We start from the raw sequence: 142,292 nt of genomic DNA, 5'->3' as shown, positions 1-142,292 counted from the left end.
CTTTTCAGACAATGCAGCTTCTTTTGATTTAAAGAATGGCTGAAAAAGAAAATTAAAAAATAAGTCAATGAGCAGCTAGAAAACCTTTGGCCGTCATTCATTTTTATGGTGGGCAATTGTTCTATGAGGTCTGTATCAGAAATTTAAAGAATACTTGATGCACTATGTGCCATAAAATTGTGTAGAAATGTAATCCTGTTCTTTTTTTGTAATAACCGTTAAGATTTGTAACTTATGATATATGTGTATTTTTAATATTCATACTTGAATTGTAAACTGTGTGCTAAATATTGAATGGGCATTGGTACTGAATAGAGAAACAGTGTGCTTGTTTGCCATGCTTTATCCAAAGATGTTTTTAAGAATCATATGTACCTACAGTATGTATGTAGCTTGTATAAAAGAATTGAATGGTTGATTCTGGTGCTATGCTTACTAATCATACCTATATTGTATGTCTTGCTACTATACTAACGCTGTTAAAAATAAGTAATGATTAAAAAAAATGCTTTTCAGCTGACTCAAAAGTTGTTTACTTAAGCCATTCTAGCGGCCCGACACGAGGGATGCTGTTGGTCTAACTATTGGATACATTTTGTACAGACATTCATGCTCCCAGAGGATGAATCCTATTGACTTTGGTGCTTGCTATGGTGAACTGCTATGAGGTTGATATTTTTTATTTTTTGTGAAATATCTCAAGAAATGATTCCTATGAAACTTGGTACAGACATTATTTTTCCCAATCAGGATAATTTGCGATCACTTGCTCGAGGTCAAATGATTAACTTTTCCATAATACTTGTCTTAGTCTTCAGGACTGCACATCACTCTTGTGTATGTAAGATGCATATTGGAACACATCTGACTTTCAAACTAGTTGTAATGTTACAAAACCACGCTCGTCCATACAGGTCTTAAACTACAGACATACTCGAAGGGAACCAAAGAATTTTTTTACCCCTTACAGCAGATGAAAAGAGTAACTTTTTAGTGTCAAACTCTGCACATACGTTATTCGGGGACAATAAGAAAAACACATTTTTGAACAGCGGAGGGGACTCATTACACAGATAAATTTTGTGAGTAAACCCTCATGTCTTTGTTATCACTATAGCAAAGTTTCTCTCCACCACAGAGAGGCCAATTGGTTAATAAAAAAGGGCAACAGGTCAGGTGCTGGCTGGTTGCTTGTGCTCGCCAGATTGCGGCTGCATGTGGATTCACTTAGTTGTCCAGGTTGCATTTCCACAACATGACCTTCTAGAGTTCAGTTCCACATAAACAAAGCAAATACCTTTAAATCGGTTTCTCACTGAAGTACACATATGCTTGGAAACAGCGGAAGCTGTCAACTGCCTGATGACTCATCAAATTGTTTTGTCAAATCCCTAGCAAGGTAAGTTCCCAGTAAGCTTTCAAAAATTCAGCAAGAGGTGGAAATTGCCTTTTTTTTTAGGAATCATGTCACCAAAATGGTTCAGTGATAGAGGTGCAGGTACTCCAGTAATCGGTAAACTGTTTATATACAAGCCACATTTCCAGGGCTCATTGCACAGAGATAGCTTTGTACATTAAATGAAAACAGATACTTTGGTCCCTCAAGAACTGCTTTGATTTCTTGCCAGAAGGCTGCCTTGGTTCCTCAAATCTAATCGGAGGATTTGGAAGAGTCCTGAAGCACGACAACAACTCCCCTCAAAAGCAGTTTTCCAGTTAAACCAAGCTGTGCCACGGTCTTTCCAGATTCTCCAGGCTATGGACAAGTTAGGAAAAAGCTTCCCTGCCCTGTTTGCTGTGTGATGATTTTAATGACTGAGCTGAAAAAACTCAAACCTGCACAGAGAATCCTCATAAAATACACTAATGATTGATGTTTACCGTGAAGCACAGTCTGCTTTGAGGTAACAGCACAGACATTCCAGTTGAATATACAGCTGCAGCCTGCACTGAAGAGCATATCCACAAACCACTATTTACCTGGTTTGCACTGACACACTCAGTCTTTCAGGCAAATAATGTTTGTGCATACTTTTTGTGAAATGCTGAAGTTGAATCTTTTTTCTTGTTGTGTTGTGTTGTTGACCCGTTACAGTGCAATACTATATCTTGCATTAAAAGAAGTTAATTTATTTAACTACTTCTACAAATTAAAACCATATATGCCACTTGAAATACAGGTATAAATGGCTAATATTGATATCTCTGGTGAATTGTGTCCTAAAATGTATCTAACCAGTTACCCAATGAAGCATGTATTCTGTTTAACTGAGCAAACAGTGACCCCTATTGTGTCAAACAAGAACTTACGTTCCCTGTCCCTTGGACATGTGTAATATGTTATGTTATTGTAAAAAAAAAAAAAGGTTGCGACATAATTTGTGTTTTGTTGTCTGTTTTATTATTAATTCAGTCTAATGTTTTATTTTATCTGAAAACTGTCAGTCAGGTTATGCAAATAACACAACCTTGTTTAATATGTTTGTTTTATTGTTTTCGCGTAGGATTATGATCTTTTAAAAGGGTTTATAAAAATCCTAAAGTGCTGTTTAGCTCATCCTATACTTACAGTACTTGCGTAGGTAGCTTACAGCAAGGTAAAGCTGGTAAAATGCCATTCACTGGAGAATGGGAGAATAGAGAGGAGGTGGCAGCTTGCTTTGAGGCTGCAGCTTCCATTAGTGTTTTAGTCTTTCTTGCTTCAGTTTAAATAATTTTAAATTAATCAAATTACATTCCTCGGGATCCATTTGTGCCTCTGTTTTCAGAAATCTTTAGTTTTGTTTTCACTATTACCTGCATATCTACCGTATTCTTTAACATCCCTCAGAAAGTCCGGTGCCCGGTGCCAAGAAACGTCATCTGCCCTTTTTATGGTTTGGAGGCACAGCAGTTAGGTGATGTTATGCATGATTCATAAGAGAAAACGTGAAATTTCCACAAGCGTATAAATTATAAAATAAAAAAATACTGGTAGTTTATTACATGGCTTTTTTTATGTTATTTTTTAAATTGATAAATGTGTGACATGCAAATGTAAAGCTTGAAATACTAGCAGATTAAAAGTTAAACTAAGGAATGTAACATTTGTATGCTGTGCAGATCGATACAGATATCCCTGAAGTGCAGGTTAATTAAATTCCTCCTTGCTGGCTGACACTGAATAAGTTATGATCCCAATGTCATTTAATGACACTGTATTTGTATACATTATGTGCTTTAGCTCACTCTGTGTGCTTTTGGATATCTCTCTCCGCCTTTCTCTGTGGGGCTAATGGCTTGCTTATGTGTCAGCTGTGATCTACACCCTCCTAAAAACATTATAAATAGTATCTCATGCATATCATGCAAGTATATAGCAGCCATGGGATCTGTAGGGGAGGGTGGCATTTTTTGTCTAAACACGTTTTTTTTGTCTTTGGTTTTTTCGAAAGTAGGAGTTACAATTAGGAGATTTGTTTTCATTTAATTTTCAATTGAGCAAGTCATTTTAAGTAGATTAATTTAGTACAGTGTTGTTTGTTATTATGCTGCTGTTAGTCCATCCTGAAGTCAAAACGCCCCTTTGATAATTGTGAGAAATATATATCAGAGTAATGTAGTGAGTACTGTAACCCATGGGTATTCTTATGAGTTGAGAAGAGCGGAGTCTCAAGTTCATGTTGCACCTAGGTTCGCCTTGGCTGGGGAATACAGTAACAGGCAGAAAGTGCAAAAATGCAAACAAAGGTGGTGATAGGACACATGCTGAAGTTACTTGTAAGGTGCATAAGCTCACCATGAAAACATTTAGTTTATCATAGGGTTCATGTTGCTTTGAGAATCTCAAGGACTAGCACCAAGGTTGCTTTGTGGAAAGTATTCTCCATGTACAGTACACCGCTGCAAAGAATAGTGTTGACCGATGATACTACGAGCAATAATTAATAAGCCTGAAAGAAACTCTCTAAACCATTGTTCGTGCATATGCATTTGTTTCCTTACTAGTTGTGTTGAGAACAATATCTTTTGGTGTGTGCTGTTGATGTATGTAATCGTTATCGTTTCACACTGCCTTGGAGTATAATCCTTTTCACAGCAGACTTCAAGACTTGTGATTGTAGAGGAAGCACAGTTGATACCAATATTATTAATGATGGCTCCCTTTTTATTCCCAGTAAGCCCTGGCAGTGTGCAGAGATCCAGCATGCACAATGCCTGTGAACCCCTGGCACCACAGCAGGTAAATTGAATTTGGCTATGAATAGTTTTTATAACAGCTGTTCTGTCTTAATATGACAAGTCACAGACAATGGGTGAATTTCCCTTGTCGATAATATCAGTGTTTTGCAAAAAGACAAATGCTTTTTCGAGTAAATATATTTGGCTTTATCAGTCTTCTTGTTGAAATACCTTTAAAAGTGAATATCTTTATAATCTTGCTCAGATTTTTACTACAGTTTACGCTTCAACTGTTGCATTTTCTTTCAATGGAACTGAGCTAATGTAGTAGTGTGGGGAAGTTTCCTGTAAAAATATTAATGCGTCTTTGTTGCTGGCCAGTAGATGGTGGCAAAGCATCAAACAACCACTGGCTGAGTTTACCTCCATTGTGTTGTATAGTGGCTCATGCAACATCCACTATTAGCAAAAACACACAGATCATGTTTTGTTTCTTCATAGTCATTCCAAAAAATTTATTTTATACTGTATACGCTTTGTCATACCACTGTCTTTGTGGTATTTGTCCTGTTGTCTGTCAGTGGGTACGGCAAGCTGTTCATTAGTCTGCATAAACCTGTTTTCTTGTGTGTGCAGCCTACTGTAGGTTATATCATAGGGGGCTGATTGAATGAAATGATTTGATGATTGGGGACTGGTCATTTATGGTGGATAGTATCTTCTGGCTCCAGTGTTCCATGTTTTCTAAACTCCAACCTTTGCTGTATTTTTCCTACAGAGCTGTACGTACAGCTGTACAAACAGCAGTGAGCACTGCCATCTAGTTTCATAGTTCAGTTGTTGTCAAAAACTATTGTCACAGTAAAAGTTGTTGCAGTAGGAGAAGACTGTTTAGGCAAGCTCAAATCCATATACCTTACACGTACACACATCTCCCACTCCCTCCTACTCCCTCACTCACGCACCCATCCTTCCTATAGTGGAACACTTGGCCTTGAACAGTATTATTTTCATCTCTTGATGCACCATGTCTTCTTCAAAATTCATGAAAACCACACACGATTACATAGTTATCTCCCCTGCCAACTGGGCTATCAGCAGTGGGGTAGAAGCCATTGGCACACTGCCTCACAGGCATTATAAACTGTACCGTCAGCCTTGCTGCCAACGCTTGTGAAGGAAATGGTGTCAGCTTTGACTAAAACTGGCTGAGACTGAATGAGGTCATTTTTAGGTATTGTGTTACATGTCTAGAGTGTCCATTTTGAAACAGCTGCGTGCATGCGATGTGTGGCCGACTGCAACCTTGGTCCAAAGCTGACCACCTATTCACTGCACATGGCCGGGCAGTATGCTGTCAGAGACAGACATGGTCCAACTGGAGAAGGTATGAAGGGGGTGTAGGGTTGGTGTTGGACCCCTGGGGCCTCCATGTATGTGCCAACAGCTCGTATGCACATGTGGTGTGGTGAAAAATGGGCTTGCATTGTTTGATCCACGAATTTGAGACTCTATAGCATGAATCACACATTAAGGCTAGTAGTGAACAGAAGACACTCACTACAGGGTTTTCATATCTGCTCTGGGATCTTTATGACTCCATGTAACAAGGTAAGATATCTTACAATGTGTAGGTATTATTGATGTTAAAGTTATTTATATGTTTCAGAAACAAAGCTGTAGTTTTGACAGTGAACAAAAAAAAATAGTCATAAAAGGAAATGCACACATTATGACCAGTGGCAATATTTTCCTTACAGAAAATACTTTCCCATTGTAAAACTTCAGGCTGTTAAGCAGCCTGGAAAATATTGCCCGGTGTCAGCATAGTTAGAATGAATGAGGCAAAGGCCAGACTTGGCTATAGCTGTGAGCTGCGGCCAGTCTTTTGTGTGTGAAACAAGCCGGCATGACACTGGATAACGGGGGTTAACAGCTTAACACTCCAATCAAATGAGCTTTCTGAAGATTTTTACACACTGTTGTGGCTCACGTCACCAGGGTATATTGAACCTCTTAACAGAATGTTGCCTTTGTTCGCCTGCATTTCACACTAACAAGAGGCCTATGAGGTATACAGTACAATCCAGACCAACACACACACTGTCATGTGATGACACAGAGAGTACACCATAGAAGCACCCCCCCCCCCCCCCCCAAAAAAAAAAAAAGAAGTATTTTAGGGGTTTCATACTGTGTGCAAAAAAGTAGGGACATGCTGTATTTATTCAGTGGAAAAGTTTGCAGAGCTTATGAAAAAGACGTTAGTGGTCATGAGGGAATTCTTGTCAAGGTAGCTCAGAATAGATTATTTCCTTATTTCCATACACAATTGTTTTCCTGCTGCAGAGGACAAGACCTTTTTCAAATAGATAGTAAAGATTAGAGAAGTCAAACATCAAACTAATTTTAAATGTTGATCAAATGTTATTTAATATAAAATAAATGATTGACCCTAAAGTTATATTTGTCTTGTCTTTGTTTGTATGTGAATGACCTTAAAAAAAGATCATTCACATACTACACAAAGGAAATTACACAAAATAATATATATCTTCATGCATAGCCTATATGACATATTAAATATGCAATATTTACTTATTTAGTGTAATAACAGTAGTTTAAGGTAATTCCTGCATTTTATCACCATATTCAAATGTTTACGTCCACTTTGTGTTTTCTACAAATTGGGTTTTAATAAGAAAGAAGAAGAAAAGCCAAAAACCTTTGATGGGAAACATTTCACAATTATTATTGTTACTTTTACACATACAGCAGCATGTTTTGGAGCCCGCAAACAATGATGATTGGGCCAATGTAAACATACACCAGCCAAATCCAGTGATTTGAGGCAGATCGTCTTGTTGTTGACATTTTTTCCAAAATACAATATATTTTGTTCCTGGAATTTGTGTTTGGAGGATATTCACAGGGGAAAAATGGAAACAGTGGCCTTGCTTCATATGAGCTCAGGAGGGCCCTTTTGTCCTTCTGCTGTTAGTATGAAAATACCTGAAATGGTAGATTGATAAAGAGGTATTCTGGACATACATAGAGGCAGTTGAGAGTGTATCAGTCTGATCTAACAGTTATAGATAGGACCATTTGGAAGTGATTTATGTCCCGTGTTGCTCTGATCCATAACCCTACATTTGACGGGGTTAACTTACATCAATCATTTCTCTGAAGGTCGTCTGTTCTCAGAAGCCACTTTTTCTGTTCGCTCTAAATAATAGGTTCTGGTTTCTTGTACCCAAGAGACATGTAGACTAACCCTCCTCTGTCAAAGGAAGATACAATCTCTGGACAAGAGAAAAATGGAAAAATTCCTAAACACTTAAACATTTCATTGCACACTCTCGATCACTGGGACTCAATGAAAATAACTTCCTTTGTGGTAATCAATCATTCTTTCTTCGTATGAGGGTGTGATCATATTTATCCCACAAGAAAGGCCCACTATTGTCCAGCTACTCATCCTTCAAAAGGCCCTCAAAACCCCAACAACGTCCCCCCACCAAAACATCTCCATCCCCCTGTCCTGCTGTAATTGTGTGTGTATGTGTGTGTGTGTGTGTGTGTGTGTGTGTGTGTGTGTGTATGTGTGTGTGTGTGTGTGTGTGTGTGTGTGTGTGTGTGTGTGTGTGTGTGTGTGTCCATCCATCCATCCGTCCATCCGCCCATCCAGTTCATCTTGAGGTAGTGCTCCTCAAACACAGACAAAACCACTTCCCACTTCAACAGCCAATGAAAAGCTTCTATCACACTATAGTCCCAACAAAACTCTCCAGTCTCCATTTTGCGTGTGAAGGTGTTCTAATTTTATAATTGAATATACTTACATTCAAATGTACTTATATTATTTTAAAGTGCATCTTTAGCCATCCACTCAGTGTCTGTATTAGTGAGCTTTAAGATGAGGATTTAGTATTGTATTTCATGAACTTGAGTGAAGGACGAACAGAGAGGCTCCTTGGCTGTATATCAAAATAAAGGTTCAGTGTGTGCTAGGATTTAGAGGCATCTATTGGAATAAATGGAATATAATGTGTTCTGAAAGTAAGAATTGTTGTGTTGCAGTTATATCTAGATACAAAGTGGAAACTCTTCCACAAAGTTCAACATGTTACACCTCCATGTTTCTACAGTAGCCAAGGCAGGCAAACCAACTCTGGCTCTAGAGGGCCATTTGCATTGGCCACGGTAATTGGTTGCAATCCACAACCTCACTGTAGATACCACTAAATCCACTATGACCTTGAGACAAACATACATGATAGATGTCTCTGTGTTTGAAGCTGCTTTTGACTTCATTGTAAAGTGCTTAAAAATAAAAAATTTAAAAAGAATAAATGGCCTACTGAGCATATCAGAGTTTAAGCTAATGTTGCTCTTTATCAGATTTGGGGAAGATAACTCAAGCCAAACTCATTACTTGAGAGGGAGTTAATATTTCCCAAAATCTGTTAGCACTTAAAAGTACTGTACTTAGTTAGTACTTATACCCTGAAAGACTCTTGTCTTGTATAAGTGAAACTTGCCTTTGTTCCCATTTTGACATCCCAGGCAGTGTTGAAAGAAACATACATGAGCTTTCCACAAGCCATAATAGCAGCAGGGATCTTTGATTCAGTTTTAGCACTCCATATGGTACCGCAGCTCAACGACATACACCACCCAGCTGCTTGTAACACATTTACTGGCACAAAATGCAGCATCAGAGGCCACTTTGACCAGACTGTCTATCAGTTGACATAAGGACAATATTTGACTGTGATTAATTGGCCCAGAAGACTTGTTAGGCACATCATTAGATGTATTCTAACTAGACAGATATGCATGGTAGAGTAATAAGCTTTGTATACTGACTTGTAGATTAAATGTGGATTCTTTCTTTGTAGTACGTATAATGTGGTATTGTTATATAATTGTTATAAATGGCTTATACTTTGTATCTATAATTGCTGCGTTTTTGGACTGAATGCAAAACAAAATATTATGTGTCTCATACAACAGCAGTTTAATCTTTACTACTCATTTAAAGATATTACAATGTTGTTTACACAACTTGAATTTGTGTATTTCACAATTCACTCAACTAGTCTGTCTCCATGGCAGCAATAAATAACTTGCAAACACAGATTTTCTTTCCCAAAGCCCTTATCTACTCTGGTGATAAAGTACTTTTCAAGGGGATTTTCTGTTGTGAGGCCAGTGCAAGAGGCTGAGTATCTCTCAAAGACATTTGAAGAAACTAAGGCCACACAGGGAGGCCATCTGAGTGTTGTGTTGATGCTCTGCCAGATAGGCATGGCATAGCCAAAGCAAATTCTACTGTTGTCAGCCCTCTGTCGCACCTTTACACTTCTCTCATCTTCAACTATTGTTGTATGGCCCATCACTGACATGATGTTGTCCCTGCATGTATCCACACACACAAAAAGGCTTAAGGGATCCTTTTCTCTGAGAGGAGATAGGCCCGTAGACCAAGACAAAGGCTTCAAACTATCCAAATTATCTCTTCTGGGTGTTCCTCAAAAGGAATTATAGCTATCTAGGAGAATCATCTTAAACGCTTTTGCCACACATGCCAAAGCAAAAAGTCTTATTGTGCAAAATGCATATCACAGTGGGGTGTAAAAATTAGTTTTTTTTTCTTTTCTTTTTTTTGCCAGGTTGTAATTTTGTGTTGGCACACAGGCACTATATATCCAAGAATGTTACAGAAATGTTTGATCTTTGTTTGAATGTTGAGTCTGTGCACACAAGATGCTTATTAAAGCAAGAGGTGGAATTTTTCTTCCATCTGATTTATATCAGGTGCAAGACCATGGATGGGTAATTTGTCTGATAGAAGCATTTTTATTACAGAGCTCTGTCTGTAGTGGAAATGATAGGCCTAACAGCATTTGGTGACTAGAGTTTACCCCCTTCTTTTGTCTACAACTGATTCTTCTGGAATGTCTGTTTAGACTCATCCACTGAATGGCAACTTTACCTGGAATTTGTTGCAGAACCCAAGAAGGAGACATTCTTTGAATTACACCTGGAACCAGATATAGATGTATCAACGTCCATTTAGGGCTAACTGCGGGAGTGGAAATAAAGGCTTTTCACATGCACCCATGGCTCCACAATTATTGGGATTTATGTTAAAAGCAGAACGAGGCATTCACTTTATAAATCTGACGCAAATAATGCATATGCATATTTGTCTTTGTGCACACATATTTTAGTTATGAATCGTAAGTGTTTTGCATCTGGTCCCCTTTGAGACATGACAAATAGACAACCATCTTGCAATGCATCCTTTAACCACTGTATACATCCCTAAACACATCATACTATGTCAAGCAATAAATATAGAATTGGAGTAGCATAAAACTAAAATGAATGCTAATCATTGACTGGCTGGCGAAACTTAACAAAAGGGGAAAGGAGCCACAATGATAATGGATGGAAACACAAAGTCAATCCTATTTTCTTTTGCAGATTCTAAAAATTGCGCTACTTTTAGATGGAAACCTGGCTACTGAGGGTTGAAAGATTGCTGTCACACTAGCAGTTCTAAATGTCATTGTCATTGTCATTGTTGACATTGTCAATATCTCTGGCGGAAGTCACTGAGGTAGTAGAACAACTCAAACAAAGCCCCAGGGATTGATGAGATTCATCCTGAAATGCTGAAAGTTTTGGGTTGGGAGGGTCTGTCTTGGTTGACACGTCTCTTCAACATTGCGTGGAAGTCTGGGACAGTGCCAAGGCAGTGGCAGACCGGGGTGGTGGTTCCCCTGTTTAAAAAGGGGGACCAGAGGGTGTGTGCCAATTACAGGGGTATCACACTACTCAGCCTCCCTGATAAAATCTACTCCAAGGTGCTGGAAAGGAGGGTTTGTCCTATAGTCGAACCTCAGATTGAAGAGTAACAATGCGGATTCCGTCTTGGATGTGGAACAACGGACCAGATCTTTACTCTCGCAAGGATTCTGGAGGGGGCCTGGGAGTATGCCCATCCAGTCTAACTCGGAGTATAGCTGCTGCTCCTTTGCGTTGAAAGGAGCCAGTTGAGATGGTTCGGGCATCTAGTAAGGATGCCCCCTTGGCTCTCCCTAGGGAGGTGTTCCAGGCACGTCCAGCTGGGAGGAGGCCTCGGGGAAGACCCAGGACTAGGTGGAGAGATTATATTTCCACACTGGCCTGGGAACGCCTCAGGATCCCCCAGTTAGAGCTGGTTAATGTGGCAAGGGAAAGGGAAGTTTGGGGCCCCCTGCTAGAGCTGCTGCCCCCGCGACCCGACCCCGGATAAGCAGTTAAAGATGAGTGAGTGAGCTTTTTTGTAACCTAATGGATATTTAGTCAGTTTGTTGTATTTGGTGTTAATAGGGACACTGTCTCTTTAAGAGTCACAACCTTGAGCCTTGACCACAGTTTTGTGGCTGTAGAGTGGGGATCTAGCTGGGGAGGAGACAAGAACTATCCTAGTGTGATCAGATTCTAGACCTAATTGCTGTCAAGTCACTTTCTTCGATGTTTTCATGCTGTAGGCCTACTGTATTGGATTTGTTTTGTGAAAATATGTTTATTACTAGCTAATTGCTTATCACTGGCTGATTACTAATTGCTAGCTAATTTCTAATTTAGGGCTTATAGCTGATCATAAGGTTTACCGTTAAATGCAGCTACTCGCTTCTAACTGAGTTGTTAGGAGCTGCTTATGTTTTTTGTTATATTTTAAACACTATAGACACACTATCCATTAAATATGGTGTTATAAAGTACCGCACTTGACTAAATGATAGTGAAGAGCTAAGAACTAGCCAAATGTTGTCAGCTTTTGGAGCAATTACTTCAAGTCATTGCTTTATGTTACCCTGCTAGGTGATGGATTGAACTTGCACTGAGAAAATCTCCTTGGACACTGAAGATGTGTGGGCAACCCTCACATACCTCTGTTCTTGGTCCACTTGAAACTAATACATCTTTGAGAGAAGTTTTGAGGAGTTTGCTTCAATTGAGCTAAATAGTTCTTTCATATCAGCTAGTATTGGCCATGTTTCATGCTGTCCAGACACACGTTATGGGAGAAAGATCCAGAAAGATGCCAACAACGGAAACAGCTCATTATTCACGTAAGTTACACATTTGCTTCATCGGAACGGCGAAGGTGTTTCCATCTCGCATTTAGTGCATCAACTCTTTTTTAACAAGGGCAAAAACCACCTCAAGTAAGTGTAGCAACATTTTTGTGCAGTTGAGGGAGGTTTTGTGAATGTTGTGGTTTCAGATTTCTAATGCAATAATTAAAAATGGATGTACTGGATCACAACTAATGCATTCATAAAGCTCCTTACTGGCCGGTGAAAAGAAGACAACACTTTTTACCACCTCTCCTGGGTAAACATGTTCCTAGTGGACTCTTCAAATAGGCTATATTGTATTATTCTCAACCAGTGAATACACCACGTGGTTCTTTGCACCACTGAACTATTTTTAAAGTATCTGCTGGGACCGGTGATGTTCTGTATCATGTCTGCAGACCTTGTTGCTATCACATTCCTCCTTCCCTGGCTAAAAATGGCAGCAGTGCTCCTTTCTGTAAAGGACTGTTGTTTTCCCAGCATTTTCTCTATTCACATGCCAGCCTCTTTGGCTCAGAGCAGCTGCTGTAGCATTAAAACGAAATTATGGGAATATTACCATCACCGACACATTCAATATCATCTGGACATTGATTCAGTCCATCTCTTCTTTCACGATATGGTAAATTTGCCCCTCAAGAAGGAGAAGTCGGTACATAAAGCCATAGTCAGATATGCATTAGATTTCTACTTGACCTCAGCAAACCCATAAACTCAATTTTAATGAGCTGCTGTGTTAGAAGTGCAAGTGTTAGCAAGGGCAAAACACAACGAACCCCCCAAAAACAGTCAAACCTTTAAGGGCAGTCATTCTCTGTTATTTTTCTTCCAACACCTTGTTAAAAACATGTGCTTTCTGCAACTTCAAGTCATCCATGGCGAAAAATGATTAAATTGTTTGGCTACAGATCAAAAATGTGTGAAGGCTATTTTGTCACAGGTTCTCATGAAATTAGCCTTTGCAGCAGTCTCTTCCACCATGTCAAAGTAGTTAACGATGGAATATTTGGCAAGGGTGCAAGAAACAGAGAAAGTGCTCTGCTAGGGAAATCCGGTATAAAAAAAATCCCTTTATAAACAGAGATTCAACAAGATTTCCATATGTAACCATGACAAAGAAGCACACTACGGTCAAACTTCCCTAGGACAGTATGTGTTGTCAGGCAAGCTTTATTTCATCTGAAATGTCAAGTGATCTCCCTTTTTTCAAAAGATACTAAGCTCATGCAATGTATATGAGCACATGTAACACTTCTCAGGTTCTTTAAGGACTCATACGACATATCCTCCACATCCTCCTGGCCTTAATCTCCCATGATTTTGTGTGTCTGACCTGCTTAGGAAGACACTGGAAAAACCCTTCATGCTATAATGTAGGCCTAAGTGTTTACTGAGTAGAGATTTACACATTCCTATGTTAGAATGGGATGCACCCATTGGTGTTTTATAGGACTCAACTAATTTGAATGAAATAATAAAAAAAGCAATAGTATGATACCTTGATGAATATCCTTTGACTCTAAATGCATTGGTTAAGTTTAAATAAGGATTTTTAATTTACTGACAGCCAATATATGGATTGCCATTGTTTTTTTCCCCTCAACTACCTGATCCTTGAGGAGAAACAGATTTTTTTTTACCTAAACATCACCAACACCAATTTGTGTTGACCCAGTGCTCCCTATCCCTATTTTTTCACATGAACATTGCATGCTTGGTACATAAGACGGAAACGTTTTCTAGCTTTCGTGTTGTACAGCCACAGCTCTCCCCTGTTGGCTCCACCCACATGTTCCTGCTCAGCCCATAGACTTTACATTGGTATAAAGTCAAGCAAATTATTTCTTGGTCTTGGAGAGTTTTACAAATACAGCCGCATTAATGGATTAGGAATTCATATGCAAAGAGCAAAAATCTACAGAGCTTGCTGTCGGAGGTTTCCTGTTGACATTTTTTTCATAATGGTGGTCTATGGGGATTTTTTTTGTTGCAATACTACGAGCAGCAACTGGGACAAATTAGCATCAAGGCCAGTAACTGCCAGGCGTAACTGCTGTATAACTAACTGAACCAACTGACAAAGCTAAAGTTAGCTCACTATTACATTGTTTTTGAAGGTTTCAGCTTGCGATGCTACAGTTACTTCTTTTTACATACATTGTTTTTTGATTGGTCACTACCGATTTCCTTTACTTTAGGCACACACTTAGTAAATAATTTACAAGCTGATGCAGTTTGGGGGTGAAAGTCAAATTTCCCTTCAAAGATACAACCTGAGATTAGTGGGTCGCTCAGATATTTGCGAACTCCTTCACACTGAGCATTGCTTTGGCCTCAGAAATCCAGTGTCTGCGAGGTGCTAACTCTCGCTGATGTCTGGGAAGTATTCCACCTCCATTAAAAAATCAGTGCAGCCTGATTCCTTAGCAAATTTGTGAAATAGCTTTGGTGTGTTGCAGACAACCACAGACTATGCAGAGCCAGTTGCATGTGCGGTGTGAAAAAAAAGGTGAGGTGAACAGATGAAGGAGAACAAATAAATATGACTGGTTTGTTGAAAGATAGTGTGAATTTGAATCTTAATGGGACATTTGAAAAGTGATTTAAGACTGTTTAATATGATGCTAATGTGTTCAGCAAGACCACAACCCAATCTGTCTACACATTTTCCACATTGAATGACTTTTAAAGGCTATTGCTTTGAACACCATGGTATTCAAAGTCATTATATCTATGTTTGTTTGATTTGAAAGAGTAATTGGCCACATTGCTTTGTCAATAAACTTGGGACTGATTGGACGATTGTGTCTTCACCATCAACTCACTACTTCGCATGCTTTAGGTTTCAGAAGAATGACTGAGGTCAAAGAGTGCCAAGTTGGCTCAAGAATGCTAATAGGTCATAATCATCTCTGTGTTTTCAGACAAATCTGATGAAAATGGCCACTGCACTGGCTGACCTTTGGTTTTCGTATTTAGTTTGTACTTTCTCCTTGACTTTGCAGCCCGCGACAACAAGAGAACTGTAAGAATGATCTGACATGAGTATAAATACTTTGTAAGATCAAAAGGGTAAATCCTCTAGACTCCAAGAGTCACTGATTAAACACATTTCAGAGGTATTTCCCTTCCATTTCCAGGCAGATCTGGCAAAGGCATATGAGATGTGTTTCATTAAGTTGCATCTCAAAATGTATTCCCTCGTGTGTACTGAGAATGCAGTATACCTATGTATGTGCAAGTGTGCTGCTCTATCTCTCTATGTATATGGTGCACATTTTCAGGCAGTGAGGGTAAGTGACGTGGCGTGTTGCCAACCAAGTCTCAGTGTTTCTCAAGAAAGACAAATGGCATTGTTCCAGGAGCAGATACCAGCTTTGCTCGCAAATCCCTGCCGGCTGGACTGAAATTTCAGCCATGTAAAGAGCGCAGGAGTGGAGCGGGGTTTGACAAAAGATGACATTGGCTTGTAAGTTTTAGGCAATGACGCTCAGGGGGATTCCATTATGTGGCTGTCACACAGCATTAGTCGAGACAGCAAACACTTTCATGTGTGGATTACCATTTACCCATTGGAGATAATAGATATTTGCCTTTGCTAATCCATTTCTCTATTGATTTTTTTCCCTTTAATAACTTCTTGCAAGCAAGCAAATTTTAATATGTGCAAGAATGCTGACATGTAAGAAGCTTGAACAATGGGCTTTGTTTGACACAGATAAGTTCTTCTTTTTTCCATACAATTATAATATATAAGATCATTTTGACAACTGTGTTTATTTCAAACACCTAAACATAGTGTGATTAATGTTTATTGCAGAAAACTCAGTTGTTAATCTTGAAAGATTCGAGTGTATGCAAATTCATGCATTACAATGCAAATGCGGAGAATAAGTCAGATGGTGAATAGTTCAGACAGAAAACAATGAGACATGTTTTTTTATATATTCTTTTTTACATTAGATTTGTTGTTTGACAGTTGTTATCATTAGAAACAAAAGAATATTAAGAAACAAACCTTGATACAATACAAATATTCATGAAACAGCAATGAATCATTAGTCAGCTGTTTTATGAAATGAATTATTTTAAAAATGTCAACTCTGTATCCATTTCTTTTGTCTTTGTTTATGGCCTTTTCATGAGATTTGTTGACAATAAGAACAAGATAAAAATATACAGCCATATCCTTTTAATCTATTATATCAAATATTTCACACGAATGTCTGTTTTATGAAATTATTTATATCACTGAAGTACATTGGCTCTGTAGTTAAAGAAGTGATAATAAAATAGATAAGATAATCGGTCACATTAACAAATTAGAACAATACATCAGTATTGAAATTCCTCCATCACAGTTTCTTGTATGATAATGTGTACCGAGGATCAGACAGCACCTTTATATTCCCACTGACACTTGACCCCTACCGAAATAACAGCTTAATTAAAAACATTAACAAGCAGTCTTCAACAAAGATAAGCAATGAAATCACATTAGAGTTGCTGTCCACAAAATATCATGATTAAGCCAATTGTTCCTAGACACAGATACGTCCATTGTAAATTTAGAGATTGTGTAGATTAAAGTTGTGGACAAAAAACATTGTCTTCAGTGGTTTTCTTTATTTTGGTTCTGTTGTACGTCATAAAGCTGAAAACATGCCTTTATTTCTTAGCTCCTGTAAGTCCCTGGGATGGTAAGAGAGGAAGGCACATTCAGATGTTTGGTGGGTTCTTTGTCCTCGGCTTTGGCACAGGTGAAGGTGAAGGTTGTTGTCCTTCAGCATCAGTGGATAGCTGTGCAGGCCTGTTTTTAGTCTGAGCTTCAGGCTGAGAAACATTCTCGTAACATTCTCTGGGAATTGAGGAAGAATTGAGACTGGGGGGTGGAGAGTCCTCAGTCGGGTGCATAGTCTCATACTCTGGGCTGATGGAGCTAGGCTCTCGTTTGTTAAGAGAAAGCATCCTTAGCTCCCCTTTGTCCCTTCGTCTCATTTGGATTTTGATGCGTCTATGGCGGCAACATAATACGATCATTATGATGAGCAAAAGTAGAACCAGACCTGCTCCTCCTGCCAGCACTATCACGACAGTTGTGGATGTAAAACAGAATATAGTTGTTGGTGGTGGATTTTGACAGGTTGGACGGACAGTGTCACTCTTCTCCTTGCTCACTTTGTTTGCCACACTACATGTAAAGCTCCTGTCCCCTTTCAACTGTGCCAGTGATACGCTCAGTGTTTGTCTTGTTTCACTTGTTAAGGTCTTTTCATCGAGTGTCCATGAGAACACCAAACCCTGAGGTTTAGCTACATTGCAATTTAGAATAACTGCATTAGACTTGAGGTCACACATGTAAGTGAGTTGAGGTTTTGATACCTTGTCCATCATGCAGAGACGACCAGTCCATGCTTTAGCCAGTGTACCATTGGGATTCAGCACATTTGCTTGGTAAGTCCCGGCACTTGACAATTGCAAGTTTTTCAGCAAAAGAGATCCAGTTGCAGATATGTCCCCTGGTTTTCCGAGAGACACTTTGCCTTGCTCTCTGTAGAAAATAATTGTGCTATTATGAGTCCATCTTAGAAGATTTGAATTTGCCGGTCCCTCATAGACAAACGGCAGAGTTACACTCTGTCCAACTACAGCAGAAAAAGCACAGGAGTCCTTGTCTGCTGCTGAGAAGTTGATGAATCCCGACAGAATGATGATACCAAGTGTGGCTGCAAAACATTCCATGATGTACAAGGGTAGAACAAGGTATCCCTATAATAATCACTTTTCTTCCTTAGTCTAATCTTTAATTTTCAAGCCTGAATTGAGAAGCAGCCCTTTCGAGATGATCCGTTACATTTGCCTCGCAGAATATGACTGGCATTAAAAGACGAAGTGAAGTGAGAAGTGAATCTTCAGTAGGAAGATAACTCTATTAGTCAAGTCTGCTTTCAGTTCTCTGAAAATGATAAAAAACTACAGTCAAAGTCATGTGGCAACTGACCTTTTCTGCCAATGTGGAAAACATGGGATATATATAGAACTATGTCTTATGTCACAATTCACTGCAATAAGCATGACCTGATGGCAAAACAGTTGGGGTCAAAACATGGAGGAACCACTGAAACCACATGCCATATTCACTTCTGTTGACTAAGTTTTGCTATATTGTGAAATGTAGCTTATAGGTAGAGTTACTGGGGTTGTTTAAACATCTCATGTACATAAAATGGGGAAAAATATCAACAAGAATAGAGAAAAGTGAAAAGGGGTTGGGTTAGGGGTGGGCTAAAGTCAGAATAATGTCCAACACTAAAGTGACATGAAACATTTTGGAACAAGTGAGCATTTGAAGCATTCTTCTCTGCCATCTATATAAAGAAAGAAGCCAAATTGTACACATATGCAACAAAAAAGAAAAAGAAGAGAAAAGAGCAGTGAAAAGGGGATTTTGTAAAAGGGTTTGTGATAGAGGTATGGTTGGGCTGATATCAGGTCAGATTTCAGATAGATTCAGAGAGTCGGAGGCGAGACACTGGATGTCACTTGTCACTCACAACCCTACCTGCCAGACTAACTGTTATGGCAGATCCACTTCATGCAGAAGAGGATTTGTTGATTTTGTAAGGTAGTTGCTGAGGACTAGTAACTCAAACCAAACAATGGAATATAAAACATGAAACACAACCTAAACCCCACCTTTAAACAATATATTTTCAGTACTGTATAATGGATTTTTTTTTGGTATTATTATTATTGTTATCATTATTACTGGAGAAGTGTTATATTGGATTTGCAGTGCATCACGACCTACATCAGTTGGGATATACCTGTAGTTTGACTGTGACCTAACCTTTACCTATTGAAGGGTTACTACACCCTCAAATTCTGCTAGTTGAGCCTCTGGCAAGCTAAAGGCCCACCTTTCTCACAAGTTAGTGAACCAAACTTGAGCTGAACAAGAAGAAAAATGCAAAATAAGAAAAAAAGTCAATGTCACAACTCCAATTGGATGCTCATGTTGCTCTGTATCAGCTGATTATTTAAAAATGCAACTGTTTGCCAACATGTTAGCACAACCACTTGATAAGCTAATATGGTATGTGTATTGGGGCTGTGTTTCTTTAAATTGTTTTGAGGTCATTTTGCCCCTCTAGTGGTGCATGGCCGTTCTTAGTTGGTGGAGCGATTTGTCTGGTTAATTCCGATAACGAATGAGACTCCGGCATGCTAACTAGTTACATGGCCCTGTGCGGACGGCGTCCAACTTCTTAGAGGGACAGGTGGCGTTTAGCCACACGAGATTGAGCAATAACAGGTCTGTGATGCCCTTAGATGTCCGGGGCTGCACGCGCGCCACACTGAGTGTATCAGCGTGTGTCTACCCTTCGCCGAGAGGCGTGGGTAACCCGCTGAACCCCACACGTGATAGGGATATGGGATCGCAATTATTTCGCATGAGAAATTCCCAGTAAGCGCGGGTCATAAGCTCACATTGATAAAGTCCCTGCCCTTTGTACACACTGCCCGTTTCTACCTGTGTGCGGCTGTTGGGAGGAGCGGGCTCCGTCCAGTAATCCCTGCGGTGGCACTGCGGCCCGCACTGTCTCCCTGCTCCGGGCCCCGTCTCGACCGGATGCCTCTTCTCCAGTCCCACCTGCCACTGGCGACATGCTTTGTGAACATCTCAGACTTTGCACATAATGTGAATCCACACAGCATGACTGTCAGGTTATATCTTAAGCAAACGGAATACAGCTACCAATACACAGTTTAATATATCAGCAAGGTAAGATACAGAGTTTATTAAGTTACTGAAATATTATGAAAGGAGTACCAAGATTTATCATCAGTGAGATATTTCCCTGCTGGCTTTTGCATTATTCATCCTGGTTATTGGTTTTTGCCTGTCAGATCAACAGGACTTTTATTGGTCTAACATAAATTGGTTTAGTCAGGGTGGCCTTTTCTGATAAAGTAATTAAATAATGAGAGGCCCTCTTGTAAATATCTGTTGCAAATGCTTATGTTTTGGTTCCTTTGGTTGAGCAGCTTAACTTGAGAGTATGTGTATTTTGTAATTAGAGACGGGGATATACTGTCAGTTAAACATGTAATTAAATAATTTCAATAAATATTCTCTTGAGAGAAGGGCTGTTGTACAAAAAGTCCCACAACAGGCTTTTACTTTTAACAAACAATAACAGGAGCTCCAGCCAAACCCAGTTATGTTCTGACCTCATTTGGCTTTGCGGTTTTAATCCGAGTCTCCAAGTGACACAATTTCCTTCGGTTTTTAATTTGGTGGATCTGAAACTGAGTTGGCATTTTTACATGTTATTAAATAAAAAAATTTGCCCTTTAAATATACCCCAATTATCATAATCAAGTGAGCTTTCTGTAAATCCCCTACAGCATTTCCAGTAAACCAGAGTTATTGTTCAGTTAAATTCAAGAAATACCCTTGTCATTCTATAATTCATGGCATCTACAACCCTCCAAAGTACTGCTGTAAGTGTTGGCTCAAGCTACACTAGAATGAATTCATTTTGCACCCCGCAACTATAATTTCATGCAATTAGCAGTGATTCACAAACTTTCTGTAACTCTCAGCACCTTCAAACAAAGATACCCGCAGCAAGAAGAACACCTGTTAATTTTAGTTTCACCGTCATTACACTTTTTCCTACCCTGAGGGAATAGAATGATGTTAAAATGTTAGCTGTTTGGAGGAGGCGTACCTAGAGGTGAATGCAATGAATTCCTAGTTTCAAATGTTGTAAAGATTATATCTCCAAGAATTTTCCCTGCCAGCTGTGTGTGTGTGTGTGTGTGTGTGTGTGTGTGTGTGTGTGTGTGTGTGTGTGTGTGTGTGTGTGTGTGTGTGTGTGTGTGTGTGTGTGTGTGTGTGAACGCACACTGAACTAAAGCAGCAGGTTCACAGATAAAGGGAAATAGCAGAGCAGACATATGGTGTGCTTGTGTTATATATCATAGCTGACACAAGCCAATAGTTGGAATATTTTGAAGATCCTGCTTTTACATTGCTCGTTTCAGCACTCATTGCAATTGTGTTGGCACCACCAGCAAAAGATCAACGCTCTGGGAAAAATTAAGCGTTTATTTGATTATTTTTTGTCATTAAATAATGATCCATCTCCCCATTAATCATATCAATTTGTTCTCAATTCTCACAAAACACACAGTTTTCACTAATAATAAATCACTTCCAATTAAGAAGAAAATTGCTCTGCAGGAGACCAAAATGCAGATTCTTAGTGGTCATAGGAGCTGAATATCCCCCGAAATCACATGCAGGGACGTTTCTAATTATTGGGACATTTTGTTTTGCCTCTGCGACTCTATGAATTGTGTTTAAAATTAAATTGTCTTAAATGTCTGAAGTCTAACGTTCATCTTTAACTCATGGGAATTTACTCCGCCCAAAGGTAAACATTCCTACTATGTTCATCCACTATCAATGTGAACACCCACTTCCCCATAGCAAGTGTTTAATTTCAAATGAAATGTGCTGGACTAGAGCCAAAACAATGAAAAACATATCACCGTCAAAGTACTTGCAGCCCGCACAGTATGGAGATAAATCCTAGACATATTATTTGGGGACACTCATAACACCACGCCATGAAAGCTAAATAAACCACAGTCTGCATCTTGTTAACCTACAGATGTTTTTCCCATTTACAACCTAAGGAAGCTGGTGTTTTTATTCCAGCTCAGAGCTTATCACTCATGTCAGAGAGGAAGAAACCGTTCCAAGCATGGCATTATATTTATATTAATGACATGCAGATGCTGCATCTTTTTAAAAATCTGAAAATTTCATCTACACTCTGTAAAACAGTTGCATTGACGCTGAAAACCTGTGTAGGACGACTTTTTTTCTACACAGCAGATTGATCTGGAATCAGTGAGGGTGATAAAGAATTGGACCCATAAGCAGAATTGATAATGGCATTGGTATCAATAAAATCGTATGAATTACAATCCCTAGACATGATTTGATCGTCAATAGTACCTTTGAATTGTGGAATAAAACAACGCACTAGGCTGCTAGACTGGAACCTTGTGATTGAGCTACATTTGTGATCATCTCCATTTGTAACAACGGCAGTTAGCAAACAACAGTCCTGATTCTGTTCACTTCTGCTTCTGTCATTCACCATGTTTCCTGTCTTGTCTCATCAGCAGAAGTAGTTCCTCACCCCAGACGGGTGTCAGAGATGGAGAAGAGGAACCTAGCTGTACTGAAGATGAAGTTGTGTCTAATTCCATAGTGACATAATGTGACATAGTGCCTGGTGTCAAGACAAGAGTTTTCATTTGCTCAGTATTCATTAAAGAGAGCTCAGTTATTCTTGTTGGTGGAACCTTTATGGAAACAAAATATCAGGTTGACCCAGTTAGTATTTGTGATTATCCAGGGTATTCTGGATTTGTTTACTTAGCTTATAATAACGACGATCATTGCCAAGGGCTCCCCTACAGTCACTAGTACCCCTTGTGCCTGATATCAGATCAAACCCAAATGTTTTTAAATCCCTTTTGATCCCCCTGTAATATGCCCTCTTAATTGGCTACAAAGTAAGGTTTGAATAGACATGGGCATGGTTAATTGGACCAAGCTCCTGGTCCCTTAAGCTTTCAGGCAGGGAGCCTGTCTGCCTAGTTGATGTTTAATTCAGGGGCCCAGATGGAGGCGTAACAGCCTGGCTGTTAGATCCCCAGGTCACACTTTCACCAGACGTGACTCTGGATAGTCCCAAGGGAAGAGGGGATTTGGTGGCCCCTCCTGCTCAAAGTCAATATTATCGGGTACTGTGATATCACTCTGTGCCCAGTACTTTGAGGATAATGCACGGATGCTTTCTATAGGCCATGGTGACACCAACATTTATAATGAACCCAAATCAATTAATCGGGATGGATGCTATAAGACAATCGATGCAGAGCTTTCCCATACACCATATCTTTTTGGCCTGTTTACTTGCAAACCCTCTCAACAGTGCTGAAGTTTGAGGTCAGTGGAACTAACTAATGTTTGTCGCACCATCTAATTTTGGATAACTCTGCTCTCCAAAACTGTGTCACAGGAAAAGGCAGATTTATAGTCCGTTGTGAGACAGGAGTTTCTAGTACTATATTTCATGAAGAAACTAAAATAATTGGCTTGGCTAATCCGTCGGGCTAGCGTTATCATGTGGCTGGCTATCTGAAATGTTACCAGTGAGCTCACCAGCCACAGTAGCTTAATTATCAATGTAATTGCTACATCATCAAGCTATTTCATGAGGAGGTGAAAATTAATTTCACAGATCGACAAAGAGCGCATAACATGCATGGTTGATTAACATGGTGTCATCTGTTAAAGAATGAAAATGTGAAATGTTAAAATATTCAGTTCATGTAATTAACCCTACCTTTATTGATCCTTTATTTATTTATTAAATAACACTACAGTATCAATAGGATGACACATAGGATGACATGTAAAAAGGGTCTGTGTTGACAGACTTGCTGCTGCAGTCTGGCATTGATGGTAAAAGCCCATTAAAAAGCATCCATTCAACAAAGAGGTATAACAGTAAATATTATTACTTATGCATAGTTAAGGAATTAATTTATCTTGCTTGATCGGGAATAGAAGAAGGTCAACTTTAGATGACACACATACATTTCATTCATGGCCCGGTAGTATTTATTCTGTATGTAAGATCAATAAGTGGAGGTTAACTCCTACTTTGCGTGATCACACAATAATGAAATTAACCCTTTCATTTGCATAATCCTGCATAATTCCTCACACAGCTCTATCCCATTAACCTTGTCAATTTGTTTGAATCTTATGAGAATGATAAATGGATACAAAGGAGATTCCCTTCAAATCCTGTTCACTATGATAAAGGTATACACTTGGGGGAACATAACTTAGATTCTTCCTGTTTAGAAACAGTTAATATCTCATGTGTGCTACCAAGTCTTCAAAAATAAGATTTTATGTTCCTGGCAACCTCTGAATTTGGATCCTTGCTTACTCCATGTCATTCCGGCCTGGAGCACTTTCAGCTGAATCCAATGGGAAATTGCACATCCCACAAAATGTTTACCTCCACCTTGGGTACCGTCCAGGAAAATTTCATCATTTTAAAGAAGATTTTCTGTCCATATGTAAGGTCAACATCTTTATTTTGCTGTTGTGTCTGTCAGCATGAGATGTTAACAGTTTCATTTATTAGTTTCAGAGTATAAGCGTGTTGCAAAGTACTGTGTTACATAGACACTGCAGAATACTTTCTTGAAGGTTAATGGTTAGAAAACAAAATTTGTCAGAATTTCAACTCAAGAGAGGAATCTTTTCACATGTACATCATTTTTATGTTCAATCACATCCTGCTTAGCTCTGTTATGTTTCCCCCATTCTTCCTTCTTGACATTTAGGCATGTTTGAGTGCTTTCACAGATCACAGACCCTGCAACTGCAAGTCACTCCCACTACTTCCCCAAAATGGTTGTAGAGACAAAAGCCAGACCTTTTTTCTTTTGACAGGGTTCAAAAGATCACAGTTTATATTTCCTCTTGCATTACATGGGTCTCTAAATTCTCTGGTTGTGGTGGCGCTGGTGGTGGGGGATACTGCGCTTCAAACACATTATAGACTGGGGCTTATCATTGTTGACGCCACCAAGGAGGAAGCTGCTTATATCATCTTTGTTTTGCTCTGGCCCAGCTGTTTTTGCTCACAGGGTTGACCAGTTATCGGCTGATGCTGGGGATCTTTGATGTATGCAGGGAGGCACTGCATATAGGGGAATCACCATGGAACTGATGACCCCAAAAACCTACCTCCCATCAGCCTGCTGGAGTTCAAGTTTAAATCACTGAGAAGGATTATTTTGTTCCTCTTTTGCTTTTTTATGGCTGCAAGGCATCTGTTCTCTTGTGTCTTACTAGCCAATGAAAACTGAGGAGGATTTTAAACTGAGACATGTTGAGGCTGACCATAAGCCCCAGACAACAACAGCTCTAGATTAAGTTAATGTAGTTGTGTATAATTAAATCCAATCAGAGAAACTCCATTTCTTACAAGTGTAAGTTTACACCCAAACAATTCCTTAACATTTACTTTATCAAAACAATATTTTAGGTCCTTCATAGTCAACTCTAGAAATGCTGATGTAACTAAGTTTGTTCAACAGCTGGGGAGAATGAACAAACACTTATTTTACGAGATTCCATCACAGATTATGTCATTTGTACTTGCTTGAAGATCATCCGGTCTGCTCTTTGCTTTTATGACCAATGAACAGTTAATCCACCACAGATGAAGAATCCCACTTATTCCAGGGCCTGTCCCTTTTGTGTTCTGTGCTAACAATGTTGTCTGATTTTATAATAAAAACCAATCCTTTTGCTAATTTCTGCTGATTTTCCTTTCATCTCCCCTTTTTCCGTCTGGCTCTGCATTTTTCTGGGAAAGTAAAAACCCATTTAAAATATATATCTCCTTGTTTTCGCCTTAATTACTTTTGTTGAAATTAGGCTTTTCTGCTTTCTGCCTTCTCTGCTAATTTAATGGCTTTGTTTATTTCTTTTTATACTCACTAAGCATGTTTTACTGCTGCCACACAAGGTTATGTTTTTTGTTTGGTTTATTTGTGTTTCTGTTTCTCAATAGGATTACAGAGAAACCACTGCCCCTAACCTGGAAGGGTGTAGCATATGCCAAAGAAGAACCAAAATAAATATTTGAGTGGATGTGAATCACAAGGTGAATTCACAACTTATTTTTGCTTTTATTTACATGGTGAGATAGGGCATGGTCTTGGCAGAGGGCTAAACTCTGCAAGTATCCTTAGTGTTTCACATGTTTACAGATTTCTATAATTATCTACCTACGGATGAATACCGTAAAGATGTGAAACTTTTATTAAAAAAAAAAAAAAAAGACAACAGCACTATCAAGAATGAAGTTAAAGGTGTTTTTTTTAAATAAATGATCTGAAGGCTTAAATCAGGAAGCTTGGGATCAAATGATTATATATCTGCTTAAATTACTCTGTTGAACAAACTGAAATACAGTGTGCGTCACACTGGTCAAAATAGACACCGTGGCGTAAATCACTGCTCAGCTGGAGATAATAGATTGCAGCCTGACTAAGTCCAATGAAAAATGGACAATTGCATCAATCAAGCGCCAATTCAGTATCTAACCAAGTGTCTCCCCTTCAGTTCCTGAGTTATGGTGTTGAATAATGTTGAACAAATATTTTTCATGAATATGAAGAGGACATATCAAAATTATGAAAAACATGGTTATGTTTTGTTCTACCTCAGATATCTGGAAAACTAAAGCCCTTTTTAGGATTTGTGTACTAATTCCGTTTTTCCATACTGGCTGGTTCGGCACTGTAAAAATAGAATAGTACCTCATTCAAAATTTGAATGAGGTACTTACCTACTATTCTTTATACCATCATTTTAAATTTGGACACGACACTATTCGTTGAGGTTTCTCTAAACAGTGGCTTTCCAGGTCTTGGTACTCTTTAAAATGAAAAGGTAATTAAAAGTCAAAGTGCTATAGGTAGCCTCAAGTAAAGAGAAGGTTAAACATTTTATTTCACCCAGTCTTCACTAGTGAAAATCTAAGCCTGTGAATATTCTCATTTGTCCAGGTCTGGACCAGTCCCAGCCTGGTCAGATGCGTACATGAACTGATGAAGCCTCTTGGATGAGAGGTGAAACGTCTTCCTAGACAAATAACCAAGTCCAGTTGCTCTTGACTGAAATTGCTTTGGGGGGTAGTGCAAATCTAGAAATTGTCTTTATGTCCGTAAGGGTTACATCTCTCTTGACTTTCCCTTTTTTTCCATTGAGCTAACAGGTAATGCTAAGCAGAATAGGTTATTTCATTAGTAAAAGCTACTCCCATCATATGACTTTCAGGTAGATTTTTAAACACCTGCCCAGTCATTAGGAGTAGAGTTTATAAAGGAGGTTAGTTTGATGTGCCTCTTCTTTTCTGTGGGAGGCCTGAGATAGACGATGCCTCAGAGAGAAACTATTCTAGTCCTCAAAAGTTGGAAGTTATAAGAATTTGGCAGGGATACGTGTTTAGTTAGGGTTACTGATAGTTTGACTCACTGTTTCAGATAGACCTGGTATAAAAACAACCCAAACTCAAAGCCAGTAGTTGAAACCCAAATTCGACAAAAGCCTGATGATTCCTGATATGTTTTGGTTCCATCTATATAATGTGTTGAAATCAGGTCTGAAATTAACTGATATTTAATATTACACACTGAGCAGGCAACAAGGCTATAATCTGGATATTCAGTGCCCAGAATTAATTGATAAAATATATTGCAAAAAGACATTCAGCCACGGTGACTTCATGATTTCAATTGACAAGAAGAATAACTTAAGAATTCAAGGTCCAGAAAAGACGTATACAAATCTTTCATTCTCTTTTAGCACCTATAACACTCACTGAACACTTTCTACTTCTTTTTTATTCTGTACACAGACATCAATCTAAAAATAAGAAATTGTAGTTATCAAAAACACACCCAGAGCATGAGACAAACATAAACGTGACATATTTTTAAACAAAGAGCCTGAATGCAATGCTTGAGTATACAGACTCCACAGCACTGCAGGTCTGGCAATGCCACAAGCTACGTCTGTATGTCAGGCCATCCATCAGTCTCCATTCTGGTCTTCTGCCTATGCCTGGCTTAGATTATCTCACATGGAGACAGGATGCCATATTCTCCACCTTCTTTGAATAACTTAAAGCGTTTGATGTGGGCTCAAATGTGAGAAAAGATCAAGAGATCAAAAACCTACTGACGTCTAAGAGATAAAGCTGTCGGTCATGTCTGTCAGTTGAATCTGATAGAGCACTAGAAAGGCTATATTCTTGGTTTGGTGCTAAGGTTGCAGGGACTGGCTTGTGCGATGGTAGGGTGTGGTCCGAACTTATCAAATCCACGCAAAAAGCTATTTACATACAAGAAATTCCTCTGCAAAGGGGATAAGCCAAACGGAAACCAATAATTCAGAAAGTGATTGTTCTCCCAGTGCTTTGAAAAGTTTTGCCGGTGTCTGCTCATGTCTTTTGACATAAGGACAACAAGGGTGCCTTTCCAGAGGATACTCTGTATCAGGTTCAACGTCATCTCATCTCAGTCTGACTGTTGAAAGAAGCATTCCTGTCTTTGTTTTGGCAAACTGACAGCGCAAGATTTAATATTTTGAAATTTCCTAGTAATTAAATATAAAGGGGAACAACTGGAGAGGTTTGAAAGGGCATGGTTGCATGTCTGAAGACTATATCAAGGGTTTAACTTAACTTTTTCTCTGGGGTATAATCATGTTAAATGTTAATACTGTAGTAAACAAGAAGACTTATCTTGCATAGCAGCTGGATTGTGGCAATATCAAGAGATCACGGAAGAATCGTAGAACCATATATGACATGAAAACCCATCTTGCATTGCAAACAAGTAATGTGTTTGGCCGGTTCACCTTTTCTCGAAGCACAATCATATATATACAAACTTTGCAAAAATGTATTTTGTTTTAGATGGTGTATATTCTTAGAAAAGCTTATCTGTTTAAATACAGTTATTTTCCATTAAATTTGTAGCACCAACCTTACAGAGAGAAGAGGCTATCAAAAGGCCTCATGTAGAGTAAGTCTTATCTTTGCAGACCAGAGATTTATTTAACACAGAGCTTAACTTCAAATGATTTTTGAGAAGGATATGGTGACCAGAAAGAAGGGGTCATCCTTTCTATTCAGCCGAGACACTTTCATGTAGGTTAAACAGCTTACAGCACCCTGGTATAGTGCCCTGCCCCTGGCAGCACAGACTTGGCTATCTATGGATACAAAGAGAGACAGAAAGGGGGATTTAATTAAATGCAGGAAGAAGGGCATTCTGTCAGTTCCTTGTAATCCTCATGCTCTTTAACTCAGGGGTTGTAATCGGGCTGCAGCATCAACCTCGCCAAACATTCCTTGAATACTGAAGCTTCTGTGTTTTGGTAGTGGCTAAAGTTAAAAGACAGAAAGAGCCAGTTGGCTGCATAAATGTCTTGAAAGAGGATAGTTTGTTGGTCTCCTGCCCAGAAAGAAAAAAAGGGGCACTAGGAATTGCCTCTTACAGTACATGGACAAATAAAACTGCTTGCATGACCTGATACACTAGTTAAGGTGGTAGATGGACTTGAATGAATAGTGTTACACAGATGAATGTTCTCCAATCCAGATAAAATGCCCACTCCAGTCTCAGCAAATATACTGCATTCCAAAGATTTTTTCATGCAATAAATTCATTGTTATACAACGTCGTATTAGGGCCAAGTATGAAAAAAATAAAAATAAATTACGGACCCGGGGAGGGGGTTAATATTTTGAGAAAAATTTTGCAGATTTCTGAGATATAAGTGGCAAATCTACGAGAAAAAAGTCACAGATTTACGAATTTTATCAATTTATTTATTAACGTTAGATTGCTTGTATAGCTTAGAACAGCACCATGTAACGGATTTATGTCACCAGTCGGATAGTTTTTAAATTCTTCTTAATTCCTTCTGTTTAACAAATATGAATCCTAGTGTAATGTTTTACATTTATTTAATGGTGTTAAACTAAAGTCTAAATTCTTACTTTTGTAACCATATATTGTTTTAACGGCCCAATTTAGCTTTGTGTTTATAGTACACATCAAAAGGACGCTGACACCGGTGAATTAGCATGAATAAAATAAATTAGCTAATGTTAGCATATTTTAGTGCCAAATAGTGCACTAAAATATGTTTCTGAAATTACTTTATGTTAGTGGTTGTCGGTTGGGCATAGTGGAATCTAGCAGATGCCATTGGGAGCAGACAGAGACCAGAAGATGGAGGTAGAGCTACATGACTTTTTCACAGATCGTCTGTCTCATTGTGCTGTCAGGATAGTGACAGTTTCAGCAAAAATGAAAAAAAAAACATTTTTATAATGTGTGCAGATTTACTCTGATTCATGTTTAAAATATTTTAAAGTTTAGGGCATGGCAAATAAATCTGCTTCCTGCTCAGGAAGGTAGATTTTTTAACTTGATACCGAGAGATCTTGTTAACCATTCTTTCTGTTAATGAGTCTGAGGCAAAAAGAAGCAAATCGCTTGGACCCTGTTTGCATCTGTAAAAGAGACAGATTACACAATAATACAAAGTGGGTTGTACATACAAATCACAGGCAAATAGTACATCTTGTCGATGGAGAGTTGAAAAATATGCTCCATCTGCCCTGCAGTGGAATGCAGAGTTGTCCCTGATAGGAGTGAGGTCTAACTGTAAAGTTTGAAAATGCCATGGGCAGAGGCATTTGAACTACTGCTGATCTAATGATACACTGTACTTTAACTTTGTATGTCTGCCAAAAGAGAAAGAGAGGGAGGGGGTATGAAAAAGAGAAATCCCCTTTTTAGAAAAGCTTAATTTAGAAGCATCACTGCAGCAACACAAAATAATTCAACCTATAACAAATTGTCCGTGTCCAGCTAAACTATTTAACAGTTGCAGACACTTCCCAAAAAAATCCCCGGTTTGTTTTGGAGTACATTATGAATTCAAGTCACATTCAAATGAAGAATCTCAAATGAAATTCTGGATGGAAACTTCACCTGACATTTATAGTCAGAACAAATCAAATTACAGAAAATGAATGAAATCCCTCTCTAATCTGGAATAATAATTAAATAAAGGCCAGCAATGTGTGTCATATGACCTATCTCAGTGTCAGTTGTGGACGCCAAGTGTGGCTTACCAACCACAGGTAACACAGAGTTCAGGGATAATCTGGGGATAGCAGAGGTTTTATAAACTCTCAGCGTGCTATGTTTGTGATAACATTCCCAAAAGCCTTGACAAAATATCGGCTGTGGATCCAAAATCAGCCCAGAGCGATTGAAAGTAAATTGGTGTTTTTCTTTGGCTAGTGTCAAAGACTACAGCTCTCAGGATACTCAAAATGCAATCAAATTTGGCATGTTTGTAAAGGCTTGCAAACTGTTGTCAGATATTACATTGCAAGGTAATGCCTAAGTGCTGAACGTGCTATATCACCCCTCCTTTTTCTGTAGGCTTATTGTTCATGCTAAGATATTTTGGGTTCAAGCGAGACATGAGTGGCGTGTTCTGTCATCCAATCCACAGTGACTGCGTGACTGTCTTTCCAGACAAGCCTCCATATATGACGAGTTGACAGAACGGGTTGGTCTCTACCCATCTGTCAGTAGCAGCTCATGGGGAGCTGAGTGGACAGCAGCTGGTTAACCTGCCTTATCAGGCTGACTTAGAGTAGAAATTTAATGAACCTAAAAAAAATGTCAGCTCCATGGGAAGAAATCAACAGTTTTTACAAAGTGGGGGGAATCAGACACTCACCCACAGACAGACTGATCTATCAGACCCTGTAGACACGGTTAATAAGTTCAAAACATACACAGTGGGATATTGGAGTGATTAAAACAGCTGTCTATGCAGATTATGCTTCACTAAACGCAACAAAAAAAGACGAAGTATTAAAAACAAAACACAGAAGGTCATTGTGGATTGACACATTTAATAAAATGGAAGCGATCTGTTCCGGGATACACAACTCAAGGACGTGAAACTCTTCAAAAACACTCCCAGTGAGATAATGACAGAGAGCGTGGAGGTTGGAGTAAGAGACAGCTGTTTCATATGAACATCTAGTCCACACTCATCATCTCCTGTGTAAAATGGCTGTATCCTCACTTTCCTTCATTATTATAAACTTATAACCTGGTTATGGGTCACATTTCTTACACATCCACACACTGTCTCTCTTCCTCTTCTTCTCCTTGCAGTTCTAATGCAGTAGGTCTGTGTTGCTGACTGTATAGTTGTTGTAGCTGTTTCAACATACAGTAACCTGTGCCGGCGTTAGTTTGCTGTCTGTTGTGTAAAATATTCCAATTAGTTAAAAATCTTGTTAATAATTGTTAATCCTGGCCATTCAAATGAATGCAAAAACTATAAATGTTGCGCAGTATTTGGCCTACTATGAGTTGGGCGAGTCAGTGTCCCACATGCAGGAAAGGGGGAGAAAGTCCAAGTTTTAGCCACCATCATGGACAAAGCTGGCAAAACTTCAGCCTTAAGGAAAACCAAACTCTGTCTTTGGACAGCGGGGCCTTGGGATATTTAAATATTCAGTTAAACCTCACATGCATACAGTACCTGCACACACAAGACAGGACATATCAGATGTTTTATCATAAATTTGGACAGAATTGACCTTCATTTAAAAGCAGCCTCAAAGGTTGGACTGTTGGACTTGAGTTTTTTCATTTCCAGTTGACTCAATACTGTCAAAATGCCACTCAAAAGGCTGGGGTTTGTTTTAAATGATCCAGTGTTGGTAACTGTTCCAAATGGCCATGCTTGAGGGCAGGGTTGAAATGTCTGCCATCAAAGAAAAGGGCAAGATATAATGAACCCAACAAATTCTGTATCAGGAAGGTGCGCGGTGTATGGAGCATGGTTTCACAAACTGATCAGTCAGTATGTCTGTAGCATACCGAGGCTTCAATATATCACATCTGAAATCCCCTATTTTTCCCCGAACATGACAACTATTGCAATGTCTTTACTCACAGAAACACTTTCTTTATTTACTTCCCAATTTTTTTTTTCTTTAGCTTTTTGAGGCTTCTGTGGGAGACCCAGGTAAATACAGAGCTGTTATTTAAATATTTCCTGTCAGTCATCTCACGGTCTTTGTGAGTTTAACCAAAACACTGTGGGTCTGCTTGCTGACGATATTTTCTTTCCTGTTGATGTGAACAATATAAGCCCTTATGGTGGATCGATGATGCTCAGCCAGCTGAATGCAATAACTCCAGAGCGAGTGGAAAACATTGTAGGTACTGAATCATTTTGTGGCATAATCAGACCCAAAGGGAGTGTTGTTGATTATGTCAACACTGCATATTCGCTGATAAACACTGCTGACTTGGAATTTTGATGGGCGACGCAACAGTTTATGAGGGACTACATATCTTACACAAGCATATTTAACAGAAGAAACATGCTCTGTAAGCTGCTTGATTAGCAAGCACACTTGGCAGGATATCATGAACTCAACACAGCTGGTGGCAGTTTAAGATCCAGTCCTCTCTACTTTGCAAAAAGTAATCTTGAAGAAAAACATTAAAACGTCTAGCAGGGTTTTCCCTCGGTTTTCACTGCCCTGACCTAGTGAATTAAGACTGAAAACCAGTGGCCTGACCCTCACCACTCTAATAAAAGTCAAATGTTATCAGGCTCTTAACAGAAGCTTAGCCCTGCACTTCTTTTCACTTCCATGTTTACAGGTACATTGACCCCGCTCTGACCTTGCATTTGGTGAGTAACCTCAGTTTGCATTAGGATCAAGGTCAAGAGGGCAGAAAGGACTGGGTGGGTCAAAGGTCAGCCTGTTGATTTCATGCTTTAATTTAGACTGTAACACACACACACACACACACACACACACACACACACACACACACACACACACACACACACACACACACACACACACACACACACACACACGCACACACACACACACAAACACACACACACTTGCACATTATAACTAGAGACAACCAAAGAGTAAACTTAAAGCAATGTTGTCTTTGATTCTTTTTCCTTAACAAGGTTCAGAATGGCCTGTGACCCACTATGTATGTAACTGTAGCTCACCACCAAGCCAAACAATTCAGTCACAAAGATGCTAGGACAAGGTCCCACTGGAGTGACACTAATCTGAAACACTGCTACAGGAGCTCTCACATTTATCTGCTGCACTGCTCCTCTGCACAGACATGTGTTTGAAAGTATTTTGATCTGTGTTCCTCGATTTGGATATAAATGAGAATGTCAAAGAATTTGCAACCTGAAGAATAAAGTTTAGGAGCACACATGTGGTCAGGTATGAAGGGGTGGTAAATGCAAGGTGTGTTTATTAAGAAAGACACAAATGTCTCCTTTTCAGTAACAGACTCATAACAAAGTCATGTCCACAGCAAACCTGCTAGCTGTGATTTTTGCTATCAGAGTGAATAAAAGAACACAAACAATGGCACTGTGTGACAGCTCCTTGGCCTCTGACCTAATTTGCACTTGGTTGCCAGGGATCTGGGGAGTGTGCTCACCTATTTAAATGGGTGTCTGAGCAACTTGCTCACTCCTCTTTGAGTTGCTGGTTTGTTGGAGCTTTGGTTATTTAGCTTATTGTTTCTTATACATACACACACTCACACACTACAAACATTACTGATGAACTGACTAAAATGGTTAATTTAGTTTAATTAAATAAAGTTATGTTTACTACTTTAAAAGTCATGTGTGGTCTCCATGTTTTGCCATACCCTTGAGCCAGGTTGTGATAACTGCTTTTGAAGATGAGACAACATGTTCCTTCCATCAATGTGCTATATCACAAACTGAATGAAAGACTGCAAACTACGTACCGTGTGGTGAATATTTAAAGCATATCCTAATATATGAAACATTTGTGTAGTGTTCTAGTGGGGCTATAAATGGGTGAAATCTGACACAGATCTATTGATCAAAACTCACTCTATATATTGACCCATGCAATAAGTATAAATCCAGCTTTAGTTATGTTTAGACTGCTGGAATATGACCATCTATGTATGAATGTATCATCTTCAACACACCCCCAAGCATTGGGATGTTATTTTCCATTTCCATTATTGATTCATTAAATCAGTGCACTTAGTTTTAGATTAGAGAAGCATTCTGTGGATGACAATACATAGTGTATATGTACAATAAAATTGTAATATAAATTAAAATAACACTACTCAATCTGCAGTTATTTTGGTTGAATTGACTTTTCCCCCGGGTAAATCAGTAAGAGCTAAATAAAACCATGCAGAGCACAGCAGAGATAGCATCACATTTGAACCAGATCAGAGCAGCTCTCCATGGACCTAACCACCCAGGGGCTCACAGCCTCCCTCTTTGGCCCACCCTGGACACTTCCTGTTGGGCCACTCCTCTCTTCTTTAGTTGTGGGGAATGTTGGATCTCAGTGGAGTCTGCGAGAGTTCTACTTAGGCAGCCTTGCTTGGCGATATTGTGGCAAAGCTTGGAAGTGGAAGTGGGTTTGATGTTATCAAAGGTCCTACTGTAGTTGGTCGGGTTGAAAAGGGGGGTTGGGGTGTCTGGAAACGTAGGCAGCAGCCCTCTGTCTAATGACCCTCCGTCAACTGGTAATTGTTGCCTTGGCTTATGCTCAAGCCTTTGTGTGTTTCAGGAGCCAACAGTCATGATCAAAGTTGTTCTTAACCTAGCAATACCTTAATCTCCTCAGTAATAAACACGGCTCGGTGACAGAGGCTGCTCTGGTTTAACTGTGGATTAAAGCGGCCCTCCAAAGCTTCAGCTTCTTTATTGATATCCTGTTTTGCGCCTTAAGCCAGACAGAACACTGGAATTTGCTTGGGCCAATCAGCAATCAAGTCCTACCTGGATCTGAGCCATGTTGGTTTGCCACTCATGTCCTTATGAACATTGATGGATAATCTGGTTAGCAGCGATTTCTCGGCTTTTCACAGAATCCGTCTCATGGACAACATGAATGGAGCTATTCTTTATATCACCTGAGATATGGTCGGACACATGTTATCTGTGTGGGATTACAGGTACAGTAGATCAAAGCGATCTCATAAGAACTTCAACAAGCTGTTTAGCCATTCCGTAGATTCCACTGATACCTGGGGAGGTATGGTAATGTAAATCAAAGGTATATACAGGAGATGGAGAGATGTGAAAAGTCGTCTGTTAGGATTTGAGCCACATCTCGCTTTTCTCTCAGACTGGAATCAAAGCTTTTTAATTTGTTTTGGTGAAATATATTTAATGAGTTACAGATACTGTTTAATGACTCATATTTTAAAAGAAATTATGCTTAAAATGACGTATGAAATGATCTGCCAATACATGCTGCAATCTTTTAAAGAAATTTATAATGGTTGTGCCTACCATTTTCTGCAGGATGTGATGTGTTCTAGTTAATAATTAATGAAAACCATTAGGACAACCCAATAATGTCAGGTGCTGAGCTTTTCCAGTAACTGAGTTGGTTGCAGACTTTTCTGAACATTTAATATTATTTAAATCAGTTTTAGATTGGTACTGAACATTTTTTTTCCAATACAATCCTAGAGGGTTAATGAACAATACACAACTTAGTGCGGAGTTAGGAAGATGTGATGTTACAAGATATCTGTAGCCTGCTCTTGAGAAATTATATTTGGTTCACCATCTGATTCTAATGAAGTTCCTATTGTTATCCATAATGAAAGAAGATGCTTTCATATAAATACTTGGATGGGATGAAGATTGTAGATGAACATATCTATGGATCAGCCTACCATCATAACATACTTAGGCTGGCCAGCAACATTGTCTCTGAACCCAACCATTTGTTACATCAAATTGGAGGTACATGGTTCCACGTTTTAATTTTAGGTTAGACTGAAGCACCCTTTTGTGCACCAGTCAATCCACAAACAAAATATGTAGCTGAATCAAATGTATGTTGAAGGGTCTTGAATATGTTGTCTTCTGTGACTGTATGTCATGTTAAATGTATGTGCCCTCGTTTCTGGTCTGAAAGCAGCAGTAGTAGCTCTACATGAGGCTACATAGCAGTTCACACCCAAATCTTCTTCTGAACTGTCAGCAGTGGTGTTGCGTTGTGGGCAATGTGGGCACAAAGTGTTGACATGAAGCAAAATCCATGGAATAAAAAAGACATTATCTCTGGTTCTGTTACATTGTTTTTATTCTTTTTTAAAAAAAAGAATCTTCTTTTTAACTGTTCATCACAAGTCCAACAGTGTTATAGAGTTGCGATTCTAAAACCAGTTGACTAATCTTTTAAATACTTCCTTGTGCCATACTTGGCTGTGGCAACCAACTGACACTGCAGTGGTGTCTAAAGAAGTGTGAAGTTATACTTTATTACAAAGTGAGCGCCAGTGCGCTGAAACTTTGTAACTCTCTCTTCTCTCTCTTCATACTGTTGGTGTGCCCTCGAATAAAGTGACATCATCTTCAACTGTTTCAGCAGAGTTGCTTTACAGAGGAGGATTGGGTTGTAACAGGCAGCTCCCAGATGGAAATGTTTGTAACTATTTGAATGAAGGCTAAAGTAACCCAAATCTTTTCCTTTGTGGACAAAGTTTGAAACTATATATGTGATTATCTGAATCGGTGAAAAGGCTCACCAATCACAAAGCCTTTTTTCTGGAGAAGCCCAATAGATTTTCCTTTCCACAGTGTGAACTTGTTATTGTGGCAGACTTCAGCAAACACACAGCTCACTCACTGGCCTTTCAGGCATGATTGACAGTGGTAGTGTGAGCACAGGCGCCAATTTACGACTGAATGTCACACAAATATGCCACAATGTCCTGGGTGTCGCCACAACGTTCCTCTGTGGATTATCTGTCCCAAATTGTAAACAAAAGTTTTGATATCTCCCATGATACCTACCTCTGGCAAAGGCTGTTGCTCATCAGACACATTTCCAAACTTGTATTAAGTAAAGAGCATGTGAAAAGCAGTGTAAACAATATTAGAGCGATAAAGTTACAGGTTGATAGATATATACTGTATGAGAAATGCACCACATGCAGAGATACAGACATACTGTAGACAGTGTATGTCTCCACACCAGCCACCAGCGCTGGACACCTGTTTTCACTTAAACAACATACCAGTATCCACTTGCTTAAGCCAATAAACAGTTTGAGTGAATTTTTGTACAATAAAAGAGAAAAAGAAGTCAGCAGGCAATTTTCCTTTTAGTGTTTGAGACCGTTAAACCTCTCTGATTAGAGCTTTTTATGACCATGAATAACAAAGTGAGGAGAAACAAATAGTTTCACATTTGCAGACAATGCAACCCTGATGCCTACAGCAGTTAACCTCTATTTTTTTAAGTAAGCCATCTCCTGCAAAATAATCACAATTTCTTTCTATTTCTGCTTCTTTTTTTTTTTTATCAAATCAGAGATAGTTTTGGAGCATGAACAAAAAAAAAAAGAATGCTTTTAAAATAGCACTGTCCAGTCTCCAGTTAATGCTTTGTTGTGCCATGAGTGATGCTCTTCTTTCATCTTCCTTGCTTCAGAGCACAGTCCATATAGAGCCTGATGTTCTTGGTGGGTTTTGTCCCGTCTCACGAGCCTGCTGTCACAACCATCATCGCTCCAGAACAAAAGGCGTAAACAGCCAGCTCTTTGGTATATTTCTGTGTTTGAGTTCTTATGATTTATTATCCAGCTGCCCTCAAATATGTTCCAACTTGGCAGTGACTTCTGCTGAGGATTAGCAGCAGCCGTGGCTAACAGGCAATTGAATATTTATATACTGCTGAGCAGCGGCAAACAATCCCCCTTTTGAGGGTCAGCAGTGTGAGCTGAAATCACTCTATTTATGTGCTTGTTTGCACAACTCTTATAATATTGTCATGGTGAATGAATGCAAATTCTTTCTCAATCATGACCTAACTCAAGGGTTAAGTGGTAAAAAAATGCACACGCATAAAGTGCAGAGGGACTCAAACAAATCTGTTCTTTCTACATAAAGGGGCTTTGAAATAGGGGTGGTCACTCTCTGGCCAAATTGGCCTCTTGTACCGGCCACAGCCAATGAGGGCAGTGAAGGCAGCATGTTGTTTGCAAAACAGCGTACAGGCTTAGCAGCCACAGAGCAGGGATCTTCCTCTGGTCTCTAACCTGAAGGTGTGCGTATTAACTTTGTCTGGCTAATCCTTATGCCATAGAGAATAGAAGAGGATTAAGACTTTAACCCCTTCAGAGAGAGCAGAATGGGCCCTGAGCCAGCGTCTCTCTGCTGGAGCTCCTCTCTGACTTATTGTCCAGTCACGAAGGCCAGCTGTCAGTGTTCTTGGGTTGATGAGATGAATGAAGAGCCCTTGAGCAGTGCGTCTGCTCCTTCTGTTTACTGAGGGGCCTCTTGCTGTGTAAATCACAACTTCAGTGTAAAGCAGGGCTTTACACTGGAAAAACATCACAGTTTTTCTTATCTATAAATTAGTCTAAAACTTACAAGGAAGGATAATTCATTTATATTTATTTATTTTGAGCCATTAGCTCTTACTGGCCAACCCTGTTGAAGATTCACTGCATGCAAATAAGTTTCGGTAAACCGAAAAATCTAACTAGCAGTGCACGCCAGAATAATAGGGATTGATAGGTTTGATTTTTATTGATAGTATCAGGCTGTCCTCAATAACTGTTCTTACATATACTGTGCCTACGAAAAGTAATGCATTGTCATTTATGAGTAATCCTCATATTTATTACTGCAGAAATCCAGAGCAAAGAGGGAAATCAGGTGACAAAGTATACAAATGCCAAATTCCGCATAGGGAGGAGTGTCAGGGTGGACTAAACTTAACCAAGTTTTGGTGCATAAGCTTAACCATTACCTTTTGTTGCCTACAGTAACCTTAACCGTCACAGTCACGTACCGGTTGCAGATCAACAATGTTAAATAGTCCTATTTCGTAAGGTATCATATGAATTGAGCAGAAGTTTAAGATATCATACGGACACGTTGATGAGAATATGTTGTCAGTATTTCTGATAATGTAAATTAATAAAATCACAAATGCACTGCAAACCTGAATGTATCTAGATAAATGTCCAGATCAGTTAGACTGTAGATTAAACAGACTTTACCCTCCTAGCTCCCTTGTACAAAGTCTAGTCACAGTGAGCAAGTGGGCATGTTTATGATGTCTCTATCATGCAGCCTGTGCAAAAACTGGAAGAATACAAACATCAAAGGGTGATTTACACAAACTTGCCAATGGAAATGTCTGACTGGAGAGATAACTAGATTCAGGAACTTCTGTTTGTACTGTCAATTTGACCCGAGGGTCACAAAAATGAGGATCATACAAGGGTTAACAAGACAGGACAGAAGGAAAATAGAAATATTGTGTCTGTCAGAAATCCTTCTTATCTCCAACTCACAAGTTGATGTAAACGATTTTTCCCATCAGCTGCTCATAATTATGGTATAAATAATATGACGTGAGCATAAGGGGTCACAAACCAGAACAGTTAGGAAACACTTCTCTTTACCCAAATACTCTACCTGGAGACAATTTTAAAATCTCATTCATAAGAGGTATAAATACAGAGAAAGAAAATGTGGCAAAGGAGGATGGGAGCAGCTAACATGTCTTGGTACACCTGCACTGTTAAACAGTGTGTCCTCTCAGCTCCCACTGTAGGTGGTCTGGTCCTCACACCTGCCTCTGCATCCTGGACTTGTCAGCCACACAGCTGCAACACAACAGTGTCACTCACTTAACACCATGTCTTCACAACATTTCTGCATCACAGGTATTCACCCCCTTGGGCTTATATGATGTGTAACGTGCGGGGGCTCCACTGAGTGATCAGTGATCAAAACACACACTCACTGATAAGGGTGCCGGGTCACCAAGCTGAATGACTCAACTGGGCTGCTTCAACATAAGGCCAATCAGTGAACCTATGAAACTAATGTGTGATGTTTCGCTTCACTGCTGTGCAATTGGTCTTCCCTTTCCTTACCTCCTACACATCTTGCCTGACTTTTTCTTACTGTTTTTTCATCCATTGTGCCACCTGAGACCCTGTATGCGCCTGCATGATCAGACCTCTCAATGTCACTCTCTCAGGTTCAACATAAGGCCAAGAAAATACTACCAACAGGAGGATTTCTCACAAACAGATGTCCTGAGAAATCCCTCACGTAGGCTTTTACAGTCACCCTACAATCATCTAAGACTGTCAAAGCCTCCATTGATGGTGTAAGCTGGAGATAACAGTAAACTGTCTGGGACTGTGGTTGGCAGTAAGGGGAGTATACACATTATGTAGTTGACTCAACTCTTGCTAACTGGGATGAGTGAAGGTGGATGGGTGGAAGGAGAGTACAGGACCAGCTGTTTTCCTGATGGTTAGCGCAAAGGTCTGGACCCTATGAATGATACTTACCCATCCTGACCTGGATGTCAGTCTTGCTGTCAACAGCTCTTGGGAAAGAACATGTTCACCCCTTTCATCTTGATGTCTTGGTTAGATTGGCAGCACCTTCTCATCCAAGCAGCTTCAGTGACTCAGCAACTGTTGCCTGCAGGGCAAAGTAAACTGATCCTGCATGTTACAAAGTCAGCTGAGAAAGATTTTAATTTATATATTTTTTCTTTTTGTCACTGAACTTTCTTTTCACATTAACAGTGAAATGATTTATATCTCCATTGATGACTCTACATAGTAAAAATGTTATCTTCCAGATGCTCACCCCTCTACTGATTCAGACTAAACTTACTGGAAAAGCGTCTTAAGAAATGACAGTGATACCCTCAGGTTAACCATGATAGCTCCCCCTCCCCCAGATGGTCTGCCCACTGTTTCCAGTGCAAGTGCTCTCCATTTGTCTCTGTGGATCAAATGTCCCAGCGACTGCTCTGTTGATCAGCCAGCCTCCTTATAAGGTCTGAGCAGAGAGAGCACAGCCTTGAGAGAGCCCTACCAGCTCTTTCCCTTTATTTACACAGACTTTGGGTGCACACAAGCACGGAAAATCCACCCTATCAGACTTTCATCACAAGTTCCAGGAATATCTTTATTGTCGAACACCCCTTAAGTGGCACGACCAGTCACTGCATTCGTATTTTATGCGTTGCATGTCATCTCAATTGTGTGCAAGATGATGGATATGATTTACACAAAGTTATGTTTAACCCTTAAACAGGCTGTGTGTGAAGTTCAATTTTTTCATTGCCATTCCATTAAAAAGGTTGTAAATGTACACTATGTGTGTGGTTCAGTATTTCAACCATATATAAAATGTCTGACATGATGCCAAACACCATAGAAACTCTTCCATCTGTGAGATTTAAACACCTGATTTAATTTTATATCCCTTCAATTTATAGATTACATTCACAGAGGCTGTTACAGCACAAATCAAAATTCATATTGCGGCTCATAGCATGTGAAACAGGAATTTCCTGCGCTGGAGGGCTGTTAACCTGAATCTTAGGGTTAATCTGTCTAGAAAACGGCAATAAGGCTTTTTTTTTCTGTTTAGATTTGGACATGTGACCGGTTGAGTAAACATGTATTCAGAGAGAGCCTTGCATGAACAGTACCTGCATTCAGCTCAGCAGTCTTCCCTAGTCCCTTTAAACCACGGGCTACAACACGTGGTAACATGACTTTTAATGCAATTTATTCTGAAGAGATTTTAAGCTTATTTTAAAGTGTGAAATAAAGTTTTTTCAATGCAAAACTTCCCACTACATCTGCTCTCTTTTTTTAAATCAGCCAGACATTTTTCCAGCTCCTCTACATATATTTAACATGCTGAAATGCTCACATATGCTTAATTTATTAGTAAACCACTAATGGTACTTAAGTCAACAGGATTGTGAGTCTTTGCCATAGTAGCAGCTAATTTTCGAGGACTTTACATTTTAATTATCACAAGTTCCAGTCTATCACATCCATTAAAAATGGTGTATGGTTTAATGTTAAGACGTGCACTGGCTCCCAGGACACGCACATCCATCAAGCTAACAACACATTAATTAACCATTTAGGCTGAAGATCGGGTCATTCCCACTGGCTGAAATGACTGCTGTGCTGACACAACTTAAATTTGAAGGAACATTGTGTGAGGGATGTTGTTGTTATTGTTGTAATGAGGTTCCAAGTTGCATTTCTGAAAAGTGTTTTATTATGCCACCATTTCTTCATGTTTTCATTTACCCTTTGCAACAAATTGTGTTGCAGTTATTGTAATTACGTTAATTCACTGACATTAGATTTACAGGCTATGCAAATCCATAATGACTGTTTTAGTCATTCTTTGCAAAAAAAGTGAATCCCTCAGTGTTCATTTGGCCACCCAGACTATTTCAGCATTGTCTCATTCAACCTTTGTTTCACTGTGATTCACCTGCTCAAGGGGAGTCACAATCTTGCACACAGACATATAGAAGTATCATCGTACATGTAGCTAGGGGCAAAGAAGACTGTGTGTTTGTCTGTGTATATGTGTGTGTGTGTGTGTGTGTGTGTGTGTGTGTGTGTGTGTGTGTGTGTGTGTGTGTGTGTATATGTGTGTGTGTGTGTGTGTGTGTGTGTGTGTGTGTGTGTGTGTGTGTGTGTGTGTGTGTGTGTGTGTGTGTGTGTGTGTGTGTGTGTGTGTGTGTGTGTGTGTGTGTGTGTGTGTGTGTGTGTGTGAATTATTATACTTGCCTTTTTCAACCATGCAAAACGTGCTTTGGCAAAACTTTACTACATTACAGTAAGCCAGTACCCCATGTGAGACTCTTAACTATAACTTTTCCACCAAATTTAATTATCATCAGAACAGGATCAACATTTTAACCAAATTAGTTAGGCCAGATGCACATATTCATGTCCCAAAGGTGAATTATCATGGCTGGGATGTTTGTCTGCACTGTGGAGACTTGGCTTGGCCGCAGAGCAAAAGGTCTCAGACATGCAGTTATACAGATAATGAGGGAGTGGAGCCGGACAGAGGACAATCAAACCTGTGTGTTTTTATGTGTGTGTGAGCACACGGGTAGAAAGTCAGTGCGTCAAGACAACAGCCTTCAGCGGTCAACGCGCCTTAATGATGGACGCAAGGCACAGAAGCTTCAATGCTGCAATTCACTGAGATTATATATCTAGGTAGGTAACATTTCTCATCCAAAAACATTATGGAGAGTTGACAAGAGTGGAAAAAGCTGAACGCTCCCATTAAAACACCTACAAGCTGCTTTCCATTAGAAAGAATACCCCCGCTTTGAGTCCGACTTTTATGAAGGTGAGTTTACAAGCCCCTTGTGAATACACTTCGATTCGTTAATGTGGGGTAAACCTGTTAGGAAATGCATGCATGTTTCTTTGTATGTCTGCTAGCAAGTAAAATCAGCCAGCCAGCCAGTTAGCCAGCCAGGCAGTGTGCAAGGCCCTGGGGCAGTCTGGGTAATTACTGGCGAGTCATGAAGGCCAAATGGAATGTTTATTCTACCCCCGGGGTCAGCAGGCATTATGAGAGCACTCTTCAAAAAGCCTTGACAAGATTTGCAATAGGCCGCTTTGTGTTGCTGTCCCTCTTTAAAATATAATTAGCTTTTCACAATAGCTTGTTTAAAAGTTAAAAAGCTTCACTGTGTCTTTTTATGGCTTGGCAAGAAATTCTGCTGTGTATTCAAGAGGCTGTTTTTTGTCGTGCATTGAGGAATATTTAGTGACTTGAAGCTTCCTGTCATTGCTGTCAATTATCCTGTGTGTTGTTGTAGTTTTAGAATAATAGGTTGTAAATTATGTTCCAGGGGCAGGACACAGGTAAACACTTAGGCCATAAACAGCTTTGTTTGACAATCCCGCCCATGCTCTATGTAAACCTCACAAATCAGCTTGCTGAGTATGATCTGTAAGCATAACTGTCAGCTGCTGAGGCTGAGGCCTGGCCCTGGGCTTTTGACCCTTGACTCCTAGGCACTGAGTTCACTGAATGGTGAACCTTGTGGCTCTGAGGGCAGACCCTCCACGAATGGTAAGGAACCAGGCTGACGCCTCCAGGGCCAAGGGGAGACATCAGCTTCTGTGTCCGTATGAGTAAGGACTACATAGACCTCAGGGCAGTGACACAATTGAGCCTTTTACATGTTCAACACTGCTGAGACTTCGACTTAAGTTAATATGAGGTCAACCTTTTCAGTTTCGTCTGTACAGGGAATGTGCTGAGTGAGCCAACTTCACCATCATGATGTTTATCTGAGCCCTTGTGCAACCCCTCAAACTTGTGCCTGTGCTTTAGATATTATCCTGTCAAGAGCAGATACTTATTAACAAATCTGTAGAGGGTTTGTATTTATGGGAGAATATCATGTGGGAAAGCCACCCTTCTAAGTGACTTATGTTATGTGAGAATTTTCCTGTGTTCGTCCAAGTTACAACTATATAAAACTTGAAATCAATTTATTCCTAATTAAACTTGGTCAGTAAATAGCTTGTTCCACAAGACTCGTTTGGGGAGTGTCAGAATAATCTTGTATCCTCGCCTGAATTGCTGTTCTTGGCAGTCAATGACCTGTCACGTCCAAGCCAAAGTCTGTGCAGTTGCAATAATTTCCCCCTTCATTCTGAGCCTTCAGCTTGTTTTCAACAGTTTGTCCAACTAATGGAGCCGAGTGAGTGTTTGAAATGTAATTTTCATTTTGACATAGCAAAAATCAAAATACACGCACAAATACAGTATCAACAACACAAATAATAATAAAAGTAAAATCCAATTAGGTTGATCATAACCATAAATACATCATTGTATAAAAGTTTACAGAGGACAAAGGAAATTATTATTAGCTTGTTAGTTAATTAATTTAAAGTGCATGCAAAGAAAGAAGAACAATGAGATAAAAAAGACAGAAAAGTTTGGCGTTACAGGAAGGCAAGTCTATAAAAATGAGAAGGCTAGATGTAGGTAGTCTTTCTCTGCTTGCTCTTCATAATTTCCATTTCAGTCAGGTCCGAACTTTAACAGTTTCTAGATGTGTTGTGGCGCTGGCTGCATTATCTTGGTGTGTGGGAAAGTTGAATCTTTCATGAGTTACATTTTGTACATGTATCTCTTTCTCTGTCTGCTGATATGATGTAATGATGTGAGTCACTGTTGCCTCTGCAAACAGCCAACTGGTGTAATCAAATAAATATGGGTTAAGTTTCCCCCATGATAAGATAGGATCTGTTTCCGCTGGGTAAGGTATAGGGGAAGTATGATGGTACAGTAGCAACAAGTTCAGGGGATTTTATATGAAAGCCCCTCTTGTTGGCTTTCCTGCTGTCCGAAATCCATGCGACAGAGATCTCTGTTGGGATAGCAGCACTGCTTCCCACCACAACAAAGCACCCCGGGGCCTCCTGCTTAAAGGCCAACACTCCAGCAAAAACTATGCTAGCACATATCCGCTGGGAGCTGAGCTCTGAATCATATCAAGATCCTGCAAGAAGAACTGGACTTTTCATTGGTGTGTGAAAAAGTTTTAAGAAGACATACGCAGTGTAATTTTAAGGTCTGGCAGAGCTGTTGCCTCCGGTAACCCTCTGCTGGTACAGTGGAGACATGTTCCACTCATCCACAAATCACACCATCAGTAAGAGGAAACGGAACCAGCAGCGCTGTGTTGAAAGTCTGCTTTGTTAAGGGCTGTTTGTGTGGTGCTAGAATCTCAGCTTCTCGTCAGTACAGCGCATCTCTCTGGTATGAGGTCGTCTGTGTGATCCTGGGTGCCATAGGGGCAACTATCCAACTACGAGACAGACAGTCCTCCATGCTCCTGGATATGAGATATGCAGAGGGATTTACCCCTTTATCACAACAGCAATCATACAAATCGTTCAGTAAAAATGCTTGTATAATACAAACATGACAACACAGTCACACACTGAGAAGTTTATAATCAGCATTGTTGAAAAATGCTTGTAAAGTAACTATGGTTTCCAGTAGAGAGAAGCTAAAATCCTATTGTGTTTCATTACTGATTGCACTCGCCAAGAGGCCTTTTGAGCTAAATGCTAATGCCAGAACGCTAAATTGCTCACAGTGACAATGCTAGCACTATGTCTATCAGGTATAATATTTGACCTGATGGTGACGTCTAACGGAAAGTCAGAGGATCAGCAAAGCTGTTGAGATCCTCAGATCCTGCTGAGAGGAACATGAATGTCCAAATTTCTGTTGATTATTTTAATGCACCCTGAAGCCAAGCTTCTCCAAGCTAATTGTAAACAATGTTTCATTGACTGTAAATAACATAACCTTGGGGTGTGGAGCAAATCAATTTCTCAGTTCTCATCGATTTTCACTCTCCGTTTCCTTTTTTGTTATGCTTGGCGCCCCTAGACTGGAGCGTAACAGCAATCCATCTTTTATCGAGAGATGTACGGACAACCACACATTTCATACTCATGGTGGTGCTAGAGGAAAAGTCAGGGGATCACAAAAGTTTCTAAGAATACATAATTTAGGAACCATGAAGGTTGTTGTGCCAATGATTACAATAGTTGTTGAGATATTTTACAGGACATTTAAAAACTGTTTGGAAAAGAGCACGCAATTTCAGAAAGTACTTGGCAGGTAATTGGATAAACCATCTGTCTATCAAAATCTTGCCAAAGCCAGTAGGGAGAAAAAAATCCTTTCTATGGAGAAAACTCTTTCAATGAACAAATACTCTCCAGTTCTGATATAATTGATCCTAAAGCAGCATCTTCACTAACCTTTTCAGGAGCTGTCACTGTTGTTTTGAAGAAACAGTGGCCTCTCTTTGTTGTCACAAACACCGAAACCTGCCCATAGCTGCCATAGATCCTCAAAAGATCCTCAGAGGATGCTGATTCACAAAGTCATTATTGGAATCCGGAAAATATGTGTTTTCGTGTGAACTCACGTAAGCTGTTGTGCAAGATAAACATTTAATAGCAATCCATCCAACCATCAAATAAACATTTCACTTACCAACCGACAGAGTTAGGTTAAACCGGTTAGGTTTAATATGCAGACTGAAAAAGAATGTAAAGTGTTAAATATTAAAAGCCAATAGAAGTAATATGACTCATGATCTGAACTCAGTCTGGATGCAATCTAGCAACATTGTGTATCCCATCTGTGCAAAGAAATGTAAACGTGTGATTAAAAGTCAATTAAAACAGAAACATGCATAACACAAATGTCCCATAAGCAATGTGGCCTGATCACAATTTAAAACCAGATCTCAAAAATCCAAACAGAATGACAAATGTTATTGTAGACAGTTAACAAATGGTGGTGCGATTTGCTGAGGGCAGAAGGTGCTCAGCCAAGTCTCATTCCGGTAAGAGGGCTGTGAGATGACACAACACGTTCAGCTCAAACCATCTGCAGAGCTGCTGGCCAGACTCAGGATGTGCCAGAGCATGCCAACTGCTTCCTGTCGGCTGCCCAGTCCCAGAATGTCAGAGGATGTCATCTGGATCAAAGCAAAAGGCAATCAAAGAGTTATTAACATTAGTCATCAACATGGAATAACAATGTTATGCCAGGCTTGATGAAACCATGATGTGTGTGTTCACGGTGAGTGTTCTTGTTAGCGTTACACTGCAGGACGTTTAAATCCTGACCCCAGGTTGCCTACTAAGGAGAAGAAAACCTAAAACTACTTCTTGGATAGTCTGTGTAGCTTTCTTTGGGGAAGGATCAAACTGAGGGTGAGTTCCCTAATGAAAAGCTAATAAATGAATGTGTACTGGAGGAAGTCTTGTGTGTCTTCCATCCAGGCTGCACTCTGATCAGGAATGTTAGTTCACTTCCTTACCTTCTGTATCTGACTGTAATTACAGGCCTTGATATTTCCTGCTCCAGTGCAGTGCTAACAGAGTGATAGGAGAGTAGGTGAAAAAAATAATAATTTTCATGCAGTTATTTTCAGCAGCACTAATGGCCAAAATGAATGTAGATTTCTCTGATAACTGAAGGATTAGGAAATGTGTGTTTAATCAAGCTTCACCTACAGTTTGTTTGCTTATCCCGCGTGCCAAAATGGTTTAGCACAGAAGAAGAAATGGAGCACATGTTTTGGGCTGTACTGGATAATTGAAAAATGGTGGGTATCAAATGAAAGGCCACAATCCAGGTGTGTGTAAAAGTAAATGTTAGCATTTTTTTTTTTTTCTGCTGGAATGCACAGACTTGAGAAAACATTTTTTTTTTGTGCACCTAGTGAAGGTGGGGGAATGAAAACAACATGGAATGAATGCAGGGCCTCAGAGCACCGTGTCCGGCATGTGCTGACGAGAGCCAGAGACAAGACCTAATCCACACTCCCAGCTCGGACGAACACAAGCACATGCATACATACAGAAAAGTGCCTACTCATGCGCAAACACCCGAGAAAACTGCTAATGTTGCTCAAAACCTGGTCAAGTGGTATGGGGGTCAAAATGTGACAGTTTTTCAAGCTAATTTGCTAATTATCGAAGTAGACATTATCCAGTGCTGGAATGAACTAAGTACATACACTCAAGTACCCTGTGCTTTACTTGAGTATTTCCATCTTACGATACTTTATGCTTCAAACCCACTACGTTTCTGATGGCCTACTCCACTACATTTATTTGACAGCTATAGTTTTTTTCCAGATTAAGATGTTATAAATTAAAGTACCCAATAATATTTGAATATAACAATGTGAATATGGTCATTTCGCATAATCAATACTTTAACTTCTGATACATTAAAGTTGCAGGAGGTTAAATCAAAAATCAAAAGCCAGAAATTGCAGCACAGTGAGACTTTTTCCTGCAGCTCTCCCTCTCTCCTCTCAGTCCTGAGCCAATAGGAACACACTATCTTTCTCCCTCTCTGAAATGACCTGTGATTGGCTAAAGTCTCTCGTCAATATGATAAAATATTATTATGGATTTCTTTTACCTACCATCGGCAATAATAAACCGCCTACCACAGGTGTAAGTACATTTGCTGCTAATACTTCTGTACTTTTCTATCAGGTACAATTTTGAACGCAGGACTTTTACTTGTAATGGAGTTTTTTTTCCCCATGTGATATTCATATTTTTACTTAAGAGAATGTCTTAATACATCTTCCACTGACTGTATACAGTCAGATAAGCATTCAAGCCAACATTAAGGATGAAGGTATTTGAAATGTCTTGTGAAAAAGCTAAAAGATGGGTTAAAACATTCTTCCAACACGTTAAGCATCTGCTAATAGTTTGGTGGTTTGGAAAGCATTCCAGCAAGGTGAAACTCTGAGGATGACACATCATGAACTAGAATATCCCTCATTTCTTCAGGATGAAGTAATGAAAACACTTCCTTTCCATGTAAAATGCATTTAACACCCATCCAACTTTTCATTTAATGAGACCACTAGCATGACTGGCCAAGACCTGGCTGGCCCAGAAGCCATGAAACATCTTCTTTATTCATTTGAGCTAGCTGTCCTGGAGTATGTGTAGGAGCTCTGGCTGGACTGTAAGTACACTGGCTGGCCTTAACTCATGGATCCTCCACCCTCGACCTCCACAAAAACATTTTTTGCACAGATGAAAAACTATTTGGTATGCAGCTTATGATAACCTGATGAAGAGTTGAGCATGTATGGTTCCAATTCTTTCCTATATGTGGATAATCGTGGCTCTGAGACAGATTTCCTGTCATTTCTCACTATGAATATCATCAGATTCTTGATCAGACATGTTCTCCTCTGTTTCTCTTTAGTACAATGTGCTCCGTTTTACATCTCTTGTTCCCAAAATGAAGCAATATCGTGCCTCCGTGTAAAAGTAAGATGACTCGCTGCATATCAATCACTGAGCAGTTCATTAAAAACCCTCCCTCACATGGATACCTCTCCTCTGAGTTCTGTTGTGACCTAAATAGAAGACCACACCTACAAAAATGGAAACAGGAGCTTTTCAGAAAGCATGTAGCAAACTATATTCCTCAAAGTGAAAACATATGAATCTATCCCTCGCTATGTTTTTAGCTGCAACATCGCCGGTCAGGGGGAAAGGTGTTGTGTTCTCTCAGCAGACTAAAGGTTTATTATGCTCTTTGCACATTTAGGAAACCTGAGCATGGTCCTTTGCTTCTTTGCAGTTATAATACAGTATCCCCAGACCCCAGTGTGAGGATAGATTGGATATAGACTACATTTTTGCTCATTCACAGCCACAGTTTCTGTGTTTACATAGTTTACAAAGACGTTGAAAGATTACTGTCAAACACTATTGCAGGGCAAAGCCACCATGTAAGTTCAGTGATTGCATGACAGGAGGGAGTCTGGACTATGATTCTGTAAAAAAAAATCCATAGCCACTATACACATAGTCTGAAGGCATTTGCATATCCAGCTGTTTGGGAAAAGGCAATGCTGGTATGTAGTAGTGAAATTATTAAAGGAATAGTTTGCTTCATTCGCTTTCTTGTTGACAGTTAGATGAAAAGATTGATACCACTTTAGCTGTTTGGTGCTGAGCTTTTTCCCTAAAATAAACAAAAAAACTAAATCGTACTGCTGTGGCTGAAAACAAAATGAGAGCATTGAGAGGGAATCAGTAAATGTATGGACCGGAAAGCGAAACAACTAGCCAAAACCTTGATGAAAAGCCGAGTTGAGCTGCAGATTCCAACAATAATAATCTGTAGGTTCATCACAATGAGCTACCCCTTTCACATTGTTGCATACTTTGCAATTGCTTCATCTCATGCCTTGTTAACATTAAGGTATCATTTATAGCCACGTTAAGCAATATACGCAGTACTTAACCACTCTGATCTCCAACTGCTCCAAAAACTGCCCCCCCCCCCCCCCCCCCCCCTCCAAATAACTAAGGCAGCAGACGGAATATTGCATTTTGGTACACCCCTTCTCTATTGCGAACATGCACCAGTGCATTTGGGAACAATTAAGTCTGTATTTTTTCTGTGACAATCTCTCTTTTACTAGATTGTCAAATAAATGGTCTCTTGCCATTACTCATCGGTGGCGTTCAATTTGTCAACGTAGTTCTCATAGTCATCTATTAATGTCTTGGAGCAGATGATGCACAGCCCCCCAGTGCAGGGATTGCCTGTTCTCCATGCTCAAAGTAGACATGGTCCCTTATCACAGCTCACTGAGCTCACATCGATTAAGACACCATCTGCACTGCAACATCTCTTTTATTTCATCCAGGTTTTTCTTACAGTCTCTCCCTTGGCTCCTTTTTGAGGGAGGATCTTTGTGATGTTGAACAAAACTTCTGCTGAGCCAGCTTGCCCACCGAAGATGGTTTTTATTATTGTTCGCCTTTGATTCCTTAACATGCAGCTTATTTAACTTTGTAAAGACAGCCAAAGAGTGGCCAAACCAAGAGTTTTATGAATTTGTTCAACCTACAAATGCCTTTATCTCTCGAGCTAGCTGTGATTTAAAAACCCAGTTTTACTGCTGCTGGAAGTGTAAAATGCTCAATCCCTGCACACCGTACCAGAGGGCTATGAGATGTTTACAACAGCAAATATGTAAGAGTTTTATTGGCTGTATATGGGAATCACTACTGTATCATTATGAACTCACAAAGACAATACAGACATTTCTATCAATGAAAGAAATGTCAAGGATTATGACTTTAAAGCAGCAATCCTACACAAAACCTTTATACCTTCCCCTGCCTGTATAAGCAGCTGAGCTGTCAGGATGGATGGGCCCAGGGCCTCCACCAGAAGTTACTGTAGCAGAGAAGGAGAGAGAGAGAGAGAGAGAGAGAGAGAGAGAGAGAGAGAGAGAGAGAGAGAGAGAGAGAGAGAGAGAGAGAGAGAGAGAGAGAGAGAGAGAGAGAGAGAGAGAGAGAGAGAGAGAGAGAGAGAGAGAGATTTTTTCTTACACCCGCAGATGACCCACACCCTCGCCTCCCTCCCACTATCAACGGCTCCAGTCAAAGCTCCCAGACACAAGCAGAGGGTGTGGGTTGTTGGACACAGCTGGTGGACAGGCTGCAAGGTCTGACAAAGATCAAGCATGACTGATCTAGTGGCCAGATCCCTCCCTACATGAAACAAAACATACAAACCCTTGTTTCTTGATCGAAGAATAATTCGATATACTACTCCAGGTTTATAATCATATCTTGCAAGGATGACACCATTTTAGCACGTTTTTCTTCTTCTGCATACTGTCGTAGCACATAAAAGAGAATGTTCCATATAATTCATACCACTAAAAGTGGCACTGACTGCTTGAGGATTTGGACCAGTTTGGGTTGTTTCAGCTGTGGTTTGTGCACGGGCAAAAGGGTGTAAATCCTCCAAGCAAGAATCCAACATAAATCTGCCAGACCTTCTTGTGTTTCCAATTTAGCTTTATGACTGTACACTTGATATGTATTCTATTATAGGCAGCCAGATATACTGTATCTTGGAGGGATTGGCGCAGAAGAGGTAATTTAAGATTAATCATAAAGTAATAAAATGTACACCTTTATTAATTCATAGAGTGAGTGGGTGTTTGCTTAAGTAAGCATCATCACTTTTGTGTTATTATTTCCCTTCATATTGCTGTTCTCATTTGTTTATTAAACAGTCTAAGGTCTAGTCATTAGAAAGATTTGACAAACGACAGTAAAAACATTCAGTTCAGACACAATCACTTCTTTTCTTTCTTTGTCTTTTGTTCTCACACACCCACACATACACAATCCTCTACCCTGTCAGCCCAGAACTATGTTGCTGACATCTCCTGTTTGGGCAAAGGAGCCAGTGAGATAGCTGAGTATGAGAGAACAGTGAGGAAAACAGTCTGCAGAGTGACTCATGTCTCTTAAACTATGTCATTCATGACACCGCTTCAATCCTCTCATCATGGTTGGTCTTATTCACAGTGACATCTGTCTGGCATTGTTCTGTGGTATCACCATAATAACAGACTGGAACAAGTCTAATTTTCTTCTGATGCCTTATTGTAATGTTCATCGGGGTTTAACTGCCCGGAGGGAAGTCCTGAAGCGTTGTTCACATTGGCTTGAACTTTAAGTGTTTTCTTTCATGTACAGGTTAGCAACTTTAAGACATCAGTCAGTGCGTTTACATGCATTTTAAAAACACAATTATATTTGTACTAAGGCAAATACTCAGAGTTTGCATACCTAGATAACTCCTTCAGTACCATGACTATTTGTGTATGTAAACAGTGTTCCCTAATTATGACCGGGTCAATAACCCAATATGCGTCCGCGCATTTTTGGTCATAACTCCCCTCCCCACTCCGCGGCAATGGTTTCTGACCAGGTAATAGAATACATCAGGAAGCAATGGTGCCCAAACAACACGACTGTTACCTTCAAAACGATGGAGGACTTCTCCATGACAAGTAACATCCCTACCAAGAACACCCATTTTAGTCGTAATTCTGTCAAAAAGTCGTCCCACTTCCCCCTGCTTTCCAAGTTGTTGTGATTTTGACAAAGGTCAACCAGAAGAAGAAGCCGTATTCAGTCCAGCTGTATGTTGGCAGAGCACTACCTACTGTTCCGGAGGTCGAGTTACTCCCATTTATTTTACCATTCAACCCCGATCATGTAAACATGGGGTACTTTAATAATCCAATTATTCCCTTAACTGGGGAAAATATATCTTCGGGTTATTGCTGTGCATTTAAACGCACTGACTGAGTTTCACTGCAAAGGGGTTAGGGTCAGCAGTGTTGGCTAAGTTGGCCTTATGGCTAATATATAATCAAACAGTTACCTATTTACATTCAGCAGACATGGAGCAACAATAGAATTCAAGTTGTATTTCTGGTGATCTGACAACTGACTTTCTTTCTAGCTCTGTTTTGGTCTACACTGTGAGTAAAAATAGTCTCTTTAGCAGATAGATGCTTCACTTTGTTTACCAGCTGCCTGACAACTTTGTCATTTGTTGCTGGGCAGGTAGTTTAAAGTGAATTTATCACAGCTTTTTGCCTAATGCCGCTGGAAACAAGAAGAGCAGTGGAAGTGAACCAAAAACAGTGAAGCTGTGGGCAGTAAAACCAAAACAATGTGCCAAAGAAAATGTTCCGTAAAACTAAATGAACTGCAGAGTGATGATTCTGTATACGCTGATTTGTCACTCTAAGCACCTTACTTCACATTGCACACAAGCATTTGACAGATTGATATTGTAAAATTATTTATTAGTGCTGCTTTAAAACGTCCTGTCCCACAGTTTGAAGAGGTTCAGTTGAAGAACTGCTTTTCTTTACTTTGTAGGGCTTCAAAAAGAACCAAATAAGTAAGTTTATTTAGGACTTAGTCTAAAAATAGTGTTTCCTTTTAAACAAGTGGAAAACAATGGGTGATCAAATGGGTTTTTAAAAGAATATGCCTTTTCAAAGATGGATATTTTTTGCAGTGTTATCCTTTCTTGGCTCGCGCTCACTCTCTGGAACAAAACCGTTGCCTAATATAACCCAGAACAATATGTATGCCCTGACAATGAATTATGCTCTGAGTATACCCTGTATTTATATCTTCATGCTGGCCTGATCGGCCCCATTGTCCAACTCAATTGTTTTTCCAGTGCCAGCTGAAAGAGAATGATTTGTCTTCATCAAAAATTGCCTGCAGAAATGGTAACACTCAAACAAGCTCCTTCCATCCAAGCTTATTTTTCTCTCTTGCAGGCACATTTTTAAATCCCATCCCATTATGATGGTGACAGACTATATCCACAGTGATGGACACAGCTCAGACACTCCAACCGTCACCTCACTGACCTGAAAGTGTGTAGTTCTGTGTGTGCCTGTGCTGTGTGTCTGTGTGACTGCGTACACGATCCACGGCAGAGTGTATCAAATGCACTGTGCTTCAAGTAGGAAAAAGGAGGGCGATGACACTCTCCGTTGCTCACGGCTGTTGGTCGCCTGGGTGCTCGGATCACTCCACACTACGCTGATTATGCAGGAGACAGTGAAGGAGTGTTGGGTTAAACTGATGGATGAGCACTTGAACAAGAGAAAGAGAGCAGTTGACAGGGGTGTATGCACAGACGTTATGCTATACCATGTGAGTGGCAATACCTTTTGTTCCCCTGACAGCTCCTCAGACTAAGCCATAACTTATCTTCAAGTGGCCTCTATTGTATGACAATCTTAAAAATTTCCAGATTAGTGATTTCTGATGGTTGATTCTACAAAAATGGGGGGTGTAATGTGGCAATGTAGGGCAAAAAAGGTATAAGCATGTTTGATATTGGTTAATTGTTGGAGGACAGGCCTTGTAGCCGACACCACTTTTGTTACCCAAACAGTGGAACCGCAGTCTTTTATGACATCAGGGTGTCAGTTGTAATTTATGAATATATAAGTAGGAATGCAGGTTTTTATGTTACATATCCATAAAGATCATACAGGAAAACTACAGTAGGACTTACCTTTCTACACCCTGCTATGCAGATGAGGCCCAATATAGACTGCATACAATTAGGTTCTTAAACAGGTTGAGCTATGCACTTTTGAGCTACTGAGCTACTGAGTTTCTTCGCACTGAGGATCTTGCGTCTTTTCTTGGCCATGTAGTTCAAAATTTAACTGGTAACAAGCTCTATAGAAATTCATTAGATTATTTTAAATTGATAGAAACACATACAGAATCTAAACTGTCAGTTTTGCATCACATTGAGGTTCTTAAAACCAGCAGCTTTGTGCTCAGTTACCAACAAACCCCCTCTTCAGTTTTCTTGGCATATTGCATGCACATGTTATGGTCTGAATCACTGAGTGTTAGGGACCGTTGTGTTTTCATACCCCAACTAATGTGTTCAGTCCTGTTCTGAAACTTTATTCGTTTTCATTACACTTCTGTGAGTCGATGCTTCATGCCTTATTTGATTAACCTTCATTAATATGCAAATCTAATTTGCAGGGTTGCCTAAAGAAAGGAGCATGCAAAAAGTTTTGTAATTCAACGTATCATGTAAATGCTGACACACCTTAATTATAAGCTTAACGCATGTTGGACCCATACTTAAGTAATAAGGTTACCTTCATGGCGGTCTCGATCAACTTTCTGAATCCAAAAATTCTCTCTTTGAAATGAATGAGTTTAAAGTGAATAAACAACATTAAAAGCGTAACCTCCATTGTTCCAGGCTTCAGTGCGAACTAAAACAAGCTTTTGATTGATGCATTTCACAAGTTAGTCCCAATCCATCACTGTTTCCTCCCCTTCCCATTTCACCAGAAAACATTAATCTAATTTTCCCACACATGGCAGCTTTTAAAAATGAGTCATAAATATTATAATAGTGTTTGTCTCTGAATGTCACAGAAGACTGTTTGTTAATGGACCAGCATGACCCCTAACTGTCTGTGTGTGTGTGTGTGTGTGTGTGTGTGTGTGTGTGTGTGTGCGTGCATACGTGCGTGCATGCTTGTGTATACATGCAATACAACAAGATGTTCCATTTGCATCTTTAAAATTGGAGTATGCTTACAGGGGCCTGGCCACATAAACACACACACATGTGGGATCAAAGGTACTGCTTGTTGGCTTGGATATCAGATTAAAGTAATTCCCTGCCTGGCACAGGTGTTGAATTGTTTTCCAAATTTCGAAAGGTCAAGTGTATGTTTTAAGAAGCTGATCTCAGGGGGAAATCCTCTTTTTAACTAATGAGACGGATCCGTCCTTCAAAGGCCACAGGTTGGCTTATTTCAGGCTAAAGAAGTGAAATCTCTCTGGTGACACTTTTAATGAGCACTGTGTACAATAGAAATCACACAGCGGAAATGGTAATGATGTTCTGTGGCAATAGTAATAGCTGGGTCTTTAAGAGTAGCACAGAAGCCATGCACATGGTCCAGCTTTCTTTCATTGTTCCCACCTCATTAAATTTGAACTAAGTGAGAGACGCAGATTGTTTTGAAAGCAAAGGCGCTCAAATGAGACCAGACGACATTCACAGATTGTGTGTCTAATTAGGAAAGTGTTGATTGACGGACAAACTGTCCTGCGAGGAGATATTTCCAGTCATGCAGTTGATGCCACCTTGAGTGTGTGTGTGTGTGTATGTGTGTGTGTGTGAGTGTGTGTGTGTGTGTGTGTGTGTGTGTGTGTGTGTGTGTGTGTGTGTGTGTGTGTGTGTGTGTGTGTGTGTGTGTGTGTGTGTGTGTGTGTGTGTGTGTGTGTGTGTGTGTGTGTGTGTGTGTGTGTGTGTGTGTGTGTGTGTGTGTGTGTGTGTGTGTGTGTGTGTGTGTGTGAATGCATTAGAAACAGAAAAAGAGCTAAAGAGACGGAGACTGAAAGATGGTGCAGTAGGATGTGTCACCCGTCTCTATTCTGGGCTTCTTCCTTCACATCATGCATCTGGACATCAACATTTGTTTGGCAAAAGCACATGAAGGACACTGCGTTCATGATCTTAAAATATGAGAAAGGCACTTTGACAACTGACAACTAGGCAACTTTTTTTTATAGATATTTTATGGCTCTGACATGTCAAACAGAGGAGACAATACAACAGCATCAGTTGTTTGTTTAAATGCCTACAAAACCCTGCAACAATGTTGTTGTTTTTTGTTTTTAAACAAAAAAAAAGTGCAGTCATGAGCCTCTTAAACAATAATTTTAGGTTGTAAAGTACACAGCAGTCCTAAAGGTGACTTGTTTGGGCTTATTTTGGTGTTCAGATAATGTTCAGATAAAGTCTACATATTTACACAAAACTATGTGACAATGAGTGAAAGATGTTAAAGGTCCCATTTTGAAAAAAAAAAAAAGATATGTAGGTAGATAATGCAATTAGTTGTTCCCCAGCTGCAATGACGGTGCAGAAATGCTGAGAGCACAGATGCAGAAGATTTGTAAATGCTGACCAATCAGAGCAGACTGGGCTTTTCTTTTTCGGGAGGGCAGCTTAAAGTGACAGGTGCAAAACTAGAGGGTGAATGCGGCACGTGTGAGAAAAATAATGTGTTTTTTAATGTAGCATGTAAAAATGTCCTAGTAGAAACAAAAAATACAAGAATGAACCTTAAAAATTAACATAATATAGGGCCTTTAACAAACAGCCAATAGACAGAGCTGGAGATGTATTAACACTTTTTGTTCTCACTGTCCTCTCCAAACTCAAGAAGCCTGGTTGTCCGTGCATTCTGGGTAATGTAGTGTAGTTTTGAGTCTGACGAGGCCTGAGTGGCTGGGTGGAATTGGTCCTCTCTGGAGACTCATGCAGCTTGTTTGACCCCAGCCTAGGGGCATGAAAGGCAACACCTCCTACCCAAGGCCTTATGTTTTATATACTGCTCAACATACTTTCCATCAACCATCACCATATAATCACACCAGCAGGGACAAGTGGCCAGTTCTACATTTCTTCTACATGTTGTCTATATTTAGAGTCTTTGTAATGTCTGTTTCCATTTGTATTTAACTCTTGCTCATTGGCATACTTGCGACCCTCATTCTGTCTCACTTTCTCAGTATTTCCCTCCCTCCCTCCTTACTTGTCCGAAGGTTGTTTTGACATTTCCGCTGTTTATATCCTCCACAGGCACAACCATCTGTGGCTGACCCTGACCACACTGCGTTGTCCCCCAGGCACGCACCCATGTTATCATCATCCAGAGCAACATTCGTAGAATGGAAAAGGATTGTCACAACCACAAATACACCAGTTTCACATTAGGGCAGAGGGAAGCACACACAAATCCCTTATCCTGGCTCAGCGCTTGGTCGGTGAAATAAAACAAAGGCAAGCGGCGAGCCTGAGCAGGGATGGGGCTGCTGATAAAGATCTGTCAATGGTGCATTTCCATGGGACAGAGCGTTGGAAGGAAGGAGAGAGGGAGGGAGAAAGGAGAGGTAATCGATTTTGGAAAGGGATGCAGAGCAAGGTTCTCTGAGTTTTCCAGAGCTGCAGAAAAACTCTGCTGCTTGTCAACAACAAACAAGCATTTTCAATTGAAACATGTCCCTCCAAAGCAGGTTGCCTAGCATGGAATTTAGGGAATGAGGCAGAGTCCTCTGAGAGGCTGCTACCCTCTACCTTTCCAAGACCATCCCCACCCCCCAAAAAACAGTCCCGATCAGCCTGTCAGTCTTGCAGAGGTGCAGACAGAGTTGTACTGGCGCAGCCCCAGGTTGACAATCCTCAGGATACTGATCTACAAGAACATGAAAAAGCCTTGCATGGAAAGACACCTTTCATCAGAGCAAATTCCACGATCCCGGTGTCACAAGTTGAAGTAAAATTCAGAAACCTATGTCTGCCAGTGCTGATACCAGAACGGGGACTGTAAATCTGGTTATCTGGCCTTTTTCGGCTACTAACAAGTAATGTGTGGTACGTAAAGTGATGGCCAGAATTGCGGCTGACCTCATTTTGTTGATGTATTTTTTGGTGGTGGAACAAAGCTCTTGATGGTATTTTACTGAAGCAATATGACCCAGAGCTGAATCCTACAGGCACACTTTGAATTACAGGCTAGTGCTGCTGAAAGCTGCACCGGATTTCAGTTAAAGATGTACAGCCCCTGTTATGAGGGAAACAGACACTATCCACTGGGTCAGCCCTTATGCAAATGGTTCCCATTGCCAAGTAAAGAGAGGATAATGTTGAAAAGGGATTATATACAGCAGGGCAAGAAATTATACAAATAGCTTCCAGGCGGTATCTCTCAACCACAGCAGTTCTCAAGCTTGTGTTGAGTGCATAAAGGTGTGAATTTCTTCATCAGTTTCTTCCCTGGAGTTGCAATCATGCAATCACACACTCTGGTTATATCTATGCATGAAAATTTGGAGTATAATGTCAGTCTTCCCGAGATCTTTTTACAAGGGGATAACTGCCGGCGGCGAAATCCCTCAGGAGGTGTTGGTTGCAGTTGGGTGCCAGAAAAGGAAAGTGTCAAAGAGTAGTCGTGTTTTCATTCACATTTTTGTGAACAATCAAAACAATCTGCGCAAAAAAAGTTTTTATACTCACTTCAGCTGGTTTTTGCCTTTGTTCGAAAAAGAGTTGATGTGCGTAATGGGATATGGAAACATCTTTACGGAATAACTGACATTTAACTCGTGACTGAGTGGCTGTTTACGCTCAGAATTTTAAATGGCAACACAGCTAGTGATACAGAAACTAAACGCATGAGCCAGTGTGCTTGTTATGATTCGACGAGCTCTGAAATCTCAGACAGGGAGAGAGATGGAGATAATACAGGAGCATTAGGAGTCCTCAGTGTAGACAGGAGGGAGAGGAAGGAAGGAAACAAGATATTATATAGACAAAAAGAAGTTGAGGCAGAGGGAAAGCAGAGGTCCTTCTATGTCCCTTATCTGGGTAACATAAGGAATCTTAATAGTTGTGCAGGTTGTGTGCTCTGCGCTATCTCACAGGCGACAGAAGACCGGCCTGGGTAATGCAGCATGCCTAAAGGATCTTCACTCCACAGCTGGGGAATTAATAGCAGAAGCATTCTGGGATAAGAATGAAAGGCTAACGGAGGATACAAAGATGGGGGAAAAAAAATCTACGGAAAGCAGCTAACATCAGAGTCTGATCCTCTGACAATTTGTGTTTGAGGCATAACATTTAGTGGGGCGTGAAAAATTAAACAGGATAGCTGGTCCACACGAACAAAGATGCAGACTGAACTGTTAGAAAAGGGAAGATAATGCATTGAACTCAAATCTGTTTGGTGGCATTGCACGGTCAAACCCTCTCAGTGTTTGTCTTTCCTCCCAGCTCCCTGGCTTTCCTGCCTGGAGGCCCACAAACGTTCCTCAGTCAGTGGGCCTCGGACTGGGAGAGCATTGTATAAATCGACTAGCGCAATCACTCAGACGCTCCACCTGCATGTGCTGCACATTCCATGCTGAAATTACCCAATTTAAATCCCCACAAATTGGCCAAAGATCAAAGTCATGTTATGCAGATGCAGAAGCCCCACCTCTGCCCAACTTTTCAAAGAGTTTCGATGGTTGTATGACTGTTAAACATCTGCAAATTTGCCTCCTTTTTGGTACATAATTTAATAAGTTATTTCATCAGAATTTAGCTAGAAAAAACCCTGTTTGAAGGTGAAAATATTACTCTATTAGTTATATTGTCACCTTAAAATATTAATCTAAACAATATAAGCTTCAGGGAGTATGATTATTGCATACCTAAATCAAAGAGCGGGACCTCCATTTCAAAAATGTTCAAGGATGCAGCTCATTTGAAAATAGAAGTATGATCGCAGATGGCGGATACAATAGCAGAAAAATACATTCATTTTGAATAACTGCTGAATGGAGCCTCAACAACCTAATGTAAACTCATATTTTATGTGTGTTGTTGAGTAACCTCAATAGGCAGAGCATAACTGAAAGGCATACATTCAGTCAGAAAGACTTGTGCAAGCTTAGATCTGTTAGTTTTTATTTTTTCCATGCATCCACTCATTCACCGTGACACATGCCCACTCATTATTTCTTTGGTGTCATTGTCTGGGGCCATCAATCAAGCTAACAGCTGTTCAGCTGGTCACATCATCTTGCCAATGGCACAGCGACACACCTACAGTACATTGTTGGTGTTGTGAAAATTCACTGACAACCGATTAGACACACAATGCATATGATGACTTTGAAGCAATACAATTAAGAAATACAATATACTGTGATTTCTGGAGAGAGCTTTACCCACACAGGAGTCAAGAAAGATTTGACCTCTCTCTCAGAGTTTGAGTTTTCAATCTTAGCCTATCATCCTGCTGCTGCTTAATATGATTCCCTCTCTGCCTTTATTACGTTAATGCTGGTGATATGCATGCCTCTCTGGTGCTGTCTGTCATCATTTAAGTGCCCCATCACTGGCAGTCTTTGCAGATTCATCGGCTCCATTAGCTCCATCAGCTTCATTAGCCTCATCATCAGTATCATTAGCCACCACCGGTGTCTCCCATGGGGGGATTTATCGATGCTGCTTAGGGCGTATGCTAACATCAAAGGACTAGTGGCAACGAAGGCTGACTGTTGCGTCGCCTTTTTCTGGGCCAAAAAATTGCACTTGAACACACCACAAAGACTACAACTGAGCTTAGATGTACGGGCCTAAGATGACTTTGCTATGCTTAATGATGCTGCTATAGGCCAAGTCTGCCGTGGGATGATACTATTCCTGATACTCTGTGTTTATATTCTCTCTGTTTGTATCATTCATGTCTCATTAATGCATGTTACTAATTCAACTTCTTCCCCGGAGGTCGCAGGTCTTATTACTATTTCTCATATATACTATCATTAGTTTTATATATTATGAAATTTGTAGCCATAAAAACACCATCAGTGGTATGTCTCCCGGTATCGCAGTTGTTATTACTGCTACTCATCAGTGATCATATTTACCGCCATAATTGTTATCATTGTCATATTCTGTCACCTCGGCTATGCTTGTTTCTTACTATTCTGTTGTATTAACTGCCATAACATATAAGTCATGCTCACATTACTATAGATAATATTATAGTCACCGTTACTTTTGTGGTTGCTTGCATCTCTGGAAATGTCTCTCTTTCCATCTGTCCTTCTTTTCTCTCTTTCTCTCTCCTTTTCTTCCTCCCCAACCCGTCAAGACAGATGTCCGTCCTCCACAGAGCTGGGTCTGTCCGACGTTCCTGCCTGTTAAAGGGAAGGTTTTCTTTGCCACTGTGTACTCAACGGGGAATTGTTGGGTCTACGTAACTAAATAAGTCATAGAGTGTGGTCTATACCTACTCTGTAAAGTGTCCTGAGATAACTTTGTTATGATTTGGCACTGTAAATAAAATTGAATTGAATTGAATTGAACTGGCATATATGTTCTGCACCTTCATAAGAGGAAATTGTCAGGCTGCGGTGAGGTTTGTCATTTGTTAACTTTGCCTTTTGTTTTTTCCTCCTGTGCAGAGCACTTTTATTTAGTACTTTAGCTTATTACTGATGACTTTGGTTTTGTTCCTCCTGTGCGGAATGATTTTTTGTTTGGGGCTTCTTCCCTGTGCCACGTCCCTGTCGTCAAGTAAATAAATTCAGTGTTGATCCACAAACCTCCGCATCTGAGTCCTCTTTCCTGCCCGGGTCTGACAGAAATAACCCTACCTGAAGGTAGTCTGGATTTGTAGCACATAATACAACCCGATGTTAAATAAACAAATTACACAAACAAACAATAACAGGTAACACGGTTTCTAAAATAAAGGATCAATGGCTAAAAAATAATCTTACCTCATATAACCAGTTTGTTTTTTATCTTACACCCTCTTTACTTTAGTCATTTGCTTTCTTTTATCCTGCCATTTATCTTCTCGTGCACTGATTTGCTCCACCTGAACAGCCACTCCATTCATCCATTCCACTCCACGCAAACCCCAATGGAGATACGGGGACTGAGGCCAGCACATATCATGACACTACTACAAGCAGTTGGTTGCTACTTCTACCCTGTAACAATTCCATAATTAGCATGCTGTCAGCAAACAAGCCTTCTCTTGTTTCTGTGGTAGATTGTAGTTATTTTAGGGTCTGCTTGAGCATGAGCCAATTGGAGAGGACAAAGGCTAAAGTGTAGCATATCAATTATAATGGTCTAGTACCCTGGTACTCTGGTATTCACAGAATGCTTGATCAGCAAGCTGAATTGTTACCAGCAGTAACAGTGATGCTGGTATTGTTTTTTACCTTGTCAGTCTGCGTGTGTGTGTGTGTGTGTGTGTGTGTGTGTGTGTGTGTGTGTGTGTGTGTGTGTGTGTGTGTGTGTGTGTGTGTGTGTGTGTGTGTGTGTGTGTGTGTGTGTGTGTGTGTGTGTGTGTGTGTGTGTGTGTGTGTGTGTGTGTGTGTGTGTGTGTGTGTGTGTGTGTAATCATCGAAAAATGCCACCTGGCCACCTTCTGTAGCGGGAACTACCACAGCAATGGTTTTAAGTACTTTGCTAGGTTTTTATATGTCTCTGTCTGTCTGTCTGTCTGTCTGTCTGACTGTCTGTCTTTCTGCAGTCAGATTTTGTCACCGCAATAATGTCACAAACGTGCACTATACAGTCATGAAACATTCCAGGTGCGTAGGTCAGATCAAAATGAAAGCCGACGCCCTGACCTAACTTGGCATTGTGGCTGGTGTGATCTCATCAATAGATGATCTCTAGTTTTTGTAGCAGCTCATGTAGAAACATAAGTGTATCATAGCCTTTATTTATGGGATCCTACAAAAAGAGTGGAAACCAATCAGGGTCTGACTGACTTTCCGTATCTCAAGCTCATGCATTAACTTGTTTGTTTATAGTGATGTGAACCCATTTGTCAATCTGTGACAAGCTGTCCAACAACAAGTCGAGTCAACAGAGAGAGTAAAGCTGGGCCTTTTGGGACTCCGGAGTGACCAGTGATCCCTAATTGGTCACCAGTATTTGAGAATGGACAGCAGCCAGGTGACTGATCAAGAGGTCCAGCTGCTCTATTGACTGGTCCCGCCTTTGCCTTCAGCCATCAGCCTCTGCCCCAGTCACTTGTTTGTTTGTTTTCCTGCCTTTGTTTGGACTAGAGATTTCCTGTGTAAACTCAAAGAAACAAGATCCCTTTAGAAAAAGGAATGCCCTCCCAAATTGCCTGAATGAGCCTCAATGTAAATTTATTTTTTCTCTTTTTGTGGGAGTAATGTAACAGCAACAAGCTATTAATACATATCTCAAATGGAATTATGGGGAAATATGCGCATGGAATATGTTTTTGGGGCAGATACAGTTTCCATCTGTATCTCTTAAACACATATATCCCAATATGCTAATACTCTTATAGGTATTGAGGAAACATGGAAGGAGCAGAGCAAGCCACTTGATTAAGACCACACTCACTCAACCTGGCAACCAACATTATAACTGCATTTCTGTTGGTGGCTTGAGGTGTTAAATAGGGACTTGTATCTCTTAGAGTCTAATTACTGTTATTTCAGGCCAAATATCAAACAACTCTAGTGGTAACATGTATGTTCTTGAATGCATGCCACTGTTTACCACTCAACTGGATGCATTAACACTTCCTGAGTATAAAACATAGATGCAGATGGGTTTCACTAAAGAATTCAGAATTCCCACAAGCTTGTAAAACTGGGTCAGTGGACTGACTTTGAGAAATGCTCTATTATTGTTTCTGCCCAGCTGAAAAACACATTAGTTCACATTAGGGATTTTTCTTTTGGTAATTAATAGAAGAAAGCTTCCACTGAAGGACAAACGTTCTGCGAGAAAGAGACAGAAGAGTGCTAAGAGAAAATGTGAGGTCATCCTTACATGGGTCTACATGCAAACACTAAATAGTAGTTATAAAGAAGAAAATGGCATCTTCTGTAATTAAAGCAGATTTGCTGGTGAGCTCCTGTTTCAGGAGTTGGAGTGCCTTAAGCTCCTAATCTTGTCAGTAGGATCACCAATTCAACCAACACATTCATTTCTGCTCTTACAAATACAAAACAGCTGTGACAAGAAAATATTGGTCTGTGGATCAATTAAGGCCCTAATTCCCAGCAGTTCACCCAGATTACATTTGATACACAGTATTCAGAATCAGGTTCTATGTTATCAAAACGTTGAAAGGAAAGTCACATGCCACATTAGCAAGAGATACGCTGGAAAGTATGCCGAGCATCTTTACGGTCCAAAGTCATGCAAGTGATGCTGTTCAGAGTTTCTCTCCAACACCGCCGTAAATATCTCATTAGATAAGCTGGAGATAAGCTCTGAAAAGATAAGTAATCGAGAGGGGTTTTAATGTCCAGATCTAGCCAGTCAAACATTCTGGTATAAGGCAAAATGGCTCCTCGAACAAATCAGCAGTCTAAAATATCTTTCTGTTTCAGTGTTGAGTTACAGAAACCTGATATGCACACCCTTTGTGTTTATAACTGTCCTTCTCTCAGATGTGTCGTAACTTGTGCTTTCTCCAATTTTGGTCAATTCTATCTTATTTAGACTTATATTCAGTGTAGTTGTGAAATATAAAGCAGGAAAATGTCAAAAAGATTTAGGTCAAATATCTCTAAGTGCAACTAAAACTCTTAGCTCTGATGCTAAAATATTTCACTACTCTTAGTTTAATGTAGTTCTCTGTGACAGATTACCTATAAGTGATGGGTTAAATGAGGTACCACTTATGTGATACTTCATTTATATTAACTTGAATTCTGTGAATTATCTTCATATCTGCAGCTCTGATAAAGAAGATACACGGTGAGGGTTCACAGTAAAGTGTGATACCAAATAGTAAAATAGTAGCTTATGTCCATCTGGTCCAAATAAGATCTGGCACTGCAATGCTTTCATTGCCAGGGACATGTAGAAAATGACTGACAGGTTTGAGCTAGCTAAATCTGTTCTTACTTAAGATGCATTCACACACTCAGATCTATGTGACGGTCATTGGGTCTAAGCCGAGTTGTAGTGTCTGTTCCAGAGAGAGAGAGAGGGAGAGAGAGAGAGAGAGAGAGAGAGAGAGAGAGAGAGAGAGAGAGAGAGAGAGAGAGAGAGAGAGAGAGAGAGAGAGAGAGAGAGAGAGAGAGAGAGAGAGAGAGAGAGAGAAGAGAGAGAGAAAGAGAGAGATAAAGGTCAAAGGACACGAATACGACAAATGATCCAGATTTGGTTGAATTGTTTGGGGGGGCGCAGTGTAAACCCTGATGTCATGGAAAGGTCTTAGCTGGGTCACAGGAGGTTGGAGAGCTCTTTAAAGGTCAACCAGTCAAAAATCTTATCTTAGTTGTGTTCAAGTTGTCATGTGACGACATCCTGACATGTATCATGACTATAATGATGCTATAAAATTAAGTTAAATGTAAAAACATCTATATATATTTTGCGTGACTTTGGATGCAGCACTCAACTGAATCTTTACTATTGTATTATGCTCATGTGCTGATTTATGGGTGGTGGCCTTTCAACTCAAATCTTAGCCTCTTTTCACTGTATACATATAGACTTACCTTTCATGTCACACTGTAAATAGGAGTCGTGTTACACTGTCTATGTGGGAGGACATAAAGCACATTGTGGAAATTTCATATTGGTGGCAAGAGGGACAAATAGGTTTTTTAAAAAAGGGATCATATTTCTACAGTGACAAATTGTATGCAGTGATGCACTTGCAAAAAGGGCGTCTTTGCACACAAATTTATGAACATGTATGATATCTGAAACAAAGAATTGTTAAATGTCTGCTCTGATAGGGTAATTTAAACATTTTTTTAAGTTTTCTATGTGGCACAAATGTGCGACAGAATTGATTGAATGCTGATTAAACACTGACAACGAGAGATCTAAGTTCATAAAGTTTGTATTGGTTCAGTTATAGCCTAGATAAAGGCGAAAGGTCATATAAAGGTAAGAGCACACACTTTAGGTAAAGGCAACAGAGGAAGATTAACTCACCTGGTAGTTTTCAAGCACTTAAATTACGCAAACACTTCTTAAACTCCCCGTTGAAACAGCAGGAGTTAAACTCACAGGAGCATTTGTCCACCGTGCTGCAGGCTGGTCCGTCTCTCCAGGATTGGTGGGGGCTGCTTGTTTAAGCCAATAGGCAGGGAGCAACGCTAATGTCATTTCGCTGTGACCGCTGAGAGGAGCGCCATAACGCACCGTGCGCCGCTGAAATGACTGAGATGTGGTGACAGCAGCGGGGTGAAGTCGGACCAGCTTCTCTCTCAGTGCTACTCTCCAACGTAGCCAGTATCTGGAGTTTTAAGCTTATCGCTTTGTACAGCTCTAGGTTCAGCTTTGCAGCACAGTGGTGCACCCTCCCTGGACTTTTCATCTTATGCCAATGAGACGCAGCGTGAATCGCTTCTCTCACTTCAGGAATATTGGTTCTGGATACTCTGTTTACTACAACTGAACGCCTTGAGGGTGAGTGGAGGAAGTCATTTGCTGTTGTTTTGAACAGTTGTTTTTTTTTAATTTAATTTCAGGAGTCTGGGCAGTTTTTGCGCAATGAAAGTGCTATAAATAGTGGCAAAGACGATGGGGAGATTTCGACCTTAATGGTGTGGTTTTTATCCACAATATAGTCTAAACAACTTCCATCAGTTGAACTAATACTCTAAAGAGGTCCTATGCTGTGTCAGCCCCCAAAAGTCATTAAACTGGCTTTCATTTCCAACTCCTCCAATTCGGTTTTGCGCTTTTAACGTTTCACTTTCCCTGAGAGTAACCTCATTTCTGACGCTGAAAAAAAAAACTTCAGTCAGAGACGTAGGGCGGGTGAAAGTGTGGAGTCCCCCGGGCCTCCAGATGTATGGACTCAGCTGTCGCCTGTCACTTTGGTGACAACTGGTCGGCACTTCGTGACCGCTGCTTGTCCGCCAATGCAGGGCTCCGTAGCTGTCAAGAGTGCTGTTGAGTGAGGGAGAATGTGGTCACACACGCCGGCCACATACAGTATGAGAAGCCACTCTCACTTTCTTCAGTTCCAACCATGATGGATAAGGTGGGAACGGCTTGACCAAAAATGTTTTTGTTTTTTTTAAATGCACCAGCTGCAAAAAGAATATCAGTTCTGGCAAGTCGTTTTTGTCCTGAAATGTTTTTATTCAAGTAAGTGAATACATCTGGATCTTGTTTATACTAGAGATCAACTTCTAGAGGAACTCTTGAGTCAGGTTTCATCCTCTTTATAGTGTATCTGCACTTATCTGTGTTACTTCCAGATACAATTTTTATCAAATAAACAATTAAATAAAAAACAAACTGGTTTTAAGACTGTGCAGGAGCCTAAAAGACTTATTTAAGGGGGAGGGTGGGGGCATTTTTGCTGTGCAGTCAGCTCGTTGAATAAAAAAAAAAAAACCTGCATGCTGCTTAAGTGAATTCATAAGTCCTTGTGGACCCAAATATGCCATAAAGAGTTTCCTTTGGCAGTCAAAGACACGCCCTCAAGTTTCAAACATTTCCATTCTCAGCTGTGACAGAAAGTGCTAAACCTACAAGGCACAGGAGAGCAGTAACTGTTATATTTAACCAAGGCTGTCTTAAGATAATGTTTTGCTCTCGTTGGAGCACAGTAAACATCACCGTAAGCTATTAAGTCCCTGTGCATGCCCTCTCTGGGGGCTAACAGAATGATAGGCCTACTTGGCTCAGACCGAGTGCAAAAGAGCAGCAGAGTCAGACTGGCCTCTCAATCACAATGGCCACGGCTGACAAAAACAGAGCGCCGCTGATCAGTCCCCCTTAAAAGCCTGACAGCTAGGTGTAAGGACATACTCAGGAGATGGTGTTTGTTTGGACACATTGTATAGATTGTGGAAGTGATTTGAGGTATTGCAGGGCAACACAAGTGAAAATAGATTAAATAAATAGCATTCTTTGGAGCACTTTGACAGTATGAAGGAGGAACTGCAGGTTCTCCACACACATCAAAGTGTGACTCAACTGGTCAAACTCTTGCTGTAATTTCACCAAAAGGTGTTTTGTAACGTGGTGACTTCCGTACATGATTACAGCACTTTTAACCATCTCATCATTGATTTTCTTTCCTTTGGACAGTGGCCAGTAAAGTAGGAGGGTAAAAAAAAGAAATAGTCTGAGTGACTGTTGTGGACAGAGATACAGGGAGGACATAGCACAGAACCATGGTGGTGGTGTCACCTAGTGGCTAGAATAAAGGTTGACGCATTCACTGCCCGAGAGGTAGAGGAACTCATGTTTGTCTCTACAAACTGAACTACTTCACATTTTTATCAAAATAAAAGTAAAAAAAATAAACGTTTGAGCTTTTGCGTGAGCTAACGACAACTGTTCAACACAAGCATTTTCCTTTTATACAAAGTCTGTATGTACCAACAAATACAAAATGATGTCCTACAGCTGAGACCTGGCATCAACTGCAGAAAAACAAGTTCTGTGTAGTCATATGAATAATCTAATCAGTGATTTTCCTGTAAATGTTTTGGATGCATAAACATGCTGCATATCTGGGTCTCATGCTCCACAGCTGCAATTAATGTTGAGATGATCTAGCAGGCGAGGCTCGTGTCAGGGGAGACGTGAGATGAGCTTTTACTTTCAATGATCTGTTGCAGGTGAGACTTCTTCTACTGAGTTATTTATAGTCTAAATGATTTACAAGTGGGGTTTCAGGAGCAGCTCCACATTTCGTGTGGTGCTTGTTCATGTCTTATTTCTGAAGCTCCAAAATGAATCAACGGTACCATTAATAGAATCAAAGGCATTTAAAAGCATTTTGTTCTATATGTTGTTGCGTGTGTGTGTGTGTGTGTGTGTGCGTGAATGCAAGAGGGGAATGAAGTAGCTGACCTTATGATACATCTTCTTACACAGCAGAAATAAATGGTTCTGGTCCTCCTCTGCCAACTGGATGTTTATGAGTGCTCACTGAATAAATGTAATTTAAAGGTATATTTGAGTACCAAAGTGCATATACTAGACTGGAGGATTTAGGACTCAGCAGCACAAAGGACTTTTTTTTTGTTGCATGAGCACCTCATAATGCAGGTCTCAGCTAGAGTAGCTAGTTACAACATTAGGACACTTGTGTGCCATTGCATTAGTGCACAGCAAGAGTGGTGGAGGTGGAGACAAATCGCAGACATGAAGCCAGTCTCAGACATAAACAGTGGGGCATCTAGTGATCTGTGTGTGTGTGTGTGTGTGTGTGTGTGTGTGTGTGTGTGTGTGTGTGTGTGTGTGTGTGTGTGTGTGTGTGTGTGTGTGTGTTTGTGTGGCAGAAGCAGATGGACAGAGACAAAGTGGTCACCTATATGTGTGTATGACTGCCATACACGCTTACACTTTCCAACACCTACAGACAGACACCCAGCTGAGTGAGTAGAATATAAGTCCCATTGCCTGTGTGTATATGTTTCCCACTGTTGATTTAAAAGCCCAGTACCAGTGAAATGTACACAGAGGCCTGTTTGTGCAAAGCTAGAATGAATCACCCTCGCGTCCGTGTAAATCGCCTGCGAGCCAAACACTTTGGCAGCCTTTTATCCCCAGACGTGGTCCAGCTCACCACAGCAAGGGCTAAATGCAGAGAGGGACAGGGCCGTGTGTTGTGAGGAGCTGTCAGAGGAGGGCCAGTCTTTCATGGCTCTGGACAGGGAGATGTGGCATGGAGTCGGGTTGCCATAGACGAACTCCAGAGAGCAGAGCACATTGACTGTAAACTGTTTGTGGTAGGTTGGCAGGAGGCTGGATGAAATATGGCTTGTTTAAACGCCGGTGGTCCCTGAATCTGTGGTCACTGGGCCCGGCTGAATGGACAGTGGCCTGGATGGTCAAATTTAGGGCACTGTTACACTACGGTTGTAGAGATCGGAATAACCACTGTGGTGTGTGCCGTGCCGTAAAGTTCCCCCTAATGTAATTTTTAAACTGCATCATGTATGAGAGTCTGCGCCTGCAGCAGTGGCACACATTGGATCCACATGCTAAGCATTATTGTAAAGTGATTAAAGGTAGCTAGGGATTTAGCGCTTCCAGGCACAACTCTGTTTATTAGGAGCTGCAGGATGATGTTAGAGGAAAACGGGATTGGCTCTCATACTGGAGTTTAATGGCCCAGCAGATCTCTGGTAACCACACAGCATAATTGCGGGACTAACCATCAGACCACCGCGATGATGAAAGTCATACTTGACACACATGTTTCATTATCACCACCATGTATAGGCATGATGCTCAGCTCTGGATGAATGCTGCATAATAACCACATTGCAGCTCTACAAAACTGGTCATTATCAACATGTCTGTCTTAGATAAAGGGGAATAACAGATGTGGAGATGCCAAATGTCAGATAGAGTTTCTGGAAAGTTTATCTGACCCAACCTGACAAATACATGGCCGTCTGGAGGAGGGCATGTTTTCTCCTCTTTCCTCCACATCCATGGGGATCCATCCAAGCAATCACAGCATCAAGAGCTAGAAGCAAAAGAAAACATATTACCCTGAGATAGTCATTAAAAAAGCCAAGCTCAACTCCCCGGCACACAACAGGGGATTCAGTTAAAGCTTTCCGGACCCACGGCTGGAAATATGCAAAACACCCCTCCCCTTCCTGTGGCTTCCCTGTTGGAATTGTCACAGGGGCGGAGTCAGTGAGCGTGGATGATATAAAAAGTCAATAGGGTTTAAAAATGGACTCTGCAGGGCAAGGGATATTTGGACTGACAACAAAGGTATTTCCTGAGATTTTCAGAAAGCTTACAGTTACAGACAGTGGGGGCAGCTGCTGGATGTCTGCCAGAATATTCCTCTCAGAACATTTCCTCATTAAAACTTTCCTCCTGTCTTATTTGACAACACCATTAATTAGGTTTGGAAACAAATGTATGGATGAAAGAGTTTGGCCATATTCCCAAATCACACAGTGCTAGATTGAATATCATAATAACTCATTTAAAACATCTCCTAAAATACATCATAAGAAGATTAAAAGGAACACAAAGCAATACATCAACACCTTATTGCCTTCTTCTCTCGGGGAAAAGATTTAAACTGCTGCTGCTGCTGCGGCTGCTGCTGCTGCTGCTGCTGCTGCTGCTGATGCTTTTCTTTGTTTTTCAATGGGGAAGTTTTTCACGAGAGCTATTTCAAAGATAATTCCTTAACGGGATCTTATATCCAAGAATAGCGAGTGCTCTGAATAGCACCAGATATGTACCACAGCACATGCTTTACATTCATAATGAAACACAAGACCCCTTATCTGAATCATTAGATTAGTTTTGGTGCAGAGATGTTGCACATTGCCAGGATTGGATGTTGAGAGCAGGTTCTGAAATGAAGCTGCAAAATACACTCAAAATAATCATTGGGCCTACAGTGAGTGAATCTACACTATGCATACTTTGAAGGGATCGTTCAGCTTTTTTGAAGTGGGGTTGTATGAGGTACTCATAGTTAGTGTATTAACTATAGTTGATGCGATTTAGCACACCACCAGCTTGGAGAAGCAGACAGGAGTACCGACATAGAAGCTGCTGTGGATGGGGGTAGCAGCTTCAGCAAAACATACTTTAGTCACCTTAAAAAGGTTTGTGTATATTTCTAATATTATTTACTGCTTTACCTTGCCTTAAGAAAGCCCTTTCCTTTGGCAGTAAATTTTCTCAGTGTATTCCTACGCATAAGCACAACTGTGTTAGTCCGCAGAGCAGCTGTTTGAGACAGACTTTCCACAGTTTATGGAATAAACAAATACAAGAAAATAAAAATGAGTGATTATAACAGCAACAGCAACAGCGAAATTCCATTCACTGTGGATACAAGAGGATCTCCTTATGGCCCGGTGTAAACAGAAGAAGAACCTTTGCAGAGGGAGACTGAACAGCTGAAAGAGAGAGATAGGGGAAACTTGTGTGGAAACTGGAGGAAAGTGCAGTCTGACAGCAAGGTAAAGCGGCTAGGATATTCTAAATATAGCTCTGACATTTAAACTGAATTGTTTTTCTTCTTTTATGTGGTGGTGAGCTAACCATAATCTACTGTAGGTAACATACAGACAATATCGAATAATAGATAAGTACATCATACGACCCCACTTCAAAATAGCCAATAACTGTCCCGTTAATGCTCTTTTGCCTCAAAATCAGCTAATGCTAGCATTTATAATTAAAGTAAAAACTTGTCTAAAGAACAAACATTCAAGTTGTGTTTTGTTTTAATGTATTATCCTATCAGGCGTTCATAAGCATTACTTTTCTGCTACTTTTATGTTTCATTGCATTTTTCACTTTCTGTTTGCGACACTGAAGTCAAGGGGTCAAATGTTTTCTCCCACCTCAAATTTACTGCGTTATTAATAAGCGTACTATCAAAGGAGGTAGATTAGCTTTTACTACTTTATAATCTAATTCACCTCTTCACACAGAAGGAATGTATCATTATCAGTTGGTAATACATCACAGTAAAGGTCGATGTTGTAGGATGACATACAGATGGGTCAATATTGACAGAGGCCAACTGAGGACATGTCTTGCGGAGCAGCAGCCTGAGGCCCACAATGGGCGCGGTGAGCTGACACAGAAACAGTTCGTTTGTCCAGAACAACATGACGGCAGCTCCTAGTGAGAGGACAGTTCAAAGAACCAGGCTTTTGTTTGCTATGCTCGCACTGTCTTCCTGTTAAGGGCTGGGCTCCCAAAAAAAACAAGAGTAGTGGCTCACCAGATGTGTACATCTGTGTGTGTGTGTGTGTGTGTGTGTGTGTGTGCGTGCGTGCGCGTGTGCGTGTGCGTGTGTGTTTGTGTGTGTGTGTGTGTGTTTGGAAAGGACATGCACATGCGCACACACACATACATATATACACACACACACACACACACATTTGATGATTCAGGGTTGTATGTTTTATGATATTGGAAAGGAATAAATACTTGGGGAATGGGCATCACAGATTTTATGGAAATGGTTTTAAAACACATAAGTGTGTATGCCCACTCTGTCACATGTTTTTTGCTGGCCCATGATGCTGAAAATGGTTTAGTGTCATTAGTGACCTCAGTATTAGCAGCTCCAAAAATAACACACTGATGCTGAGAGAAACAGACGTATTACAGGTTTCTAAGAATAAGCTCTGCCCTGGATGACTGGGTGGGGGGGGGGGGGGGGGGGGGGGGGGGGGGCAACCAGATAAGTTGTGTCCTTTTTTCCATTGCAGGCATGCTGAACATTGTGCCAACACACACACACACACACACACACACACACACATACACATACACACACACACACACACACACACACACACACACACACACACACACACACACACACACACACACACACACACTCATACACAGACGCTCACACACAGATTTCAGGCACTAATGACCCTGTGTCTGTCCTGTATATCTACTAACCCCCCAGTGCTTCAGATTGGATCTCACTACCCTGAATACACAGCCATACAGTACATAACATGCACACTCAGTTCACCATTCTGGTATTAATGTGGTATATCACCATTTCACATTAAATTCACTTTCTTTGTAAATATTATTACAAAGTGCAGTGTTTTTGCCAGTCATGGCAGGCCATCAACTCAAATTGTTAGTGCTACAGCAATCTCTGGGCTCCCGTTATAAAAAATAAAATTAAAAAATCCTTACACAGTTAAAATTATTGGATCAGAACTTAGGTATTGACACCTAACTGAGATACTGGAATTGATATCAGGATTTTTGCTGAAATGTAGTTTAGAGGTTGTTTTTTTTTTTTTATCTGGACACTATGATGCACATACTGCACATTTTTTTTGGCATTTGCAATACTTTTATTTGACAGTTGATAGTAAGAGCAGAAATGAAGGGGTGAGAAATGTGGGAAATGACATTCAAAAACATGCAAGATCTCTGGTGAGACACAAATCAGGGATGTTGCGATTATATGGTCAGCGCCTTAAAGTGTAATTCCGGCATAAAATCATCCCATGGTCTTTTTCGGCACTTACATACAACAAATAAGCCACCGAGACAGTTTTTTCCATGTAACAACTATTAACAGAGAAATCCCGGAGAGGCCCTGACAACCGGACGTGGCTAACACTGATTAGCTCAGGGCAGTACAATGAATGCATTAAAGCGGCTTTTTTAACTACTAATATTGCTCAAAATAACACACAACCTCTGCATTAGCATGATAAGTATCCACACACATAAAACGAAGCACCAATGGGCTCCTTCCTTTTGGATTGCATTTGGTAATCGACTTGAATGGACTTTACTATGAGAGGAGCTGGTACCAGGGCCAGTTGGTAAGTCTATCAAAACACTCTTTTTATTAAACTCTGGGTTCACTAACTACGTTGTTGGTGCTTCATTTTATGTGTAGGGATACTTATCATGTTACTGCAGAGGTTTTGTTATTTTGAGAAATATTAAGAAGAAAAATTCCTTTATTAATCCTGCAAGGGAAAATTCAATATTTTCACTCTTTTATTATTGAGGTTACACACACACAGGTCCGAAATACAAAACACATGCACAAACAGGACCTATATACATGCAATTAATGGAGAGATGTCAGAATCAGGGGGCTGCCAATTGGATCGGTGCCCCTAGCAGTTGGGGGTTCTGTGCCTTGTTCAACAGGGACTCGAACCGGCGACCCTACGGTTCCCAGCCGAGTCACCTATGGACTAAGCGGTAATAGTTGTTACATGAAAAAACTGTCTCGATGGCTTATTTTATACATATTATAGCCGAAAAAGACGATGAGATGATTTTGCGCCGGAATTTCACTTTAAAGGAGCAGTGTGTAGAATTTAGTGGCATCTAGTGGTGAGGCTTTAGATTGCAACCAACTGAATTCCCTTTCCCTCACCCCTCCTTGTCCATGTGAGTAGTAGTATCTATGGTTTTCTTCAGGTATTGTAAAAATGCCAAAGACCCCCTCTAGAGCTAGTGTTGGGTTTGTTACTCATGTTACTGTAGAAACATGGTGTTGTAACATACGGACTCCATGGAAAAGCATCCACTTCCCTATGTAGGGCTCATTCTAAGCTAACAAAAACAAAACAATTCTTAGGTTTCAGGTGATTATACACTAATGAAAATATAGTTATGAATGTTATACTCAATTTCTGCCAACAAATACCCTAAATCCTACACACAACTCCTTTAACCCACCTGGTACCCCCGCCCTATGGTACATACTTTCTTAAAAGTGACGAGACAAATCATCAAACCATTCTCGGTCTCTCAACGATCTAAGCCAACCTACTTCTTAAGTAGTGGAAGAAGTCAAATCCTTAGCAGGTATTATAATTTTTACTCAACTTGTTTCCCAAGACATGCTGTCATTCCTACAACTGCAAAAAGATCAATTAATCTATAGACAATATATGACAAGTGTCAAAAAATACACGTCAAAGCCACAAAGCAACTCAATGTGGCAAACAGATGCACAGATAATTAGATATAAGTTTGCCTCCCAAGATGTAGGACCTCCAAACACGTATAACCTCTTTGTCCTCTTCAGAAATGTGAATACATTAGACACACATGTAAAACCAACATCAATAAATTCCCAAAGTCAAACACACTCAATCTCCCATTGGACTGGAGGAATGCATGTCTAGAATTTTTTTTTGGTATATTTGAATGTCAGTCACATGAGGAGGTTAAAGGGTCAACGACATCAGAACAACAGGGAGCCTTACAGCAGAGATCATTGGGCCTCTCTTCTGCTCTTTCTGCTGTTTTTACTACCACCTTAATGACTTAAATTGTGTCCAATTAAGCAGAGCTGGAAAGAAGCATCCCCACTCTCAGTGGTCAGAGTTCCCTCTGTGCCGTGGCACTGGAGCATGTGTTTAATTAGAACGCTCTAAAAAGACTGTAACGGAGTGTTTCTCCAGGAATGTTAATCATTAGTGGGATCCTGACTGAGCAGCTCTTAACTGTTTCAGAGTATTGTTGGATTCCATGGTTTGCCTTTTGAAGCCGTGCGGCTCAAGAAAATGCTTCCACGTGTGGGAATTGCCAACTTTCTCTACCTTAAACAAAAAAAAGCTGCATCCCCTCCTTCTACAGCAACCTACTCACAGCACTCACGCCCGAGTATTGCCTGTTTTGTTACGGCGGTCTCATTCATGTGTCCGTTTGAGCCTGAGGCTTGAAACACACAGGAAATAGTTTTCTTGCCATACGAAGGATATACTGTTGAACTTCGAGGAAAGGTGAGGAGAAAAGCCCAGATGTGTGAGGTGTGAAGTTTAAATGGTATGTGTGAGTTAGACTTTCTAAAAGTGTGAGGTCATAAGCTAAAAATTTACTGAAGTCTTAAAGGTCGCAAGTGTTGAACCCAGACATTCACAGGTTGCTGTTTGAACAGGAGTGATCCCATGGCATGGAAATAAAGGCATGGAAAACTTTAAAGTTTCATTGAATACATGAAAAACGGTGCATAACACTTGGTTGAACTCATTGGTTTAAGGTGTTAAAGTTAAATTCCGGTGTAAAATCATCTCAGGGTCTTTTTTGGCAAATACACTCATCAAAGAAATCAAGATATCCGAAATCCGAGTCACTAACAGCCAAATGTGGCTAACAGTGATTAGCTCGGGGCAGCACGGGGAAGGCATTGAAACGTCTTTTATAACCACTAATACTGCTCATGATAACACCAAACCTCTGCAGTAGCATGATAAGAGTCCTTACACATTAACCGAAGCATCAACAATATAGTAAGTGAACCCGGAATTTATTAAAAGAGTGTTTTGAAAGACTTACTAACTGGCCCCGGTAGCAGCTTCTCTCATAGTAAAGTTCATTCAAGTCAATTGCCAAATGCAATCCAAAAGGAAGGAGCCCATTGATGCTTCAGTTTATGTGTAGGGACTCTTATTCTGCTACTGCAGAGGTTTGATGTTATCTGGAGCAGTATTAGTGGTTAAAAAAGTCGTTTTAAAGCCTTCACTATGCTGCCCTGAGCTAATCCCTACGACTCTATAGGATTTCTCCATTAATAGTTGTTACACTAAAAAAATTGTCTCAATGGCTTATGATGAGTGTCAATAGGGCTGATTTCTAATTTTATGTCTATATTCTCAGTTTGTGCATGGAGACCACACATGACAGGCTTTGCCCTTTGCTGATCCAGTGCTTTTGTCAATGCAAGTGCGTAGTGTAAGAGCAGCCCATTCATCCTTGGCCCACTCTGTGTGTAGACAGCCACAGGCTTTTGTTGAGTTATAGTGTCCTCAAATAAAGGGGCTTCCTCCCTTTAACAGCCCCAGGAGCTCTGTCGCTCCACTTCCCATTGTTCCCAATGAGGTCCGGCTTTTACAACTAGGTGAGAGGGTGTCAAATTGAGGGTGAAATATGAGCTGTCCCAATCGTACATCTCTGCGATGTTTGGCAAAGCAGTTAAACAGCAGTGTACTTTTGATAATGTGAAGAAACAAGAGTTTGCTGAAACCAGGCTTTGTTCAGCAGAGATGTGTTATGTCATGTATTACAGGTAACACCATGGAAATTGGACAAGTTGCATTACATCATGCATGACACAACAGGGTTACAGTTAATTAAATAAAACAGAAATAAATAGGTTGACAACTTATGTGTTCATAAATTACTTCTATGAAATCAGGGCCAAACTAACACCATCTACTTAATAAGTATTATGTTGTTGCTTTTATACAATAGCGTGAAATACTGTAATTTAATAATCACACACAAATAGCTTGGTTATAAACTCAGGATGTCACTATTGTGACCTTGTTGCTTTTTGGGATTACATTAGATTTTAAGTCAGAGTTGAAAAGTTCAGAAGTAATTCACTCCAATAAATCTTGAATCTTATCCTTTTTTTCATTATGATTTTTCCTATTCAGCGCTCTTGAGAGACACGTGATCTCTGGTGAGGTCAAGTGTCAAGTGAGTAGATATTTCTCTTTAATTTTTTACAAATGTCTCATGTCAGAAACTAAGCTCAGATCTAAGCTATGCCCTCAGCTGCCTCCAATGTGTCAGAGCGAAACAGTAAAAGGGGTTATGTGAGGGTTATAGGGCTAACAAGCCCATGGTCTGACCTGAGTTTGTCAGCGCCAATCTAGCTAAGTCAATATCAATGCGCTGACTGCTCCACCAGTTGACCTTTTCCTCCCTTTTTCAAGGCGTAAAAAGGATTGTTGTTACAGTAGAGTGATAGGCTTTTATTGGCCTTTATAACTGAGGCTTTTGTTGGGCTTGTGTCCTGCTAATACCCGTTGGCAAGTCATTTAAACATTGAGAATGCCTGCTTTTTATAAGGTAACTCACACACCAGTGAGAGCTGTCCTCAACAATGGTCATCAATGACGGTGAGTTAGAGACTGACCTTCCCTTTGCCCCCTTGGGCACCCCAATTTATGGCATTTTTTGGAACTCAAATTAGTCTCATCTAAACAGGTTAGTTTAGACTTCAGACCATGCTAGTGTCCATCTGAGAATAATATTTCACATGGGAATTACACGCTTACTGTGAGATACAACGTCCGGCTTTGACTAGATTCTTTGTTTTATGGGTCCCCTTCTTCAAGGACGTGTTTAGACCAGAGAAGAATGCAGCTTTATCGTTGGGCGTTGGTTCTGATGATGATCATCTCTGTCCTGTCATTGTCAGGGCATGCTGGTCACGGAATACCTCGCGGCTAGCGCAGGGCGTTCTCTTTTCTTTTTTACAGTGGTGAGAAGGTGCAGACCAGGTGTGAGATGCTGTTCAGGTCGTTGTGGCTATGACAGGGGATTGGGCTGTAAAGCCCCGGGGCCATAGATTTATGGGTCATCTGGTGCTCTCTAGGGTCAAAGGTCAGGGATGCATGACTTTTCCAACTTTATATTATTCAACCATCTGAGGCGAACCTTGAACTGTGCAGCCAGCTACCTCTAACTATAGAGTTGTGCATTCTCAGAGTGAGACTGAGGATGTTGTTATTCTAAAACTGAGATGCTTTTAAATAGTTGCCCTTGCCTTTGTTCATAGTCAAAGGCCACTGATTCTCTTTTAAATGTCAGTGTAAGATGTGAACGTCAAGGATATCTGCAATTGCTTCTTTGAACTTTTTAATCTGTTACTCAACTGTCTGCGGCATCGAAATGAGAAGGGCAACTGTTTAAAATGTGCATTGAATAAAATGGTGATTCATTTCTACATATTTAAGGAAATCTGGCACAAATCTGTTTACTCATACTGTCGTTACTGAATAGCCTCTTAGCAACTTAAGTCCGGATTAGTTTACCATCTTAGTTTTGCATTTCATGAAAGCCCCCACCCAATGGCAGGATGCTGTGTTGTCCCTCCCCTCTAAGAATTGCTAATTGAGCAGGGTGCAGGGTCATTTTGACCAGCACAAAGGCCCGAAGTTTGCTGTGAAAGGGTGCCTCTCCTCCCTGGCCTTGTGTGTGTGTATAAATATATATATATATATATGTGTGTGTGTGTGTGTGTGTATGTGTGTGTGACACCATTCACCCCCCACACTGATATTTTAACACATAATGGTGTGAACAGGAGGTGTGTAGGCGAACAGAGTCGCATGCTGTCAGTCATGCAAAGGTGGGTCAAACAAGGAATGAGTGGCTATGTTTTTCCCTTCTTTTTTTATTTTTTATTAAATAATTCATTGTTACTAGAAGGATTTCTGACCAATTAGCATGTTGAAAGTGAGACTGGAGGCTGACAAGACTGTGGACATCTTTATCAATGTGTCTTAAATAATCAAATAATGGGCAGAATTTTGCATGTAAATCAAATGCTCTGTTGTCCTTGTTCCATGTTAATGTTAAGTGAAGATTAGAATGTCTGCTACATAACAGTATTGAACTTCTTAAATCCTTTTATATCAGCCCCACTTAAAAGTGCAAATGATTCACGCATGTGTGCAAGGTTACCGAATTACATCCTGACGTCATCTCCACAAAATTAAATAGCTTAATAAAGAAAGCAATTCAGGCTGTTTAATAGATTCCTTGCTTCCTAGTAAAATGTTCTATGGCTTTGTTTTACAGTCTTAAAGTATGTTAACCCTTGTGTTGAGAAGGATGGAAGAACCTTTTAGTTCTCTTAGAAACAATTATGTCCTCTATAAAACACCTCTCCCTCACATCATTTTGGAGAAAGTAACATTTTGACATTGCTACCAAACAACCACAAAAGGATGCAAAAGGTGCAATTGTCCAGAGTTTGACCTGAACTGGTCACTTTTGTTTTCTGGGGCAACAGGAAGAGAATCGCGTCCTGACATTCCTGCAGAGGTGAAGGAGAGGCAGAGGTCAACTTTGTCCCAGGGAGTTTCACTGGATGGGCGGATATGTACATATATGTTGTTGTGTCTGTCATACCAGTGTATGATCGTGGCAAACAGAAATCTTGGGTATTAGCCAAAATAGCTATATAGTGTTGTTCTCTTTTAATGTTTTTTTTCCCCAAGGTTTTGCTTCAATAAAGATTGAAGCTAGTTGTACAAGTTTCCTGAAGCCAAGTCAATGTATCCAAATAGCTTATTTTTGTTATAGCAACAGTGCAACACACAAAGATATTCAGTTTACAAGATCAACAGAAGCATCAGATCATCACATTAGCGAAAACCGAACTGATTCATTTTTGCATTAAAAATGGCCAAAAAGGATTAATCGATTATCAGAATTGTTTTTGATTTGTTTTCTGTCAATCTGCTAATCAGTTTATGGACTAATGGTTTAAGCTGTCAACTGAATATCACCTTGTTTCTGAAGCATTTTGGTGAACTCAGTGACTCCACATATATTTAACTAATTTTGTTCAACAGACCATTACAATATGGCTTCACAGATTCACATTATACAATTACATTATCCATTTTGCATGACTTATAGTTGAGCCGTACAATGCCGGACATTTATGACCCTCACTCTGACAATGTTAAACAGATATTTACAGTTTTGTGGTTAAAGTAACTTCTTTGTAGAAAGAGGCCTGCTGTGAATCATACTGTATATAAAAGGGCTGATAGCTGTTCACATTTAAACTTGCTGACATCATGTTCAGTTAGAGGGAAAGGGTTATGTGAGGATGTAAGTCAGGATGTTGTAGATCCTTTTTTTTTAGATTTTTTATAGTGGGATAAATAGAGCATCTTTTGTTCACTCGATCCAACAATCACTCTGTAATCATAAAGCTGTAGCTAGCAAACAGCTCTCTGTAACTTAGTGACATTTTAGCGCGCACAAGAGAAGAGAGACAAACCAAATAAACCAAGGCCTGACTCTAATGTTCACCACCTTCCCCACATCTTTGAGCTGTTGATAGGGAAGGAGAATGAAGAATGTCATGTGAAAGCCGTAGTGGAGATGGGGCGGTCAGTGTGGTAAAAGGAGCTCTGCCATCACCGATGTGCTACTTAAAAGCGCAGATCCTGTGAACCGGAGCTCTACCGGTGGTTCTCATTTGGAAACATATGTTTGAAGTAGGAGGGGAAGGTCAGTGGAGGAGAGACGCCTCACTCTTCCGTACCCTGCCGTGACTGGCTGTTCTGAGGTTAAGGGGCCGGGCTGAGGTTAAGAGGGTTGGGTTGGGGGAGGGAGGAGGAGGAGGAGGAGGAGGAGGAGTGGTGGGTGAGAGAGACAAGGGTGGGATGACCATCTGGTTGAGCTCCTCCATGTACACGCACACGCACACACCCCTCTCAGACACTCTCTCCCACACACTCAGACAGCCATCTCCTCTGACTTTTTACAGTCTTTGATATGGGCTGTTACTGTAGGCTGACGGCTTCTGTCCTGGAATTAGAGCTCTGAGGATCCTTGCATATAGATAATGGAGCCCAGAGGCTAAAGAAGAATCTGGATATAGTTGCTGATAAGATCCTTTTCCCTGCTCGCCTCAGGAGAGTTGGACTACAGTGAGGTAAGACTGGCAGGGAAATGACTGAAGATTTTATCTGTTTTTGTTTTTTGTAAGATGTATGTGCTTTGTTTGTAGAAAAACTTCCTGAACGAGTGGCGATGTTAAAGTCTAGTACCATACCATACCTCATCCTCAACTGAAGCAAGCTTCTATGATTCTGATGCGCATTTGTAAAGTAAAGACATGTACATGAAATCTCTTGGATTATTTAGTTTAATGCAACGGTGGTTTAATTATTTATCTGTGTTTTAAATGATTCACAAGACTTACAGCACATTCCATGTATAGATGCAGCTTCGTGCAACTTCTTTGCTAAAGTCAAAATCTGCCTTCATTGAGACTTTCTTTTCCCCATTTAAGGGCGCCAATTTTCAAAAGAGTTGATTTAAGGTCCCTTATATTGCAAACTGAATTTACTTGGCTGTAAATGTGTTTGATGTTTACTCTGTGACAGCAGCATGTGTGTTGAGTCTTAGGTCAGTCTGGCCAGTACATGCATGTGGTCTCCATAGTGTGGATCTCTGTGGAGATGTCACTCCAATCCATATGGTGTTGGAAAAACACTCCCCGGCCATGAAAAGAGGCCTCAATAAGCTGACCAAACTCCAGCCATGTAGCACCTCAACAGGGCAGTTGCTAGGAATTCTGGGCCCCCTGAAAGAATATCGGTGTGGGCCCCTCTACCCTATTCCTTGCCACCTTCAATTGTATTGTTTTTCAGTGTTCTGCTGTGGGGTCAAACTCAGATGAAGCAGGCACTGCTGATTCTGGAGCAGCAGAGGATAGAGGTTTATTGTTAAATCATATATATTGTATACATTAATGGTGGGCGTCAGTAGCTCAGTCCGTTGGGACTTGGCTTGGGAACCAGAAGGTGACTGGTTCAAGTCCTGATATGGATAAAATATTTTTAAACCATTCAAAAGTCAGTGTAAACTGTCCAAAACTCTGAATAGTCTTTTTTTTACTTTGTTGTTGTCAAAAAAACAGAACAACAACGACAAATCTTTGAACAATTAACTCTTTTTGTATTTAGACTATTCAAATGTCCCACTAATGACACATTTTACAAGACCACATTGAACACATCATGAAAACGTAACTGACCTTCGTCAGATGCTCATAATTACTGAGTAGAAATTGAATGGGTCATAATACAATTGAATGCAGCCTCTGAATGGGCGCTTACTGGAGCACTGTCCGACAGTGTTATGTGCGAAACACACAGTCACGGTGGTAGCCCCTAAATTAGTAACGTTCAGTTATAGCTACTCTAGGAACCGTCGCTCTACAATGACCTGGCGATTTTTTTTTAATGAACTGGCGACCTGTCCAGAGCGGGGCCCGATGACAGCTAGCGTAGGCTCCAGCCTGCGCCCCGTCAAAGGTAATATTACAGACATTAAATGAATGAACAAGCAGGCTAATTGTTTAAGCCGCCCTCGGCAGTTTACTCTCACCATTCTTAAAAAAAAAGGTTTTGATGTCTTGGGCCCCTGCTCTGCTGTTCCTACACCTGACCTCTTTCTCAACTCTTTTCTGGTGTCCAGACATGTGTTTTTTGGGGGGCATACTGACTCTGCTGCAGTTAGCTTCTCTACCGGCTAGCACTTAATTCCGATGAGGAAGAACCCCGGGAAGAAAGAGCCGCGGTGTGGACCAAACCATTTTCTAAGAAGGGGCCAGGGGGGTTATTGAATAGAATAAACATATATATAGAGTATTGTACAACTTGTGGCTTTGTTTTAATTCGGATTCATTCGTATGAATATATATTAGTTCAGTGCATAATCATTTTGTCATAGAGGCTACTGGAGCAGTGTGTGGGCCCTGGCTGGCTGTGGGCCCTTAGAATTGTCATCACCTTTCCCCCCTATACGACGGCGCTGCACCTCAACACTGCATAAACCTGAGCTCCTCTCTGGCTCTCTTGTCAGCCACACTCTAGACTTTCCAGCAGATGTTCCATCTTTTGCATTTTCAAGCTGATTGGATTCAAATCTTCTCCAGACAGAAATAACATGCATGAACATCCGATGTTATTTTCCAGTTCTTTTTTCTTTTTTCATTTTACGATGGTCCATCGGCCTATTGGATCATTCAATTACAAGTTTAATCTTAAATGTTGATGTGTGAGGCTGCTGGTTCACAGAAAGATCTAATTGTCTAACTAATCTTATCTGGCCTGCTGTTTGACGTGTTAGTTTGTCAGATCACTTTGGGTTTTTTTCACAAGGGATACAAATATTATGGGCCAACAGATGACTGGCTGTCATTTGAAAGATATTTCTGTATACCTCGATAGCAGGGAGTAATGATATGCTGCAAGTTGAGATTTATCTCTTTTGAAATAAAAACAGATTTGTCTGAGTTCAAACTCAAGTAAGCAGGAACTTTGTACGGAAAACCTTGTTTTTCTCTTCAAGTTGAGCCTCTCCTGCTTTGCTGAGCTCACAGGAGCCAAGTTAAACATGTTGGGCCGGTCCAAACTGACAGAGAGCACAGTGTAGGGTTGTGTGCATGTCCATCATTCACTTCCTAGAGGAATATAGACATTAATTCAGACGAGAAGCTGCTTATTTTCACTATGCACTCTCAAGGGTTATTTAATCCAATGCTCCAGTGTCTGGATTCTGGGGGGACTCTTTTCTAAGTGTTGTTGAATACTCTTTAAAAATGTCACTAACAGCCATATTTATTGGTTAGTCACAGTATGGCGTCCTGCGAGAAGTTTGTATTCCAGAAAGTGATAAATAACATTACACTGCAGTTAACACATAATACAGATTCTCTGCAGTGCATTTTTTCAAGGGTGAATACAACACTGTGGTTATTTTGTTACATTATGAATAAAGTTTGCACCCACTCGTTTATTGAGCTCCAGTTAAATAGAATTTATTGGAATATAAGCCTGACTAGCCAAGTAATTGTGCACTTTTTTTCTAGAACACAGGCAACTTCATTCATTCTAAATATCTTCAGTAACTGAAAACCATTCAAAGCACGCATGTGTTCCAGCTTTCCTCTGTCACCTGCGTTGACTTCCATTTCATCTCTTTTGTGGAACAAGCCACATTAACATTTTCATACACCCATTTTAGCCTCAGTCTGACAGCAACCCCACCACCCTCTGGCCCTCTGTGGGCAGATCAGTCAGATATGCAGTCCCGCAGCTCCCAAAGCCATGTTAACAAGCATCTTTACAAAAGAGCGAGGGGCTGTTAAACATTCAGGACTGCAGGGGTCGGGCTAGTGTGGGAGGAGGGTAGGGCAGGGGGGAGTGGAACACTGAGCAGGGGGAGATAAAAAAACTAAGCTTGCAAACCGTAAGTCCCTTGTTGGGAGAAAAACTTAAAAAGCAAGCACAAGTGATGAGTCAGTGAGTTTGCAAGTCAGTATGAGCATGGTTAAGTTAGTTGGCTCACTGCTTCTGTCATTCAAAAAGTTAAGGAAGCGTTCTGGGCAAAGTTGGGAGGAAATGAACTGCATGACATCTAAAGGAAAAATTAGCATGCATGCAGATGCGGTTGTATGAGAAAGGCGCTTTGCCTAACATTGAGCCGTGTACACTCTATATTACTCTTTGCGGGCCTGGCTTAAGTTCAAGCCTGACATTCCTGTGAGTCAGGTTTGGCTGTGTGAGACATCCTCGTGGAGACTTGGCCAACATATGAAAAGCAAACATCTTTCTAACAAATGTAGCGCATGGATGAGTGTGTGCCTGATAAAATGTGAGTCTCTGTGCTCCTGACTGAACCTGCCTATAGTTAGCTATCTCCCACATGAAACACAATCTGCTCTCAAAGAAGGCCACATTTTTGGAGGTTATTTTGGTCTCATTTGCAAGTCAATAGATGTGAATAGAACAAGAGAGTGTCTTCTTTCTTGCCCCCCACCCTTCTCTCATCTGAAGACAGGTTATCTGGGTTTGAGGGCTTTAACTGTCATGTAGAAGGAGATAACACACCACATCTTCAGGAGAAAAGGGAGATAAACAGGCTCTTGATGGAACAAGCCTTCAGTGGATTCCTTCACAAACATGCCATTGTTCGGGAAATCAGAGGTGCTTTAATGGGACATGTCATAAGCCAATCCGCCTGACTTGACACTTTCTGGTGTAATGCATGAATTCCAAAAAAGCACCCCAATGCCAACATTATCCATCATGCTTCACTCTGATTCTTTGGGCAGACTTGAGGAGGGCATGCCAGTAATTATTGGCGAGGCCACAGGGCTGGCTTGTCCTTCAAAAAGATGAGTTGATATGAATAGCCAATAGCCTCCTTGCCTGGCAAGCTGTGTGTGCGGTTAATCATCCACGAGAGAATCCAGTGTGCCACTATCTCAGAAAGTGTTGTCACTAAACAAGAAGCAGGGTACATGAGCATGTAGCCGACTCTGACTAGTGTGTACCAACTTAGCCTATAGAAGCCTGCGTCTATGTCTACACGTCTGTGTAAGCGTTGGCTCCAGCGTAAATGTGTGCATTCCCTCATCATGTGTGCATAGGGGCTGCACACTCCCAGGGGCAGCCAGGCATATATATCATTCCAGGAGAGAGCGCCGATTTTCAGACCCCTTTACTGTCACGCAGAGTGTTCAAAGGCTGCACGGCTCGAGTGTGTCTGGTTTTCTCAGCTGTCTCTCCCCGGCCTTCGGTGCCCTTGCCGGCCATAGGGGGTAGAGGCTCGGGGGGGGGGGGGGGGGGCTTGATCATTTGATCTCAGCTAGAGCCTGTGGCCTGTGAGAGATGACCACAACTGGACACACATTCATCATTTCCATGTCTGTTCAGTCATGCAAAGCCAACAGCAGGGCAAGAAGTAAAGTGGGCTTATAGGAGTGATTTGTTTTATAGCTAACGATTATTCATTACGTTTTGCTACAAAATCTTGAGAACTCTTAGAAATTCTCAATAAACTAATGGGGTTTTACCGCTACAGCCTGGTATGACCAGTGGCATTGTGGCTAATGTTAGCAAATTTAAGACTGACATTTCATTGATATTATAGAATCAGTTGACTTGACAGTAAAGCTTAACTTAATTCAATGATTTTTTTTTAATGTATTTTATACAACTATGCATTGGTTTATTTTGTTTCCATCTTTGTCACTACTGCGGTGTGTCCGGTGTGGCGGTAAAGAAAAGTATAAATGACTATGACCACCACACACATAGATCAACACTGTATCAGTCTTTGATCTCCTCGCTCTGATTCTCTCCCTCTGTTGCATTTTCAGTGTCCAACAGAGTATCAGTCGACCCCATCCATCCATGTCACCCCTCTATCCATCTCTCTCTACTATTTCACCTGTCTGCCATTGTTCTGTCCATCTAAAAGATGAAAGGATGATCAGACACTCACTGCAGCAGGTTAGAAAACAAACAGTCCAAAGAAAAAAGGGCAGATGAAGGGAGAGACCAGAATTGTGGACATTCCCCATATGGTGGCCCTGTCTTAAGGCCAGGCCTGTGTTTATACAGACCTCGGTCTCAACTGATCAAGACAGCATCAGATCCCATGTGGTGGCCCCTCTTGGGACTACGTATGCACCTCAACAGGCTCAATGGTGACTCATTCAGACCCAAGCGCCACAGATAAGGTGAAACCTAAAGATTTAACAGCCATGTCTGGTGTTGTTCTTCCTTTTGAGTTGATGGCAAACTGAATTACAGTATGGGAAAGGAATTTGAGGTCTGCAGCATTGCCCAAATCTGGGTGTACATATAAGCAACTCTGAATTCAGCGTGTATTTAAGAATAGCTAACTGCTTGTTATTGCCACTATAATGAGATCAGACGCCACCTCATAAGCTTTGGGAATTTCCTAATGGCCTATATCCCCAAAAAGCCACATGAGGAGGACACATGTTTAACTGCCACCACAATAACAGTGAAAGGGTACAGTTCTCTTTATGAGTGTCTTTATGAAGTAGACTCATCACCAGAAGAGTACCAAGAAAGGCTGGCTCAGATACCATACTAGGCTTTTGAGGGGAAGTGTGGGCATCATGAAAGAGACAGTGATGGTGTGATTCAGTCAGCATTTAACATTTAGTGGAATGGCATTGACATTTAATAGAGAGAGGATAGCATTATGGGGATTGGTTGATGTAATGTAATGCTTGTAAACTAACATTTCGTTTTCTTGTCTACATCCTTCTTCCTCTTCCTATCCTCGCCCCAATTTCTATTTCTTTCTCCTCCACCCCATCCTTCCATTTTTCTTGCTTTGTCTTGACTAGTAAAAAAAGAGTCTGATGAGCCTGGCGAGTGCTGCATTGTCGGCGGCTGGTTTCCAGGGAAGGGCACACCAGCGAGACTTGATGATGGAGCACAAAGTTAGTAAGTTGACTTCTGGCTTCCAACGCAGCTCTACCTCAGACGATGACTCAGGCTGTGCGCTGGAGGAGTACGCCTGGGTACCACCTGGCCTTAGGCCTGAACAGGTAAGACATTTTTGCTTTGAATGGACTAATCTTATTACCATTGCTCATGAAACTCATAAAGGCATTATGAGCAGAGCTTAAACAAGCCTGCTTAGTTTGAATTTAGCTTCCTTGTTCTACAAAGAAGCTAAAGCACAATATTGTTCTCTTTTATTCTGCTCCCCATTTCATTGGTTCAGAAATCCTTACCATAGTGAATTATGGTGTATCCTCCTGACAGAGTAAAAACAGCTCTGACCTGATTTTAACTTGCTTCTAGCCCATTTGCCTGGCCCAGATAAATGCTATTCAGCACATTACTGAATAACACACCAACCGGAGTGTCTGTATAATGGCACTTATGGGATAGACAACATATTTCATAAAACTTTTTCTTGGTCCCTTTGTTTGGGGCAGACTTGTCAGGCTCTACCAAGCAGCAACTTACAGGCAGGATGTATGTACTTTTATTTACAAACTGCGGGATGGCAAGTCTGTTTGTGATTACCAGAGATCTGTTAAGAGGAGGGCTTGGTGGGCTGAGTCGACTGCTGCTGGCAGGATCAGAAATCAAGGGGCCGTCTTTTAACAAGCCTTCTCCACAAACACAGGCAGGGTTGTTAGTTGTGTCCGCAGGGCAGCCATTGTGATGTGGCACTTTTCCCAAATCGGCCGCATTTTCCCCTCTTCTCTCCTCATTTCTCTATCTTTTCTTTTCTGTTTCTCTCCTCCTCTGCTTCTCTCTCCACCCCGCTTGCCTTGTTAAACAACACACATGGAAGCAATGAGGGAGAGATGGGCAAGAAGAGATGTGTTCACGGCGACAGAGAACATTAAATCCTGAATATGCAGGGCCTTTTGTTTAAGAAATGCATGGGTCAACTGCAATGCCTTTACTGCAGCCATTGCCCTGAATGGGCCATGTATTATGGGTCATCATTAGAGGGAAGACACACATAGGGCCTGGGTGATCGCTGACTATTTCCCAGCTCCTAGGGAGCTGGATGAGGGGTAATAGCAGCATGAAAATGTGCATAATTTATGGTGGGGGGCAAACGTTAGGTTGATTGTCAGGGTAAATTGCTGTTAACCCCCCTCCAGACAGCCAAAGCTGCAGGAAGCCCCCCCCAACACACAAGACAAGCACACCCCACTTCTTTATCTGAACGGCTGTAATAGTCCCTTCCTCATAAAATTTAGTTTTCAGCGGTCAACCCCAAGGGTCAAAGTCCTACAGTGACAGGCTGCTTTGTCCTGTCCCTATAGAGACGAGCATATGACTGAAAAAATACAACCTTTAAACTGATTTGACCTGTTGACCTGTTTTGACTTGTTTAGTACATATTTAAGAAGGGAATTATTCCTCCAGTGCCATCATTAAAGATCATCAAAGCTATGTGTTGTGCTTTTGAATCAAGCTGATCTGTGGATTAGGAAAGACTCAAGCAAACACTTCAATTCCACAAAGTCAGTCTTCCATAGATTTGACAGAGAGCTATCCCAGAATATGTCTCATTGCAAATTAATGCATCTGTTCTCTGGTTCCCTGGAAAATAATTTCTGCTCATAAATATGGGCTGTTCTGTCCAATATAATAACAATTATATTGCTGCAATTCCATGGATTAATATTTGGGTAAAAAAAACAGCTCAACTTCTCAGGGAACCAGAAAACAGCTGTTCAGATTGATGACCACACATTCTTGAAGCTATATCATTTGGAATGGGTTTCATCTGTTTTGTGTGGGGATTCATTGAACCCCGAAATGTATTTAGCCTAATCATCAGTGATATATTTAGATTTTTAGAAAAAAAAAAAAAGTTTTTTAGCTGTATCACCAAAACCTGGTATCTAATCTTGAGTCTCTCTCTAAATTTGCTTTGTGTCAGACGTTTCTGTGCCTAACCTCCTTACTTCATGCCATCATTTTTCCAGGTCCAGTTATATTTCTCCTGTCTGCCTGAGGATAAGATCCCCTATGTGAACAGTCCGGGAGAGAAGTTTAGAATAAAACAGCTCCTCTACCAACTTCCACCGCATGATAATGAGGTGAGAATAATTTTTTGTGTGTGCGTCAATGCAAATATAAAATTCACTCCCAGCAGGTCCTCTTATTTACACCGCATCGGGAGAAAGTATTTATTCTCCATTTTGATGGAGTAGCCGTATCTGTTAAACCCAAGGCGTTAACAGCCTCACCATCTCTATGCCATCCCACTAATGTGAGCCCTCTTGGCATTCACGTTGACATCACACAGGGGGATTTTTGTTCCACAATCTTGTAGACATGTAGCGTGGGCACAATGTGACTTTTGACTTGATGATTTTATGATGTTTGCCGGGAGCCCCCACCAGCTGGATTCCTGTCATAGCAGTGGTTTTTACGAGGACTGCTCAGCGGGAGAGAGTGATGCTGGTTGAAAGAGGCTTTATGTGATGCCACCACCGCAGTGGCACCACAGTTCGACTTGGCTGTCTCTCTCCCTTTGTTGCCCGTCCTCTTGATTTCACTCTAAACACAAGCCTTGTTTGTGTAAATGTCTGCTTTCCCTCTTGTTAAGACCTTGGGAAACATCAAAAAGGCCTGCTGTAAAAATTATGTTCTCAATCAGGGACTGTGGGTGGAGATATGTTGGGGTGTAGAAAGGGCAAGCTGGGGTCAAGAGTTGCCTTTGTTCAGCATGCTCTGCTATGCTCTCTGTCCTCTCTCTTTAAGTTTATAACCTTTATTAGTGGCCGACAGTCTTGTAATTTGATGCTTCAAAGGGTGTAATATTAAGTATTAGACCCTTTAAAGAAGGAATCCTACGTATTGATGTAAAATTGTGCGATTGTGAAATCGGCCTTCGTGCATATAACTTATCACTTTCCTTCCCAGGTGCGTTACTGCCATTCCCTCGGCGAGGAGGAGAAAAAGGAGCTTCTTATGTTCAGTGTTCAGAGGAAGAAGGAAGCACTGGGGAGGGGCACAGTGAAATTGCTGCCCCGCAATCATCTGAAGAGCACTTGCGAGCATGTAAGTTCCCTGTTTTGCATGTGTCATTTACAACTGTGGAGAGGACTGGAAGAGTGGTTGTAATATTAAGTTGTTTGAAGTCAAGGGTCTAGCCCATATTTTTTAAAAACCCAGAAGACTTTTTCAACAATAGTATAGAAAAAGGATTTGCTTTGTCTGTCATCTCCATGTAGTTGGTATTTGACTAATCTGAATCCAGTTTTAGCTAAACCCCTAAAGGGGAAAGCTGAAATATAGATGTTAGTGACAGACATGCCATTTAAGAAATCCCTAAACACAAGCTGGATTTGCTTGCTTGCTTATGACTGTTTCATGTAGCTTTTCACCAGAAATACATGTTTTTTGTTATTTTCTTCTTTTTAACTACCTGTCCCAAAGTCACTGTGGTTGATCTGAAAATTCATTTCCTCATATGATGCACTGGTCAGGACGACAGGAAAGAAAGACAAATCGGACACTTTGGAACTGCACTTAGGAAAACATGATCGACTGACACACAACGATAGGACACATTTACCTAATCAATCTCCTGCTCTATTTTCTATGGCCTAGCCACTTGCTATATTAGGAGCACATACAGACTTGAAGCCAAAGTTGTGTCCATGCAGTTCCATGATAGATCTAATCACATATGCCGGATTCAGATTATCTTATCACAAAATATTTTTGGAACTACAGGCACGACAAGATGTTATATTCAACCATGTGATCATGTCTATATATTGCAGTGCAGTGAAAACATCAACGGTGGAGAAATGGCTGTGTTCTCCTCGAGGGCAGGCCCTGGGCTGTGCTGGCACGCCACATGTTTTGCCTGCTCCACATGCAGCGAACTGCTGGTGGATTTGATCTACTTCTACCATGATGGAAAGATCCACTGTGGAAGGCACCATGCTGAGCTACTCAAACCACGCTGCTCAGCCTGCGACGAGGTAAAACCACAAGACTTAAATACTGAAAGAAAACAATGTAGTAAAAGAAAAACATCCAAAGTTTGACATTTATGGACTTTCAGAATTACTCTGGGATAGCAATAACATTTAATTTATATCTCCACTGTATTGAATAAATCATGAATATGTAGACTAATGACATCCAGGAAGGCAAAATCGGTCTGTTTTGTCTCATCCGGTACATCTATGTCTACAGATTATCTTTGCTGATGAGTGCACTGAGGCAGAAGGACGCCATTGGCACATGAAGCATTTCGCCTGCTTTGAATGCGAGACAATCCTGGGAGGGCAGCGCTATATCATGAAGGACGGCCGACCATACTGTTGTGGCTGCTTTGAGTCCCTCTATGCAGAGTACTGTGAGGCTTGTGGGGAACACATTGGTAAGATGGTTTTCTCCAGATAAAATAAAACACCTGTCATGATTGCCTGACTTAGGAGTAGTATTGCCAACTACCTCACAATTTTCTGTTTTCCAGGTGTTGATCATGCTCAGATGACCTATGATGGGCTCCACTGGCATGCCACTGAGAGCTGCTTCAGCTGTGCCCAGTGTAAGGGCTCTTTACTGGGTTGCCCGTTCCTGCCACACCAGGGACGCATTTACTGTTCCAAAACCTGCAGTCTCGGGGAAGATGTGCATGCCTCTGACTCCTCCGACTCTGCCTTCCAGTCAGCACGCTCCCGTGAATCCCGCCGTAGTGTGCGTATGGGCAAGAGCAGTCGCTCAGCCGACCAATGTCGACAGTCGCTCCTCTTCTCACCCTCTGTCAACTATAAGTTCCCTGGCCTCAGTGGAAACACTGAAGAGACCCTGACTAACAAGCTTGCCCACATGAACTTATCTGATGAGCATTTCTGGAGGGGACGTGGTGAGGAGACCGAGGCACCAGAGGACCAGGTGGAGGAGTGGGCTGAGCATGAAGACTACATGACTCAGCTGCTATTAAAGTTTGGGGAACATGGGGTCTTCCAGCAAGTCAGTGACTCCAGACCCACTGATTTATGGATAGCTGAAAAGGACGCTAAGTCGAAGCAGGAGTCATCAAAAGCCGGTGGTGGTGGAGGAGGAAGGGGGGGGCTGGCCTGTAAGAAGTACCAGGCTGACATGTACTGGGCCCAGTCACAGGATGGGCTAGGGGACTCAGCCTATGGTAGCCACCCGGGTCCAGCAAGCAGCAGAAAGATCCAGGAGTTGGAGCTGGATCATGGGGCAGGAGGAGGCTTCCAGGGGGATGAACCACAATGGTATAATGACTCTTTGGAGTGCATCACAGATGAATTCAAGAAGACGGATCAGAGTGTCCGAGACTCTATGGACTCACTGGCACTCTCCAATATTACTGGTGAGTAGACGTGACATGATGAATCAGATTTTAGAAAATTATCTTTTATAAAATGAATTTGTTTTCTAAAAGTCTTTTATACAGGTAATGAGTCCATGCACAAATAATCATTTTTATAATGTTTTTATCTCTCTTCTCCAGGGGCCTCAGTAGATGGTGATAGTAAAGATAGAGCTTTGGTATATTCCCTGCAAGGCTTCCATGAACTGGAAACAGAAGATTGTGATAAAACCAGTAATATGGGAACCCTCAATTCCTCTATGCTACACAGAAGTGCAAATTCCCTGAAGAGCCTGGAGGAAGAAAATGTTCCAGAAGAAGAGGAGATACCTCTCCCAGAGGACAGACCCAAACCTCATGTCCCTGCCCTCAGGAGGACACGTTCGCAGTCCAGGCCACAGCAAGTCAAGTTCTCTGATGACGTGGTGGACAATGGCTATCATTGCGATCTCCCTGTACGCCAACCACCTATGAGTGAACGGACTCGCCGGAGAGTGTACCACTTTGAGGAGCAAGGCCAGGAACTTCACTCTGGTCGCCCCCATCACCACCATAGGAGGCATCGCAGTCGCAAGTCTCGCTCTGACAATGCTCTTAACCTTCTGCCCAAGGAGAGGGCCCAAATGTGCTACAAAGTGGACCATCGAGGGAACGCTCTTGGCCCCAAGGGGCATCAAGCTTTCCGTGGCCATCCCAATCCTGCTGCAATGTCAGACTACATGCTACAGGGCCAAGCCATGGGGAGATTCTTGGAGCTGTATGGGGATGATGATGACTGGTGCTCCACATGCTCTTCTTCCTCCTCTGATTCTGAGGAAGAAGGTTTTTTCCTAGGTCAACCCATCCCTCAACCCAGGCCCCATAGACACTACTACACTGATGACTTGCCCACCCCTGTGGCAGGCATGTCCTCACCTCCTTATGGCCTACGGACTAAGTCCAAAAAGAAGAAAGGGCACAAGGGGAAAAACTGTATAATTTCATAGACTTTCATTGCTCTCTTATCCTTAGCTTTGGGTGATGCTCTGCCACTCTTTCCAGTTTAAAATGCAATGACAGACTGCTTTCTATTAAATGCTTTACAGCACTCAATTCCAAAGGTGTTCGTGTAAGACAAAAGTCCTTATTCTGAGTCTTCACATGTGTGCACATAGCATTGCAAACACTGCCAGTAAAGTAATGAAGTATTTTAGAGTAATGGATATTTATAAACCACCATCTAAACTGTTTATTTAACAGTGAAGATATTATTGTACATATTGTAAAAAAAAAAAAAAAAAAGGCTATTTTTATACCCTTGAGTTGACATGACATGCTTTGTACCAAAATTGCATTAACATTTAACTATTGGCAGTTGGTACAGAGCAATTTTTCCACGAGGGTGTCAGAAATTGACAAGTTGATCTGACCTAAGCTCTTCAAATGTGTTTTCTTCAAGGCTTGTGCAGCGCTAACATGAAAGAAACACTGTGTGTATAAAAAAGGCCTGGTTGAGTGGTGTATTTATGGGTCATTGTATTGTAAGCCAATCATTGTAATCTGTACAAATGTACAAACTGGAATATAAGGTTAAGATAGATGATAATTGTAATAAAAAATATCTATATCATGATTTGTGTAATTTGTTCTTTCTCGCACGGAAGTACCTGGTTGGATATAAGAAACAAAGAAATCACTTCACAATCAAATCAATTATTTCAAGGCCTTAGCTTTTATTTACAAAAGTTTAACTAGGAAATCTAGACAATATTTAAAAGCTATCTGATTGCAGCTTAAAAGAAGACAAACAATGCATCACTTACATATAGATTTTCTGTATAAAATAGTGCACCATAGAGCAGAGATGGGACTTGTGGCTTCAACAAGTCATCTCCATGCCATGTATTTGTTTTGCTCAGTCACTGAACCGGCTGACTTCAATCAGCACAGCTCTACATCCAGGGACATAAGCCAATGAGTAAATGAACCTGGTTCTGTGACATGGAGTCATGGCATGACTTGTTGAAGCCACAATTCCCAACTGTGCCATAGAGTTGGACCCTTTGATACTGGTCAGAGAATACTTAATAGCGTTAGTTGCAACAATGATTCAACAATAAGACCATGCAAGATCAAGCAAATATTTAATTTATATCTATTTAAAATGGCATCTGTAATCGACTGAACATAATATTTGATATGATTCATGGTAAAAAAAATCCAGGCCCCTTTGATAGAACACCTAATACTATATGTATTTCATTGTATTCATGTGAAAAATTATTAAATGGAGCGCTAAGTCTTAAATCCTATTTATGTTTCAGTAAGTGGAAAAAGGAGTAACAGAAAGAGATCCCCAATAAATCACTGCTACTGTGATTTGATTAAAAATCATAATTCGAAAAGTCAACAAAGTCATTTCAATGTTTTGTAACCCTTTGGCTTATGCTGAGGTGTCCGGCTGCTCTAATACCTCGTCCAGCTCCTTCACAAAGTGTCTGAGGGAATCTAGACAGCGCTGTTTGATGTCCAGCAGGTTCTCATCCAGTGGTGCCTGCAGCAGATTATCCAAACTGGGCTCTTTGGTCACCAACATCTTGACCACTGTGCAAAATGTCTCACAGTCCTTCCTGTAATGCTGCACATAAAACGATCACGTCAGGAATGTCAATATTCATAATAATGATACAACAAAGTATGAATTGTGTAAAAAAATCAACCAACGCTTTTTGGTAGGACCATTATAGATTGTTCTATCCTTAAAGTGAAATTCCGTTTTTTTAAATCAACCCAGGGTCTTTTTAGGCAAATTCAGTCATCAAATAAGCCACTGAGACATTTTTTTTTGTGTATGAACTATAATGGTAGATTTTCCGAGAGACGCTAACAGCCTGCCTCGGCTAACAAGGATTAGCTCGGGGCGGCGAGTTGAATGCATTAAAACGTCTTTTTTAACCACTAATACTGCTCCAAATAACACCAAACCTCTGCAGTAGCATGATAAGAGTCCCTACACATTAACTGAAGCACCAACAACGTAGTATGTGAACACAGATTAAAAGAGTGTTTTGAAAGACTTACATACTGGCCCGGTACTAGCTGCTCCAATCAAGTCAATTACCAAATACAATCCAAAGGGGAGGAGCCCATTGATGATTTATTCCAGCAAAACAAGTAAACGTTGTGGTTTGTGGCAGTTTGGTGAAATATAAGTTAATGATAGATGGTAAAAAGTTTGGAAAAGTCCCACACAGCTTTCCCTGCAATACCGAAACATTACGCAGATCTCAGATCTCAGGGGGCCTGTGTTGCCGGAAGATGCACAGGTAAAGCCGACTAGCCTGCAACTTGAAGTGAAGGGAGACAGAATGGTTCGAGTTTGTATCTTTCCCGGCTGCGAAAGAAAAATGAAAGCTTACAACCCAGAAACTTTTCATAGGCTGCCATTGCGATAAGATGACCATTCTCTGATATACCAGTGGGTTATTGTTTTAAATCTGGACGTCGAGACACCAATCGAGACGCTTAGACAGAGGGATTACCGTGTCTGCCACAAACCACAACGTTTACGTGTTTTCCTGGAATAAATCATCAATGGGCTCCTTTCTTTTGGAAGAGCTTTATTTAGCTTATTTGTGTTAGCCGCGGCAGGCTGTTAGCGTCTTTTTGGAAAATCGACGTTAATAGTTGTTACACGATAATGACTTGATGACTTATATGATGACCGAATTTGTATATATATATATATATATATTTTGGCAGTGTGGTTACCCTTGAGTTTTGAAAAGAAATACAAAATCTGGAAGTGTCTTTCTTGGAACACAAATTTTCGGCTAAGTTACAACACAGAGCACCTCATAATCACTGAATGTGTTGGTATTTTATGCACATTGAATACATATATGCATACAGTATACACAGTACATCAAAGGACATTTTAACTGACCTCGCTGTAGCTGTAACTAAGGACTTCTACCCGACAGCTCTTGGATCAATGCCTAACTGTGAACTTATTGAACCCGGTTCTGGTAAATTGGTATATTCCATGAAACAGGTGTGTGTATGTGTGTGAGCCTATTCAAATACACGTCTACCCATAACAAAAAGGACATGAGGTGTCGGAGTATGTTACTGTTGCTGTAGCATTCGTTTACACCAGATTGTAACAAGCTCTCGCATCCCCCTCAGATTTTTACTGCAGACCCAAAACGGCTGTTAAGTCCTTTATTAGAGTCCCAGGTGCAAGCTCACAACATCTTTATCACCTGGAGAGAAAAGGCTCAACATGGGGCCCTGCACTGAAGCCACCCTAGACGTTTAGGGCTACACCAGCCTGTCAAGGAGCAGTCTGCGACATCGGGGTCGGCAAGGGTTGAGTTAATACAGCCCAGATCACCTCTCCCCTCAAATTAGTCACTGGGGCAGATGGAAGGCTTCTCTGTGGCTTAAAACAACCACTATCTTGGCCACTACTAGTAAGAAATCAAATCCAATTACCAACAAAGATTAGATACACGTCTACTTACAAAGACAGGATAATATATGTGGTCACAGAGGACATATTTAAGCCCCAAAACATATAGTCTCTATAAAACAGATAATGCTTTTTGAAATCAGCTGTAGGTAATCACCTTATAAGTTTGAAAACAGTCAATCTTTGCATCAATTATACTTAAATGTCAGGAGATATGGCCTACTTCAAAGTAGTGATTTAAACAGTTGCAGCTTCTTTACAGAACAGTATTTCTCTGTCATGTTAAGGCGCATTACCATTTTTAGGAAAGTGGGTTGTGCTGGCCTTAGTTGTAAAACAAAAATGAGTTGACAGTATCTCGTCAAACATTAACTGTCTGTTAGATGCAATAAAACACAAGCCATCATCTTTGTTAACTTTGAAAAGAAAAATGCTGCCTGTCAACTTAAATCAAAGTCCAGTCTCGAGCAGAATGTGAGGTTAACCGGTCAGCGGCTATATTCCAGGGTTCTGTCAGTTATGGGGGAAATTTAAAACCACAACTGCTGTTTCTTTGCCTAGATACACATTACATAATATACATCTAGGCTAACTCGTGATCATGTATCCATCAATTTGTATAGCGATCATGAGAGCTTTTGTAAATGATATCAATGGCACATGACTCAACCCTACTTGAAGTACATGAAGGTTTTGAGCACGTACATATATCTGTAATCTATGATTTATTGAAGTAAATGGCTGTCACTACTGTGGAAGAAAAGAAAGAGAATCCAATGTTGGACTGTGAGTCTACAGTATTTGAAGAAACAAGAAATCTATCTTTTCCCAAAAGTGGGAGGGAGCTCGGTAGGGTGGCGCTTTGAACACAGAAAAGGTCAAAGAAACAAAAATAATATGACATTCAGCTTGGAACAATAAAGATGGAAACAATGTGCCACATGGGAACTACTCACTATGTTTTCACGCAAAAGAAAGGTCCCAAAGCAAAATGCCAACATAGAGGCTATTAAACTGGGGAGAAAAAAATCCCAGGTGCACAATTCATTGTGCGTGTGTGACTAGGACCAAAGTAGGCTAAATAGGGTTATGTGAAATTATAAAATGACACACACAAAACTTGGTTGAAGGGTCTCCATTTTCTGCCCTACTTGCTAATTATAATGGTATAAAACTGCAATGCCTCCAGTCCCTAGATCACTTCAGTTCTCCTTTACGGCTGTTTAAAAAAATATAATTGATCTCTCTCTCCCCTGACATTTTCCCTGCTGAACCAGCTACAGCATATTCAGATAGTTGATGCACACCTACCTGTTCATTCCTGCATCCCTAACCCACATTCTGTACCACAGTAAAATACAATTGGAACGTTTGCTCCTGTTACATAGAAAAATGTATCAAATGTTTTGGTAAGTTGAATGAACTACTATGACTATGAATAGCATAGCAATACAGGTTATTATCACTGTATCACAACATGTATTGTACAAACACAGGGGAAAGTATGTCAAGTAAACTCCGACAGAAATATCCCAGACTGTGGGAGATGTTTGGACTCATGCTGATGATTTAATGTCTGAAGATCATGTCAAGCGAATTCGCGGCCCCACATAATGATAGTCTTCAGCCCCAACCACAAGGAAGTCAGAGAGTCACGACACGTGTGGCCAGCTAAGCTGAGGGTCAGCTTCATTCAAACAAAAACAGGTTTCCTTCTGTCGACATGCTCTATGAGTCCCTTTTCCAGGCTATTTTTTTTTATAACTTTTTCATATGATCCTACTTTAACATTGCACAGGTGGATTCCACACCACTGCTTCTTAAGTGCAGATTTCTCCTCTGTTAAACATTTTCACTAAGGGAGCGTTATTTACGAAAGGCGAAGATTGGTTCCAGGTTTGAAGATGTGAGAGAAGGTATGGGCTAAATGGGACACTAACATGTGGTGTATGTTCCAGAAACCAGTATCCCTCTAATCACTTAGCGTTGATTATGTTTGCCATCCTTCAAAACAAAACCTTGGTAAGCTTTTCCTAAGCTACAGCCTTTGTTGACAGTGATTACATTTTCACTTCATTATGTCCTGTATACACAGTTTTACACACTTGAAAGCCTTAAGGAAAGGGTTGGAAAAAGTGGCCTTATAATGAACTATGAGCTCAAATTAAAAGATTTCCCTTATTGGTACAGGAGCTTAAACGATTGTGAGGTACCAGGTGCATACATGCACATGACTAAGCATATAAATGTGTGTGAGGTGAAGAGCATTAATCCACATTTATTACAGCACTGGAAAAACTGTGGAATTACTTCAATCAGACTGCTATTTTTGTAAAAAAAAAAAAAAAAAAAGAAAGCTGCTCCCATGTTACATGAACAAACAGGAAGGGTGCTTTTGACCTGACGTTGCTCTGTATCTTGTAAGAAAAGGTTGCAGGGAGGTTCTGCCTAATTCCACCCTCCCTGGAGTGGGAGTCGTCAGTTGATCTTTAAGCCTGATACTAAGGGGCCACACAGGACGGGCTGGAGCCCCAAGAGAAACAGCAACACTAGGGGCCTTAAGGACGAGCCATAAAAAGTGGGCTTCTGCCCAAATCGGATGTTTGTGGAGGTCCAGATTGTGAACATACTGACAGGAGTGTGTGCTGGGGTACTGGGGGTATGGGGGTTGGGAAGTTGGGGGCTTGAGTGTGATTATACATAAGGCATTCACATGGACATTTAGTGAGGCTCTGTTTAAATGAGCACTGATGCAGGCAGGGGTCCTGCATAATAAGGGAAGTGGGGTAATGACTTGAGGGCTGGTACACATTAGGGGATATTAAAAGAGCCATTTTAATCACTCAAGCTGCAAACCGGACCTCTCGATGGAGGGGCTAATAGAGTTGAAATGGATATGTTGCATTTGCACTGATTGAGATGATGAATGGACTTCTCTGAAAATCACTCCCAGGCACTTAGCTATGTTTAAACTGGATGTTTTCTATGTTGTTGTTAATATTTTACATGCTCAGATATGTTCTGTGGTTTGTTCCAAAAATGAAAGAAGTTGCTCCATTGGTCATGTGACACATCACAAGGTTTACAAAGTCAACTGCATGCTAGTCATAAAAAAAATGTTCTGAGACATCTTTTGATAAGCAGTTTGATAAGCCGGTGCGTTAACTGTATCAAATTAATATGTTTGAGGTTTTCAGTTTCATTCATAACCTTGAAACACCCACAGAAAGTATGTATTATAACAAGCTCTTAGCCATAAAATCATAAGCTATGCTGGTGTGACAAATCCATTTCCAAAGGATCCGGCCCCATGCAAAAAAGGGATAAACTGATCAGACAAATAGCCCATTTAGGTAAGGCAAAAACATTCGTTCACACGCTTTGACACACTTGTTGTACACAAACTACTGTGGATTGGAGCAGTTTCTTCAAAATCAGCAGGTCTGAGATCCAGCTCTGCCCAAGACCTGATCTGCTCAGTTTGGCAATTCACAGCAGCGATGGATCGGCACGTGTTTAAGTGAGCCTGGGGCCGATGTTACAGTAAAGACACAGTTTCTGCCTCTCACCACGTCTGTAGAAGCAGTTGCCAAGAGACGTACCACTCTGTGGGTGGGCCGCCTGCATCCTGCAGGGCAATTCCTGCCCTGCTTTAACGGGAACAGATAAGTGGTACTGTAGTACAGAGCGATGAAGGGGAGGGGGAAAAAGCGCAACTCCAAATGGCAGGGCAAAAGAGGCATCAGAACCTTAGGTGCTAAGGACTTTTCTGCTGACTTATCCTCCTCCTCTCCCCCAACAAGTGTTTTTCAATTTCTTAAGTATTATGTGTAGCAAGCCAAGACACATTTATCTAACTTTTTACGTCAACCTTTGACTCTCAGCCAAATTGTAACGCTAGTGTAGAAGGGTTGTCTTGATACATGACGTACTTTGAGATCAAAGGAAAATCCCACACGTGTAACATGAGGCAACCACACAGTAAGGTGAATCGATTAGGAGCCTCAGTAGTGGGGCTAAAATGCCCCAGCTGTACAGTATACAAAATAGATTTCTTTATACAAACAGAATAAACGAAGTATGTGTGGGCTCCACTTGAGTTTCTCTCAACAACTGCCCAGTGACAGACTCTCTAACCTCTGCCCATGTTCTGTGCAACCATGTTATATGTTAAGAGTCGTCAGGTGTTGTGTATAAAGCCCAGTTCAGACCAAAGATTCGCTATGAGACGACTTAAAACTTGCAACTACTTGCAACTTCTTGCAACGTGCAGGTCTGCAACGTTCTGAAACCTGCCAGTTCACACCAGTGAGACGAGAGAGTGTATCATCTCCATAGCAACACCTCTGTGCACTCCCTTCTAACCTACGACTTTTCAGGCTATTTTTTAGTAGCTGGATATAATTTGAAGCATTATAAAATATTAATGAGGACAGATAGTGATATACTCGCTACATCGGCATTTCTAGTTTTGATGAAACGGCAAAAATACTGTTTTATTGGGCTTAAGAGTCAATTATGGGTCCTGGAACAAGAAACAAATGCCAAAATTAAAAAATAAAAAAAAAACTGTTGCAATATGTTAGAGACCCAGATACAAATTGGGAAAGGTTCCTATTTAACAAAAACAGTGGAGAACAGTTCTGTTATGGAGAGTCAAAAGAATGAACAGAAGTTAGGTCGTTTCATGGAGAAAATCTTACTACCTTCTCAATTTCCAGAGCCTTAGCCTTAATGGCCTCCAACCGCTGAGCCTTCAAGTCTTGCTCTGGTGTCAGCCTAGGCTCCATGCTGGCAGCCACCACCTCCTCCGTCTCCTCCGTCTCCACTACAGATGCAGGAGTTTGTTCCTGACGGACCAAAGGTTAAGGGTCAGAACTGAGGTCACATGGTTTAGAAGCTGGTTCTGATTTCAAAGTGTTTCAAATAGAGTCAACTCGGCTCTTTTATGGGTGCTGAGTTCTTATTTTGGTGTATGTCTCATTATGCATGCCACATGTCAACAAGTAAACAAAAAAGAGGCCCCATATACAGTACATCTCTCTGATTAAAGGATCCTTACAGTCAAAGATCAAAGTAAAGGCCAACTGACACAAATAGATCAGTCAGCTATACTTACAGTTAAAGGAAACTTAACTTAAATGTGCATGAATCAAAGAACAATCTTTTTTTATGTTATTGAAGTCGTTACAGTCCCATACTGGTGGTTTGGACCGTTTTTGGCCCATTAACTACACGTGTACTATATAGTTATATATGGTTACTATAATCTGCACGGTTATAGATAAAAGTTACATTGTCACTGTTTAAAAACTCTTGTTTTTGATGAATTCAAGGACACAAGATCCAAAAGTCTGAAAGGGTTTTATACATGAACTAGGTTCATTTCAATAAAAACGATTATGGAAATATTATAAACCTCTGGTGGTGTGACCACAATAATTGCGCACCAAACTCCATTTGTTCAGCTGGAGATTACATCTGTTTTACCAAAGGCGTGGCTATGCACAGGAAATTAGGTGCAACATAGATGCTACTGTATTGTTGTTTTTTATTCTCATTTTACTCACTGAAACATGTTTCTCTTTTAAGAGCAACACAACCCTCAAATACTGGTTTTACCTTTGAAGATCCAGAACTGGGAGTAGATTCCTCCACAGCGCTGCTTGGCGTGTGGCTCGTCAGCTCACTGGGTTTATCTATGGAGAAAGTATCATGACAGATGGAAATGGCAAGAACAGTGAGAAAACACGCAGATGATGTCAAATATAGTAAATAAGACGTTCTGACTTAGGGGAGACAACTGTACAAATAGGTTAATCTAAAGAATACATGAGGGAGACCACTGCATTCTCCTATCTAATTTTACTCTATTATAGTAAACTCTGGGGAGCATCCTGGAGGGTCAGTGGTCTTGGAAGCACGCCAAGTTAACTGCAGCATCCCCAGTTCAACTCTGTATAGGGACTTCATGTTCCTTAGCACTTTCCACTGTGCTGTCTATTAACCGCAAAATAACATATATTTTTAAAAGGCCCTTGGGAACAATTACTTTACTGTGAGACATCAGACAATCACTCACTTGTCACCGTGAACAATTGTGAAGCTGATGCATTATGAGGCTGCTGAAAAGTATGAATCATTGTTTTCTTTAATACTCCCTTGTTGGATCCTCCCACACATAATGGTCAGTGAGTTCAGCGCCAGTGCTTAAATTGAAATATTGTTCTCAACTGGCTCCAATGTGTCTTGAAAAAAACAAATATTAACAAGTTGTTTGTTTTTACTAAAGGGATCTCCCGCAGTGATTAACTTTAGCCAAGGTATAACCTCAATTTTAATTTGAGTCCCTCAGCAGGGAAAATGGAGACCTCAAGTGACACTCTCTCCGGGACCCCACAAAGTCTGCAAGGCGTGTTTCTCAGATTGCCAGTTTTGGAAAGTAACAAAAATTGTTGGGTGAAGCCACCCTAATTATGATGTTGAAAAGATGTTGTTTGACGATCTGACAGGGACACAATTTGGAGCATACAGACCTCAGTCTCTAGATGAGACTCTTTCATTCTCTGGGGAAAATGCAGCACAACAAAACTAAGCTTGGGTCTCATGAGTATCCCCACCTGGCTGGCACTTCACACCCTCAGTGTGTTCCTATAAGCTGAACTAGAAAACTTGTTTCCACCTTAACTTCTCTGCCATGTATACCGGTAACTGGGTTTCTACTTGGCTTTTAACAATAATGTAAGTGCATGAAAAAAGACAGCAGACAGGAAACGTGAGGTGATTACACATGCATTCTAGTATTTAAAACAATTCTATCCAAAGTGTGACTGAAACCAACACAAAGTAGCCTCTTAAAGTGTAAATAGGTCGGTTTCCACTGCTGAACATTTAAATGTTAAATTCAGGCACTTCTGTGCTGTGAGAGACTGTTTTGCTTGGTCTGTAAGAAAACAACGGTTCACGATAGTGGAGACATCTTATTATCGATGTATACACAGGTTTACAGAAACCAAGTTACAACAATACATGTAAACACAAACAATTATCCACGAAAACCTGGTTTCTCTAAGACTACATCCACACTGCTGCATTTTCATTCTAAAACAGTGTTCCAAACAAAAACGACGTCCGTCCACACCAGCATATTTATCCCGCATCAGAAATAATCTCTCTCCATATTAACACGTCTGAAAACGCATATCATGTTACCATTAATGTATACCGGGAATGTGCGTGCCAGTGTAAAAAGGTAGCAGATTGTCTAACATTACTCTACAGTGGTAAATGCAGTGGAAAATACAGATTAAGAATGGTTGCAAAGAAAATATGGCAACATATTTGAGCATACAAGGAGCATTATCCATTGCCACAGGAAGCCATGGAAAAGTAAAAGGACTACCCACACAAGAAGGATGAAATCACAAAGGATACCTAACTGATAAGACTGACTGACGTGGGTGTCTGCATAATCGTTTCCCAAGGTCTTCATTTTCGCCCGTCTTAACAATCAGCAGAGTTTCTAAACGTCTCTGTTTTAGGGGCTTGGAAAAGTCGGTGTAGTGTGGACGCCAGGCATAAACTTAGCAAAATATATTTATATTTAACACATAGTAGCGTGGATGTAGATTGAGTAATCTGGTTACTGATGTGCATGTAAACGCTCTGCCTGGGCAACTAAAGAAAAGGATTCAGGTCCAGCTCATAGCCACGTGTTTGGTTCCAGAGGCCAGACTCTATATTTGAAATGCTCTCTAGGTGACATGTGGCAGCCGCCTGTGTTACTTGCCAATAATAGTCATCATTGACCAAGATTTTATAAAAGACAAAGCCTAGTATACATACCCTACTAGTAAACCCTTTCGTGTACATTGCTGTGCTGGCCTAATTAGTATGCCAGATGGGAGATGGAGTTGGGAGGCACAACTGTTTTCTCACAGTTTTATTGCATCTTCAAAGGGTGGTACGACATGGAGCTAAGCTTTCAACAGATTAATATTTTTAGAGTCTTAGAAATTAAAGCCCTAAAGACATTAATGTCCATTGATGTGCTTTACCTCAGACTAATAACATTGCTTATGTCACTTCGGACCATTTTAAACAAGATTTTTTGTAAAATGTGAATACATGAATTTCATTAACTCAGCGTCACTAAGACTTGATTTGAACTAAAGTGACTTAATTAAAGTTCTATAGCCTGTTAAATGACAGACCCAAAGTGTTTTTGGAGACATTGTTAAGCCAGTGCATTAACTGCTTTCTCACAAAAAACAAAAAGGTCAGGTTCTGAATCCAAAGCCAAACCACCCCAATAAACTAAGGGTATCCTTTTTCCCAGACCCTGAAAGTGTGGGCAGTGTTAGTGTAATTAACATCTTAACGTGTTTCAGCACACCCTGACCCTTCACATTACACACCACCTCTGAAAACAGATGCTTCACCTGGAATGGCTTAATACCTTTAGACATTATAATTATACCATGCCTCTGTAAAATGAGGAAAAACGCCTCTTTTATTGTCATTACAGAGGGTATAACAGCTGCAAGGGCAAACATTGTACTAGATGTGGGTAAATGTAAATGTAGTACTCCCATTAAATGTGCTCTTTTAGGTTTTGCATGCTATGGCCAATCACAGAGTTTCAAGTAGATTAGAGTGGTGCTTTGTTTTTGGAGTTCATACAGCTAGAGACCTAGGTCCATTACTATTATACCACAGTTTCATTCTTGACACTCATAAGTAAGTGTGGAGAAATGTATGACACAACATGTTCTGTGACAAAAGCTTCTTTAGACTTAACAAACAAAACATATTTCCATAAAATAGGTCAGTGCCTTAATTGATTAATAAAACATTGCTACAACTCTTCCTGCATGTCTGGTAGCACTTCCTTTCTTCCCTTTCAGCTGAACAGAATGGAAGATCGTTACTGAGGCTTTTTCAAATCTGTCAACTTGAGCTCCTCGAGAGCCACAGGAGACTTAATACTTACGTTTTTGATGGGTCTGCTGGTAGGTGAAGCCTTTCTCCGTGTTGGGGGAGAAGCTCCTGCTGCTGGTGTTTGATCCAGAGTGGACAGGTACAGGTGGCTTGGCTCCCCTTCTGTAAGGAGAGCGTTTCATAACCAAAGATGGAGAGCTCCTGTAGTCATCATGGTCATCAATAAGCAACAATCAGGAAATTCGGGGGACCTGAGTGCTATTGATCAGCAATGCCTTAAGCTGTGACAGCTTAAGGAAGTAACACGGTTCAGTGTCACTCAAAATAAGGGATATAATACTGGCCATGGGAATTTCCAATACTTTCTTATAATGTAATTATTGTATGAGTGCAGATTTATTTGGCATTAATTCTTATGAGGGAGCCTCACCTGAAAAATAGTTTAGCTTTCATAACTTTTTAGAATTTCCTAATAGTGTTTTTTTTTCTCAAAAGAGAAGACATTTTGCAGTGACAAAAGGTTGTTGATAAACACAATGTACCCTATTATAAATGCCCTTTACAGACTAATTGTATCAAGTTTAATTGGAACCCTATTTCTTAAATTCAAAACTAGAAACCTGATATGGATGTGAGGACAGTAGCTTTCACGTCTGGCACTGACCTTGGTCTAGGGCCTGACCCCCGACCTCTGCTGCGGAAATAGGGGCCACCTCTGCCACTGTTCCTAAAAAACATAAGAATAATACAGACTCAAAAAATACAGAAAAATCAAGCACTGGTAAAGCTACAACACCTGTTTGGCAAAGAAAGGTTCAGGGAAAATATGATAAATAAATCAAAAGTATGTTGAGTGCAATCAAAACGATCAATTTTCATCATTACTGGTTTAAGAAGAAAAAGTATCACCTGGGAAGCCTCCAGATGGGTAATGGAAACAGAATAAATAGAAGACAAAACCACAAAGACTTAAATTCAGTCTCATCAGGGCATTGATCACTTTGTGGAATTGAGGCAATCTTCGACTTTGGCACATGCAACCGTTGGCAGACAGTTGGACTATTTTGGTCTTCCTTCACTCCTATCTGTCTTCAGTTGTAGGCAGAGCCATGATTAAGTCACAAAGCACTGTCACCAAACTTATCACATGTGCCTCACAAAAGTACTGAAACGTCATTATTAATTGCACCTCATTTGTCTTTTCTTTAAAAAAAAAAAAAAAAAAAGGATTTTACAGACTCAAAGCTTGTTTCGAACAACAACCTTAAGGTCCAGAGGTATTAATGACCCAAAGGCACCTGGTTGTCGTGACCTCAGCCTGAACTCAAGCCACTTCTCAAACAAAGAACAGGTCTAACAAGACCTCAAACTTTTACGACTCATGGTCTGTTTGAAGTCGCCAAGACTCAGCCTGCCATTTGCCAAACTCTGAATTACCATCCACAGCTATGGAGAGAGGAAATAAAAGTTGTGTACTTTATTTATTTTAAATCTCTAGAATTGGTCTAGAGATTTGGTCGCTTGTGACTGTTTATTCACTTGGAGTTGTATATCAGGCAGTTCACTCATTTAATTATCTGTGGGTAGAACCTCCACAAAGGAGTACAACAAGCGATTATGTGTCAGCAAGACACTGCAGTATAACTTGATTATGTTGATGCACCCTTTATGCTTGATTTACAGTTGTGCAGTAGGGGAGTTACAGCTACAGAGACTTCACACGTAGCCGCTGAAGCTACACCGTTACTCACATGACCGTGACTTTCGCTTGGGGCTTACAGAGTGCGGAGTGACTTGAGTTTCTTTCTCATGCTCAGACTGTGCGAGTCATCTTATATTCGCCCTCTTTGTCAAGATCGCCACTGTAGCATCTTGTGCGAGAAAGGGTCCTATGGACAGACTTTCTGCCTTGTTGTCAGGGAGACAGGATGAGGCCAGAAGAAACCAGCTGCCTCTTGACAGAAGAAGCTGAAGTATCAACTTTTCCTAAATAAAAACGTTGCTGATATATTGTCCTGATGGAACATTATTACAGGACTGACATAGCAAATCATTCCTCCTGTTCATAGCGGGCCAATCAAATATCCCTTTCTAATGTGCTTCCATTGTAAGTCATGATAGTTTAAATCCAGTCCTGTTCTGTGTAAAAAAAAAAAACAGACAGATTTTAAGGTAATTTTAAACTTAAATATTATTATATTTGAATTTAAGGCACAAAGTGCTCAGAATATCTAAGAAGTGTGTGGGTGTTTGATGCCAGAGGGAGGGGTCCAGCTGTTTTTCCTCCCAGGGTGGGGGTAAGGTCGTTTGAATGGGTGAGTAGACACTAGTGCCCTTTGTCCCCCTCTCTAGCCTGGTATGACTCCTGGAAAGGGGAGTCTGAGCCTCTAAACTGTTGGTATGTTAAAGTGGCCGGGGCAAGAAGAGTGTCTGTTGATGTCGGAGTTGTAGATTCCGTACTTAGCCACTCTGTGTGGGGCTAAGCTCTTAAGCAATCTCAAGAGCAGTATGGTCACACATAATTGAAATATGTTTCCTAAATATATTTGCCAAAGCTATAGTTTTATGCCGTGGCATATGCCAAAGCAACAAATTGCAATAATATATGTTATATTCTTTATTATTTGGTGAAATGAAGGAGTAAAGAATTTCAAAATGAATGTAAAGTTATTTTACATTCATGAGCTTGGTTATCTCAACTTTTTTCTTTATAATTTAACGTAAAAAGAAAGTCACACAACATGTTGGTCATTAAATATCTGTCAGGCTAAGAATATCCGCATTTTAAAAGGCTGAGCTCTGCCTCCACCTTGTGGGCATTTGATGGATTACACAGAGACTTTGGTGAAGCAGTTAGCAGTTATAATATAATAATGTGACAACATCAGGATGTGACAAAGACAAAAATAATCAATTAATAGAAGAATCAATCTTAATTACCTTGAGCCTAACTGATGCCTCAAATCATCTCTGTCATAAGAGTGTTGGGAGTATGGGCCCTCCTAAAAACAAAATCACAGTTACAACATCTTTAAATTCCCTGTAGAGATTTTGACCCTGTAGTAGTACTATGGAAGTGTTTTCTACAATTGGATCCATGTCTTCTTTATATTTTGCTTGCACATGAGGATGTACATGCGTGTAAGCACAAAACTGGCGTGGTACACATGCCTGCCAGTGGTTTCACACTATTTTACTGATCAACAAGTGGTGGCAGTGCGCAATGATTTGCTGCAATTTGTCAGCAAAGACAGTGAAAGATGGATGTAGACAATGCAGCATTTTTGTTTTTAAATAAAATGAAATCTCCACAGAAAACCTTTAATTGTAAAATGATGCAAACTGATGATGACAACGTTGGGATGGGAACAACAAAAAGGCTTTCCAGAACCCAATTAGATTAATGCAATTAGCCTTTCTACTGTTAACTTTCTGACATAGTTAGGTTGGAGCCATACACATCTGGTTATTGTCCTAGAATTGTTTTACACTTGCTCTCAAATCTGCAACATAAAATATATGTTTATTTATAAACCATGCACACCAAGCTTGTCTTACATTTCGTGGGTTTGACGTATTTCTGCGAAAGTTGCCAAAGTTGGAGTGTTCATCAAAGTATTGACGATCGTTGGGTGGGTAACTGCCTTCGCCGAGGGACTCTCTTAGGTCCTCGTAATTTCGAGGACCATTATACCACTGGCCATCATGAAACCCTCTTTCAAATTCCACAACGGGCCGAGGCATAGGGCTCCTCTTATCAACGATATTGACAACTCGATGGACTGTCACCTGAAATGACACAATTTTATCTTTTACATTATATACTGTAGCTGCTCTTAACACAACATTAAATTTGACAGCAGAAAGTTTGGAAGTATCCCTACTTTAAACCATAAAATGACTTCCTCATGATGACAAGTGACATTGCATTGTCCAACATTAAATTATGATGGAACAAGTAATTTCTCTGTAGGACCTTGATCATTGAATGTCAACCAAATCCAATAAAGATGTCTCTGCAAGCTAAAGGCTAGAGTTTACATTTTATTTAAACATAATTAAACCAGACAAAGATAACAAAGATCAAAAAACAGTATCCACAGAATTATGATACATGCAGAGATAAAAAGTGCCACGAGAAATGGATATGACATTGAAATCCCCTTAGAGTTACTTACAAAAAAGAAACAGTAAATGAATACTCAATATTGCCATAAATCACTACCATGGTCATAAATATATAATCACAAGACTGCAACTTAAAGCTAAATAGGTAGCATTTATAAAAAAAATAAAATAAAATAAATTGCCAGCTCTACATGATCATCTTTTTTTTTTTGACCAGTGAGAAATTTGGTTTGGCCTGTTATGTAAGCTGTGTTTGGTTTTGGTTCGACTTGGTCACAAACTTTTACCTTTTACAGCTAAATTGTAATCTAAAATGTGTTCCTGAAAACACCTCATGGGAGAAATAGCCAACAGCATCTTGATTCATATTTAATCAGCCCTGCCTAGTTTCACAGTTTAATCGAAGTTCACTAGCAGTCATTGACACTGCGTCAGAGACTCCTTGGCTCTTTCCTTCGGGCACAGTGGAATCTCTTGATGCATTTAGCAGAAACGAGTGGAGACAGAGGCGCATGATGTTTTCACTGATTATTTGTCTCATGTGGTACTGTCAGGATACAGTGACAGTTTCAGCAAACATGACAAAAAGATGTTTTTATAAACGTGACCTACTACTACAGCTTTAAGAAACAGTGTCATGATACCAACAAAAAGTTATTTTCACCATTTATTCCAATTAATATATTTGTGCCATGTTGAACAACATCTTCCTCACCTCTCTTGAGTCTGTTGCTGAGAAACACTCATCATATGCCTCTCTAATTGATTTCCGACCACGTCCATATGCCACTACAAAGAAAGAAGTGTTAGTGTGATGGTCAGACTATGAGTTCAAAGTGCAGCTATGAAATAACTATAGCAATAGCACAGTAACAAATGTTTTTTTATTTATAAATATGTGATGAAAATAGATTAGGTTATATTATCAATAAGCATCATGTTAATTATTATTCATATTTAATATGCAAATTTAGGACTTTTTCTCATCATCAAGGTGATTGCTCATGTCATCAGCAAAAGCCTGCATATTACTGCACACTGATTGGTCAAACTTCCATCTTAAGACAGTGGTAAATGTGCACAGGGAAAAGCTCTCTGGCGTATAGATGATCAGGATGATCATGTGTAGTCAAAATGTCAGCATGCTGAAGAAAGTGGTACAGCCGACACAATCCAGTTAGAGGTTTAATTATGTGTGAAAGACTATTAATTCCATTGCTATGCTTATAAAACATGCAATATACTGTTGTTTTCACTTACTGTTGGAATTGTTTTGGTTCTCCGTCTGGTAGGATTGATGAGTATCAGAAGAGAATGATGAACCTAAAAGAAGGAAAAGGTTATATGCTTGTTTATCTGACTCAGCATCTGAATATTTACCACTGACTATTTGGACATATACCCTAACCCAGAAAACAGAGCATTGTGACTTAACATGCCTGCACACACACGCGCACACACACACATACACACACACTTAATTTCAACCACAGTTCTACACCATGCCTCTACCATAACATTTTGACAATAACTACTTAATTAATAGCATTCTTGTAGCAAAAGGAAACGATGGGGGCAATAGCATCACCAAAATGCCAACACACAATTGTTTATTTTTAGTCACTTTTAAATATTTGATTGGTTCAAAGATAATTCCTGCTTATATAGCCTTACTTGTCACAAGCCCAGTCTTTTCATAGAGTGTGGCTTCTGTAGGAGACACTGCTAGTCCAATTATATACAGTATACATACCCCAAAGTATCTGTCTATCCAAAGGCAGATGGGGAATGTGAACACTCCGTATGAATGACAGAATGAGAGTATGGACTTCAGAGCCACTGCTGTTAAATGGCGATGAGTAACTGAGTGTTTTACTGAAAAGTTATGAATGGATGAGAAAGCTGCGCAGTGCTAGCACTGTTGTTAGCAAATCCGGCTACTAACCATCACAGCACAAAAAGGAGTCGTTAAGAGACTCACTCAACAGATAACGATTTTAACACTTCTGGCCACACTAGTGCGTTTTAATTATTTATCTTATCTCCAAATGACACTTACCTAAATCGAAGTTACACTTCAGTCCAGGCATTTCTCTTCGTATGCATGTGTAAGGGAAGCCAAAACAACCCCACCAGCGACATATTACGTGCTGGACATTTTCCTGTCTGCTCTTCTTCGCTGAACATACTATTGGAGTATTCTTCCGGAAGACAATGCGCTGCCGCCCCCTGGTGACGACTCATGGGAGTGTCCACACTTTTGCATGTTGTCCAGTAGTTGAAGAACATTCTACTTCAGTAAAAGTAGCAACCATAATGTAAAAAATACTAAATTAAAGGTAAATGTATTGAAATTAAAGTATCAAAAGAAAATAATACACAGCAAAATGGCCGATTCCAGTGTTATATTTTATAACCAGGGGTGCAGATCAAATGTCAGGATTGGGGGGACACAAAAGTGATTATTTTTTCTTTTTTTTATCAACTCATATCATGCCAACATAAATCGCAACTTCGTAGAGGCTCGCCATATCATTCAAAAAGGTACTGAGCATCCTTTACTGTGCCTACCCTAGTAAACGTTAAGTGTCTCAAGCATGTAAAGTCTATTCACCCCCGGTTCTTCTCACCATCTTCCTTTTCTCCCAGTGTACGGGACTACTTATGCATGATTAATTGATATGGATGATTATCAAAACATGAAGCTCTTTGTTTTTTGTAAAGCCTGCGTCTGTGTAAGAAAATAGCCATTCATTTGCATTGTAGTGGAGGAGACCAGAGTCGGAATTTGGAGTCAGAAAAATGTTGTCAATCATTATTTTTTTCTACCATTGGATCTGCACCCATGATTGTAATGTATATTGTAAGCACAATAATGCATGCTGTATTGTAAGCAACCTTTAATGTCGCAGTGGTCAATCTGGATCTAATTCTGACCAATGCATAAACTTTAACAAAATTTAATTTTGGATTTTAATTATTTATTGGAACTTTATGCTTAAGGCTTATCTGTGTATGTACACTTCGCCCTTTCGCTTCATGTATGGTGTTTATAGTACCTTTTATTTTTGTTTTTCAAACTCATAATTAAGATGATCTATGCGTCTGTTGTATTTCCCGCGGTGACAGTTTAGGCTATCCATGGAGGATCATTGAGTTTAACTTTAACTTATAAAATGGGTAAAACACGAGTAAAGTGCACCTACCACCTCGAAGGTGTAGTACTTGAGTTGAAATATATTAAGCACACAAATAACTATTAATGTCACTGTATGGCATTTACTGCAGCGCAGATTTGAAATGTATGAACCGTAGTAACGTACATTTTCACTCAGCCTGTCTACGTGCGCACACTTCCCTCTTCCCATGCTGTAAATCTTACAATCACAAAGCGCCTTTCATCGATGTTGTGTCACATTTATTGCTGCTTCTGTTGTGATTACGTTAAAAGGTGATTGGATGAACCCGGGTCACGTGACCGTCCTTCCACAGGACTTTCCACGACAGCTGAGTAGCAGCTAAATGCGTTTTTTAACCTGTAACATAGACCCTTTCTTACTCCAGTGAGTCGAAGTTTCGTAAAAAATGGCAGACAAGAAGAGCCCCACAAGGTAAAACTGACGCTAGTATCTTTGAATGAAGACTTAATGGGGCCGTTTGAGAACAGAAAGCTCGATCAATGGATGGAGCTGTTTTACTGAAGTGTTCGGTTCATGGCGGCTGCTGGTTTATGTGGGGCAACCGCCTGTGTGAACCGAAAGCTCCCTTTTTCCTCAATGACTGACTTTTAAACAGGGAAAGAACTTTAGAGCCGTTTCTTTACTGTTCTGGTAATCTATACCTAACAGGTCGTCTTTGAAAGCGATGCGCGCATTGAAAATGTGGCGTTATCACAATGTTTTTGTTTTGTTTTTTGTCTGAAGGCCGAAGCGGCAAACGAAGCCCTCCGCCGACGATGGGTACTGGGACTGTAGCGTCTGCACGTTCAGGAACACCGCTGAGGCGTTCAAGTGCATGATGTGTGATGTCAGGAAGGGGACGTCAACTCGGTAAGAATAAACTGTAGCCTAGCTGTTTATATTTAACGATCAAAGCGCAGAAGAACTACTTTAATTGCATGATAAAACGCAGTCACAGGTTTATTAGGTCCATCCATCTACTACAACAGCCCTGCAATAAACCTTGTCTTCGTGACGGTTTAACGTTTAGTTATTGTTGAGGTTTAAGTTAGTTGTTGATTGAACTTCATGGGCATTGTTGAGAGTGCACTTTGTGGTAAGGGCCATATCTACAGTACCACTCATGTCCTCAGTATTTAACCCTGTTTGTTGTGTTGTTATATTGTATTGCATTAAACGGAGGTGTTTTTAATATCTTGTCCATCCCCTTTTATATCATTGAGGTTAAAATAGACTACATATTACAAACACCTCTCAGTATAACACAACATCACAGCACACAGCCTCTAAAGTGACCATAGAATTAAATTAACAAACAAAAAAGAAGTCAGAAAGGCAGTGTTTCTTAACGGGCTGTTATTATTATAGTAGACTGCATTAGTTATACACAATACTGGGCGGTTTTGACCGCACAGTGCTGCTATGAATATCTCAAAAGATCATATCTGATCACTTTTTGATTTCTATGTATTATCATGTGCCAGTGTCAAATAGGCATAGACTTCAGGACATTCACAGAACTGTACTTTTGTTTGTGGCGACCAATGGGGGTAATAACATTTCCAAAATGCATAAAATTTTGCCTGGACTATGACATGCATGCATTAAATTATAACGAACTTAAATTAAGACCCCTCAGTTCCATTTATGGCATGCAGGTTAGACAGCAAGGTTAGGCTTAATGACAATTGTTTTCCAGATTGATAAAAGAAACTGAAGATAGTGTATGCTCATATTTTCACATTGACAGTATTAATTCTTTACATTTGTGTAGTGCTAGTGCTGGATAAAAAGTGAAGGGATTTCTTAAACCAATGAGAATTGGCGAGGCTTGGTCTAAACAGGCAGGCTCATCAGTGCTCTTGTTTTTATTTTTTTATCTTTATTTATTCAGGGAAGTTTCAGAGAGAGAGAAAAAGTCTCGATTTTTTGCAGATCCGCACATTACACACATTCACACCTAGTTCCTCAGTAAAATTGCAGTCTGATCTGCTGACCCTGTTGTTGGGTTTAAGGGCTTTGGTCAAGGGCACCTCAGTGACGATGATAATGAGAGAAATTCCCTCTTTATATTACTAGATCTCCACAGCAGCACATCAAGGAAACACAGTTGAGAGAAGCAAAAAGATGGCAACTGACTGTAACTTTGGAAGATGCACATATGGGAACATGATTACTGTTTTAATATGATCTTAAACAATTCTGACACCTATCCTTTAACTTTTTATCAAAGTTATAGGGAGTTTTGAAGATTTAATATTCAGCCTGGAATTTCCATTTTAAATAATTGTTGTTGGCCTCCTGGTCATATAGAACAGTTACACAGTTTGACAGTGCAAACCACATGCTCACCCTACAAACAGATATCACGGGTTCAGTGATATAAATGTAACTTTAAGATCAATAACTTTTTTTGTTTGTTTGATTTTCAGAAAACCTCGGCCTGTTTCTCAGCTGGTTGCTCAACAAGCAAATCAGCAGTTTGCACCACCCATGCTCCCTAAAAAGGAGAAGAAAGAAAAATCGGAAAAAGACAAGAGTGATAAAGAACCAAACCTGAGAAAGAAAAGTCATAAAAAGATGAGGTAATTAATTCCTGATTTTTTGGGGGAAATAATAAGCATCATTCAAGCATTTTTCACATCTGTTTGATTCTATTTGTTTGTCTCCTCACCAGGCCCAGGCTAAAAAACATAGACAGAAGCAGCGCCCAGCATCTAGAGGTCACAGTTGGAGACTTAACTGTAATAATCACAGACTTTAAGGAGAAAGCCAAACCTACCTGCCCTACCGCAAGTGCTGCCTCAGCAGACCAACACAGTCAAAGTGGCTCAAGCTCTGATAACACTGAGCGAGGAGTCTCCAGATGCTCTTCGCCCCGTGGGGAAGGCTCGCCGGTTAATGGAGAGACTCACTAACCTTCACACTCCCGGTCAGCACAACCCAATATTCTGCACTCTCAACAGCCTCAACCAGAGATTAAACTTCAACATGCATTAATAATACTACAAATGCCAATATGATAGCATTCACTTCCTTTGGGGCAGTATTTTTCACTGCCTTCCCTTCCCTTGATGATAAAAAATTCAGGAGTCAGGATGTGTGCTGCATTCAACTCAAAGAACTATTGCAGCAAGATCTTTCATGATGAACTGATATAAAAGGAAACGCAGCACTAAATCCAGGATGTCAGTGGAGCTGTGCCACATGTTGTGGTGAATGGTGTTTTAACACCTCAGTGTTACGTCAGCATCGCACTGAGTTGGTCGTTGCTGCACAGAATAAACGATTTATTATGAAAGAAAATATGAAGTCATCTCAAAATTGTAGTCTATCCTTGAACTTTGTTATTGTTATTTGCACTTAATGGCATCCTATGTTAATGATAACATTTTTTTAGCATCGTTCCACTTTGCCATTATCAGTAAATCATAACACTGTTGGTCACTGGCTTTGTCCAGCTCTCATTTTATGCCATTGGATGCTATTTTTTTACCGTTTAACAATTGAGTATAAATATTGAATAATTATTCTAAGTATGCTTCTCCTTCACTTGGTAGAGTTGAGCATGATTTGAGCTATAGAATGGTTTATATTGTAAAATAATGTTAAATAAAATACGTTGTAGATACTTGGATATGTTTTTATTTTTCCATTATTCACAGGGAAAGTTGGTAAGACACATGGAAGTTTCTTTACTGGAACAAAACTATTGTACTGTAATTATTTGCTCTCGACAGTTAATTGTTAGTATTTTTTTGTGAGTAGAACACACACAACAGCACTATATGTGTGTTAATATTACTCTGCATCATGCTACTTACATTTGTAGTTGTGTCTTGAAAGGAACACCATAAAGGCAATGATGAAAAGTAACTAGTTACGTTTATGCAGATACTGTACATTAGCACAGCCTTGGGGTACTTGAGTATTTCCTCCCGCTACTGGGCACTTAACATATTCAGTTATTGACAGATTAATGCACAAATCTAATGTTGCATCTGATAGTCAGAATTTTTGAAGTGAAGTAAAACGTAGAACATGTCCTCTAAAATGTAGTGGAGAGAAGAAGTATAAAGCAGCAAAGTAGTACTCAAGTACAGTACTTAAGAAATATACTTGGTTACTTTCACAACATGTGACATGTTAACGTTATGCATCGAGCTCTGACTCGTGGTGATAACGTAGTTACTGTACCTGACACACTAACGTAACGGCACTGACAGAGGATCAAACGAAACACTTGTGACAGATGTGGGCGGGGCGGGAAACTGTAAACACCGACTGTGCTCTTCGGCTTAGCTTCTGACTAGATTTATGAGATAGATTGGTTAGCTGGTAGCACGTAACTGAGGTCAACGGAGATGTCCCGTTAACGCATAACACAACTTTAAAACCAAAATGCGATGCTATCTTCAAGCACTTCTCCTTTGCGTGGGCTTCACCTTCTTTTCGCTGTTGTATGTGTTCAATCAAGTAGCCTCCACCTTGGAGGAAAGAGACGACTGGAACCTGAAAGAACAGGGAATACCCGAAAGGCGCAGTCATGACTCCGCGTACCTCCTCAGGAAAAGGCCAGGACTGGTAGGCCTTCCGGACCGTGAACAAGGGCTTGACAGGTAGTTTAGCTTAGCTATCTCTGTTACCAACCGTGATTTAATGTAATTACTGAGCACATTATTAACTTACCAAATGGTTTGCTTTGCCTACATTTGCAGTTGCTGTAGAGTTAGCGTCACTGTTAGGCTGCGTTGGCCCCAGAATAAAAACGGTGACGTTACGGAATGTTGCGGTTAAAACGTTAACTGACTCGTTAAAGCGGACGTTAACGCTACGTAACGTAAAATCTTAAAACTTTATCAACAGTACACCCAACGTCAATAACGTAATGTCTTATGGATAGTTAATGCTATTGTTTACATTTTAAAAGCTAATGATGTTATCACCTTTTAGCTAGCTAACGTTAAATCAGAGATATTCAACAGGGGGCCCGGGACCCCTGGAGGGGTCCTCAGAGTTGCTCCAGGGGTCCGCCAAAATATTGTTTGGTCACTTTTTGAAAATATTTTCCTTCCAAACACAAAAATATGTGTTGACACGAATCCAATAATTTATTGGCCAAAGATAAAGCAGCATATTTGTGAAATTAAGAAACATTTAATTTAAACAAATTTACTGGACTAGGTAAGTTAGCCACTACATAGTTAGGTATTAAGTATTCACTGTGTCTTCCACATGTAAGCCTATGTTTAACATAAAAACATGATGTTTAAATATATGAATATGCCAAAAATAATTGCACCAAGTATGCACCATAATAAGGTATTCTAAAGTATCTTGTAGTGTCTCTCTCTCTCTCTCTCTCTCTCTCTCTCTCTCTCTCTCTCTCTCTCTCTCTCTCTCTCTCTCTCTCAGCTAAGGGGTCCTTGGCCTAAAAAAACGTTAGAAAACCCCTGGGTTAGATAATAGAGGATCTTTGTTATAACTTATAACTAACCAGAAATGTTAACGTTACTGCAAACTGGTATAAATGTGTGCCTTATTAAAAGTAAAATATGTAGCATCTTTATTAAAAGCCATATTTAAATAAAAAAAAATACACCCACGGGGCGTTTTGAGGGAACAGAATGAGAGTATAGCTTTTCCATAAAAATATATATTTAATCTGAATTCATATTTAAAAAATGTTGACGGGTTTGACAATGACTTTCTGTCACGCTCTGTTTGCATTGTACCAGCCAATAGATGCCGCCATTGCAGGATGCCAGGGTTGTCTGTTGTTAGGTGCAGCTACTGTAGTCTGGCACTGGGGGAAATGGAGTTTGCCACTCCTGCAGCTGCTCATTTGTCCCAGCAGCTGAGTGACCAGAGACGGGCAAAAACCAGAATCAATATAGGCCAAGCATTCACTCGATGGACTGAGATAGAATCAGAAAATGCAGAAAACGCACACCGAAATGGCTGCGTTTCTCCCTTATCTGTAAGCTAACTTTCATGTTTACTTAGCTGTAACGGCTAACGGCAACTGTCAGTCAAACCCCTCTGCAATACTTGTTTTTATCGTGGGATTTGCCAGGGGGGATGGGTTCAAACAGGCTTAAACAGAATGTAGACTCCCGTAGGCTACTGGACCGGGTTTGACGAACATGGCGACCTGAGTGATGGAATTATCTTATGTTGTGGCAACTACAATCTTCAGACACTAGACGCGGGTGTTCTGCTCATTCTCCATATTCAACTTTTAATGTAGCTTTTGGCTGGATTTATAGAATGGCCGCCTAAAACAACCATCTATAAACTCCAGGAGGCAGCTCAGGACAGATGAAGCATGTTGATGTTAAAGTGATTAATTTAATGCTGAGGATCCCAAATGTCATGTTTTTATTCTGTCAGGTGTAAATCACTGTCAGTTCCTTTCTGGAATCCACATTGTAGACTGCCTGCTGATGTTTGTGGAGTGAACTGCTTATTGGAATCATCTCTTAGGTATGACTGATTTTGTGCCTCTTTATTAATAGACACCAATCTTCGGTATAATCAGTAGACTTCCACTTACAACTTTCACCTACTTCCATCCTAGGTCCACAGTTAAGAGTAAATGCTGTGCTCACAGTGGACCTTGAAACGACTTTTGAAATGTTGATGACAGTCGGTGCAAACAGTTCGAGTTGATAGTGTTAAGCCATCTCACAATCATAAGTGCTTAAACACTGTGCTAATTTTGATTTTAAAAATACTTGACTCTACATTTCATTTTAACTTGAAATCTATTTTTTTCTTGGTATAGATTGACTTTCACATATAGAAAGTTGAAATGTTGGCAGAGTGAATTATGATAGAGGTCTTGGGGCTTTCTTGAGTATGTCTTGCTACAGTTTAACAACAGTGTCAGATGCAAATTGGGGGGATAACTAGAACCTTGTACAAAATGAACAGGGTTTTATCAGTTATAATTGTGTATGTCATCTTGTCACACTAATGACATGTATACAGATTTATGATTGACAAGGTGGTGAAATTCATGATTTCTAAACTTGAAAGTAGTAGTTTGTTTACAAGGAGCACTTGGGCACCACAAAGCGTGAGCCTAGCGGCAGTTCCAACCCCACCAGGGCTGAGCACCAGTCAGCTGAGTCTTCTGATAGCTTCATTATCTTGTTCTCTCCTGTACTTGTCAGTGTATCCATGTTGTTGTACCAACAGAGCTGTAGTGGTTAACTGATTAATTTGACTTTTCCTTGGCTCTTTCATCGCAGAGAGAGGCCAGGCTCTGTAGTCAAGAAAAACAGCGATGAGAGAAGTCACCTGGCTGTGGTGGCCTGTGGCCCCAGGTTAGAGGAGACTCTTACCATGCTGAAGTCTGCTGTTCTCTTCAGCAAAAAGCCTTTGCACTTTTACATCTTTGCTGAGGATGATCTACACAATCGCTTCAGAATGGCTGTAAGTGTCTTCCCCAACAACACCAGAGCTTTCATGTACTTGTGCATAGCCCAGTTATGACTTAATCTTTATCAACGATGTTTTATTCCATTGTCAGCTGGCGTGTACAGAATCACATTAAGAAGACATTATTTCAACCATTGCACAAGTTGTGCAAGAAAACTCAATGTATTTTTGAGAAGCAGTCTGTCATTGTGCATGCATGAATGTTTTTAAAGTAAAGCCTTCATTTTACACAGTTCTTGTCACTTTTGGCAAAAAGGCTGAGATGCATTGTTTTTTAAAGAGCAACTTAGCCTAGATAAAAATCTTACATGTGGATATTGATAATGTACACTTTTTCTTTGTTCTTGTCTTTTCTTAAAGCTAGACTCCTGGCCAAGGACAGTTCTGACCAAGTTTAACTTCACCATCTACCCCATCACTTTTCCCAAGGAGAATGCAAAGGAGTGGAAGAAGCTCTTTAAACCATGTGCCTCTCAGAGGCTCTTCCTGCCAGTAGGTCTAAAGTCAGCCTTTATGCGTATTACTTTTAACAACCATATGCAAAATGTGCTCATACGGTATTTGTGATCTGTTTTCCAGCTGATCCTGAAGGAGGTGGATTCTTTGCTCTATGTGGACACAGATATACTTTTTCTGCAGCCAGTAGAGGACATCTGGGCCCTTCTTTCTCAGTTCAATTTAAGCCACTTAGCTGCCATGGCTCCAGAGCACGAGGAGCCACGCATCGGCTGGTACAACCGTTTTGCCCGCCACCCTTACTATGGCAAGACAGGCATCAACTCAGGGGTCATGCTCATGAACATGACACGCCTCAGGGAGAAATCTTTTAAGGTAATGTGCAGATAGATCTGTTTTTGTCTGTTGGCTGTTGCCTTATGCTATTGCACGTATGTGCCGTTGCCAATTTAATACACCAGTGTATAATGATAAGCATTGTGACGTTAAAATACAGTCTATGGATAAGTGCTCACCTATGAAGGCAAGAAGTATCAAGCAGGTGTGAAAATTTAAAATGTAAATTGTATTATGCCCAGGTCCACAGGAATGTGTAAATAACATGTTTACATTCATTTATTTATTTATTTATTGAAGCATCTATAGTTGTGTGAAAATCTATAGTTGTGTGAAAGGTAGACATTGAAAAATACTGTAGTTGAGAATACTGAAGGAGTACCACCAAGATTGACCAGATGAGGTCACTCTTGTAATTCCTTTCTAAACCGTCACAATGAGCAAACTCAGCTGGAAGACAAGATCGTGTCTTTGAGTTGATGTGAAGTGTTGACAAAGGGATTCATTTTCCAGATTGGCAGGTTTATGATTTCCTGATGCAAATTGATATGAATGCTCTATTTATTGCCGTATTTTTCCTACTAGAATGATATGACAACAGTTGCACTGAAGTGGGAGGAAATTCTGATGCCCCTTCTCCAGAAGTATAAACTCAATATCACCTGGGGTGATCAGGACCTTCTTAATATCATATTTCATCATAACCCAGGTTTGTGCAACCACATATACCATTGTTTTTAGTCATGAATGTTACATTAGTTCAGGACACAAATGAGGCTTCACTAAAGATGTTTGTTGACATTTACCATAAAATAAACAAATATTTGAGGGTTTCTAACAGGCTCTCATTGAATAAACCCAGTTAATTACAATCCTTATCAACCCAATCATGTCTCTTGCTTTGTCATAGAAAGCCTATATGTGTTCCCTTGCCAGTGGAACTACCGTCCGGACCACTGTATCTATGGCAGCAACTGTCAACAGGCTGATCAAGAAGGTGTCTTCATTCTCCATGGTAACCGGGGAGTTTACCATGATGACAAGCAGCCTGCATTTCGAGCTGTCTATGAGGCCATCCAAAAGGTAGGTACAACCTCTGTAAGGGCGTACTCACACTGTCCATTCTTACCGTGCCCCATGCTTTAAGGTGATTGTCCCCCCCTCCTTCTTCCCGTGCGGCCCAGGCCCGCTTGTACTCACATTACTTGCAATGATCTGGGCCGTGGCTCAATTGCTTCTTGCCTATACGTCATCACCCCTCGTCATCAGATTTAGTTTTGTCTGACTGTTTTTGAATATTATGATCCGACCAAATCCGCGGTAAACACTCCACCTTCGCATCATACCACTGCAAACTGTTTGGCGGCATCTTCTTAAATGTCCTTAGCGGGGAACAAGTTATTTACGTATATAAATAGACATTAGGACCGCCGTCAATGCTCGCGCTCATGCTCGCGCTCATGCTCGTACACATGCGCATGCTCTTGCGCGTACATGTGCAAACATGCTTTACAAAAGCTTGGGCACAGAATGAATGGACAGTGTGAGTGCGCCCTAATTAGAAAGCTGTGGTTTCTCTGAGCCCCAAGACTATAATTTTAAAAAAAACTCTTATTTGTTAACAATCACCATGTCTTGCAATGGATTCCTGAATTGCATTGAGTTATATTTATTATTCCAAAAGTTTTTAAATAACTTAATAACTTAATGTAAAGTGAAGTTATGTTTAACGGCTTGTGAGGATTGATCGTTGGTGTAGACTTTGTTTTTGGTACCTCTGTTTCTTTAGAGGGCAGTTGTGTAGGTAGTCCAGACTATTTGGGTAACATTTTCTCTTCATTACATTATCAATAGGCACTCCAAGTTATGGCTTTTCTCTCATAGATGCTTCCGTCCACCAGTGATTAATCATTAGCCTGTTAAACATTTCCTTCATCATGTCCTAGACCAGACGAATCAGCCCCATCCTGCTCTAAACACTGGGATGGTTGCTTTAGATGTTGTCAACTAAAAGGGCTTAAAATTCATGTGAAGAAACATGAAGAGCATTGCCAGTGCATTGCTGGAACTTGACAAATGAAGACAGAACCTGGATTTAAAAATTCTAAAATCTGTCAAATGCACTATGCATTATTTATGCGTTTTAACTTTCATAGCATAAGAGTCCACTACACATCTGTCATCAGTGAGCGAGCAAGTCAGCCGGAAAGCTTTCTCACTGCTGCGCTGGCGGCTCGCCTTCGATCAGCTCTTCTTAATTTCAGCACACTGGTCAACGGTGCAGGCAGCAATCGGGGTAGTAAGGGAAGCTTCATTAGCTGGTCTCCATCCATTACCTCCACAGTGCCCAGCCTGGCCACTATCAGTGCGAGCAATGTTCTCAGCCATTAAGTAAACGAGCGGGCTTCATTATAGGGCACTCGGCCCTCATGCCTCCATCAGTCTCTCCCGACAGCACAAACACGCATACATCAGCCAAGACTGCACATAGCAGACTCCACCTGATTTTAAGAGGTGGACAAGTTTGTCATTAGTAATCATAATACACGTCCTTTATTAATTCGATGATTGTAACATACAGGGCTTTGTTGTACAATTAGCACATTAGAAAAGAGCCTGGTCTAACTGAAGAGTGTTTCATCCTTGTCATTACAAGCTATATTTTGTTGAAGCTTTTATCAGTGCTTCCTGTTGCTCCAGCTCCTCAGGCCCCCTCCCACTTTGTTCCCACTCAATCCTTTGAGGACAGCATCCTGAAGCCTAGAGCGGGCAATTCTGGAGGAAACTCTCATTTCCATCCCACCAAGAGCTCCGTAGTCAGCCCGGCTCCCAAGGCAACCTCTCCCAGCCAACAGAGGAGCTTGCAATAAAGGGCACTACCATTACGCAGCCAAGCCCACAGAAGAGTTGTAAAATTTTTAGTGCTGATGCTAGTTTGAGACATCGTGATGGCTGTGTGGACAACGCACCAGCAGCATCAACATAAAAATCGATAGGAGGCTGTTAATGGTGCTTTATTGCCTGCTACAGTATTTGGAAGATAATAAAGAAAGTGTGCTTTCAGTTACCTAATGCTTGACCAAACTAAAGTCAAATGAGTTGCTGTAAAATAGTGATTTCTTCTTATTTACTAGAGCAATAAATTAAAGGTATACCTCAATACAAAAACAAAAGGCCTGCATCCATATTTACACACTGATGTGACAAAATCCTCGACTGCTTATATTAACTGGCTGAAGAGCTGGGCGTTTTATCTTTGCTGTTCATTTGGTGAGACAAAAGCATCCAATAATGAAGCATATCTGGTATGCAGCAGCTGGAGCATTCACCAATGCTGTTATGCTTTACTGAGCCCATTCTTGTATGGTCGTGGTCACAGATATTCATCATCCAAACAAACTCGCAATTGACAGTTATGAATCGAATACAGAATGTTATTGTTTTTGAAGTGACAGTGATGAATGTGGCGCTTAAAGTCTTGTGAGTTGAATACAGTTCTTTTTGTCCCATTATGGCTGACCCAGTAGGCAACAGGTGTAATAACACACACTTCTGCTTGATTAAAGAAACAAATAAAGAAAAAAAAGCATGTTTGATTCTTTCTTAAGTAATGTCAGGAGCAGGAGAAGATCTGAAATCAAAGAAACGTAACCGTGGATGTATAAAGCTGTAAATGAAAGCAGATCTTTATCCTGAAATCAGAAATATAATAGCTGCACATTTTTCTCTTCATCACAGTACCCATTTGGTGAGAACATGGAGACCTCACTGCTTCGGCCGCTGGAAGCGTCACTACAGAGCACCACAAATACCTACTGCGGAAGAGCCAGTCACCTGTTTACGAAGAACTTAAATAAGAGAATCATGTCCGTCCAACAAGATATCACACAGAGAGGATGATCAGGACAGGAATCTGATATTATTGATCATAATTGGTGTCTAATTTCTCTCTGGAAGTAGAGATTTGGATGTAAGACACTCCTGTGGAGACAGTGAGCTGGATGAAAAACAGACTCGCATCAATAACGAAACATTTTTTTTACAAATTGCATCTCCAGACAGGAAATAGGGAAAGGTAATAATTCCTAACTCCAATGTTGGTACATATCTGTCCAAGAAAAACACAATCAGGTCACAAATGTTTTCTCGCCATTGTAGAAAATGCACTGACACTTTTGAGGAAGAACCTACAATCACTTTGTACAATTGTCTTCGGGGAAGAAAGAAATGCAGGGTACTTAAATATATATTCTAATTGATAACATTGTATTAGAGTTTTAATATAATTTTGCATAAAGATTTTGTCTTAGTGTGTTTGTCACTGCAGTATAACAAGGAAAGGGGTTGTCGTCATTTTCTGGTACTTGGAAGTTACCTTTTTAACTGAGCAAAATGAATGCTAGTTAAGAATATTAGAATATGATCAGAATATATTTTTTATTCTGCGACTGGAATCACTTTAGATGTTTACCTTAAAACTTTACAGGAGAACTTTAGTATTTTTTGACCTGGCCTCTATTTCCCCATGTATTTTCGGAGTATGGGATTTTTTTTTTATTGGTGGAGAATTGAGCACAAGCGTTGAAGCCTGGTCACCGCAAACCGCGCTGTAATGTAATCGAATGAGGCAAGTGCCCACTGCCAATATACGACACTGAAAGGCTCAGATTGTTATTATGTGTCTGACTGTATTCTAGAAAGATGAAGTCTTGTTCTGAAATCCACAATGTTTTTTTGCTGGAATTACATCCATGTGTGGAACTTAGTAGAGAAAGTTTCTTGTGAAGCGTAGCTTTGTGTTCTAAAATATTTTTAAACAAAAAAAGTTCCCACTAGTCACTTACACATAAATACATGGGGAAATATGGTCAAGGTTGAAAAATACAGAAATTCCCCTTTAACATGAAGCTATCATTTCATATATGCTGTTTGTCAAATTATTTTTACCGTCCATTGTGTTAACATCTAAGTATTTTCAGCAACTTTACCAATACCAATGTTTTCTTATAACTGGAGCAGTGTTATGGAGAACTGCAATTTTCAATCAAGCCTGCTAGTGTTGTGAAATCTGTTCCCAGACAGGTTTAGAAGAAAAAAAAGCAAAACTTGCATCATGTCAGAAATTGATGATTATAACAACACAAAATCAAATCTGTGATTTCTGTGTTTTACTAAAAAGCCAGCATAGACATTCAAGTGTATACCATATGAATGGGAAGTAAATGTTTGATTTAAAAGCATTCCCAATGGTGTCTGTGATGCAGTATCTCTAAAATATGTATCCTTGCGATAAGGTTGAATTGGAAATTGTCAGAGCATTTTAAATGCAACACCTCTAAAGTATGTGGTATGGTTTGGAATTTCTTCTTGTTGCAGAAAGAAAGAAGTATACAGTATTTGAGGCTGTAAATATACTTTATATCACAACAATCCCAAAGAGTATGTTAGTAGGAAGGAATTACAGCAATTAAGTGTTTGTACAGTAATAAGGCAAATTAATTTTGGTGTAATTAAGTTATTTGACTGATATTCTTTCAGGCTCAATTTGCAATAATCGGCTCTCAGTTTCCTAAAGTATTTTGCACCAGCCATCATAACCACTTTGAATGAACTCTACACATAGCCTGAACACAAGCCATGTCCTAGAAGACAGCATCAAGCTAAAAATAAGAAATTTAATGTGTGAGTGTGAAGACTTAAGAAAGTGTTGTTAGATGGCCGAAAAGAAGCTGATGTGTCCGGGTCAGTAGCCTCTGGCTCTTCGTTTCACAGGCAGATTGACAGACCTGGCTGGAATATGCAATAGATCTGCATGATACATTTAAAATGGTCTCTATTCGAAGAAGTGGTTGCATATATCCATTTTTCTATCTGAGAAATTACAAAGTGTGAAACGAGTGGAGAATTACCTTTTCACAAGTTTAACAAGTTACATCTAAAGCTCAATTTTAGATGTGAGAGCCAGTAGAAACCCAGCAGTAATTGTAAAATATTTGCATACGAATTTAATGGTTGTATTGTATTGCAAGTTAATGAGCTAAATGAGTTATATGGCTATAAGAAAGGCTTATAATTTCGCTCTGGTTCATATTTTTTAATGGTGATAGAAGCTTGTAGTATTACTTTTTCTACTCTCACTTGAATAGTGTCTCTAAGGAGTGCATAGGTTGGTTTCCTGCGTTCATAAAAAAAAAGACCTACACAAAAAACACTAGAGGTCAATTTATTTCTCCTATGAAGTAGTTATACATGTACAGAGAAATGCTCAATGATATTATTGAATACCTTTAAGCACAACCCTTAGTAAGATGGATGTTTACAACTTCAATATGCAAAGCATATTCAGTTTTTAGGGGGAAAGGCTAATGCTGCTACTGCCTTTTTTCACTCCCCCAGTGTATAATGGTGATTGAGGTCTCATTCTCTCGGTCTAACAGGAACTGCCAATGGATTATTCATGTTATTGCTTGCACCACTTGGCCTCTGTAATGTTGAATAGCGATTTAAAGCCCAGGCATAAATTAAAACAGTCGGCGGCAAAAGGCCCAACACTGAGTAAAAAGGGTCACAAAGTAAGGATTATGCAATATTAGGCAGTGCAAAGTCATCTACATCCTCTTTGCATGAGGAGAGTGTGGCGCTTACATCAACAGCTATGTGCAGTGGACATGTAGAGTTTTAAAATGACAGGATCTGTTTTTTCAGACCATAAAAATGATGTGCGTTAAAAAAAAATGATGCACACACCATTTACCATTCATAAACTAGAATTTATTGGAATTTCCAGTGAGATTGTGAAGACCATGCATACACACAGTTTTTTTTTTACAAAATGTTATATGAAAGATAAATAACTTGCAATAACTTATTTATTATTTTTTAGGGGCCGACTAATATTAGAGTTTTGGGACCATACCTACGATACAGAAAGCTCTCCACCATCTGACACCACCCTACCTCTCTGACCTCCTTATCCCCCACCGCCCCTCCCGAGCCCTCCGATCCTCCTCCTCCCTAACTCTGACCATGCCACCTTCCAAACTCAAAACCTTCGGACACAGAACCTTCTCTAGAACTGCACCCCGACTCTGGAACTCTCTCCCCCAGCCCATACGCGACTCTCCATCACTCACAACATTTAAATCCCGTCTAAAAACCTTCCTTTTCTCACAAGCCTACAACCTCCCCTACCCATAACTACATTCACTCCTGTCCTCTCCCACTGACCCCCCCCCCCCACCCTCCTTCCGCTCTCCTCACCCATTCAGCCCCCCCCCCCCCCCCCCCCCACTGCTCTTCAGTCCATCCCCCCACCTCTATTGTTGTACCTGTTTCTGCCTGTTTGTCTGTATCACCATTACCCCATGCCCCCTTTGCTTTGTTTCCCTGTCATCCTTGTCTTCTGTTGGTTGCTACCTGTTACATGTGTGTCTATGTTCTACCTGTCCTGCTCTGTAAGCGACTTTGGGTCTTTGAAAAGCGCTATACAAATTAAATGAATTATTATTATTATTATTATTTTAGAGGAAAAAATTCACTGATACCGAGATTATTCTTTTATGACTCTGCAAAGGTACTCAGAAGGCTGCTTTCCTAAACAAACAACTTTATTAAAGAATATTTAACATTATGTATATAATGTCTTACATTGTCAACTAATTCTAGAAATGAATAGGCAGAAAATAACTAGACAACTAATTGAAGATCAGTAGTGTATGTTCAGGATTTCAAGCATTGTTTTCCGCATTATATGTTCTGTAAAAGTTTATTTTAATGTCAACGCATATCGGACCACATATTTACGATACTATTATGATACTGTATATGAACGATAATATTGGCCGACCAATCATAGCAGTACATTTTTTTTACAACTTGGGTGCAGCAGAAACAAAGAGTAACAATATTGACATATCTCCTTTGAATGATGATGTAGCAGTTTCCTGTCCAGCAGTTTTTTGCAATTTCAACATTCAGCTGGGCGACCTCTCCAGCTGCTGCTCCATCAGCTCCACTAAATATGAGCTGGATGTACGCAAATTTATACTCATGTCTATTTTGCAGATATGAGTTGTGCTTGTTGTGCTTGACAATTGATGGTGATGGCATGAGTTGCTCATCAGGCTAAGGAAATCAACTCACCAGTCTCCTGCTGACTCTGCTAGCTCGGCCCGTCAAGGTCTTTAAATGCACCAAAGCCAGCGTGAAGGAATTAAACACCAGTTGTTATTCATGAATCTTCTGTGCTACAGCATCCTGCAGCGCAGAGTGCAGGTGTTGGATGGTGAGCTGGGTGTCGGAAACATTAATGCAAAATTAACTATTTCAAGTCAAATAAACGAGATCCAGTATTCCACTGACTTAGCATGCATGCAAATGGTGTGATGTAAAAATAAAACTGCAATTTTCAAATGATATTCTCTCAGAAATTTGATTTTCTGCGAAATTTAAGTCAATGTGCTTGTTATTATCAGTTTAGATTATGTAATTGGATAGTATCTTGACATAAGATTTGATGATGAGTTGTGTGACTGGCCACTAGAATGTAACCCCAACATTATCTTTTTTTTGGCTCTGTTTTCTACCACCTCCTGAAGGAAATATCTTTTTTTTTTTAGCTGCTAAATGCTCCACTGTGTGCACCAGCTAATCGCTGACTGTGTCTGTCTGTTGTTTGGTGCAGAGCAGGTAGTGTACAGTGGGCTTTTAGAGAGATTTATCTGAAAATAACTGTCTGCTGTGTCTGAAACCAACACTATTAGACCGATGTGAGTGAACCAAAAAAGTAAAGTTGAGAAAACAATGAGCTGAAACTCAAAATAAAGCTCTGTAAAGCAGAGGGGAGCTTGTGAAAGCAGAAGGGAGAGAAAAGATTAGAGTGGGAAGAAAAATCTGAAATTTACTCAGAGTACTTAAGGCAAAACCTGGATGCAAAGAGCCAGGGCTCTGCAGTAAAAGTTGCCAGGTTGCCATTGGCAATCATTTTGAAAAACTAGCAACCAATTCTAGTTCTAATTCTTAACAGCGATATTCACATATCGCTGTTAAGAGTCAGAACATCATTTTCAAATATTGCAAATTGCTGTTAAGAGTCAGAGCTGGAACCTGACTGAACATAACCACACATGACATGCTGCAGTGAAAACATTCAACAACTGTAATGCAGTTGGCATTGGTTAGTTTACCCATGTGCACACAGGCACTGTTTTAGAGATGATGGTGAAGCAAATTCAGGTGTTTGACTGTGGGGTGAAAAGTTTGACTAACCAACATCACAGACAAATGTACAAATTGATTCAACTGACAAAGAACCAAATGCAATTGAACAAAAAACGAAATAAAATGTGTAAATTTTTAAGTCTTTCAAGTCACATTTTCATGATTAGACTGATGCTTAGTATTTACTCAGAATATAAGGTGACTAAAAATGGCAACCATATTTTCAGCTTTGGTAACCAAAAGCTGATGTCTGGTTGCCAACCTGGCAACTACTTGCCAACCTGCCAACTACTTTTAAATGTTAGCTATGAGCCCTGAGAGCTTTGTTATTGAACTTTTGCCAACGCTTAACTACATGCCTTAAACCAAAGCAATGAGCCCTATTACAGGTATGAAAATGGGTGATGATTCACTGTGTTTTCAGAGTTTAAGGAAGGCAGCATAGATACTGTACAGCTCAATGTGTTTTGAGGGGTGCTTGGAAGACTAGTAAGGGCTGTTGAGGCTCATAGATAAAACATATTTAATGAAAACATGATGTGACAACACAGAAGTTTTACTCATCAAGAGTAGCCTAATTCTAAAGAATGGCTGATCCTCAACTTCAGAACTTCTGAGGTTGGATGAGACTCCAGTTAGTCAAGACAGGAACCTGACAGTGAGTCATGCACTATATCATCAGTTTGATAAACTGAAGAAAGTGACAAACCAGAGCGGCGAGAAGAGGAAAGTAAGACTTTTATCAAAGCTGAATAGACCAGGTAGAGGATCTGTTTCCCCCTTGTGCATCTATCTTTCTGCTCTACCTCTCCTGCTGGAGAAGGATATCATTTAACGTGAACATTTTGATCAATAACACATTTGCCAGCACTGCTGAGACAGGTATTTTGTGCTGATATGTCAGGGGTTAAAACAATTAATGTAATTTACTGTTGAGCATTGGATCCTTCAGCATCATGCAGAGAAATGAATTTGCCACTGTAAGCAGAACAAGATGAGTAATATGCATATGGAAATGAAATCAGTGCTGTAGTTGGTAAGTAAGAATATCAATGTGCCACTTAAATTTTGATTATTCCTAATTTCATTTGAACTTTGTTGGCATAAGATTAGTTTTCTTATTGGTAAGACAAAAGTTTTGGACAAATTAGAATTTTGAAGTGATAATAAGGCTTGAAAGAAGAGGTGGAGCGACTGACTGTCAGCCTGACATTGCCATTGCCACTGTTAGGCTGACATTGCCATCTTTAGAGCCATGCAGCTAGCTAGCCAAAAAAAAAAAGTTAATTTCTGGATACTTTTCTAAACTTGCAATTAAAATCCAATTCTATTAAGTTATTTTAATCTATTCCTCAAAGATTTAAAAGATAAAGTAGATTAATGACACACCGCCTTACAGCTACACTGTGTGCATCAATGTTTCAACAAATAATCCATACTCCGGCTACCCAAGGGTGGTGGCTTCTTTCCTCTCTCAACAGTCATAAACAACAGCTCAAAGAGCTTCCACATTGACCCCAAGGGCTCTTGCCTCCGCTGCCATCACATACAAGATAGCATGGCATGTTTTATAGATGCACAACATTCTAAAACACAAAAATAAGGATGTTATTACTCAGTCACACACTTATATATTGGCTTTTTATGGCCCAGTTGGAGCAAATGTCATTGAGATTGAGCATTTAAAATGCACAAGTAATACCATATGTATTACCACTCATAAAAGAGGGTATCAATCACTTCAACTGACCTTTTTTTCCCCCTGATAAAGTGTCTCATCAATGAGCCACATCCCAGTGCCTGAGGGCTTAAGGACTATTGGTTGGAATCAATGCCATGCCAAGTATTGTTAGTGAACAATATGCCCCATGATTCAATACTCTGCACTTTCTTGATTGCATTGTAGACACCACTGACAAGCAGCATTAATGGGCCGAGCATGTGATTCATGGTAACTGATTGACTGCACGGACTATTACGGGCATCCACTTTCATGCACAAGCATGACAGCAGCATCAGTGGCAATAAATTGTCTGTGACTTGGCCAAATGCCAAGAATGTGTGTGTTGTCTGTTTGCATGCAAATTCATGTATATGTTTACGTCTTTGTGTGTGTGACTGTTGACTGTTGGAGGCATGCCAAAGATCAGGTTTGTTTACTGAAGTTCTCCTAGACCTTTTGTAGCCTATATGACTTTCTCTCACTACAGTGACTTCAGTTTTAGTATCTGTCCTGACTGTTGATTTAATTGCTTAATAATTACAGTGAACTGAGCAAACTTTGTTCTTTACTCTTATTTTTCTCATGGGTTGTCTTTTCCCTTCATCTTTTCAGTCCCTTGAGTCCTCAACCTCATATACTGTAGGTCATTTAATTGTCTTCCACATGCATCCCTCCTTCACTGGCATTTCCTAATGAATGTATCGTCCCTGGGCCCACACACAGAGGTTGCTTCATTGACTATTGGAGCAGCTCAACCAGTGCATGGAACCTTTAATTGTTTTTCCCAGAGTCTGACAGCTGACGACACATGATGGATTTGCCACAACATTTATCTCTGACATGGAAAAGGACAATCCTTGTGTACCTTGAAAAACATTCACGGTCGAACTTCAGCGTAATGCAACTAAGCCAGTGCAAACAGATTTTTTAATGGGTGGATTTTCAAGCTTAGTTTTAGACCGGAGAAGTGCCTCATTTGGAGTTGAAAGTACGTTCAAAGGAAATCCTGAGGGAGAATGTGCTGCTCCAGAACTCCACAGTTTACCACAAATCTCTCTCCACCTCATGAAATCTTGGCTGTGATGGAAGTGTTAAATGAGCTAGGGTTTCTGGAAAAAACGTAGACATGCCCCTCATGTGAAACCTATTATAAAAACCTAATCTCAAACTAATTTAGCATTCTATTTCTTGCACTCTAAGGCATTTGTAACACTGAAATAGATGAATCAGACACATTACAGCAACAATGCAATTTAAGGCCACCAAGCTGCAAAATGCATAATGAGCTGTGTGGTTTCAACTAAGGAATACAGCCCAAATTGCTCCAAGAAAGCCATTTTTCAGACCCCATTATTATTTTCAAGGGCACTCTGACCACCAAAAACCCAGAGATGGTTCCTCATCAAAGCTCCTGTAAATCATTATATTACTTATGCATGCTTGGAGCGACGGAGAGCCTAATTCTTCAGTGATATGACTGATAGTAGGTGAACATTTTTCAAGAAAACCTCATTCTGACTTAAGCAAAGGCAATTTTTTAAAGTGAACTCTCTCGAATTCAAAGGTAATAAGTATCATTATCACTTCAAAGATATTCTGTGGTCTTACTGAGCGGCACCCAGAGAAAATGTTCCCCATGGGCCAAAACAGTCAATTCCAGATTAAACTCTGATCTTTTACTGAAGGACTATGTACTTGTAAAACAATGTAAAAATATGAGAAAAAGCAAACAAAACGAAAATTTAAAAAAAGTTTTATTTGACCTCTTTGGGCCACAAACCATCCAAGAAGTTTAGATTATCACTTGTTGTTATTGTATTTTTTAGGTTTATCATAGGTTTGTGTACAACCCACATGAGAAATTCATAACTTGTAACTATCTGTAAAACACATTTTTCAAAGAAGTTTACACCATCTGTTAGGACTTCATGCCAATTTGCTTCAACTGAAGGACTCATGACTACTGACATTTTAATTTGTTAGTCGCAATTTTGTTCTGCGCGAATGTTTTCTCCCAAAGCCACCATGATCTGTATTCAGCTGGCTCCCTCAGTTAATTGCAATTTGATAATACAATTGCTTTCTGTCCTTAAAACATTGTGTCAACAATAATATAAAGAGTAAAGCCTTACTTTCACAGAAAAGAAAGAGAAAGAGGACTTTTAAAAGGGAGCAGCCATTACTGTGTCAGGGAAATTAAAAAGAGAGGAGAGAGGAGACACTGGCTTTATTTTAAGTTGTCCATCATGACTAGAGTATAACCAGATTTCAATTAAAGGGTGAAATCTTTATTGTCATGGGACACAGAGCAAGTCCCTGGTATGTGCCTTAAGGGTCTGACTTCACTCTATTTCATTATCTCCCTCATGCATGCATGGATTTCCTTTTACCTTTACCCAGAAGCCATTCAATGTTCCGCTCACTCAATATTCTACCTATAGAGGTGTTCAAGAGAAATCAATTGAAAGGCTATGATGTGGAGTCAATTCTACATTGTTACATTAAGTGAAACATTTACACACTGAGTTTTTATAAATCGATTAATTTTATTGCAGTTACAACTTTTAGAATGTAAAATGTAGATGGAAATTGTTTAACCTAAAACCTGATCCAAAAACTATTTGACACAAAACCAACTATTTATGATTATATTTTGTGCAAAGCCTCATTCACATGTGCGAACAAACATATGCAGAATGCGGGTAATAGTTGACATTTCTAATAAAGATTGGATTTATTTTGCTACTTTGTATAACATGTATATGACAATCGTTTGTGACAATCACATCTTTATTGGAAATGTTGAAAGAACCTGAGGACATCAGAAGTTGTCAACGGGTACAAAACTTAAAGACTTACACATTTAAAGTACATAATAAATCAAATCCATACACAACTTCGGATGACTTCAACTTGTTTGGGATCCGTTTTCCTATGCCCATCCCATTTAATAATATTGTGTCGTCAAAAAGAAAGTAGGCACCATTTTTATTAATTTCTGAAGTGACACAGAGGAAGAAGAGTTCAGTGGATTTAGTGATTAGGAGTGACAGATTGTTTGGTAAACGTATAGTATGTTCTATATGTTATAGTTATTTGAATGACTCTTACCGTAATATGTTACGTTAACATACCAGGCACGTTCTCAGTTCGTTGTTTATGCGTCATATAACGTCCACTTATTCAGCCTGTTGTTCTCTATTCTATTTTTTATTTTAAACTGCCTTTCAAGATGAAACGTCGTTTCTTGGTGTTGGATTTTATCAAATAAATTTCCCCCCAAAAATGCGACTTATACTCGAGTGCGACTTATATATGTTTTTTTCCTTCTTTATTATGCATTTTCAGCTGGTGAGACTTATACTCCGGAGCGACTTTTAATCCGAAAAATACGCTATATCCCATGTCATGAGCATGTGCTGCTGTTTGAAAACAACTGATCTAAGTGACTCGTAAAATATTGTTTAAGAGCCTGCAAAAGAACCTCGTTTGGCAATTTGATCATTCTTCATTCATAACAAACTATTAATATAATATGATCAAGCATTCAGCTGAAACATAGTTCTTATTCTCTAGTTTTAATAAGAAGAGGGAACCTGACTGGGCCTTTCTAAATGAAATGCAAATACATTGAAATTCATATTAAAGATGTACAAATCACCTTCCAGGTTTCAGCCTGGTCAGGCTTGTCATGCATTATGAAATGATGGCCTGCTCTCTAATTATGTATTTTGTGTTATAATCCATCGTTTTGTCTAATGCTGTCTTCTGCAGTCTTTCCTGCATTGGTTTCTAATAAACAGCACGTTTCAGCACCAGAGCAGAAAGTCATAAAAGTATCATTTGGCTTCACTTTGAACCACCTTTCTTGCCATTGCACTTTTCTTTCATTTCATTAGAAAATGTGTAATGCAAGATGATCTGAAATTGAACAACTTTGCAGGACTGTCTACTTAACATGCTGTGGATCCAATTCAAATCAGAATGTGCCGTGTTCAGCAATAGATACAGGTCTAAATCATCACACATTCATCTCAAGCTATTCAGGGTTCTATACAAATTCCTAATTCGATTAACATTTCGGGGAGATACGTTATTCTAATCCTAATTCTATGGTCTGGCATTTATATGGCTTGTCCACAAAGAGCATGCAGCACTTTCTGATATTTCCCTGACTCCAAGCTATAGCTACAATGCTACTCCACACAAGTTAGGAGCAATCATTCAGCTAATACCCTTCCATCATCTAAGCTAAAAGTGTGAAACGCAGAAAACAAACAGCTGAGATGAAGATACATAAAGTTGGATGATAGTCAAGAGGCTTTATTATTACGTTAAGCCTTAAGTGTTAAATCACATATTTCTTTCTTTCTTGGTATTTTGATTTCCTGTACTTATTACTTACTTGATTACTAGCTTGAAAACACATCCTTACACAAAGAGAACGGATATAATCATGGCCAAATTGAGTTTGATATAGATTTTTAGTGAAATGGAACTTTTGGAATAACTGCATTCTTTTGACTATATACCTCCACCTGTGCTTCTCATTCCACTCACTTTGTGCAATTTAGCTGTGGAGTAAAAGAGGATCCACAAATTGTAAGACTTCTATTCTTCCATGTTGCCTTCTGGGAATCTACCAATCTCGCTGCGATGACTGAAAGCTATAATCCCTTTTACTTAAAATACCATTGGCTCTGCTGTGACAGGGTTGGTTTACAGAAACCACTCCTCTCTTCTCAATTGTCAGTCTGTGTCATTATTATTCAGGTGTTTGTGTCCCAGGAGAAATCCTCCCATCGGAGGCTGCATCTCCTGTTTTCCCCACATACTCCTCCATTATACAGTGAATACAAATAACAAACACTATCTCTCTCTCTGTGTGTTTTGCTTCTGGCCACTCTTGCAGTCTATGACAACAACATGCATAGTGGTTGAATAGAAATCCTCCTCTATTATTGTGGAACGACAGTACCTTGGGGTAGCAAATCTTTTTCATTGCATTGTGGTCACAGTGCAAATCATCAGATGGAGGAGGCAGTAAGGGTAGGTTGTTTCCCATTTATGTAAAGTCATTGGCCACATTTATATGCATATTCAAATATGTGATTATAGTGTAACAAAGGCATAAATACAGTAATGGGTTATTGCAATAATGCAATATGGCAGTACCCAGTAGCTGCTTCATATCACTGTTGTTTGTATGCAAAGAAAATACAACTGACTGACCTAATAACACAAATGTGAATATCATATTTAGTGATGGCGTTACACATCACTTTTGTTGTTGTTGACTGACAAACCTGATCAAGTTTTTCTCTTCTTTCATTTTCAGAAAAAGTCCACTTAAGGCTACTATTATAGAATTAAAATAAACACAAATCCATACACTCTTACGTCAACCCTCATCCATGGTTTTATCGTAAATAAAAGGGTGGTCATTTTGTCTCACTGTCAACAAATCGCTTAAAAAAGGGTTCCTGCTGGAGCTGACCTACATGTGTTTGGTCTTTCAGAAAACATCCACATAAAGAGGAGATGTTACCAAAAAAAAACAAAGTAAAAATGAACACAGGAGCTTTTATTTTAAAGCCAGGGAACAATACTAATCACTGATAATTAGTTAAAGTACCAGTATAACAGATAAATTATTGTGCCAGAGCAAACTTTTATGATTGGAATTTGTTCACATCCTCCCACGTGATTTGCTGTAATATGCATGACATTTTATAATGAAATAAACTATATTTCTTCACACACAACCAAAATGTCCGAGGTTTTACCAACAGACCTTTTGCTGCAATAAAGTCCTTTCTCCTCTTCATCTATCTAGCCCACTTTAAATCTTTAGAAAAGCTGCCTTATAACAGTAAGCAAAGTAAAGTGCCAAAACCCTGACCATGTTTTCTTTCCTTTTGTAGATATATGCAGCAAGTGCTACAGACATTCAACATACAGATAGGAAATAGTTATCTCTGTACAAATGCCTCCAAGCCAGAAAACCTTTGTACATCTTTTGTTCTCTCAGTGTTGCTCTCTCTCAGTCATGCTCCAGTGGGGATAGAAGCGTGGTGAATGAATTTCAGAAAAATTGCAACAGGAGACAATACTGACACATTAAAGACAGTAGTGTTTAAACAGCTGTGTGGAAAATCTGGGGAGAATGTGCATAAAACAATGACGCCGCAAGCAAATGGCTCTGCTGAAAAAGGATACAGCATGCACAGCTTTAGTATAATATTCAAGGTGGGACCTCATACAGCAGTCTTCACTATAACAT

General features: G+C 40.2%; 5 protein-coding genes across 6 annotated transcripts; 3 read left to right on the top strand and 2 right to left on the bottom strand.

The window, feature by feature from the left end:
• Positions 1 to 16,388: 16,388 nt before the first annotated feature.
• LOC310949389 (T-cell surface antigen CD2-like) lies at positions 16,389 to 18,147 on the bottom strand. Its single transcript, XM_083916837.1, has one exon. It carries the CDS (start codon positions 18,039 to 18,041, stop codon positions 17,019 to 17,021), a length of 1,023 nt encoding a protein of 340 aa, XP_083772963.1. The 5' UTR covers positions 18,042 to 18,147; the 3' UTR covers positions 16,389 to 17,018.
• A 50,517-nt stretch (positions 18,148 to 68,664) lies between these two features.
• On the top strand, positions 68,665 to 97,684 carry prickle1a (prickle homolog 1a). Of its 2 annotated transcripts, none has more exons than XM_083917179.1 (8): positions 68,665 to 68,901; positions 90,632 to 90,835; positions 92,750 to 92,863; positions 93,693 to 93,830; positions 94,559 to 94,762; positions 94,980 to 95,166; positions 95,263 to 96,129; positions 96,271 to 97,684. In XM_083917179.1, the coding sequence occupies exons 2-8, from the start codon at positions 90,647 to 90,649 to the stop codon at positions 97,113 to 97,115; spliced, it is 2,544 nt and encodes an 847-aa protein (XP_083773305.1). In that variant the 5' UTR covers positions 68,665 to 68,901; positions 90,632 to 90,646; the 3' UTR covers positions 97,116 to 97,684. The 2 variants fall into 2 exon arrangements, with proteins under 2 accessions (XP_083773305.1, XP_083773306.1); XM_083917180.1 differs by lacking the exon at positions 68,665 to 68,901 and adding an exon at positions 84,248 to 84,385.
• A 245-nt stretch (positions 97,685 to 97,929) lies between these two features.
• Positions 97,930 to 115,819, bottom strand: LOC310948994 (uncharacterized protein). Its single transcript, XM_083916310.1, has 10 exons — positions 115,710 to 115,819; positions 114,911 to 114,973; positions 114,366 to 114,439; positions 113,081 to 113,311; positions 112,463 to 112,524; positions 110,187 to 110,249; positions 109,575 to 109,684; positions 106,205 to 106,281; positions 105,289 to 105,432; positions 97,930 to 98,746 (listed from the first exon to the last, which is right to left on the bottom strand). Exons 1-10 carry the CDS (start codon positions 115,738 to 115,740, stop codon positions 98,552 to 98,554), a joined length of 1,050 nt encoding a protein of 349 aa, XP_083772436.1. The 5' UTR covers positions 115,741 to 115,819; the 3' UTR covers positions 97,930 to 98,551.
• A 1,332-nt stretch (positions 115,820 to 117,151) lies between these two features.
• Positions 117,152 to 120,386, top strand: LOC310949257 (YY1-associated factor 2-like). Its single transcript, XM_083916628.1, has 4 exons — positions 117,152 to 117,261; positions 117,574 to 117,699; positions 119,262 to 119,414; positions 119,507 to 120,386. The coding sequence occupies exons 1-4, from the start codon at positions 117,236 to 117,238 to the stop codon at positions 119,745 to 119,747; spliced, it is 546 nt and encodes a 181-aa protein (XP_083772754.1). The 5' UTR covers positions 117,152 to 117,235; the 3' UTR covers positions 119,748 to 120,386.
• Positions 120,387 to 121,154: 768 nt separating this feature from the next.
• gxylt1a (glucoside xylosyltransferase 1a) lies at positions 121,155 to 131,972 on the top strand. Its single transcript, XM_083917344.1, has 7 exons — positions 121,155 to 121,448; positions 124,086 to 124,269; positions 124,636 to 124,767; positions 124,855 to 125,106; positions 125,653 to 125,776; positions 125,978 to 126,150; positions 128,806 to 131,972. The coding sequence occupies exons 1-7, from the start codon at positions 121,231 to 121,233 to the stop codon at positions 128,965 to 128,967; spliced, it is 1,245 nt and encodes a 414-aa protein (XP_083773470.1). The 5' UTR covers positions 121,155 to 121,230; the 3' UTR covers positions 128,968 to 131,972.
• Positions 131,973 to 142,292: the final 10,320 nt, after the last annotated feature.

The sequence above is a fragment of the Echiichthys vipera genome, assembly GCF_963691815.1.
Source record: "Echiichthys vipera genome assembly, chromosome: 7".
Taxonomy (NCBI): Eukaryota; Metazoa; Chordata; class Actinopteri; order Perciformes; family Trachinidae; genus Echiichthys; species Echiichthys vipera.
This window is presented reverse-complemented; position numbering and strand designations above follow the sequence as displayed.

What these genes read in the sequence shown, in the direction of transcription:
- prickle1a (XM_083917179.1), top strand. Translation starts at nt 90,647, where the DNA reads ATGAGCCTGGCGAGTGCTGCATTGTCGGCGGCTGGTTTCCAGGGAAGG. An exon ending in CTGGCCTTAGGCCTGAACAG is followed by an intron (nt 90,836 to 92,749) that starts GTAAGACATTTT and finishes TCATTTTTCCAG; the next exon opens with GTCCAGTTATATTTCTCCTG. An exon ending in GGCTTGTGGGGAACACATTG is followed by an intron (nt 95,167 to 95,262) that starts GTAAGATGGTTT and finishes TCTGTTTTCCAG; the next exon opens with GTGTTGATCATGCTCAGATG.
- LOC310949389 (XM_083916837.1), bottom strand. Translation starts at nt 18,041, where the DNA reads ATGGAATGTTTTGCAGCCACACTTGGTATCATCATTCTGTCGGGATTC.
- LOC310948994 (XM_083916310.1), bottom strand. Translation starts at nt 115,740, where the DNA reads ATGCCTGGACTGAAGTGTAACTTCGATTTAG. An exon ending in CAGCAACAGACTCAAGAGAG is followed by an intron (nt 113,312 to 114,365) that starts GTGAGGAAGATG and finishes GTGTCATTTCAG; the next exon opens with GTGACAGTCCATCGAGTTGT. An exon ending in ATACGTCAAACCCACGAAAT is followed by an intron (nt 112,525 to 113,080) that starts GTAAGACAAGCT and finishes TTTTGTTTTTAG; the next exon opens with GAGGGCCCATACTCCCAACA.
- gxylt1a (XM_083917344.1), top strand. Translation starts at nt 121,231, where the DNA reads ATGCGATGCTATCTTCAAGCACTTCTCCTTTGCGTGGGCTTCACCTTC. An exon ending in TCAGGGAGAAATCTTTTAAG is followed by an intron (nt 125,107 to 125,652) that starts GTAATGTGCAGA and finishes TTTTCCTACTAG; the next exon opens with AATGATATGACAACAGTTGC. An exon ending in TCTATGAGGCCATCCAAAAG is followed by an intron (nt 126,151 to 128,805) that starts GTAGGTACAACC and finishes TCTTCATCACAG; the next exon opens with TACCCATTTGGTGAGAACAT.
- LOC310949257 (XM_083916628.1), top strand. Translation starts at nt 117,236, where the DNA reads ATGGCAGACAAGAAGAGCCCCACAAG. An exon ending in GACAAGAAGAGCCCCACAAG is followed by an intron (nt 117,262 to 117,573) that starts GTAAAACTGACG and finishes TTTTGTCTGAAG; the next exon opens with GCCGAAGCGGCAAACGAAGC. An exon ending in AAAAGTCATAAAAAGATGAG is followed by an intron (nt 119,415 to 119,506) that starts GTAATTAATTCC and finishes TCTCCTCACCAG; the next exon opens with GCCCAGGCTAAAAAACATAG.